The sequence below is a fragment of the Protopterus annectens genome, chromosome 15.part0 (assembly GCF_019279795.1).
Source record: "Protopterus annectens isolate FY-2018-M chromosome 15.part0, PAN1.0, whole genome shotgun sequence".
Classification (NCBI taxonomy): domain Eukaryota; kingdom Metazoa; phylum Chordata; order Ceratodontiformes; family Protopteridae; genus Protopterus; species Protopterus annectens.
In genome coordinates, this window is record NC_056749.1 from 387,252,843 (window position 1) to 387,397,021 (window position 144,179).

The 144,179-nt window shown below is 38.7% G+C and overlaps 1 protein-coding gene across 3 annotated transcripts; it reads left to right on the top strand.

Annotated features, from left to right (window-relative positions):
* Positions 1 to 10,711: 10,711 nt before the first annotated feature.
* LOC122789700 (proteolipid protein DM alpha-like) lies at positions 10,712 to 89,356 on the top strand. Of its 3 annotated transcripts, none has more exons than XM_044057129.1 (8): positions 10,712 to 10,849; positions 58,603 to 58,668; positions 66,985 to 67,171; positions 71,079 to 71,235; positions 77,221 to 77,386; positions 77,716 to 77,789; positions 79,428 to 79,493; positions 81,055 to 81,087. In XM_044057129.1, exons 1-8 carry the CDS (start codon positions 10,744 to 10,746, stop codon positions 81,070 to 81,072), a joined length of 840 nt encoding a protein of 279 aa, XP_043913064.1. In that variant the 5' UTR covers positions 10,712 to 10,743; the 3' UTR covers positions 81,073 to 81,087. The 3 variants fall into 3 exon arrangements, with proteins under 3 accessions (XP_043913064.1, XP_043913065.1, XP_043913063.1); XM_044057128.1 differs by lacking the exon at positions 81,055 to 81,087 and adding an exon at positions 86,192 to 89,356 and having other exon boundaries at positions 10,720 to 10,849; XM_044057130.1 differs by lacking the exons at positions 58,603 to 58,668; positions 81,055 to 81,087 and adding an exon at positions 86,192 to 89,356 and having other exon boundaries at positions 10,719 to 10,849.
* Positions 89,357 to 144,179: the final 54,823 nt, after the last annotated feature.

Genomic DNA, 144,179 nt, shown 5'->3' on the forward strand with positions numbered 1-144,179 from the left:
TGGAACGTATAAACAATGACATTGGTAATCTCCAGACTCTGAACCCTACCCAGTTCAATCTCCTAAACCTGATAGACTTCTTTGAAGTGGCCACCAAAGCCATGGATGAGGGTAAGGTGGTTCACACAGCCTATCTAGATCTTGCCAAGGCTTTCGACACCATCCCCACTCTGGAATTATAGATAAACTCACTAAACTAGGTATAAATCCCTATGTCACAAGATGGGTTGCCAACTGGCTGACTGACAGAACCCACACTGTGAAAGTAGCAGACTCTAAATCCAACTTCAGACCAGTGACAAGTGGAGTACCACAGGGTTCAGTCCTGGGTCCTCTCCTGTTTGGTATCTAGCCGCTGAAGTACAGGCTAACACAGAAGGTCTTTCGCTAACAAAGTTTGCAGATGACTGCAAACTAGGAGCCATAATCAAAACTCCTGACGATGTGCACATCCTACAAAAGAGCCTCACTGAGACAGATGCCTGGTATCAAAGCCTTGGCCTCAAGCTCAATGCCAAAAACTGCATTGTCATCCCTTTTGGTAAAAATTCATGAACTACCACATAGGTGTAGTCTACTTAACACCGAAAGTGTGATAAGAGACCTTGGGACACAGGTGGACAGCAGTCTCTCCTTTGATAATCACATCGCCACAGTAGTCAGGAAATCCTTCTACGTAACAATGTAAGAAACTTCTCTGTGTGGAAGATTTTCAGCCCATATATTTCTAGTTAATCTTTGTATATTAATCAGATCAGACAATAGTAGTAGAAGTAGCGAACGTAAACTCGTCTTAAGTCAAAACAAAAAGTAATAATAGAAAATATATAATTGTACAGCATTACTAAGTATTTAGAAGTAATCCAAGCAAGGCAGGCAGTCTGTTTCCAGTTGAAAATCCTTTATTAAGTACACAGACAAGCGATACAAGTAAAACAAAAATAGAGTAATAATTTCCTCACAAGCTTTCTAAATATATATATACTTTTTATCAGGCATGGGAATGGTTTATTGTGCTGTAAAACAAAGTGTTATTGGTACACATGTTAAATTCACATCCCTTCCCCCATCAATGTGACATTCGAGCTGGTCCTGCCCTACTTAGTAGCTGTCATAATAATATATAACCCTTATGTACTTTAAATAAAATTATATAATGATGTGGTACCTCTTATTTAACCAAATTATTAAGTAGATTATTAAGTCTGTGATTTTATCCAAGACAATATACTACATGGCTGGAAATATATCAACCTTAGTTCATTTGGCAATCAAAAAAAAATATATATAAATGTATACATATACATTTTGCATGTAAAAATCAATTTCTATTTTCATAACCTATTGTTAACAAAGGTCGCTTTCGTCCTTCTAGACTTCTTCAGGTCTGTGTACAAGAACCCTAAAAACCTATATAATTGTATAATTAGTTAGTATTGTTAATACACATCATTTTGAATAAAGTGGAAAAAAGAACCAGAAAAAATAAAAATAAGAAAAAATGTATGTATGATGATGGAAACAAAATATACACTTAAATGTCAACTGATTTAAAATGGTATTTAAAAACCAATTTGTAGAATAGAATAAAATAAAATACAATTAGTCATGTAAACAACGTGGCATTTTTCTAAGTTCCAGTGCACTTTTAATTGAACATTAGTAGTTTAGTCCAGGCTTCCTAAAAGAGTTCAGTTTTAATTGCCACATGGCACACCTCATCACAAAAGGTTTCTCATCCAGGAAAAAAGAGGTCACTGTTCCCCTCTACTCATCACTCATTAGACCCATTATAGAGTACAACGCCCCTTTTGGTATGTACCTCACAAGACAACTACAACAACTGGAAAGGCCACAGAAATACCTCACAAAGAGGATTACCAGCCTCAAACAGATGCCCTATGCAGACCATCTCAAAAAACTCCAGCTTTACTCTGTCGCATATCGCCTGCTCAGAGGCGATCTCTGCCTAACATACAAAGCTATGTCAAACCCAGAGCTGTTGGACATGCTCCACTTAAAGAAATCCCAATCCCTCCGAGCTACACACTCTAGGGACCTAAACCTTGTCACCACAATTTAATAGAACATGCTGGAGGGGTAGATTCCTGTCCCAGAGACTTCCCATACTCTGGAACAAACTGCCTATCTATATCAAACAAAGCTCCTCATTAGCAGTCTTCAAGAAAAATCTTGATGATTGGATGGGAAATAGGAAATTCACCCCGGGGATCATTTCTATGGCTCTGCTTGACAGGGGCACAAGAAAATAAATTTCTTGGGTGGCAAAAGCCAGGGTACCATTTGGCTAGGCTTATATAGGCCCTAGGGCCAATAGCCTAGTACCTACCTATGAACAAAGTAAATTTCCAACTAGGTAAATCTGTGTGGAGTGTGGAATAGCATTAAGTTGTTTTTTAGTTGTGTTTACCTTGAGATTTTTCTTTTAAACCTGTACAGTACCATGCATTATGGAAATCTTCCTACATAATGCTGGAAACAGCAGCAATACCGCATCCTTTCATTCGCATACTATGTAAATGAAGGCTTCTTTGCAGTCATGGCAATGTAGTCTTAGACATTTATAAATCATTCCTTTCCGTGTTTCCGTGTCTACAGAGTGAGAAGGGAGAACAATGTGCCACTGACCTGTCAGGTCCCTACAACATAAGAAAAATAAGAAATCAGTTTAATTTTGTGCAGGTCAAGATATGAAATCAGCAGAGAATACTTGGATAATAGAAAAAGGCATGAACCAGAGCTGCAGTTTTAATTTAGAATGTGGAATCCTTGGGTGACAGCATATATAACATAGGTTCATAGTTAGCTACTAGTCATGCAGACCAGGAGACCAGTAATATCTCTAGCCCAAATTCCAAATTTCCTCCAAAACACTATATGGTTAAGTAACTTGCCCAAGATCAGAAAGTAGGCAAGTGAAGGTTGAGGGAATCAAACCCAATACCACAGGAAGTAGTACATTAACAGTTCACAGTCTTAACCATCTCTGCCAGCTGCCAGACTAATCCTTACTTTCTGATGAAATCCATAGCACATCTTGGTTAAAGAGCCACAGACCAAACACATTGTGCACCCCCCCCCCCTCCCCCAGTTATGGGAGGGTGCACTGTCAGTTCTCTACTCATGCACTCTGTCTTTCCACCACTTTACATTGGAGTGTGCTATTATCCATGACAAATAATTAGCTTGCTAATTTGTGATCTGCAAACAATACTGAGTGCACACAAGTCACTTATGTGACTGTGCATTGTTTGTTAATATAATGGCCCAAATGGAATACCATTGAATAAACTAGATAAATCCATGCTGTTTGGTGATCTAAAATGATTTTAAGGACTAAAGATGTTACTTTTATTTAAAATGTCTTTAAATATATGCAAATACTTTATTCTGATGTAATTAACTAATGACATGGTGCTTGGTATAGAGTTAATGTCAATTTCACAACAATTAGTGTAATATAAAGCATGCTAGCTTAGAAAATTCATCCTCATTATAGATCTCATGGAAGATAAACCACAATCCTAATGTCTCTGTGTTGCTCCTTATACTTCCTGAAATTTCAAAACTTTTAAAACATGCATCACCTTTCACATGCACCTCAGTACAATAAAATAAAGTAGACATATGCATCACTTAGGCTCACTAGGCTAACAACCACAAGGGACTTTTTAAGCCTAGACATGCATCCCAAATCTCTGACAACTTCTGGTACCCTTGGTAAGTGTAAGCAGGGCCCTGGGAGATTAACCATTTACAGGTTACCTGTGCCCATTAGAGACATAGGTGCCAAACCAGGGATGAATTTCCTGTTCCCCATCCAATTATCCAAGTTACACTTGAATTGGGTTAGTGAGGAACTCTGCTTCACATGGATTGGTAGCCTGTGCCACAGATGGGGTAGTCTCTGGGATACATACCTATCTCTCCAGAAGGTCCTATTCATATTATAGACAAGGTTTAAGTCTTTAGAATGGGTAATTCTGGTGCTGTTTGTTTTGTGGATATTCTGGTGCTGTTTGTTTTGTGGATATACAGGAGGTCCGTCAGAGTAGGGTTTGACAATGCCCTGTATGCCAGGTATAGATCTCCTCTCAACAGCCTGCAGGAGACAGAATACAGGGATAGGGCCTTAGGGCAGTCTGCATAGGCCATGCTACTTACGTCCTGTATTTTTTTAGTGGGGAACCTATGTGGGCATTCCAGTTGTTGGATATGTCTGGTTAGGTACATACCAAAGAGGGCATTATACTAAATGATAGGTATGATGAATGCTGAATACAGTGGAATAATGACTTCCTTGGACCTAGATGCCATACCTTTGTTTATAAGGTGCACAACATAGAATGATTTTCTCACTACTGTACACACGTGATGGTCAAAAGCTAGATTACTGTCTAAGTCTCTCCCCAAGTTCCTGACTACTGAGTCAACTCTTAAGGGTGTGTTTTCAATAGGATAGTTACCAGGGGTGGATGACATCCCAAAGGATACTATTATGCATTTCTGGCATTTAGTTTTAGTCCATGGCTCTGACACCAGTTGTTTGTGTTAGCCCTTCCTGAAGAACATTTGTGCCAGTGGGGGTTTCCATGACAACTCCTAGTTTACAATCATCTGCAAATTTAGTCAGCCAGAGACCATTGACATTGGCCTTGATTTCAGAAAAGTAAATGCCAAAAAGAAGCTTTCCCAGGACCGATCCCTGAGGGATTACACTTGTGACTGGCCTCTTTCTGGAGGTGGACTCCCATTTCTAACTTCCTAGGTCCTGTCTGTGAGCCAGCTGGCTATCCACTAGGTGACATAATGGTTTGTACCTAACCGCATGAGTTTGTCAACAATGCCTGAGTGGGGCATTGTAACAAATACCTAGGCCTAGTCAAGGTAGGCAGAGCGAACCATTTTGCCCTCATCCATTACTTTGGTGACCTTCTCAAAGATGTCTACCAGGTTAATTAGGAATGACCTGCCCTTTAAAACCAAATTGGGTTGGATCCAGTGTCATTACTGATCATTTCCAGAATAATTCTTTCCATTGCTTTGCATATGAGACTATTGAAACTTATGAATCCGTAGTTTGCAGGGTCTGTAGATAGCCCACCTTTGTGCTGAGGGATGACTGTTGGTGTTATCCATTCCTGAGGCACGAAGCCTGCTTAGAGACTCATTAAACATGGTTATCACCAGAACTGAAAATAATGCAGGAAGAAAAAAGCAGCAAAACTCCCAACAAAAAAAAGTTTCACATCCCCCTTAAAAGCAGCATTCTGTTCAGCAGCATATCCAACATAGTGAACCAAAATCCATCCTCTTGACTTAAGACATCCGTTTCAATGACTGGCCATCTGTAAAAACCTAATCAGTTTCCCAGTCACCAAAAAGTTGTCACAAACTGTTTCACAGAGCACTGCTGAGGACTGAGGACACTCATTTCTAATTGGTCAATTCAAAACCATTTGTGTCACTCCTATAGGCTCCTGGATGCTGTAGAGTGTTGCTGACCCTTTCATTGAGCTCTCAAGAGCTGTGTGCCCCTCTCTCATCTACATCTCTACTACTCTCTGCATCCTCTGAACTGTTCAAAGCATAGTATTAATCATACAATAGTGTGTAATATCTGCATCACAGTGACGTAATCGGTAGCATTGCCACCTCACAGCAAGAGGTTTTCTTATTCACCTCTTGGTGGGGGTGCATTCTGAATGGAATCTGTGTATTCCCTGTGGTTGTTTGGGCTTCCTGCAGGTTCTCCAATTTCCTCCCACAGTGAAAAGACATGCAGTAGGTGTACTGGGGGCTACATATTTTCCATATGTGTAAATGCATGCATTTGTGATATAGAAGAAAGACCCTGCAACCTGCTTCAGTTTCCCCCTTTGAGTTGTCATCTCCTCTGATAGTGGTGGCTGTCTATGAGGTCACTCCAGGAATCAGCCACAACTAGAAGGAGAGAGAGGGAGAAACAGATTGTGTATCATATCAGCTACTGATAACAAGCCAGTGCTCCTGTAAATGCTTTAATACTCTATACTTAATGCCTACTCCAACATCTGTAAGCCATCATTCACTTTCCCTTTCTGAGATTGGCTGTAGTATATGAATGCTATCACCTTGACTATCATTAAACATATTGAAAATTACATTGGCAAATGGTATTACTAAATGATGAATCAGGGATTAATCCAAACTGAAGTGTTAAGTAGCAGGAAAAAAAGTCATAAGAGGTCTGCAGCTGAGGCGGAGTTTTTAGATATTAGGAAGTTTACCTTAAAATGTAATTAGCATATCAGGTTTGTTTCTTATGTGGATGGAAACTGAAAATTTCAGAAGGGACTTCCAGACAGAAATCTTGCATTCTTGCCATTCGTATGAACAAGATACTGCAATATTGTACTGAACTACACATCCTTATTTAGTGAGAAAAATGTGTTTTTCACCTGGAACGTATATTGTAAACATAAGATGTAGTGGATTAGTCTTCAAAAAGCATGGAAATATGAGCTAGCTGGAGCTTAATATCGTAAGATAAAGAAACGTGTCCTTTTATTGTTATAAGCTGCATAGATTTGAGAAAAGTAAGACATTAATATATCTTTCATATGCAGTTTTACATGACATAATTATTAAACTATAGCAGATGGAAGTTAACCAAAGATGTAAGCATTAATCAGGACTGGATAAATACAAAGTCAGCAAAGGTGACCTGGCTCCAACAATAATTCTAAAATTAAAGAAATAACTTACTGATCCAGTAGTCTGTGTTTAATAAGTGGGGCTTGTGTAAGATGAGAACTGATGGGGAAGCACACATTGGCATTTCCAGACTAAGGGAAGAGCTGCTGCCTATGAGACAGTGGTGGCTTCAAAGCAAGGGGGGGGGGGGGCTGCACGAAGCAGCTGAATGGGTGGAGCCAAATACAGTGGGACAGGGCTATATTACAGCAAGTTAGTAACTGTTACCTATGATCAAACAGATATTGTCATTCACTTTCATCCAGAGACTGCTTCAGAACAAACTCATTCATTATAGCCACTTTACTGACTATATAAGGTTTACATGTTTAGTGATAATTGACACTCCATGGGTCCCCCTGTTATGCACTAGTCTCCCCTGCACTCACCCAGTGCACACCTCTGTTTTCCCCTCATCTTGTCCCTACACCATCCAGACAGGTTACTTCTTCCTTGCTGTTTCATACATTGTCTTACTTTTTAACCCCCGCCACAATACTTTTAACACTCTATAACTGGCCAAGATTCAGTTGTAATTAAGGTGTGGAGAAAATGACTGAATTAATATTGGGGTCTGCTAGAACCTCAGAAGTCATAAAGTTGTAGATGTACTGAGGTGCATATTAAATTTTATTTAACTAACTTTTGACTTAATGAAGATGGTCTGAACAAAATAATCATGAGTAAGGAAATATGTTCAGTCTTTCTGGGACCTGCCATCCTACCTCTTCAAAAAGACATTTTGTTTTCTGTGTACCACTCTGGTGTTAGATTGGAATGGAAAGTATAAGAACAAATGGCCAGAGTATACATTACACTGCTGAGTGTCTCGGAGATGAAATCAAAGCACTTAGACAAAATTCACAGATTAAAAAGGACTTCACATGGAAGGAATGAACAGACAAAAACTCAACAGGAGAACCAAGTGCTGTTACATGGCAACACTAATCAGTGCAACACTCTGACAATGACCAGTTGATATCACATGCATCCTGCCCAAACCACCATAGACTGCTCCTTATTGAATGCAATGTCGGTGCTTGACTGTTACAGAAAGTGGAAAAAATATACACACTACTTCTGTAAAGCCAAAATACTAAATGCTTATTTTAAACAAATGACAATAGTGTCAGTCACTTTTATCCAAAGACAGACTCTTCATCCAAAAATTAAAGCCGGCTTTATTGATTGAATATATATCAGATATCAGAATGTAAAAAGCAACAATTGGACAAAGTAATTTATTTTAACTCCTATCACACACACAGAAGTGACCATCAATTATTTCCACAGTGATCCCTTCAGTAGTTTAACCAAGTAGGGACAAGTAGTAAATGATACCACTTCCCCCCAACAACCCCTTCAGTAGATTGCCCATGTATGCACAAGCATCAGAATGAAACATTTTCACCTCATTGTCCATGTATGCACAAGCACTTCACTGACATCAAATAGAAACAATTCCCCCAACAACCCCCTCAGTACTTTCTCCATGTACGCACGAGCACTTCACTGACACCAAAATGAAATATTTCTCCAAGACCCTTCAGTAGTTTGTCCACATATGCACACTCATATTCATATATTTACAATCTCATACACACAGTTGTACCTACCTTCTTTTCATATCCTGGCAATAGCACACACAGTGCCTGAAAAAGAAAACTTCAAAATAAATAAAAAAAAAAACAACTTTACCCACACTCATGCTTCCTTTTCCACATTAACTACTTCCTTTTTCTTGGTTTAGGCTGCCTCGGTCACATGAGGCAGCCTGAGCCAATAGGAAGTGCTTCTCTCTGCATTGTACTGCAGTACAGTTAGTCACAAATTGAGCAACACTTCTGTTACTGCCGAATGCTGCCAATCAAACCCAATCGATCATCGGGAAGTAATTGTAAAAAGCAGGGTTTTTTTGGATCTTCTGAGAACTCTGTGCATATGTGGAGTTCCGGGAACCCAGAACATAACAGAAAGTCAGCTATGATTTTTTTCATTTAAAAATCATAGTTGACTTTCTGAATTAATACATTTATTTTCTCTTTTTCTCTGTCTCTTTTTCTCTCTTTTTGTTTGGGGGGGGGGGGTCTGCAGCCCAGCAGCCAGTACCATGAGACACCCCCACTATAAGAGTCTATATTCCCCATAGGAAGGCATTGGTGATTTGTGATTGATCCAAAGTGTGAGTGTGAGATGGACACTGGTTGAGGATGAATTAAGAATAAAATCCAAGAAGCAAGGGTCTATGAATTATGCACAAAACAAAACATGTGTCTTTTCCCTATGGCCTGCAAATAGTTCTGTATGACAATATGAAGTTCTAAAGAAAAGATTTCTAAAGATATGCTTTATCTACTCATCAGTATAGCATATTAAGCAGATGTTTTCATATTTGTTGGGAAGATGCCCTTCTATTAATGTGGACTCATTAAGGAGATATTTTATACCTATTGGAAAGATGCTCATCTATCAATGTGGACTCTGCCCTCCAGAATCTTTCCTGGTATGTATTTTTTATGGATAGATACTCATCTATTAATGTGGACTCTGTTGCCCTGAAACTTTCCAGGTATGTAACTTTTATGCAAAGGTGCTCTTCTATCAAGGTGGACTATGTCTTGCTGAATCTTTCCTAGCATGTACTTTTCTTCATAAACCTGCAGAGTGACAGTTGCCAGCAGATCCTACACAATGAAATCCCATTATTTTTGTTTTTTTGTCTATTTACTGCTACACTGAAGTAGCCATGCTGTTGTTATTACTGTTGCCCTGGATGACTCGGATATTGCTGGGTCTCCAATGAACAAAACTGTTCATGTGACCCATAGTGTGTTACTGAATGCATTCTGAGTAGAGTGCACGTGAAGCGTTTATCAAACAAATACCGAACGCTCAGCACCTACGTAAGGTAGTGTGCTTGTGTGTGTGTCTGTGTGTTTGTGAACAACAGAAAGTAAAATCAGAATTCTCACTTTTAAGCAGCTGTGGACAGACAATTTTCTGTAATTTAGTATGCCCAAGCTGAAATACCAGACATAGTATTCTGAAAAGATAAAAAATGTGTAATAAACATATATAATGGGAAGATGGGAGTATGCAATTTTTTTTCACGTAAAATGTTTTATTTTGTCTTCACCATAGTCATACTCTAACTTTGCAAAGATATGTACACATTAGCTTGCAGGTATTTCTTCCAAGTTTAAACATTGTCTTGCCATTATGCGGACATTACAACCTTGCAGATACCTCTTTGATAAAAAATTATGACTTATGATGTGTAAAGCCCTCAATATTCTTTTCATCCTTTCATGCACAAGGCTAATACTGAAGTTTAGGGCTGTCATGATAATTTTATTTTATTTCTGTTTTAATACTTGAAATGACTTTATGGTTTTCACCACATTACATTGTTTTGCAGGGAAACTAACACACACACACACACACACACACACACACACACACACACACACACACACACACACAGGTTATCTTTATTTATTAGCTGTTTTGCAGGAATTTGTATAGGCATAACTCATAAATCTTAAATGTGAATCAGCATGCATTAAATAAGTAATGATATATAACAGCCTCATCAAGATTACAGTTTATGCACACATTTACCTCTTTGGCCATCTTGGAGCTGATTATATAGGAAGTAAATGAATGTAAAGGTAATAAAGTTAAATGAAGGAATAAGCAGCAAATGAAATTATTTACTGTGTGAATAGTGGCATGTCACAGGTGGTGTTACAATATAACAAACTATCTGCCGTCAGTGATTTGTAATTAAAACTTAACTGCATTTTTATGAGACAGCAGAAGGTTTCCTGAAATAGGGAAGGCTCAGTATACAGTATACTGCTGATCCCTTTAAGAAATCCACAGTACTGGCAGAGCAAGGCACTGGAGAAAGGAGAGAATAGGAGGTGGTCTCTTTAAAAGACTGGGCCATCAATCAGCAGAGCATCTCATTGTAAGTGGGTGTGCATGGAAGAGACAGAGAGTAAGAAAGGAGTTGAGAGCTTTGAACTACAGCAGCAAAAGGAGTCTGACCAGCCAGCAGCAAACTCTGCTCTCCGTGAACCAGCAATGGGTGAGTAAAGATTCCTCTGGGAATAAAGGCAACGTTGTCAGGTACATTATGAAGGTTTTAACTGTTTACAAGTTGCCTTCATTGGTGTTTATAGAACATAGTTTAGAAATAATGTGTTAGCTAGCAGGACCTTGAGTTCTTGATGTATTCGGATACATAAATAGCAGTAGCAGTCTCTGGTGTACCCTTTAAGGGAAAATAAGTAAACCTGCTTTCTTTGTTACAAAGAAGTCTTCTGTCTTTAAAGTAAGTATTACTAAAATGAAGATGTGGAGCTATAATCAATCTAAACAGAACCTGCGCTTTATAGTCTATGTGGTTGAGCATAGCAATTTAGGAGAGACATATCAACATTTACAATTAGTTGGATTACTCTGAATAATTCTGAGGTCTTGCACTAGTTGATTATGATTGGATTTAATTAAGCTGTTTCTGATATGTTTAGGAATATAATGCCCTTGCAAATTAAAGGTAAAGTCTCTGACACATCTTTGCTTGGAAGAAAAACTTAATGTGTTTTTTTTTTTTTTAAGATACAAGCGCTTTAAACTAATACCAGGTGCCTTGCATATTGTAAGGAAGAGCAGATGCTACTTTTGAGCTAAGGTTTATCTGCCCAACAGGTTTCTAAGACCTGGTCAGCTGTGATCTTGAGTCTAGAAACTTGTGCAGACGTATTTCTGCTTAGCTAAGTGAGTCTCTGAGTGTTCCTTCCCAGCTGCAGAATATATGCAAAAGAAAATTACAGCAGCAGTTAACTAGTACTACCCATTTTTAATAAGCAGATCTAGCTGCTCAGAAATGAAGTGCAGATGACTTCCCCATCATGCATTGTTCAGTGTACGTTTCCACTCGGTTAACGTAACTGAATGTAATTTGTTTTTGTAACATTTTGTCCATTTGCACAACTGTACTGAAGTGAAAGTTAATAATGGGGATACTAACAAGTATGCTACTATTCACCCAAGAAATAATTCCATTTGCTGATTATGTCTCCATTTAACTATATTTTAACTATATTATCCTTTAGATCCAGTTACTTCTGTATAAGCTCCAAGATGGCCCTGGAAGTAAACATTTGTGTAAACTGTAATCTTGATGAGGCTGTTTTGCCATTAAATATTTAATGCATGCTTAGTGCTGATTCACATTTGAACCTGCCACAGTTGTTGATTTTAAACGCAGATAAACATAAAATAATTTTTGAAAAACTGTGTACATGGGGGCATATTTTTCAGTTGTTTTTCTGTGTGTGTGTGTTTTTTTTTTTTTTAACTTGCCAATTCTTTGTTCCCTGTTAAATAAGAGACAAATTCTGAAATTTTCATATCTGCTATTATTAATGAGGTAAAAGACTCTGAAATCGTTGGGGGGGGGGGGGGGGGGGTCTGTTGCCCACTTCATTTCTAATGTGCTTGGAATGTAGCAATTGCAATTTTGTTAGCTTTTCCCAGTGATAGCTTAGAAAAATTCTACATTTGTATGCAGTAGTTGAAAGAATGATTTTAAACTGAGATTTAATCAGTAATAACATGGGAGAGTTATTTCAGTGGCAGGTGCTTTGTATTGTATTGTGTTTATACTGGAGTCCCTAAAATATATTTTGCTGTGAAGTATATTATGTATTCTAGATATAGTAAACTTATGGATATCCCATTGTGTTTTCAAATGAATATCTAATGTACAATTTACCTAGTCAGTGCTTGTCACGGATGAATCGCGCATGGAACTTAAGGTAAAGCCATGGCAACCATATCAGTGCTTGCAAATGATCAATCGCAATTTTTTATTCTAATGGAAACGTATAAAGAAAGTTATGGCAAAAGGTATAGTTTCAGCAGGAAATTATTTATTTGTATGTAGTTTAACTTGGAATCAAAAGTAGTAAAGATTCTGGTCTTCTCTTTTACTTTTTGTCCTCCTGAGGTCAGCCTTGACAATTAGACTTGCAGCTGTGTTCCATTCCACAGCAATCTTTCTACCCTAGAAATACCAATATCAGTACTGTAAAGTTTAATTCCTTTTAATACTGCTGATTGAAGTTTAAGGGTGTTTAGAATTCTTGCCTTCCTCCTTTTTCAAGCTGCTGAACTGCTGTAACATTCTACTGAAGCCTTGTGACTAAAGGAAGAGTGTCACTGTTTTACAGTTTGTAACCTTCAGCATAATAGTCTGTATCAGTTTTAACCTTGTATTTATGTGAACATGCACAGAAAGTAATCATTCTAATGCATGTGAGGACATGGGACTATCTATGCAGTACCCTTTGTCGGGAGGAATTAAAATATATGAAGTACCTGTTAATAACGGTTACTTTACATAGGTAATATAGGTAGCTAAGTGGATCAGCGAATGGGAGAGAACATTCTTGATATGCTGTAGGATGAAAAAGTATAACCTTTTTGACTATCGTTACATTTAGGCGGGATTCTGATTTAGAGGATTTCGGTCATAATCCCACAGATGGTAGCTTCGCACTATTGGCCCCTCAGCCAAGCACATACACTAAATGTCTGAACGTGTGGTTCCTCTCGTACTGAGCAGGATTACTATTTCAACTACTATCGTTACGTTTAGGTGGGATTTTGACTTGGAAGCATTCAGTTATAAGAAGAAATCTTAAGTTATAGCATGCATATCACCTCTCTCTCTCTCTTTTTTATAACGGTATGTGGCACAAGCTTAAAAGGATTCAATCTTTGTCACTCTTCTCTTTGCTACACACGAGAGTCAAAACTGTATGCATTTTAACATGGAACTGAATGTGAGCTGTGGAGTTGTCCAGCATAGTGCATCACGTGTCATCCCTTGGTACTACAGAGTAATTATTCCTCCCCAACCGAACTTGTTTTTAACCCGCATCTTCACTCAGATGTTGCTGTGTAAGAGCCTTGGTTAATTTACCTTTCTAGTGTAAGCAAGTAAATGACTGTGATGTGATACTTGTGCTGGGCATCACTCACCACCCCCCAATGTGCACACATGGCTTGGTTTTACTGGAATAGCATCTTCCTTCCAGTATGTTGGCTTTGTCTACCATTGTGCACTGGTGTGTGATTGCCTTCTAAACTTTATGCCCTGCATTTAACTTAATGTAATTGTCCCACTCTTCTCAATCATGGTGAGGTCCTGGAGTTTGCCCTCACTGTGTTTTCTTGGAGGTGCTCTGCAGTGGTATTTCTTCACTGTGAATGCAGAGGGTTTCATTTTCAGCTTTAATTTATATAAAAAAAAAACTGCAGAATTTTTTCCTCAAAAGAAGACACATATAATTTGGCATGTTTGTGCTGTTTATCTCCAAGTCAAGTTATAAGGGAAGCATGCTCTGTCATGTGAACTTTTACTAAGAATCTCACCCCCCCCACTATGGTATCTTATTACCCCCCCCCCATTACTACTTCTGATCTTCTGCAGTATCTTCTACTCCCCTGACTAATCGACTATGTGATAACCTTCAACTTCATGAACCTCCCCTTGCACATACCTAAATTGTTGTAACTCTCTGCATTATACCATGTCGTATGGCCTTCATCTCCTGTAGCTTATGTCCTACACTGTTCCACTTTGCTCATTTTTATTTCATGCAATTTATTACAGTAAGCAAAAAAAAAACACTGAGTGGTGTTGAGAGAAGGGGAGACACTACAAATACAGGCAAATCTGCTGCAACAAGTAAAATTAGATTCACAGGCAACATTTCTGATATGTTTTTCTTCCTGCTCTGTTATGTGGTCATACAGCTGAACTATGATGACAGTCTTGCCCCCTTTCAAAAAAAAAAAGGGGGGGGAGGCATATCAGACCCAAAAATTGAGAATGATCTGTAAATTTTATAGTGATGCTTAATTAACATGACATATTACTGTAAGATATGATACACAACAGTGCATTTTGGTAAGGAGTGATCTTGCCAACACCCTTCTGTGCAAGGGAACAACTGACGCATTAAGAATTAAACTTCTATCCATTTGTACTTCAGCTGGTATAAAATGATTTATGATGGAGATTACTAATTTACCTTGACCTGGTTTATTAGTGGTGGTGCTGATGCTTCTGAAGTGAGACCACTTTTCACTGCTACTATTTTCTGATTATACATAAACAGGGAGCCCGAATTATTGAAAACCAAATATAATTGGATTACATGATTGATTACTACAGTAAAAGATGCCAGAGTTCTCAGGTGCTCTACTACTGTATGTATTTTGTAATGTCAGTAAATGTAGTAGGAGACTGTCAGAAATACAAAATATAGTCAAACTATAAAAAGCCACTATCGTTAACAGATCTAGAGGCAATGGTAGATAACTGTTCTAAACACACTGACAATGTATAATACAGTTAGACATATTCCACTGCTTATGTGGCTACTAAACGTGTGCCTAGTGACTGTACTGCTTCATAATTCCATCGATCTGCTGCATTTTGTAATCTTTGAACAACCAACACAAAAAGTACCTTGAGCCCTTACTTTCAAAAACAAAAAAAAGGCACTTATTTAGACTCCTTCAAAACTTAAAACTGCAGATGACCTTGTTGAAATCTTTTTGAGGGATAAATCAAAAAAACATACTGGTGATAACTGAAGTGTGTTGTATTTGACACTGGGGACACGTATGCCATTTTTTCTTTTTAAGTAATGAATTGCCATAATCTCCCTGAGCAGGACTGTCCTGTGCAGAGGTACAACTGGTTAAAGGAGAAAAATGAATGAGAGCCTAACTAGTGTTTAGAACAAGGGACGCAGTATGCTTTTGCTGTTATTTCATTTCTCCAGAAGCAACAATGGAGTGGTATCATTCCAAGATACTTTCTTCTAGACCAGTTGTGGCCATTCCTTTACTGTCCAAAGTTCTTCATCAAAAGTTAGGATTTTCTGGCAACTCATTGAGGATTGAAGTCCCTAACTAATGACCAACATTTGAGCTTCAGACTTCATTTTGGTCAGGAAATGCATGCTGATGCAAAACCTGTGATTGTACCTACTATGCTATTGATCTGGGAGGATCTTGAGAAGCGACTTCATTTTGGTCAGGAAATGCATGCTGATGCAAAACCTGTGATTGTACCTACTATGCTATTGATCTGGGAGGATCTTGAGAAGCCTAACATTACAATCTCATGGTAGTCTTTTTAGCCTTTATATTTTGTATATGAACGACCCAAACACAGACTGAACTAGGATATGTTGGAACACTTGCATGTTTCCCTATCTATGAGGGATGGGTGCTAAACCAGGGGCACGTTTGCAGTTACCCATCCATTCATCCAAGTTACAGTTAAATACAGAATAAGTAGCACTTTGTTTGATGTGGAGTGGAAGATGGTTCCATGTAAGTGGTGATCTTTGTGATACATACTATCCCTAGAATATGTTCTAGTTTTTTAGCAAAAAGGATTGAGATCCCTTGGGTGGGTACTTGTACAGCCATTAGAGTTGGGTGAAAGGTATGAAGAGTAGGGTCTGTTGAACCTCTATGTGAGGCAGGAGGTTGCTTCTCAATAGCCAATAAGATACTGACAGGAGGGGACAAGGCGTTAAGATGTGTGGTTATATGATTTAGGCTCTTTATGATTTAAGAGAGCATTTCAGCTGAGGAAAGTGTTTGGACACATACATACTGAAAGAGACATTATACTCTGGTCTAATAAGTGCTGAATACAGTGAAGCAATTGCATCCCTTGACCTGGATGCAATACCTTTACATGTAAGGTATGCCGTAAAAAGGACCTCCTTGCAACAGTGGATACATGGTGGTCAAAAGACCTAACTACTAGATCTGTTTTCAGGGCTGTGCTGTTAGTGTGATAGTTAAAGAGGAGTCATGCTTGTATAATGGTATCCTAGGCTCTGGCACTTCTTGGTGTATAGTTGTACTCCGCTATCTTGGAGGATCTTGGTGTGCTCTGGGGAGTTTAGGATGGCACCAAGCTTGCACTCAGGAAGACTTTCCTTCCCAGAATGGGAGCTCCCACAGTTCAATGTGAAGAATAAAATACACATGTGCTGAGATCCTGGACTCCTCTTGTTACAGTAAAGATGGTGTAGTGTTGGAAGCTTCTAAGATGGCTGTACTGTTGTATTTACTCTTACACTTCCATTGCTTAGAAGGTTAAGGTTTATAAACCCCATAAACACCACCAAATGTTCTTTGAAAGTTGATACCAGATAAGAAGTGGTCAGGCCATGGCCGTATTTGTAGTCGCTACACTGCTTGTAATGCATAGGATTATGATCTGGACTAAACTTTGTAAGAAATTCACTTAAACCCTTGAGCTTTGGTCTCAAATTTTTTTTTTACAATCCATTTGAAGACTGCATTCACAGAGTTGAATTTCTTAAACTCAACTTATGATAACAGACCTTGTTTAAATTCTTTAATACTTATCTGTCCCAAAAGAAAATGTGAGGTATAGTTATTCACTTCATACAGCAAAATTGTTCCATTTTAATACCAGGTCTACTTTTTAACTTTCAAAGCTGCTTAATGCAGTTTACCGTCACCACTATTAACCTTGACTTATGAAACCCCTCCTACTTTTTCAGAAGTCAAAGACTGCATAAAACTGCTGGTGCCTCAATTTCCAAGCTAGCCCAGCCTCTTGGGGCAGTTTACCAAAAAGTTATTAATTCGAAATTCTTTTAAACAAAATTGTTTAAAGTGGAATCTTGGTCACGTATATGAACATAATTGTTTCATGGATGATGGAGAGCATCAACTGCACTTCTTGGATCACTTGGTAGCAAATTTGGAATGAACAGACTCCTTGAACTGTGAACACATCCCTTGGCTCCAATTACTTTTATAGTACTGAGAGCTTATTTCTTTCCTATACATCTCAGCTCTTCTCTACTTAACTCATGCTATTTAATCTGTATTCATTGTTCATAGTCTCCTAGCTCTAATTGCCTCACTCTTGTTACTAAGCTACATTTAAATTATAAATCTAAACTTTGTGAGCTTCCTTAGTATGTCTTCAGCTACTGGCTGCTCTCCAAGGCTTCTTCTATAGCTCCTTTCACTTTAATGTCCACAGTAGTAGATCTGGTAGTGGAGGTGGGAAGGAGTGGAGTTGAATAGCCAGTAGCATCACATATACTGTCCTGTCTTCCAGGGGATTTTTGTGTGCCCTACCTGGGTAGAAAGATTAAACTGATGTGTATCACCACTTGTAATGTTGGTTAGCTTCTGCCTACTCCACCCCTCGTGCTGAAATGCTAACGGCAATTCTCTCTCTGTCTGTCTCATAAATAAAACCTACTCCATCCCACACACCCCTCCAATCTCCCCCAGCACCTGATCAGATATTCAAACATGGGTTGTCTAGGATATATTTGGGGTTCCATTGATCATTAATCCATACTACTTGATCTTTTTGCTCATAATTAATCTGTATAGTAGAGTAGAAGTACTTTCTGTTTTTTTAAGTGTGTATATATGTAATAAATACACAAATGTGTGGTTTATTGCCTTGGACTTGTGGTGTATAATATGACTGAAAGGGGTCCTTTGACTGCTCAACAAACATGATTCCTCTGTGGCTGAAAAGGATCCTTGGATCAGTTCACCTTTCCAGACAACAAATATATTAATGCTTTTTTAAAGGAGGGTCTTGACCTATTATCCCTCTTACAGAATAAGCCAGAAATATTGTCAAAATGATTGCAACAGGGAGGTATTCTCCTTTCCATTTATGTGGCAGCGTTTAGTATGTTGCCACCAACATAAGCAAGTCCACGGTGATTTGTGTGTGTGGTATGCTAATAAAAATAAGGTTCATAAGCACTTCATTGCTTTCTTACAAACCTTTTGTTATAAGTTTTTTTCTTGGGAGTGCAATTTGCTCAGTATTTGGATTGTAGTAAAGCTTTTGCTTGCTCACAGCTGTTTTATACCTTCACAAATGCACAACTGTGTATCCTGCACTGTAGAGCAGCTTTATTTTGGCTCTAGACTTGGCTAGAGACCCTTGAATATACAGAACTTGGCATTCCTTGCTCTAAATTTATACAGATAGTGCACCTAACACGCCTGTTCTTGTGTAATAAGTCAAGGAGCTTAGTCACACTTGGCATCATTTTTCAGTTTATCCCCACCCCCAACTCTTTCCTCATATAGTGTGACTAATCCTGTTTTGGTAAGTGAACATGTGCCTGATTTTTTTAAGCATGTGCTGATATGAGAAGATATTAAGAGGCCAAACTTTCTATGACTTGGGCATCCCTGTCATAATTTCATTTGCTTACAATGTATTCTGAAACAATCTTAAGGATACATATATCTACAAAGGAAGAAAATGGTCTGACCCTACAGTAGTGTTGGGTTTGAATCTCATAGCCTCTACCTACTCTGCTACTCTTGGCAAGTTGATTAGTCAGACATTCTTTTCCCGATTGTTCCTGAAAAGAGGCTTCTATACTGTGTGTCTGTGTGTATGCATGCTAAAACGACTGCTGGGGGGGGGGGGGATTCTTAAGGATGGCCAAATGACAGTGCCACCCACAAATGTCCATTTCTCCTCTGGAAACAGTTATCTCTAATTTACACCCAGCATTAATGTCCATGACCTCCTCTCCTCCTACCACCCAACACTACAACCTGTGAGAGATGCACTTGTATAGCCAAACTGGAAGCAAAGCTCTCTTCACCCAAGACTGGACTAGACAGTCAAGAGGACAAGGTAAAACACTTGCACCATACCACACTCATCACATAGTCCCTCAAAACCTACACCACCAAAACGCACACAAAGCAACAGAAAACGCACACCTACATTTGTGGAGGCTCTCAATAAAAAATCTGCTCAAGCAAAAGAGACCTCCACAGCAGAAACGCCAGCAACCTCCACCCCCACAACACAACACAAATGGCACATAGCCCACAAACTCAGTGTGCCACTCAACCATAGCCCATAAGGCAAAACAACATGCCCAATACTCTAGTCATAGGTGACTCTATAGTCAGGCACACTGATGTTCCACTCACCAGACTAAACAAGGAGAAAGTTACTGTCTGCTGCCTGTCGGGAGCCAGGATCTGCCACATAACGCATGCACTCAGGTCACTCCACAACAAGTACAAATATGACTGTCATTGTCCATGTTGGTGTGAATGTCCTGAGATGTACCTCCCTGGACTACATGAATGGAGGAGCTCTCCGATCTTGTAGCCCAGGCAGGTATGACCCTAGCCCTGAGTAGCATCCTGCCATCACCCATAATGATACCACAGTACAAGGACAAAATGATTGACTTCAACAATTGGCTAAGCTAACGGGATCCAGTATCTGTCTACCTGGGATGACATGGTCAACAGACCACGATGCTTTGCCAGAGATGGCCTGCACCTGTCACCCTTGGGATTCTGGATACTGGCTTAAGGCTCTTACCACCCCTATAGTGCCTTTTTTAGGCAAGGTTCAAATGACAAATTCACCACCATAACAGGTACAAGCAAAATCTGAGGGTAATGCTACTCGATGCTAGAAGTCTAAACCTCAAAATGCCTTCACTCTAGGAACTCCTTAAAACATCGACATCTGTGCAGTGACAGAGACCTGGTTCAAGGCTCCAGCGAGCACCCCTGCATTACCAGGGCATAATTCATACCACACCTATCGGACATCTAACCTGGACCGAAACACTAAAGACGGAGGTGTGTTCATATTCATTAAGGATATCCACACCTCCAGGCTAGTTGCTCAGCATAATGCATCCGAGATTATCCAAGTGCAACTAACTCTGGGCAAGATCGCAATCCAAATTGTAACTTGCTACAGATCCCCACCATGCCCCAGGATTCCCAATCATTTCTTGATATACTGGAAAATATCAATGTGAAACCCAACACCCTAATAATGGGCGATTTCAACTACCCCACCATTAACTGAGAAATCTACTGATGTACCAACTCTTTTGCTCAACATTTTCTGGAATTCATAAATTCCAATGAATTGGATCAACTTATCCACACCCCCCACCATGGGCAGCAATATCCTAGACCTGGTCATTACCAACATAGGCGACTGGTGTTCCACACCAGAGGTCAGTTCCTCATTGTGCAGATCCGACCACAAGCTAATCACCGTAGACATCCACATCCCATGCCCACCCCCCATTAGGGACACCACCGTAAAAAAATTCTCCAAAGCCAACTTCACACTTCTTAAGACAGAAGTGGCAAACACGACACCCATGCAGACTTACACGAGTGCATGGATCATGCTATCCCTAACAGAACCAAGATGCTATACCCCAAAAAATGAAGCCAATCTGGTGGTCCCCTGCCATAAACAAACTCTACAACAGAAGAAAGAAACTGTTGCAAAAAGGAGTAAAATCCCATGATTGGAGGAACTCCTGGTCAGCCTCCATAAGAAGCTGAGATCCCTCATAAAATCCTCCAAAGCTAGTTACGAAAACAAAATCGCCACTGATTCTAAATACATTCCCAAAGCATTCTATAGCTATGTCAAGAATCTCAATGGCAACACTCAGATCTGCTCTGAGCTACAGCACAATGGTACTAAATATACAGAACCAACTGATTGCCAACATCCAGGCAGATAGGTTTAGTGCTAACTTCACTCCCCTCTTGCCCCCTAAAGGGCCCATCTCTATACCAGAAGAATGCAAATTTCCTGTAATCATGGCTGCACAGGTAAAAACCACACTCTCCAAAAGCCAGGAACACAGTATCCATGGGACCTGACAACATACCAGGCTGTTTTCTACACGAACTACAGAATGAACTGGCATCCCACCTAAGCACAATGTTCAATCATAGCCTCACCTCAGGCTTTGAGCCCACTGAATGGTGCACAGCAATGGTTATCCCACTCTACAAAAGGGGAGCCACCCCAGGAACTACTGACCCATTACCCTAATGAGCCTGGTCTGCAAGGCCATGGAACGTATCCTCATGGAACTTGTAAACAAAGACATTGGTAATCTCCAAACTCTGGACCCCACCCAGTTCAAGTTTGTAAAAGGCAGATCATGTCTCCTAAACCTGACAGACTTCTTTGAAGCAGTCACCAAAGCCGTAGATGAGGGTAAGGTGGTTCACACAGCCTATCTAGATCTCGCCAAGGCTTTTGACACCATCCCCCACTCTGGAATTATAGATAAACTCACTAAACTAGGTATAAATCCCTATGTCACAAGGTGGGTTGCCAACTGGCTCACTGATGGAACCCACACTGTGAAAGTAGCCGACTTCAGACCAGTGACAAGTGGAGTAACACAGGGTTCAGTCCTGGGTCCTCTTCTGTTTGGTATCCTACTTTTCTGAAGAACAGGCTAACACAGAAGGTCTTTGGCTAATGAAGTTTGCAGATGACTGCAAACTAGGAGCCATAATCAAAACTCCTAATGATGTGGACATCATACAAAAGGCCCTCACTGCGACAAATGCCTGGTGTCAAAGTCATTGCCTCAAGCTCAATGCCAAAAAGTGCATTGTCATCCCCCTTTGGTAAAAACTCTGTACCCATGAGCTACCACATAGGCGGTAGTCTACTTAACACTAAAAGTGTGATGCGACCTTGGGACAAAGGTGGACAGTAGTCTCTCCTTTGATAATCACATCACCACAGTAGTCAGGAAATCCTTCTACGTGGCACACCTCCTCACAAAAGGTTTCTCATCCAGGAAAAAAGAGGTCATTGTTCCCCTCTACTCATAACTCATTAGACCCATTATAGAGTACAATGCCCCTTTTGGTATGTTCCTCACAAGACATCTATAACAACTGGAAAGACTGCAGAAATACCTCCAAGAGGATTACTGGGCTCAAACAGATGCCCTACGCAGACAGTCTCAAAAAAAAAACTCCAGCTTTACTCCATCACATATCGCCTACTCGGAGGCGATCTCTGCCTAACATACAAAGCTATGTCAAACCCAGAGCTGTTGGACATGCTCCACTTAAAGAAATCCCAATCCCTCTGAGCTACATGCTCTAGGGACCTAAACAGAACATGCTGGAGGGATAACTTAAAGAAATCCCAATCCCTCTGAGCTACATGCTCTAGGGACCTAAACAGAACATGCTGGAGGGATAGATTCCTGTCCCGGAGACTTCCCATACTCTGGAACAAACTACCTATCTATATCAAACAAAGCTCCTCATTGGTACTCTTCAAGAAAAATCTTGATGATTGGATGGGAAATAGGAAATTCACCCCTGGGATCACCTCTGTGGCTCTGCTCGACAGGGACACAAGAAAGAACATTTTCTTGGGAGGCAAAAGCCAGGATACCTTTTTGGCTAGGCTTATATAGGCCCTAGTACCTACCTATGAACTAGACCAAGTGTTGCACTTGTAAAACATTATCCTTAAGTTCTGTATTCTGCCTTTGCCAGAGCCCGCTTACTATAACAGTGATTCCAGGAAATGTGGTAATTGGAAAATTATTGCCCCACCCCCAGCAAAAAGTGCTGCATGTTGAGGATGTTCCCAAGTGCTTGGTATAAGGCTTTTTGTGCCAAATGTACATATAAAGGGAGTGAATGATAATTGGGAGGGGAGGTGTAAAACACAGCAGAAGATCTGCTACTGACACCCCCCCCCCCCCTCCAGTGCCTCAGCCCAGCCTGAATTCCAACTTGGAGTAGTACAGCAAATGAAGTGTTCATTGCAGAACAGTAGGATCTGACCAGACATGTTCTAGGAATCTCCTGTATACCAGCTACTGGAGGAGGAGTAGACCCTAATTTTAATATTAGTGTGGTGTCAATTACCAGCTGTAGAACCCTACACACTGGGCAATGGAACTCAAATATGTAATGATAGATACCATTGAATAAACAGAAAAGAACCTAGTTTTGATTTAACTGGGAAATGCATTAGGCTACAATTTTTTTTTAAACCAAAACATGTATATGTTTAACATGCATTAGGCTACATTTTTAATAGAAAATTAGTGTATATGTCTTTAAATTTTAAGTACTTGTCAAGATTGTTTTAACTGTGTCCGTGTGCAGTCAGCCTTAAAGACATAGTCCTAAACTGCACAGTGACTTAATTAAATGACATGAAATCAATACCAATAGCTGCATTACAGAGAATTTCAGGGACTGTTGCATGTTATGACTGTTTTAGAAGAGGATATGAAGATGTACAACATATGCTACAACAACTCTTTCTCATCCATGATGTAATTATAAAAATAGTGATAATTTCAATAAGACGTGGCTATTGGAACACTAGTACTGAGCACCATACTTGGTGGCTAAAGACAGTAAACTCTGTACAGCAATGGTTATAACCTATTGGTGGCAAAGTATCTGTCCAAGTCCTTGCTCATGAAAACATCTGAAATGTGTCTTTTTGGCATTAGTAATTTGCATTGCATAAATCTTATGCAAATACTATTGTAGAGAAAGTCCATGCCTTGTGAGGAGACCAGGACACACAATGATAATGCTGGACTTCATTAAGTAGCTTACTTGAAGCAGCAGTAAAAACATTTTACTTCCCTCTGCCATTATGGCAGTCTCTGACCATTCAATATCCTTTCACCCCTGACTCTGTTCCTCCTCTTTCCAGCATCTAATCACACTAGGAGATGAGGCAAACTATGGATTGTGGCCACCACCCTGCAAGGGTTGAAGATTTATTGCTTATTCCCTAGTGCTCAATCCCCAATATGTATATACCACAATGAAGAAGATGCAATTCCAGATCAACAGTCCATACAGTTTTCCATGTACATGCTCCACTCCAACTTACAATGCTCAACAGGCCAGTGCAAATGTCTTGGTCCATGCCTGTCCTAACTTTGCTTATCTGGTCTAATTGAGTATGTCAGTAATACGGTGAATCATGCAAAGTCCTTAACTACACTTCCATTTTGTAGATCTATTGTGTTATCTAGACAATATGATTATGGGAGGGATTGAATACCTTTTACTATGATCCATTTGCAGTACTTGCGTGGACTCTGCCCAATGTAGCCAACATGCGATACCCTAATCAGGCAACAAAGGCTTTAGCCAGTATGCAAAAGTCTTGAACTGAGAGGTACAGACCATTTTTGGTGAAGCAAACTGGACTATCAGGAATTTTGCACCTTGGTAACACATACTGAATCTGCCTGCCTGGAATGGTGACTGCTATTTAACAAATTGTTGAAGCCAATGATTTTTTTGTACCTAGATATCCTTTGCAGTGAAGGAAATACTCCACTCGAGACTACTGGCTTACCTGTATTTGTTATATGCATGGAAAGTTCTGACATGCCTCACTGCATATCCCTTAGAGTCCAATGTCTATCTTCACTCACACATGCACCTCTATCATATGTCAACAGTTGAGTGCTTAAGGTCCTGGTACCTGGAAAAGAACTCACTGTAAACCTGTCCAGGTCCAGCCTTGTGAGTGACAAATCCGTGTGTCTTGGAATAGAGTTGCTTATCGGTAGTAATTTTCATATTGTTGCTGTGCTTCAAAGTAATGGATTTGGAAGTGTTTTGCTCGGTGACAAGATTATTGTAGATACATTTTATTATTATTTATTTATTCTTCATTATTTATTATTATTTTTTTTTTCTGGGATTAAATCTCCTTTCTAGGAAGATCTAGAAGTGATTTGTTTTACAGTCTCTGAATAAGATATTTTGGTGTGAATAGAATAGTATTGTGGTGGAGTATGAAGCTCACAGGGAAAGTTTATAGGGGAGAGAGAAATTTCCAGATTAGGTATTTACTCAAATCACAAATGGAATTTAGTGTTGATTTAAAGTTCATTCCATGTGGGCATAAGGCAGTTTTACTATTGGTTTCCTAAGACACTGTAAAGGCTGACAACCAAGGTGAAGCTAGCAGGCTGACCTTCCATCTTGTCCAGTGTTTAGATGGGTAAAGATCTCTAACTTTAGCAGTCACAGGGGAGGAACTTCCTAATTTGATTATCTAGTGCTGTTTTATATGAACCAATGTAAGACTGGGAGGAACAAACCAAGACAAACTTATATTCTGGACAAGCCTCTAAAGAGCCACCAATTCTAACAGAGCGAACAGAGTGATGTTATCTGGCTCTGTGGAATACAATAGAAGGGTAAGTAATAGCTTAAGGAGAGAGACATCCCAAATAAGTATGTGTTTATTGACCACTGTCAATAAATGAGGAGATAGAGGAATTGTCATCATAAAGGACATAAAAACAGTGGACTTTATTTTCTCCACCCTGTTCTAGTTGTGTTAAGATAATTGGCTCTGTAGCTATAGCAAACGCATGTTCTGAACTAGCCTGACTTATTTTTTCTCTAAACTCTTTCTGCACTTGCTTTTAGTCCTTTTTAATTTAATTGCATTTTTTATACTGTTTGGTCTAATATTGCTACATACTCAAGTGCCTGCACTGCATGTGAATTGTAAAAAAAAAAAAAAAGTTGTAAGCCTGTTTCCTATCTTTCCTCTAACAAGTGTTCCAGATACAGATTTGCTGTATCCAGGACTGTATGTAAGCTTCTGAGCCCCACAAGCCTTTCTGTGTTGGAGGGAAGCCTTCTAACTAATCAGTGGGAGTGGTAAGCATTAGGTAACCTGTCTACCACATAAGGAGTGGTTCTGGCCCAGAAATTGGCCGTTTGGGCAATCTCTTCCATCTCCCTCAACTTTCTGATTTGAAAGCCTGCATTTGTACTTGTTTCTGTCTAGTGCAGATACTGATTCTTAGTTTTAGCACTTAAATTTGCTTATTCATGCTCAACACTTGTTCAGAAATTGTAAGCACTAAATAAGCTACTAATTACTATAGCACTCAGTTTTTGTAATTACTTTTCCCACTTGCTTAGAGAAAAACAGCTCTTGTACTCATTTTCCTCACTTACCTAGAGGAAAACGTTTTTTTATTCAGTCATGTCCAAGGGTCAGCTCCCAGTGTGTTCTCCTGTCTATCTGATGAATCTGGGCTTCTTGAGGCAATGTAGAAATTGCCTCATGTACACAGACAACTCTCTACTCCTACCGCCCAACACTACAACCTGTGAGAGATGCACTTATCTAGCCAAACAGGAGGTAAACGTCTCTCCAACCAAGACTGAACTTGACAGTCATGAGGAGAAGGTAAACATTTGCATCACACCACACTCATCACATAGTCTCACTAAATCTACACCACCAAAATTCACACATAGTAACACAAAAAATTTGCAGAGGCTCTTAATAATAATCTGGCTAAGCAACAAGAGACATCCAAAGCAGAAATGCAAGCAACCTCTATCCCCCTCAAAACAATCCAAATGACACACAGCCCACAGACTCAGTGTGCCACTCAACCACTGCCAATAAGGCAAAATACGTACCCAACACACTAGTCGTCATAGGTGACTCTCTAGTCAGGCACACTGAAGTCCCACTCGGAGAAGGTTACTGTCAGCTGCCTGTCGGGTGCCAGGATCCTCCGAATAACCCACGCACTCAGGTCACTCCACAACAAGTACAAATATGACTGTCATTGTCCATGTTGGTGTGAATGACCTGAGATGTACCTCACTAGACTACATGAAGAGAGACATGGAAGAGCTCTCTGATCTTGTAGCCCAGGCAGGTATGGCCCTAGCCCTGAGTAGCATTCTGCCATCGCCCCGAATGATACCGCAGTACAAGGACAAAATGATTGACTTCAACAATTGGCTAAGCTTCTGGTGTCATTCTAAGGGGATCCAGTATCTGTCTGCTTGGGATGACATGGTTGACAGACCACGATGCTTTGAACAGATGGCCTGAACCTGTCACCCCTGGGATTCCGGATACTGGCTAAAGCTCTTGCTGCCCCATAGTGCCTTTTTTATAGGCAAGGTTCAAATAACAATTCACCACCGTGACGGGAACAGGCAAGCAAAAACTGAGTGTAATGCTACTCAATGCTAGCAGTCTAAATCTAAAAATGCACTCACTCAAGGCACTCCTTAAAATGGAGAACATCGATATCTGTGCAATGACTTGAGACCTGGTTCAAGGCTCCAGAGAGCACCCCTGCACTACCAGGCTACAACTCCTAGCACACTTTTTGGCCATGTAACCTGGAACAAAACACCAAAGGTGGAGGTGTGTCCATATTCATTAAGGATATCCACACCTCCAGGCTAGTTGCTCAGCATAATGCATCTGAGGTTATCAAAGTGCAACTAACTCTGGGCAAAACTGCAATCCAGATTGTAGCTGGCTACAGATCACCCCACCATGCCCCAGGATTCCCACTCCTCTTTTCTTGATGTACTGGAAAATATTAGAGTTCAACCAAACACCCTAATAGTGGGCGACTTCAACCAAACACCTTAATAGTGGGTGACTTCAACTACCTCACCATTAACTGGGAAAACTACTCGTGTACCAACTCCTTAACTCCACACTTTCTGGAATTCATAAACTCCAATGCCCTGGATCAACTTTTCCACACCTCCACCAGGAGCAACAATATCCTAGACCTAGTCATTACCAACATGAGTGACTGGTGTTCCACACCTGAAGTCAACTCCTTGTTGGTCGGATCTGACCATAAGCTAATCACCCTTGATATCCACATCCCGCACCCACCCCCCATTAAGGAAACCATGGTAAAAAATTTCTCCTAAGCCATCTTCATGCTTCTTAAGACAGAAGTGGTGAACTTCATGACACCCATGCAGATGGACAATACAGTTACAACTGCTGAATCCTACACATGCACTTACACGAGTGCATGGATCATGCTATCCCAAACAGAACCAAGACACTATTCCAAAAAAAGGAAGCCAATCTGCTGGTCTCCTGCCATAAGCAAACTGTAAAACAGAAGGAAGAAACTGTTGCAAAAGAGAGTAAAATCCCATGAGTGAAGGAGCTCCCTGGTCAGCCTCGGTAAGAATCTGAGATCCCTTATCCTCCAAAGCTAGCTATGAAAACAAAATCACCACTAATTCTAAGGACAACCACAAAGCATTTTATAGCTATGTCAACAATCTCTATGGCAACACCCAGATCTGCTCTGAGTTACAGCACAAAGGCACGAAAATTACAGAACCAACTGATATTGCCAACATCCTGGCAAATAGCTAACTTTACCCCCCCCCCCACCCCCTAAAGGGCCCATATCTATACGGGAAGAATGCAGAGTCCCTGTAATCACAACTATGCAGGTAAAAGCTGCACTCTCTAAAGCCAAAAACACAGCATCCATGCGACTGTACAACATCCCAGGCTGCGTTTTACATGAACTTCAGAATGAACTGGCTCCCCACTTAAGCACCATGTTCAATAATAGCCTCACATCAGGTTTTGGGCCCACTGAATGGCACACAGCAACAGTTATCCCACTCCACAAAGGGGGAGCCACCACTGATCCCGGGAACTGTCGACCTATTAGCCTGACGAGCCTGGTCTGCAAGGCCATGGAACGTATCCTCATGGAACTCATAAACAAAGACATTGGTAACCTCCAAACTCTGGATCCCACTCAGTTCGGGTTTGTGAAAGGAAGATCATGCCTCCTGAACCTGACTGACTTCTTTAGAGGTAGTCACCAAAGCTATAGATGAGGGTAAGGTGGTTCACACAGCCTATCTTGACCTCACCAAGGCTTCAACACCATCCCCCATTCTGGAATTATAGCTAAACTCACTAAACTAGGCATAAATCCCCATGTCACAAGATGGGTTGCCAACTTTCTCAGTGACAGAACCCACACCGTAAAAGTTGCAGACTCCAAATCTGACCTCGAAGCAGTTTGGTATCTACTTCTCTGAAGTACAGGCTAATGCAGAAGGCCTCTGGCTAATGAAGTTTGCAGATGACTGCAACTAGGAGCCATAGTCAAGTCCCCAAATGATGTGGACATCCTACAGAAGGGCCTCGCTGAGACAGATGCCTGGTGTCAGAGCCATGACCTCAAGCTCAATGCCAAAAAGTCCAGTGTCATCCCCTTTGGTAAAAACTCTGTACCCATGAACTACCACATAGGCAGCAATCTACTTAACACCGAATGTGTGATGAGAGACCTGGGGACCCAGGTGGACAGTAGTCTCTCCTTTGATAGTCACATCGCCACAGTAGTCGGGAAGCCCTTCTACGTGGCACACCTCATCATAAAAGGGTTCTCATCCAGGAAAAAAGAGGTCATTGTTCCCCTCTACTTGACACTCATTAGACCCATTATAAAGTACAACACCCCTTTTGGAATGTACCTCACAAGACCTCTGCAGCAGCTGGAAAGGCTACAGAAGTACCTCACAAAGAGGATTACTGGCCTCAAACCAATGCCGTACACTGACCGCCTCAAAAAACTCTAGCTTTACTCCATAGCATATCGCCTACTCCGAGGTGATCTCGCCCTCACTTCTGTGTCTCTGCTCGACAGTGGCACAGGAAAATAACTTTCTTGGGTGGTGTAAGCCAGGGAACCTTGTTGGCTAGGCTTACGTAGGCCCTTGGGCCGATAGCCTAGTAGGTGAAGGAAAAACTAGGGTTTTAAACCTACAATTGAACCACTTAAATGGTAAAAATGTAGTAGGACTGTTGCCTTGGAATTACTAATACAGACTTAAAAGACCTTGGCTAAAGCAAATGCAAACTGCTTAAATGAACTTATGGAAGTCTTCCCTTGTCTTTGACTGTATTTTAAGGTCCTGCTTCACCTGATGTGTGATTCTTGTCTAAAGGAGAAGATGGTAGCAAAGGCAAAAAGAGTTGTAAGCTGCCTAGTAGTGCAGTAGCAGGATTGATGCTATATTACCCAGCAGTGTGCTGGAATATTTGTCAAATGTTTGGCCCATAAACAAAGTAGTGCAGCAATCTGATGACCACTGCTCAGGGTTATGCCAAATGTTAGTGCTGGAAGTCTTTCATTCTGCAAGGTGCAATCTGATGACCACTGCTCAGGGTTATGCCAAATGTTAGTGCTGGAAGTCTTTCATTCTGCAAGGTGCTTTACCGCATGGTTGGACTTTGTTTTAGAAAAATTGCCTCTGCCTTACTTGTGAACCTTGTACAATTAACATAATCTGTACTCGTCAAATGCATAACTTTGCTTATCCCCTACTTGATTTCTTTTTGCCATAATTCTTTGGGACAAGTTTCGGAAAACCACTTATGTGTAAGCAGCAGAAGTTTAGGAAGTACTCCACTATAGATTCCTAGGTGCTTACTGGGCTAATGACATGAAGGTTTTTATAAGCCTAGCCATGTGTACCCTATACTACAGAAACCCAATATAAAGGATCTTGCCTAAACTCAAGATCTTGATTAGCAATGACTGTCCCTGTCTAGGAGAGTCCTAGGTGAACCCCCCGGCAGAAATTTTTGGTTTCCCATCCAGGGTAAGTTTAAACAGGGTCATGTATTTGCCAAAGGAGTGGCAACCTCGGGGAGACATATCTGTCTCTCAAGCAGGTCCTTATGTCACAGGCAAGATTAAGGTCCCTGGAATCGATTACCATTGTCCCATTTGGCTTGCAGATGTGCAGCATTTCCATTAGGTTTGGAGCTAAGATTGCTCTGTAAGACAGGCACAAGTCTCCTGTTAAGTAGTCTATACGGAGTACAATGACAGTGACTACAGTCTGTGACTGTATGATGTGCTGGAGACCCTGAATTTTCTTGGTTAGAAATCTCTGGGGTGTCTCAAGTTGCTGCAGGTGCATGGTAAGGTACATACCAAAGGGAGCATAGTACTCTATTATTGGCCTGATGAGGGTCAAGTACAGGGGTGTTATGACCTCTTTTGCTCTTGATGCAATATCTTTGATAATGAGGTATGTGAATTAGAATGCCTTCTTTACCACAGTAGACACATGGTGGTCCAAAGTTCAAGCTACATTAAGCTTGTGCTCCCAAGTCTCTCACTACTGAGTTGTTACTTGGGGTGTGATAGTCTGCAGGGGTGTAGAGGGAATGTTTGGAAGGGGACAGGGGGCTGAAATTTTTACCAAACCGGTCTGCTAATAGATTAGCTATTTTCACAAGATCGGTGTGTGTGATGCCATCCACAGGTAGTTCAGCACATGTCTGGGTCCTACCTTTTAGGTTACGGATATAGCTGAAGAATACCTTATGGTTATCCTTGGCTATGGTTGATAAATGTTTTCAAAGTTGCCCTTGGAAGGATTTACAAGCTGTCCTATCTGTTTGCTCAAACAGAGGAGGGTGTTCTTCACTGCTGGAACCTCTCATTTTTGTAATTGGACTGCAACTTCTTCCTCTTTTTGTATGTTATTAATGCTAGATGTCCACCAGGGAGGCTTGCTTTTTCTTGAGGATCTTGTTTTGATCCCATCAGGTACGGCTGTGCCAATGCACTTTTTTTGTATAAGTGTTTGTACAAGGCATTTGTGTATACCTTAGTATAGCTGTCAAGTCATCTGTGGGAACAAGAGCTTGGACATTTATGCCATCCCTTAGGAGGGTATAATTTAGCTCTTGTGAAATTGTTTAGCTTGATTTCACCTAAGAGGGTTTCACTAGTTACAGCTACTTCAAAAGTGACTGATCTGTAATCAGATTTAACCAGTGAGGGTGCTATACTTGTGGTGGTGCAATGGTCACCCTGGTGGTGCAATGGTCACCCATGTTGGGTAAGGATCAGGTTAAAAATATTTGACCCCCTTATGGGGTTGCATACTGTTTGTTTGTTCAGGGCATTAGTGTTTAAGTCCAGGAACCTCTGTCTGAGCATGTTGGTACTAATTTCCTGATCAATGGAGGGATAGTTTAAAATCGCCCATGACTAGAGTGTTTAGTTATAATTTGACTCAATAGGTCCAAATAAGCAGTGTGGGTGCCTTGGTTCATTGAAGGGGGGCCTATAGCTAATGATGACTTGAAGGGGGGGGGGTCCTGCCAACAGTTAACTGAACTTAGAGTAACTCCATAGAGTTTTCCTGCCTAACCAGTCTAGAGGTGTATTTATCTTTATGAAAATAGGTACTCTTCCTCTGTTGGTTCTCACACTTTAACGTTTCGGTCTGAAAGTGTGGAAAATTGTAGCCTTGCCTGGCCACCCCAGGGAGAGGAGTGCTTGCAGGGCCACCCCAGGGAGAGGAGTGCTTGCAGGGAGTGCAGCTTCTGATTTAAACTGCTAGAGTTGAGCAGTATAACCTTTCATTTATTTGTGAGTAATTTTTTCATGTCAAATTTTGTTCTTCAGCCTTTGACTAAAATCACTATGGGGGAGGCAAGTTCCTTAGCCAGTTACTAAAAGCCTTGAGGTGAGAGGTGAAGACCATCTCTAGCAAAGCAGAGTGGTCTATCAACCGTGTCACCCTAGGCTGGCAGGAACTGAATCCCCTTAGAATGACACCAGAAACTAAGCTAGTTGTTTGTCTGTCCATTTTGTTTATATTGTGGTATCATCCTAGATGAGAGTAGAATGAGCTTTATGAATGTGTGTCCCAGGCAGGTATGTCCCTAGCCTTGAGCAGTAATCACATCTCTCTTCATGCAGTCCAGTGAGGTATGTTTCAAGTCATTCACACCGACATGAACTATGATGGAGTCATAACAGTACTTTGTTGAGAGACTTGAGTGCATGTGGGATCTGACTGATCCTGACACCCAACAGAAAGCTGACTGTAACCTTTTCCTTGTCCAGCCTGGTGAGTGGGATCTCTGTCTCTCTCTATGGAGTTGTCTATGACTAAACATGTTGGTTTAGATGTGCTTTGCCTTGGAGGCTTGTGTGGTGAGCATGGATGGCCTTAGGCCTAGGCGACCACCTAGGGCACCATACAGACTAGCCTCATAAAGGGCGCAGTTTTTATATTTATTTTAATTGACAAAGTTTGCACTCTTCTCGGCGACCTGCTGAAGTGTAACTGGAAGTCAGAACCATGGGCGAGGGGGTGAGTGCTCTCACACTTACAGCTGCAGGTTGGCCAGGATGCTTTATTTGTTTATATATATATATATATATGGCCAGAGTATCTTTGGGTCTGCAAAATCTGATGTTTGTACCAAAAATGTCCCACTTTGGGCATTTGAAAAGGTGGCAACCTTAAATGTTGCAATGGCAGCATGTCTTTAGCCTAACCTAAAACCTTTCATGTGTACGTCCTCACGAGGAGCGTTCCTCATTTTGTGTCTTAAAAGTCCATGCTCCTTACAGTCTGCCACACATTGAGTTCAATTTTTTTAATTGATCCCCATGTTAAATTGGATCTCATTAATTCATCAAAATAATTTTTCATAAATATATCTTCCTATTTGTAGTTTTTAATAAAGGTTATTAGGTGCTCCACATTTTGCCCATAATTTGTTCCTCATTGTGAAAGGTAATGTTCCGTATTTTGGAAATGGAAGGTTGGTTGAGTGTCCTGCCTGAACTGAATTGCACACCGAGGCTACTGCATGTTCGCAAGTGGAACGATGCCTGATTCTACCAGATATTTATCTGAAATAAATTGAAAATCATAACGTTATCGATTACTGAGTTGACCACAAACCCAGGACATAGCAAATCTGCAGTACCGCTGTCTTGTGTTCTGGAAACAGTTGTAACCTGATGGAAATCAATAACATGAAGTGTGTGGTGGTGAAGGGTTGACCGTCAAGGCATGTCTTTGTATTGAAAACAGTAGCATTGTAAATGTTGGCTTAATTCTCTAAATGCTTATGCCCACTGTCACATTAGCCATGTAACTAAACAAGAAGCAATACTTGTTGAAAATTTCTGAAATGGGTAGTGTTTGGTTCATAAATTTTGTTTCATTGCTTATTAAAAGAATGTTTAAAACTACAAATTTAAAACATATATTCTAACAAGTGGTGCTGTGTTATACAAGGAATATAATTCAATGCAATCAAAGTGAATTAAAGAATAAATACATGTATGCATAGCCCTAAAAAGAAAAAAAAAAGTGTGCAAGGAGTCCATTTTGGAAATGGCCCAAAGGTAAACTTAATTCTCCAGCAACCAGATGCATTTCTATGAATGTGGGTTTTCATGCTGTTTCAAGTTTCAAGGACAGACAAGTTTATTGCTCGTGCTAAGTCTGTTTTCATTGTGAGACTGTATTGTTTGTTTAGCAAATGGCTATTTGTGCTATTTTATTTCAATATCTGTAATAATTGTAGAAGCAAATAATAGAACATATGCATGGTAACTGGTGAGAGAACCAAATAATGGAACAGTGGAATGGCTGAGGAGGGGCTGCTCTGGCGTGGTGGTCTATTACCCTTCCTAGAACCCTGTTTGACCATGATCTGGCTCTGGTATTTCAAGTAGAAAATGCATATGCAAAGGTAGCTGCAGTTTAACTACATTACAAGGTATCTTTTTCTTCCTATGAATTTAAGTAATTTAAGGAAATGACTGGAGTGGCTTTCTTGGGGAATGACCCAGTGGGTGTGGCTCAAATAAGGGTGTTTCATGAGTGTGGTATGGGAGGGGCTTAAGGGGTGCTGGACCACTACTTCGCCTAGGGTGCCATTTCGGCTAAGGCTGGCCCTGGTGGTGAGACACTGGCACTTATGTTTTTCTGTGTATTGTATGCTGTAGGTGTTGCATGTTTGTGTTTGGAAGGTCTCTGGTGTTAAGGTAGGTACCTCTGCATATGATGGCTCATGTGTTGAGCGCATAGTTTGTGTAGTATGTGATTAACAACCTGTTCAGTGTTACTGTTACTTGAGTGAGAGAGCAAGGGTTCCAGATTCTTAATGTAGATGCATCTCTCGCAACTTGCATCTCTCGCAACTTGTACTCGGGTGATCTAGGAGTAAAGGGTAGTTGGTGTACATGAGGCAGTTGCTACCCTGCCTCAGGATACCCATGTCATTCAGGCTGGTGGGAGAAATGGAAGGAAACAGACTATCCATAATGCTAGGTTAAATCCTGTTTTCGCAATGGGAAGAGGAAATGGGAGTGGGAAGAGGAAATGGGAGTGGGAGTGTGGTATAACTGGATAACCGGGTCTGTACTAATGGGGTTACTCCAATAAATGGTCTATACTAGCAGAGGTTCTCTAAATGGTCAGAGACTATTGCAGATTTGGTGGCTTTGGAACTTTTATAAGGGGCAAAACAGCAGCTAAATGCAATTTAAGGACTTCTCAGATGGATCATGGGCAGCTAATAAGGGACAATTTATATACTGAAGTTTTGGCATCTAGAAGTGCCAGTGATTGCCCCCCACTGCTTGGTAGTGTGCAATGTGCACTGTGTCAATGGATGGATACAGCAGAGCAGTGGCTGGTCACCTAACTCTGTGGAATTGTGTTAAAAACGGCACTGCAGTTTGGTATAGTGGACTAGAGAGACGGGTGCTCCCAGTGAGCTTAGAATGCGTTTAGGTAACTGCCTTGAGTTTCTCCAAGAATGGAGATCCCAAGTACCATTTTGCAGATATGATTGTAGATCAATGGAAATTTTTAGGTATCTAATTATGCTAACAGTGGCCTAATAACCAGTTCTGGTCATTAATGCAGCAGAATTGTAACATTCACAAATGACACATTCCACTAACTCTTGGATGTGTATCCCATTTGTCTTTAGTTGTGAAACATTGTATGGCTTCATCCAAAATTCTTGTATAGTAATGTCTAGTTTACTTGTCTTCGACCTAACTTCTGAAAAAAAAACATTTTGCTATACTACCCACATTTAGCTTAACATTTTAGCCTTTAATATTGTAAACTTTTTTTCCTCTTTGTTGTTGCAGGGACTTGTAGCTAGAATGAAAAAAAGGATAATTGATCTATAATTCTGTTCCAGCAATATCAAGTTTAGTTGTTTACAACTAAGCTTTTCAAAAATAAAGCTTATTTTATATGCTACCCACACTTTGGCATCTTTAGCATTTCACTGCTGATGCAAAGGCTTCTTGCCAAACCAAGAGAAGTGCAACCTTTTCATTTCCAGCCCAAAGAGTCTTTCGGGTATTTAGCAAAAAAACAATTTAAAATTAGCCCTTCATTTTTCAGGGTTTGGGAACTCCAGTGACGTTTAAAAGTGCTTAAGTTGGCAGAAGTAAAACATATCTGCATCCTGTTTGGCCAGCTGTATCTGTCCACTGCTCTGTTTGCTTTACTCATCTCAGATTTCTTAATAGATGGTAAAAGTTAACCATACAGGTCCCTTTCTTTCAGATGATATTTCATTTAGTGTGGGAGATTCATCTCGGAAGAAAAATGTTTTTTTTTTTTTTACTCTGAAAAATACTGGGCTCATCCTAGTTTGAGAAATCTGCCTTGCTGATTTTTTTTTTTTTTTTTTTTTTTTTTTTCTTTTCCTAATCTCCCACCCTCCCATTCTCTCTTTGAGGAAAACCATCTATTGTTCAGCCTGTCTCTGGATATATTAGATAGCTGCATGCAGTTGCACTTTGTTTGATCTTTTAGATTACCCCTAGGACCTCAGAGATGAGAGATGGCAAACGCCACCACCACTTGCCTGCATTGCCACCTCCCTCTTGAGCAATATTGGACCTTGCTCTTAAGCATTTATATTTTCAGTGACACTGAAAATATAGTCTTTAAACTGTACTGAAAATAACGGTTTCTTGAAGGTCTAACAATATCTTGGACTGCTGAATCAATGAAGGTAGCTCATAGCACAGGACCAAGGTGAGATGAGCAAAACTTGGCCAATAGTAATAATCAAATGAAGATCAAAACATCCAACAGTGCCCTGCCTGAAGAACTTTGTAGAACATAGTTACAGGAAGCTCTTTCAAATGTACAAAACCCAAGTTGTATAAGGCCTGGAAACGTAAAAATAAAAAATTTTATAAAGCACAGTCAAAGCAGCCAGTGCAGGTCAGTGGCAAGTTGGGGAGTTCTTTGTCAATAAATGAGCCAAAAACCTTTGAACTAGCAACTGTGTGACAGTTCCCCTTCTGAAACCCATGCTTAGCATGGTAAGCTTTAATTCTGTCGGGGCCACTCGGTCACCATTTGGAGTTCCACTTGTACTTGGAGTGATGGGTATAGCGGCGGAAAAGGGGTACAGACATTATATGGGCATACCTCTAAACTGTCCATAGTTTTGACTCCTGTTTTGGTCTGTTCCGCATAAAATTTGTGGCTTTCTGGCAAATCACTGGGTTGATCTGAGGAGGGACGTCACTAAATAATGGCACATTGGAGTTTGACTTTATATCCTTCAGAAAAATGTATGTTTAAATAAACCCTGTTACTCTAGCAACATTCAAAAGCAATATTTAAAATCTGTCCCTATTTTTGGGCCTTTGTCCCCCCAATCTGTTAGAGGTTTTGTCCACATTTCTTGCACTAAAAGGTTGAGAGGTATGTATAATGGATGGTGCAGTGGTGCAGCAGTAGCATTGTTGCCTCACAGCAAGAGGTTCTCTGGTTTGATTATCAGCTGGGGTGCCATCTGTGTGGAGTCTGCATGTCCTCCTTGGGTTCATGTGGGTTTCCTCCAGGTGCTCCAGTTTCCTCCCATGTTACAAAGACATGCATCTGGGGTGTTTTTCCCCAGGCCTCCACTGAAAATTGGATTCATTCCAAGTCGGAATTTCTCTGCAAACAAATGTAAAATAAATTTAAAATGTGATTCAGAATTTTATAGTGGTATGGAATTTACACTGAAAGTTGCAGTCCACTTTAAATTTTTTGTAGTGTTTACAACATAAAACATGGTCCGTATTAAACATATTTGTACTGGTTGTCATTTACTGTGGCTCTGAGCAAACATGATGCTAATGGCAGAGAGAGTTTGAATGAGGACTCCTGCATCTGATTGCTAGTACTATTCTTCAGTTGAACAATTGGTTACAAGTATGACAACGCATATCCGCGAGTAAGTGGACAAACTTATTTTTCTTTGAGACTCTCTAAATACAGTTTTATCATTTAATTCTGAGTACTGCCATTCTCAATGAATGGAAATAGCTTTCTACAGGAGGAAATGAGTTCTCTACCACAACGCACTTTATCCAGAAAAAACAGTCAGCATCTCTACATCCACGTTAGCTAACTTGGGTATCGAACAGAAAAATGTATTAAATGGCAGGAATGTGTGTGTTTTATGGAAAGTACTACTATGGCTAGAAACTTTTCTTCAACTTTACTCCCATTATTTGTATTATATATATATATATATATATATATATATATATATATATATATATATATATATACTTGGAATTAAATGATAAAACTGTATTTAGAGAGTCTCAAAGAAAAGAAAAAAAGTTTGTCCACTACGCGTATATGCGTTGTCATACTTGCAACCAATTGTTCAACAGAAGAATAGTACTAGCAATCAGATGCAGGAGTCCTCATTCAAACTCTCTCTGCCATTGGCATCATGTTTGCTCAGAGCCACAGTTTTGCGAACCTTGGACAATAAAGCTTGCAGCCAGTTATTTCACAGGTTGATGGTTTATGGCTGGGCACAACCCCATCAGTAGCACCATGTCATTGCTCACTGGCGGTGAGTAGCACCATGTCATTGCTCATTGGCGGTTAGCACACTTGTTTGGTCTGCACTTCAGTGAAAAGTGGCACCAAGTCAATGTTCTTCTCAAATGTGTTTATAATTGGTGATGTAAACTAGTAATTTTCTTCTGAAATTTCTTTTACAAAAAATTTATAGGGCTATTAAAATCTAGACTTTCAGTAATAAACTAAGAAAGAGGGAATGGTAGCAATTTAAAACTATTGCTGCACAAAAAGACTTTGAAACTCTGAACACCAGCACTACATAGCCTAAACTACTTTGTTTAGGTTGACATGAAATTTGATCAAGTCAATTCAACTAAGCTAATTTCATTGAAACTGACTGAAGCCAGTCTCACCAATGAAAAACAATAAAAAGCCAGTTTCACTAAAGAAAACCAAAAATGAAACTTCTCTTTGTATCTTTTTCTGGTTAAGTCATGTTAGAATGTGTGCTTAGATGAGCATGTTTCTCATCTGTTATCTGCATTCATAACAGAAAAGTATGAATGTAGTGTGGGGTTGTTTGTTTTTTTCAAGGTACTTGCCAGGCTAAACAAGGAGAAAGTTACTGTCAGCTGCCTGTCTGGTGCCAGGATCCGCCACATAATGCATGCACTCAGGTCACTCCACAACAAGTACAAATATGACTCTGTCATTGTCCATGTTGGTGTGAATGACCTGAGACGTACCTCCTTGTCCTACATGAAAAGGGACATGGAGGAGCTGTCCGATCTCATAGCCCAGGCAGGTATGACCCTAGCCCTGAGTAGCATCCTGCCATCACCCAGAATGATACCACAGTACAAGGACAAAATGATTGACTTCAACAATTGGCTAAGCTCCTGGTATCGTTCTAAGGGGATCCAGTATCTGCCTGGGATGACATGATCGACAAGCCACGATGCTTTGTCAAGCCACGATGGCTTTGCCAAAGATGGCCTGCACTTGTCGCCCCTGGGATTCTGGATACTGGCTAAGGCTCTAGCCACCCCTATAGTGCCTTTTTTAGGCAAGGATCAAATAACAAATTCACCACCCTAACGGGTACAGGCAAGAAGAATCTGAGGTTATTGCTACTCAATGCTAGAAGTCTAAACCTCAAAAAGCACTCTCTCGAGGCACTCCTTAAAATGGAGAACATCGACATCTGTGCAGTGACAGAGACCTGGTTCAGAGAGTACCCCTGCATTACCAGGCTATAATTCATACCACACCTTTAGGCCACCTAACCTGGACCGAAACACTAAAGGCGGAGGCGTGTTCATATTCATTAAGGATATCCACATCTCCAGGCTAGTTGCTCAGCATAATGCATCTGAGATTATCCAAGTGCAACTAACTCTGGGCAAGACCACAATCCAAATTGTAGCTTGCTACAGATCCCCCACCATGTCCCAGGATTCCCACTCCTCATTTCTTAATACACTGGAAAATATTAGGGTACAACCTAACACCCTAATAATGGGTGATTTCAACTACCCTACCATTAACTGGGAAAACTACTCGTGTACCAACTCTTGTGCTCAACGTTTTCTGGAATTCATAAATTCCAATGCCATGGATCAACTTATCCACACCTCCACCAGGGGCAGCAATATCCTAGACCTGGTTATTACCAACATGGGCAACCAGTGCTCCACACGAGTTCAATTCCTCGTTGGTCAGATCCGACCATAAGCTAATCACCCTAGACATCCACATCCCTCCCCCACCCCCAGTTAGGGAAAGCCAACTTCACGCTTCTTAAGACAGAAGTGGCAAACTTCATGACACCCATGCTGATGGACAATAGAGGTATGACTGCTGAATCTTACACACATGCCCTTACATGAGTGCATGGATCGTGCAATCCCTAACAGAACCAAGATGCTATCCTCCAAAAAAAGGAAGCCAATCTGGTGGTCCCCTGCCATAAACACTCTACAACAGAAGAAAGAAACTGATGCAAAAAAGAGTAAAATCCCATGATTGGAGAAACTCCCTGGTCAGCTTCAATAAGAAGCTGAGATCCCTCATAAAATCCTCCAAAGCTAGTTATGAAAACAAAATCGCCACTGACTTTAAAGACAACCACAAAGCATTTTATAGCTATGTCAAGAATCTCAATGGCAACACTCAGATCTGCTCTGAGTTGCAGCACAATGGCACTAAATATACAGAGCCAACGGATATTGCCAACATCCTGGCAGATAGGTTCAGTGCTAACTTTACCCCTCTGTCATCCCCTAAAGGGACCATCTCTATACCAGAAGAATGCAAAGTTCCTGTAATCATGGCTGCACAGGTAAAAACACACTATCCAAAGCCAGGAACACAGCATCCATGGGACCTGATGACATCCCAGGCTGTGTTCTACATGAACTACAAAATGAACTGGCATCCCACCCAAGTACCATGTTCAGTCATAGCCTCACCTCAGGCTATGTGCCCACTGAATGGCGCATAGCAACAGTTATCACACTTCCCAAAGGGGGAGCCACCACAGACCCTGGAAACTACCGCCCCATTAGCCTAACGAGCCTGGTCTGCAAGGCTATGGAGCGTATCATCCTAGAACTTATAAACAATGACATTGGTAATCTCCAAACTCAGAACCCCACCCAGTTCGGGTTTGTAAAAGGCAGATCATGTCTCCTAAACCTGATAGACTTCTTTGAAGCGGTCACCAAAGCCATAGATGAGGGTAAGGGGGTTCACGCAGCCTATCTAGACCTCGCCAAGGCTTTTGACACCATCCCCCACTCTGGAATTGTAGATAAACTCACTAAACTAGGTATAAATCCCTCACTAAACTAGGTATAAATCCCTATGTCACAAGATGGGTTGCCAACTGGCTCACTGACAGAACCCACACTGTGAAAGTAGCAGACTCCAAATCCAGCTTCAGACCAGTGAAGAGTGGAGTTACCACAGGGTTCAGTCCTGGGTCCTCTCCTGTTTGGTATCTACTTCTCTGAAGTACAGGCCAACCCAGAAGGTCTTTGGCTAACTAAGTTCACAGATGACTGCAAACTAGGAGCCATAATCAAAACTCCAAAAGATGTGGACATCCTACAAAAGGGCCTTGCTGAGACAGATGCCTGGTGTCAAAGCCATGGCCTCAAGCTCAATGCTAAAAAGTGCATTGTCATTCCTTTTGGTAAAAACTCAGTACCCATGAACTATCACATAGGTGGTATTCTACTTAACACCGAAAGTGTGATAAGAGACCTTGGGACACAGGTGGACAGTAGTCTCTCCTTTGATAATCACATTGCCACAGTAGTCAGGATTTGCCACAGTAGTCAGGAAATCCTATGTGGCACACCTCATCATAAAAGGTTTCTCATCCAGGAAAAAAGAGGTCATTGTTCCCCTCTACTCGTCACTCATTAGACCCATTATAGAGTACAATGCCCCTTTTGGTATGTACCTCACAAGACCTCTACAACAACTGGAAAGGCCACAGAAGTACCTCACAAAGAGGATTACCGGCCTCAGAGATGACCTATTCAGACAGTCTCAAAAAAACTGCATCTTTACTCCATTGCATATCGCCTACTCGTTGGCGATCTCTGCCTAAACAAGGCAATGTCAAACCCAGAGCTTTTAGACATGCTCCACATAAAGAAATCCCAATCCCTATGAGCTACACACTCTAGGGACCTAAACCTCGTCACCACAATAAACAGAACATGCTGGAGGGATAGATTCCTGTCCCAGAGACTTCCCATACTCTGGAATAAACTACCTATCTATATCAAACAAAGCTCCTCATTAGCACTCTTCAAGAAAAATCTTGATTGGATGGGAGATAGGAAATTCACTCCGGGGATCACTTCTGTGGCTCTGCTTGACAGTGGCACAGGAAAATTAATTTTCTTGGGTGGCGAAAGCCAGGGTACCTTTGGCTAGGCTTATAGGCCCTAGCCTAGTACCTACCTATGAACCCTTTCCCCACAATTGAGACTGCAAAGCTGGTAAAGTAAATGGGTGTAGGAAAAAAGCCACCCCACACAAGTGTTTAGGTGGCTTGCTCTGTATAGAAAGTGTATAGTGGTTGTAGGCTTTTTGCATACATATAATATTTTTTCCCAATGGAATGTCTTCTTATTCATCCCCTAATGTCTCATTTATATACTTAAGTATTGTAATTCTGGTTAAAACTGAGAACCCTGACTGGTCAAAACTATCTTGGAGAACAGTCATGTCCTCCAGATTAATATCCCTAGATGAGGTCTATGCTCCAATGCGAATGTCTAATAACATCTATTCTGGGCTCTTGACAACATCTCTATGAAGTCATGCCAAATAAGGATAATGCAGTGTCCCCAGTAAAACGGTCTTTGTGAACAGAAGGTAGTATACCAAGGGGCTGCTGATGTCATAAGCACCAAACTGTAAGTCTGAATGATTAAGTCGAAGGTTGTAGTATCTGTACTGATATTGCCATATGTAAAGAGCAGGCTCCTGCATCTATTCACCTCCTTACAAAAGAAAAATGTGGAATAAAGTGGTTGGAATTCCACTGTATGGAGTTTGCATATCTGGATAGGGATTCCAGGAATTACTTTTACTTGCAAGTAATAAAAGTTCAGACAGCTCCTTTTGTATAACTTGCACAATTAAAGTATTTTTGTTTTTTTGTTACATTTTACACACAGACAGAGATGATTTGTCTATATAACAAATGTTCAATAGTATTCAGCTTTGGGAGAAAAAGCATTTATTTTAGACCTTATCCTGCATTCCTATTTCCTCCTATCAATTTCTCCTTGTAGCTTTTTATTTGTTTTTTTTTTCATCAAGGTATTATAGGACTCTTAGTTGAATGAAAAAAAAAATCAAAAATGTGAGCAAAATCACAGTCCAGTCAAAATATCTCCGTGCAAGAAAGAATTAATCTACATGTGAAACCTGAATAGCAAAGAAAATTACCAAACTGGACTTCAGCATTTAGGAATACAATTTATTTGTTGAACCAAGCAGGATTTAAACCTGTTTATGCTGGAACCTCTCCCCTTTTGGGATCATCTGTACAGAATATAGTGCATCTAATAAACAGGAAAATGCTGCAGCATATTAATAATACAGTTGGGCAGAAGATTTAGTTGGCTAACGTTATGAGAAGTCTTCATATTGACAAAAGAGCAGTCAGTTGTCATTCTTGTCAGAGGAGCTGCTGTGAAAATGGGGTGCTCTGGTCTTGTTTTACTTGTGATGTAGTGATTTCTTGCACTGACTGCATAATGGGTTTGTAGGTAGGGGTCCTAGCTGCATAAAGGTATTGGAACTTACTTTTTCAAGCTACATTTTTTTTTTTTACTGACCTACATCGAGCTGCATGTAAAAAGGTACTTTTTGTGTCCTTATGCTAATGGAGCATCCTGGTTATGCAGAGGAGAAAGATGCAAAGATCTTGGCATCTGCCATTTCTCTGAGACTCTGTATCCTGAATCTAGGCATTAGGTAGAACGTAAGATGGCATTCCTCATAACTGAGGGTAAAATAGTGAGCATTTGCCATGACAGCTCTGTAAAGCATATTACAAGGATGGTACAGAAATGATGGCATATACTTTTGAAAATGCAACAATTACATGGCTCTGAAGTTCAGCTGTGCACAGAACTTTAAATTAGCTTGGTTTGGTTAGGGTGAAATAAATTCTTTTCCTAGAAAGGAGCCCACAACTGATATTGAATAATTAAGCTAATGAAGAACAAATATACAAGGGTCTGCTGATTCCATTTTGTGAGGAATTGCATTACAAATAAAGGAAAGGGGGACTGCTTTCCACTAGATGGCACATGCTGGTACAATTATTTCACTGCTTTGTTATAGGCACTGAAGCAGTATTTTGTCACTATGCTGATTGGAGTAGCCTTCCAGATGTGCAACACAATGATGCCTTTCTGTGAGGAGGAGATGCAGAGAGAAAGGCAGTGTAAGAGTTTAAGATGTGCTAATGCTTGTCCTGTTAGGTCAGCTTTTGTGTTTTCCCACTGCTGATAGAGAGAGAGAGACAGCACTTGCTATTGTGAGTTACACTAGGGCTTTGTTTACATCTGCCTTGGGGAGCAGCTGTGCTAAAGAAACTCTGTTGGAAAAAGTCATAGCAAGCAGTAAAATGGCCTTTTACAAAAGCAGCTACTTTATACTGGTTAGTTTAGAATTCTATCTAATCTGTATGAAAACTAAAAAGGTAGACCAGCATGTTTAGATGTATGCATCGGAATCCAATGGCTTAACTAGCATTTGGTGCTCTGATAGTATGACCAGTGAGATCCTGTGTGGATAGCCCCATTTAGGTAGTGGCTGAATTCAGTTTATAGCTGTTGGATCAAAAGAGCTGAGGTATAGCTGTTCAGAGATATTAGCTGTGGTCAGACTTCATGTTTATTTTAATTCAAAGCTTCAGAACTTCCTCTTTGATCTGGCAGTTTGTTTACCACAGCAGTCCAGAACAGATTTCTGTCTTTAAACAAAACGTTGCTCCCCGTTTCAGCCATCGTAAATGGTGCAATAAGATGGGTAGATAACATTCCTAGATGTGACTCGTATGGTAAAATATTCCCTTTATGGCTAATATTGGTCATAGCTGACTTGTGGGGTGTTGGTTAGTTGAGCAACAGGAACCTGAAACCTACAAGAATCCAACATCAATACAAAGCATACTTCTTCCATAGTTTAACACTGCTTGCACGTCTATCAAAATTCCCATCTACACAACTAATTGCTAATGTTTCTTTTGTTAATGGGTAGAGCAGATCCTCTGTCTTTCATGGACCATAAGGATGAGTGAATATAATGCACACAGATTTTTTTAAACATGAAACTAGAAAAAGTCCAATCATTGGGGAAATAGGCTAATTCCACACAGACAATGACCAGATTTAAGGCTTGAACTTCAGACCCTAGAGGTGAGAAGAGGTCTTGCCACTAAAGAGTTAATTCTTCCCTATAAATACTGTAACAATGACTTCTTTACAGATTATATACAGGGCTGCTTTCATTCAAACTGTTATTTTTCCATTGCCACACTATGCAAAGTGTCAGAGGTAAACTGCAGCAAGCAAAAGCATATTGTTTATGTAAATCTGATCCAAAGTCTAGGTGAGTTAGCTGCATTCAGTAAAAGGATTTTTGGTAGCAACGGACTGGCATGATGTCATGTCAGGAAATGCCAGCAATTGCTGGAACTTGGCTCAGATATTTTCTCATGCAAAGTCAATATTTATTTAATAAAATATTTTAAATTGTACCTGTCACACAAATGAGATTCTTCAGCTTCCTTAATGAAAGGAAACCAAAACAGTAAGTTGTGCATGCTACGGAGAGAGGGCATACAATAAGTGAAAGTGTAAAAACAGACATACACTAAGTGTAAAAAAAAAAAAAAAAAAAAAAATTCATTTAAAGTTTGGTACAAATGCAATTCATGTCTAACCTTGGAATATTGAATTACACATTTACCATCACTGAATAGGACCACCTATCCTTTATTTATTTATTTTTTTTTTCCTCAACTATTTCTGTATAAAAGGTATGTAGCTGTGATTCTTCTGAATTAGAAGAACATCAAATGCATTTTACAGCCTGAACACTGCTCAATTCTCTGCTTACCTAAAAGGTATTTCCTGCATAATATAAAAGATAGGAAATATTTCAGCATTTTTAAATTTATTCTTTTTTGTAAGAGAATTGAAGGTGAAACTTGGTGTTAAGATCCACAAAGTGAAAATGTTGGTAGACACTAGTACAGATGTGAAGATGTTATACTGGAGTATCCTGGGTACTGATGGGCCACTGAATAGTATAAATAAACACAAGCACCTCTCAAAACCAAGAATATTGAACCTCATGTCGGGTAATGGGTAAGCAACACACTGGAAAAAGTATTAAGAACTGTATAAGAGCAACATTGTCTGTGTGTGGGGGGTGGGTGTTATAACCCCCAACCCCTTTTATTATGGATATAACCCCCAACCCCTTTTATTATGGATATATCCATAATAAAAGGGGTTGGGAGGGTGGCCTAATGGTTAAGGTGTTTGCCTTGCAAGCACAAGGTGCAGAGTTTGAGTCTCACAAGGGATAATTGGCTAGGCTTAAAATGGCTCACAAGGGCAGTTAGCTTAGTACTAATCTATCAACCCATCAACCTAAATAACACTTACACGTACACATGTGGTGGGTCAGCCTATCCTGGTAATTTACGATCGAGGTGAGGCAGACCAGGTTCCCAGGTGCTACCAACAGCAGATGTATATTGTCAGTAGCCCATTTACTTTATACTGAGGTGGCCCCTGGGTTTGTATGGGATCAGCCTATACAAGCAAGTCAAAAGCAGTTGTACTTGTAAAGGACTGTTTCTTTACCAAATGTCCAGCGTATTGTGCAGCTCTATAGGCAGTTTCTCCATACTAACAGAGGCTTTCTCAGTGTACAAGCCTGAAGAAGCCTAACAGAATCATGGAGCATAGCTGTGTTACAGCACAATACTAAATTGTTTTAGTATGGCATTAACATGTGCTGCATACCTGGTCATTCTACAACTTGACTCTGCAATAACTGTATGATAATGCACACTCCACCTAAGATTTTATACACTATACCTTATCCAGTGTTACCAGCACTCTTAGTGTATCACCATCAGGCCTGCACAACTAACACTGTGGCAGCGGTTTCCCTAGGCCAGGTCACTGGGTAACCATACCAACGCAACAAGATTATGGTAACCTTACCTTCTACAGTTGTAACCATGCAAGTTTAGCACCACAGCACTTTCCAGTATGGAAGCAGCACATGGGCAAGCTAGTAAATGATGCTTCTAATATGATTAACATGCTTGGTGATAATTTGTTTCCAACACTAATGGTTCTCCCTTTAATATATTTTGTCACATCTGGGTTTGATATAGGAAAACTGTCCTATGGTCACTAATTATATTAATGTAAACCATTTTGAAATGGTTAGGTTTGTGTCCACTGGACTTGATGCCATGCTGTTGCCTGTTTTGAAGGGTGGGTCACATTGACCAAATACAGAATTCTGCAAGTTTAACATGTATTTTGACCAAATGTCTTCAGTGTTACCTGGTTGATATTATAAAAAGAAGTGATTTCTTTAACTTGCCATTTTATCAGCATGGATTTCAGGCTAGTTTCAACCTGATTGAAATCCAATTAGTACAGATCTGGACTCTTGTTTAATTTACCAGATACAGCCATACTTTATTTTTTTTACCTTGTTGAGGCTTTTTGCCCCAAAACAATATAATCTTCTATATACTTTCTGTTGGATGCAACTTGTCAGTGTGTGGAAACTAAGGGTTACAGTTCTTGATGGTTTATCTGCATGGGCTACCATCTTCAATCCCAGGTAAGCTAACAGGACCCTGTGATAAGCCTTATATTGTCTTTTCTACCTTTCACAAATTTAATGGAGGAAAGCTAAGAACCTAGAGAGCAGTTGGACAATAATATTTTCACAAAGCATGTATTTTTGAAGAAAGATGGAGGCAAGTCTCGTATTAAAGTTTTGTTGCATGTTGTGACTCCATACTGATAAGTATTCCAGTTAATATTGACTCTAAGAACTACAGTAGTATAGTGTTGGATAAAAGAACCATAGGGTGTCAGCTTCATACAGTCAAAAAGAAGCTAATATGCTAGAACTGGTGCAGAGTAAATTTGCACAGCATTCCCAGTGCTTAAAAATTGCTACACTGAAACTCAAACTGCAAACGTTCAAAACCTCTGGATCTCATGCAGACTGATCAGATGAAAGATGATTAGGTTACATATGTTTTATTGGGAATTCGAAGTAATACACATGAGAGAAAGTATTTAAAATGTGAATTTTGAATAACGCATGAATCAAGCTAGTAAGATGACATAATTTTGTTACTCTTACTCTGTATGCAAACACATACTGTCTAATAATCTTACTCTATGCAAACACATACTGTCTAATAATCTTACTCTGTATGCAAACACATACTGTCTAATAATCTTACTCTGTATGCAAACACATACTGTCTAATAATTGTGTCACTCTGAACAGTTTAGGTTTCAATGGCTAGTTGATGGATGGGCTGGGATGGGAAAAGACACTCCTTGATGGCTTTAAGGCTGAGAGTAAGAAATGGTAATCTAGTCTAATGTAAGGATTATAGGTATATCCTGTAAGTTTCTTAATTGGGTAGTTGACAATAAATGCAACTCTAGAAAATCTGGCTTGACTAGTTCACGATTTTTGTGTCCAGTAGTTCTGTGAATTTGACCCCTTTATTCATTCTTATTTTTCTAAGTACTTCTTGATAGTAAGAGTTTCTTTGACTACAGTAGCCTAAATTTCTCCATCTGCTTTTTTTTCCTAATACAAGTTTCTCACTGTGAAAGACATATTACTGCTGCTGATACTTATGTCTGTCCTCATTCCAAAATACTGAAATCTCTTGACAGGAAAAGCTACAGTACAGTCTTCAAAATATGATCAACCTAAGAGGCAACAGCTTTTTTCCACCATGAAGAATTCTACCATTTGACTTTCTCCAGAGCCTTTCATTCTGTGCAATCAATGGGCACATCAAAAATATAATGCTCTGACTGAAAGCTGTGTATTAGGTTCATAGGTTGGTACTAGGCTATTAGCCCTAAGGCCTATACAAGCCTAGCCATAACAATTCCCTGGCTATTTCTTCCCACATTATTTACTTTCCTGGACCCCTGTCTAGCAGGGCGACTGACGTGATCCCTGGGGTGAATTTCCTTTCTCCCATCCAATTGTCAAGGTTCCTCTTGAAGAGGTCCAAAGAGGCACTCTGCTTGACATGTATGGGCAATCTATTCCAGAGTCTGGGGAGTCTCTGGGTCAGGAACCTATCCCTCCAGCATGTTTTGTTTATTATGATGACAAGGTTTAGATCCCTGGAGCGTGTAGCTCTGAGGGATTGGGATTTCTTTAAGTGTAGCATGTCCAACAGCTCTGGGTTTGACATGGCCTTGTATGTTAAGCAGAGATCACCTCTGAGTAGATGATATGCGGGTATAGCTGGAGTTTTTTAAGGCGGTCAGCAAAGGGCATCTGCTTTAGGCCTGTGATTCTTTTAGTGAGTTATTTCTGAGGCCTTTCCAGTTGCTGCAGATGTCTTGAGAGGTACATACCAAATGGGGCGTTATATTCTATAATGGGTCTAATGAGGGATGAGTACAGTGGGACAATGACCTCCTTTTTTCTGGATGAAAAGCCCTTCGTGATGAGGTGTGCCACATAGAAGGATTTCCTGACTGTTGTGGCGATGTGGTTATCGAAGGTGAGACCACTGTCCACCTGTGTCCCTAAGTCTCTTATCACACTTTCTGTGTTTAGTGTACTGCCACCTATATGGTAATTCATGGATACATGTTTTTTCCCAAAGGGGATAACAATACATTTCTTGGCATTGAGCTTGAACCCATGGCTCTGGCACCAAGCATCTGTTTCTGTAAGGCCCTTTTGTAGAGTATCCACATCATTTGGGGATTCAATAATGGCTCCCAGTTTGCAGTCATCTGCAAACTTTGTTAGCCAGAGTCCCTTAGTGTTGACCTGTACTTCAGAGAAGTAGATGCCAAACAAAGAGTGGTCCCAGGACTGAACCCTGAGGTACTCCACTTGTCTGAAGCTGGATTTGGAGTCGGCTACTTTTACAGTGTGGGTTCTATCAGTAAGTCATTTAGCAACCCATTGGGTGACATGGGAATTAATGCCCAACTTAGTAAGTTTATCTATGATTCCAGAGTGGGGGATGGTGTCAAAGGCCTTGGCAAGGTCTAGATAGGCTGTGTGGGCCACCTTACCCTTATCCATGGCTCTGGAGACTGATTCAAAGAAGTCAATCTGGTTCAGGAGACAAGATCAGCCATTCACAAACCCAAACTGGGTGGGATCCAGTGTTTGAAGGTTGCCAATGTCTTTGTTTATAAGTTCCATGATAATACGCTCCATGGCCTTGCAGATAAGGCTTGTCAGACTGATGGGACAGTAGTTTCCGGGATCCAAGGTGGATCCCCCCTTGTGGATTGGGATAACTGTAGCTCTGCGCCACTCAGTGGGCATGAAACCTGAGGTGAGGCTATGATTAAACATGACACTTAGGTGAGGTGCCAGTTCATATTGTAGTTCATGTAGTACACAGCCCGGGATGTCATCCGGTCCCATGGATGCTGTATTCTTGGCTTTAGAGAGTGTGTTTTGTACCTGTGTGGCCGTTATTACTGGAATTTGGCAATTTTCTGGTATTGAGAGAGGCCATTTAGGGGGTGAGAGGGGGGTGAAGTTGGCACTGAATCTGCCAGTATATTGGCAATATCCTTCAGATCAGTATATTTAATGCCATTCTGTTTTAGCTCACAGCAGATCTGAGCATTGCCATTTAGATTCTTGATATAGTTATAGAATGCTTTGTGGTTGTCTTTGGAATCTTTGGCAATTTTATTTTCGTAACTAGCTTTGGAGGATTTTATGAGGCATCTCAGTTTCTTACTGAGGCTAGTAAGGGAGTTTTTTGCATCCTGGGATTTTCCTCTTTTCTGCAAAAGTTTCTTCCTTTTGTTGTAAAGTTTGTTTATGGCAGGGGACCACCAGATTGGCTTCCTTTTTTTGGATGGCACGATTCATGCATGAGTGGATGTGCTCGTACAGTGCCTTAGTGTAGGATTCAGCAGTTTGGGTGTCATGAAGTTTGTCACTTCTGACTTGAGTAGCATGAAGTTGGCTTTGGAGAAGTTTTTTATGGTGGTTTCTTTACTGGGGGGTGGGGGTGGGATGTGGATGTTAAGGGTGATTAGCTTATGGTCAGACCTGACTAACGAGGGGGTGACCATAGGTATGGAGCATTGATTTCCCATGTTGGTAATGACCAGGTCTAGGATATTTGATCCCCTGGTGGGACTATGGATTAGTTGATCCAGGGCATTGGAATTTATGAATTCCAAGAACCGTTGCGCAAAGGTGTTGGGACATGAGTAGTTTTCCCAGTTAATGGCAGGGTAGTTAAAATCACCCAGTATTAGGGTGTTTGGTTCTATCTTAATATTTTCCAGTATGTTTAGAAAGGTGTAGTGAGAATCTTGGGGTATGGTGGGGGATCTGTAGCAAGCTACAATTTGGATTGCAGTCTTACCTAGTGTTAGTTGCACTTGGAAAATTTCAGACACATTGTGTTGGCCAACTAGCCTGGTGGTGTGAATATCCTTGGTGAATATTGACACTCCTCCACCTTTAGTGTTTTGGTCCTGGTTTGGTGGCCGAAAAGTGTGGTAAGAGTTGTAGCCTGGTATTGCAGGGGTGCTCTCTGGAGCCTTGAACCAGGTCTCAGTTACTGCACCGATATCGATGTTCTCCATTTTTAGGAGTGCCTCGAGAGAGTGCATTTTGAGGTTTAGACTTCTAGCACTGAGTAGCATTACCTTCAGATTTTGCATGCTTGTACCTGTTACGGTGGTGGTTTTGTCCTTTGAAGTTTGCCTAAAAAAGGCACTATAGGTGTGGCAAGAGCCTTAGCCAGTAACCTGAATCCCAGGGGCAACGAGTGCAGACCATCTCTGGCAAAGCATCGTGGTCTGTCAATCATGTCATCCCAGGCAGACAGATACTGGATCCCCTTTGAATGACACCATAAGCTTAGCCAATTGTTGAAGTCAATCATTTTATCCTTATATTGTGGTATCATTCTGGGCAAAGGCAGGATGCTACTCAGGGCTAGGGTCATACCTGCCTGGGCCACATGATCAGAGAGCTCTTCCATCTCTTTTCATGTAGTCCAGGGAGGTACGTCTCAAGTCATTCACTCCAACATGGACAATGACAGAGTCATATTTGTACTTGTTGTGGAGTGACTTGAGTGCATGCGTTATGTGGCGGATCCTGGCACCCGACAGGCAGCTGACTGTAATTTTCTCCTTATTCAACCTGGTGAGAGGGACATCAGACTATAGTCACCTATGACTAAAGTGTTAGGTACATTGTCTTGCCTTGGGGGCTGTTGCTGGGTGGCACACTGGTGTTGTGAACTATGTGACACATTGGTTGTGATTGGTGTTTGTTTGCGTTTCAGCTTCAGAGGTCTTTGTTGCTTGGGCAGGTTACAGTTAAGGGCCTCTGCATATCTGGATTTAGTGTTGCTATATGTGGGTGTTGGTGGTGCGGGTTTAGAAGGGCTATGTGTTGCTTGAGGTGTAGTGTGGGTGTTAACATTCTCCTCTTGACTGTTTAGCACAATCTTGGGTGGAGAGCTTTGCTTCTAGCTTTGGAAGGTACCACTCTTAGTCTTGCTGAACTTCCACTAACCCTATGGCAGTTCTTTGAGACAAAGTGGTATTCCTGCTGAATAGCACACCACCCACCATGCTTAAGGGTGTTGTAGAGTCCCCACATAATGGAAAGGTGCTGTAAGCCTGGGGTAGCTGAGCAATACTCAAGAGAATTATGCTCTGCCCCTTTGACTTGGTGTTCTCTCTTAGGTCACCAGAGAGATCCAGTCAGGACTTCTCAGGAAAGGCCATTACCAACTTGTAACTCCAGGAGACAGGCTTGCAGAGAAGCCCCTTTTCTTACTGTGAATGTGCACATTTTAAGTGGTTTGTTTTGTTTACAGTGGATGAATACTAAACTTTTTTTCCCTCCAGGGCTGTGCTTAAGGCAATGATCCCAGTTTTATACTGTCTTACTGAAGACTGCAAGTAAGCATAACTCTATCCAACCTACAGCCAGTCCGATATAAGAGACATTGAGGTTTGTTGACATTAAACCTGCCAAATCCAGCTGTCTGGAATCCCTGACCATCTGTTCTTGAGACTTTTTTGCATGTGAGAAATTATTCTACTCTCATAACATAACATCTTCATACATGTTCATTCATCTAAACAGAGATGCAAACTTTGAACATGTTTGCAAGAAAATGTTTTAACCAGATTGACAATCTTCAACTAAGGTGCAGATAACATATTGTCCCAATCTAGGCCTTTGTATATTTCCTACACTGCAGCAATATAATGTTCTCCCTTTAGTAGTATGATCAAAAGTGCCCTGAGAGTTAGATTGAGCATGCTTTTGTCGGTCTGTACTGTCTTTTTCTCTGTTCTAAAATAAGAAGCACATGCTTCTACCTATGCCTCAATTCACGTTACCTAGCATGTATTATGTTACAACCATTCTTGAGCAAGTTGCACAACACCCTTCCACTGCAGAATATGTAGGATATTGCAAGGAATTTGGCAACACATCATTGTAGGACATTTTTTCCCCTCTGTGCAGTTTTACTAATGTAATATATAATGGGCCCTAAACCTACAATCCTTTTTTTTTTTTTTCCTTGACAAACCCAAACTGATGCCTACTTAACACTATCCATCTAGATGGGATAGTTCATATAAAAGTTACCTGAACAAAACATGAAGCAGGAATGCTATAGGTTACGTTTTTTCCCTGCCTTTATTTCCAACGTCTGGAATACTTTCCATTATCATCATGGCTCTAAACAATGGTTCATAAGTAGGTTGTTAACAGGCATGCAGTCCAGAAGACCATTGAGTAGCGTAGCTCAGATTCCCAACTGGCTCAAGGCAGATGAAGGCTGAGGGACTCTCTGTACCTTGTTAATTGCTCCTAACCTTAATCCTCTGTGCTGTCATACAATGGATGCTTGATTTTAAATTATAATATATAGCTTTTTAAACTAATAGGTGCTAAAAATATTAGCCTGCAACTTCTCTCTCAAATTTTCTATTCCGTAATAAAAATTAAAATTGTCTTTATTAATATGTGTGTGTGTGTAGTCGGTTAAGACCGAAATGGAAAGTACTTTCCATAATATGCATAATCAAAGATGACTACTCTGATATTTTCTTTAGGAGTTATAATTCTAACATCCTTCAAACCCTAGGACCTCTTTTACCCCTTCCCCTCACATAGGTGCATTCAGTTGCTACCTGTCCAGTATGTGTCCTTTTTTAAGAGACTAACAGTAATATGGTTCAGGCAGTCTACCCTAAATACAATACCCCTCTGTGATCCCCTGTGGCATAACCATACTATTCTCATTAAAAGGGTGGAGGTTCCACAATTGCCTACAGATCTTTTAAATGCACTAAATTAACATTACCTCCTTGAATTAGTATATACTAAGTGGTCATGTGTTAAAAGCATGAACAGAGTGCAATGCACCACAGTAATCCTCATGAGACTGCTTAAGCACATCCAAGCACCTCGATTAACTATCTGTGATCAAGACGTTAATACGAGCAAAAAATTACACTGGGGTGGGGGGATCCAGAGATTTGAATTGGTATCCAGGCTGCCTAGAGTTCTGCGTTTCAAGAAATATTTATGGGCAAAAAAAAACTACTGAAAACGAAAGCCAGTTAGCCAAAAGTGCATCAGTAACAAATGTTTTGTTACCCCCAAATTGATGCAATATAAATCTAACCTTTAATTTTGGTAGAACTAAGTCTACAAAGAAAAATATTTTAAAAAACCTAATACTCCCACTCGTATATATTGCCAGTTTAAGCAATCTCTCCTCCTTTCCCTATTCCCATAACCTTACTGTTTGTAGTTTTATGTACAATTCATTTCCGATTTCATTTTATTAAGGAGGTTAAATGTGCTAAACTACAGCAAGGCAGGATTTGATTGTTCTCTAAATTTCTTGGGATTTGTGATATTTTCTCGTCTTCTTTGGGTTCCTTCCCTACACTATGGAAATATATAAAATGGTAATGGACCCCTGCAATTGTTCATATCATATTATCCAGCTCTTTTTTTCTCTGTCTAAAACCTTGACTTGGGGCATTGCTTCCCAGCCTTTCACATACTCATTTTGTAAGTAGTGCCCTAGTTTCAGTAAGGGCCACAGTACCCTTATACCATATTCTCACTTACAATCAGAGTCTTCCATAATATGGACAATGGAATATTTTAAGTTATTTTTCTCACCCTAATGAAGGTATAGATTCTTCAGTTCTCTAATTGTCAGAAACAAGGGGCATACCACCATGTAAGAATAACTAGTTATAAGGGGCTAATTTTCCCCCTGAATAAATGCCAGTTGATATCCTGCAATAATTTTCCTTAAAGCTTCTCATATTTTCCATCTTCATAAATGTTTTCAGTGTCTCCAACATCCTACCGGTCTTTTCTTTTTAATGCTGATTGCACAGTTATCTGGGAAATTAATAAAATCTTCTCTTTATTCTCCATTGTCCCTGCTGTTCACTCACTGTTTCACTTTTAAGATCCAAGTAGGTAAAGCCAGTATTTTTAAAACAGTTTCCCCTAAATTAGACCTTATTCCCCAGTCATGTTTTGCTTGCCTCCTCATTCAAGGCTTAAAATATTGAGCAACAGCAGGTTGCAGACTTGGTGAAACATTTGTGCAACACGCTCTATCTAGTCAAATCAAACTTTTAACTTGGTGTTTTATTTTACTTCTGAAATCTCAGTTTCTGAAAAATTTTTTGACTGTAGCATTAAATTTAAATAGTACCTGTAATCATATGATATTGGATTAGTCAGCTGATGATGCTTCATTTAAACTGGTTTTCCTGAAATATGAATTGGTTATTGTAATAATACAAATTCATGTATAAAAATGTACCATTTGTACATAATGTATATTAAAAATGTTTGAATCCCAATATAGATGTCGTCTTAATATTTTAAATCAGTTAAGATTTTCTACAGATATAGAAGTGTGTATAATTTAAACCAGGTGGAGTTGTAGCATTTTAAAATGCAATTGTCACATTAAAATGCAATTGTCACATTAATTCTTTCTGCTATTTAAAATGTTCAAAATGTCTCCTGCATGTTTTACAAATCCTGGCACATGAATATTAAATAGTCATATTTAAGAATCTAAACTGCATACTCCAGACTGGATTTTTCAATGCAACAAATGTATTTTATTATGGCTAACAAAACTTAATCATGGCTGCAACTATTTAATAAACTTTGCGTGTGGTTGTCCTTACTGATGCCAAAGTTGATTTTTGAACTTGTGTAACCCTATGCCACTGGATTGCAAGTATTTCACAAAGTATTCACAGTAAGCCAAATGATTTCATCCTGGCAATATTAAATCTAGAGTCAACATTCTCCTGTTAGACCTTTTAAATGTTCTCACCTTGTAGGTGCTCTATGCTGAAATGAATTAAAGGTGACATCATAGATGTGATTTGTGTGGCATTTTTTTTCTTTTATGATCTAAAGGAGGATGTCACTATTCCAAATTGGTAAGCTCCTACTTTTTCATTGTCACTTTGAAGCATAGTGCTAGTATTCATCGTGTCAAATAAAAGTTCAGTATTCAAACATTAAGTAATAAAAGCATAAGCACTTGCACATATCCCCACTTCCGATATGCTAATAAATGTATGAGTTTGTCAAGCTCAGATTAATTGTTTATTCCTGAAAGCCACGTTCAGCAAACTGGAGGTATTGCACTTTCTCCACTATGTGTGTTTTCAGGTATATCTGTAGATATAACCATATCTATAAGTTAAGGGCAAGGGGTGAGCTTGCCCCGTTCAGAATAAAAGATTAACATGTTTCTGAAAGTGTTTTTTCAATAATTTTACTTTTTGTCCATTGAAGAATAGTCATGAATCCTAAGAAATTTGATCAACAAAATTTATACAGTGAATGAACTAAGCTGTAGTACTACCAAGAGTGACCAACGAAAAGTGAGATTGGATTATAATAGGCTAAAGGTTATTTCTATATTCATTGTAAATGAAGCACTGTTTCTGTACCAGAACTTTTGGATTAACATCTGCAAAAATAAGTTTCATCCAAAGAAGTTTGTAAGAGTGACAAGACAATGGTAGTAGTTAGGGACACTGAGTATTTATTCTCCTTGGATATAAAAGACTTCTGAAACTTACTTTAATGAGGATGGTAACTGTATAACTGAGATTTGTCCACTTGCTAAATATTTCCCGTCCAGCCACTTTGATTTGTGAATGAAGGTAATTTTTAAATAACTTTGTGTATTTAAATTTTATTTTTAATTATTTTTGATGTACAACAAACATGAAGCAGACTGACAATAGGTAAAATAATTTCAACTGTAGATAATATTCCAATTTTGTGATCTAGCATGGATGCAAAGCAGAAGTTGTCAGTCCTAATGTTTAACTTTTATTATAGTAAGATTCACCCACATTGTCATGAACCTCGTTTTTCTTTGTGGCATAGTAAGATTGATTTTTAAGAAAGATACAAATCCTATCCTTGCGTTCTGAATACTATGCAAGTACTTTTACACTAAATTAACTGATGCAAGATTTTTTTCTCTGTTTCACTCGCATCTATTTAAATAACTTTTATTCTGTTTTCTTTTTATAGGAAAGAGAAAAGTAGATTCTGCACAAGGGAGATTCCCACCTGGGGAAAGAAGTGGCCTTTTTTACGGTCTTGAAGTCCTTTTTTTCCTCTGTCATTGTTTACTTTAACTGTTCTACCTCTTTCTGTATTGCATTGCTGACCAGAAAAGACCATGTAATCTTGTCTCGTCACCTAACTTACATTGCATCCCTTTGGATCTAACAGTCTCTAGTTATAAAACTAAAATCATGTTTAGTGTCCATTTATCTGGTAGCTCTAACCTTAATGTTTTTGTGACCCTTGGAGAAACTTTTCCCTTTTAATTATAGAATGTAAAGCATTAACTCGTTTTTCATTCTGAGGGTATCCACCTTTGCTCCCCCCCCCCCTCCCCAAGTATTCGTACACTCCTTAAGTGAATCAGCAGTACAGAGTAAAAAGATGCATTTTAATTAATTTTAAATGAATGGTCTAAGAAAAATATGCAAGTAGTAACAGCTTAAATAACCCAACCAGCCCCTGATTTTAAGGACTACATAATTTCAGACCCCACCTCTGATGGGATCCTTTGTCTTTGTATGGGTCTTAACTTCTTTGTGTGGGGAGTTTTTCTTTTGACTCAGTCATTCATTTAAGTCATTCCATTTTTACCATAATGGTGCATGATAATAACGTTTGAGTATTTTGGCTTAAATTGTATAATATTTAACATAGTCATTTCAGCATGAAGGTATGTACCTGTACTAGATGTACAACAACATAATACTACAGTATATCTGGCATTGTCACTACGTTACTATTCTTATTTACTTTAATTTGTGTAACCCACTAAATGTTTACAGTAGAAAATGTACAATGTTTGTAATATTTATAAATTACAGTAAATATATCAAATGTGTAGTAGTCTGCCTTCAAGTAGCATCACATCCTCTTGTGGAAAGCAATTTTGTTGCACACCCTGTATTTATTTACTTTCTAAGGCTATGGAAGGCATTCTACTTTTAAATGAACAAAGAACTAAATTCTGCTGTTTACCTTTTGTAAGCAAGTTTTTAAAATGTGATTACCTGTTTTAGTTTTGTTAGTATACAAAAAAGATGCAGTTCTGTCTGTTTCAGTTTTAACAGCATTAAAAATCTAGCATGTTTGCATTTCTTAATTGCTTGCTTGTAAGGTGGAGTGTCGAGAGTATTTGCATCCCAGATTCGTTCTGAAGCATTTGCAACAAACTCAAACTTCCTGTTGCTCCTGCCCATCTAAACACGGGCTACACAAATGACAAGTCTGGATATAAAATCATTTCTAGGTTGTAAATGACAGTCCTATAGTACACTTGGATTCTGAACATTTCCAAGATATGGAGCTCTACATATGCTTTTTTAAACCACTAAAAATAGTACAAGATTGCACTACTGTGTTATTACAAATACAACTGCCAGTGATAAATATTTAACAAATGAAATACCATAGATGCAGCACTAGTTTTTTTAATAAACTGGCTCCGGTAGTGAAAAAGTTGAGCAAACTCACCAATATCTGTGAAAAAGATCCTATAATTTCCAAGCAAATCCATTAAATATGTTAATCCTCTTTCAAGCCCCCCACTATCTCTCTTGCTGAGTTTGATTACTGCTGCAATGCAAAAAAAAATCTGTACATGGTTTTCCTTCTCTGTGTAAAGTTTCCTTTGTGTACTTTTCTCTAGTTACAAATTTAAACGATGATAATGCCAACATCGTGGGGTTTTTTTTGGGATTGTCCCAGGCAGTTCTGTGTCATGCTCTGCTTGATTTGAAAAATGTACTTGACCGAGCTCTATTGTAAAAAGGCAGCATATCTGTACACAGCAAACTTTAGTAGTGGTAAACAGACTGTATAATCCAGACTGCCCTGCAATTGCCATTGTCACATCCACCTTTCCTCATCTTTACAACATAGGTGATATGCTAGTCAGTTCTTTCTCTTAGATGTCCTTCAACTTTTTTAAGTGTCCTCATTGAGGGCTGGGTCTTTTTCCAACTACCTTGAACACTCAATGTAATTTTTCAGCCCAATCTTTCTTTGTAGATAAAATTCATAATGTTGCTTATGCTCCTCTTGAATCCTCTTTGATAATTATTGGGCTTATGAGCTGCCTCAGTGTTGGTTTCACTCTAAACATTGTAACAACACTTTTTTTTTTTTTAAGTAGGTTGGAATCTGTGTTACCAGGCTACTTACACCATGGTATAACAGAGTTCTGTACTGGCTCCAGGTCCTTCTCATAATCTTTAAAATATCAGTGATAATTGTCCACGCGTGACTTTTTGTCCCTCTTATCTGAGAGAGTTTGTTGTGCCATACTGTCCACTATGGGCCTTGTATTCTGCCTTCCAGTGGCTACTATTTAGTTTGCTTACTGGGATAGTGAACTAATTGGTCCAGATCATTTGCAGGCATAGCCTTCAGCCACATTCTTGGTGCTACAAGTGCAGTTTGAAGCTTTTGAATGAGGTACCTGGCTCAAACCTCTGGAACTTCCTTTCATTGTAGTGCAAGTGAAAGCCCTAAAGACTTGACTGTTTTGAGTTGGATTGATTTTGAATGAGTAGGATTGATTTCCCACCACCGCCTTAATATCTGACTTTTTTATTTATTTTTTTTATCAACCTAAAATAATCCATGACTGCATGTTGCCAAATAACAATAATGTGAAACTGGCTCTTTGTACCGAGTAATCTGGGATAGGGAATGTGGATATTGAACATTATTTGTCCAGAGAATATTTCAACGGCAAACCCTACTCTAGGTTGGTCAAAAAGCTGCCTACACATAGATGAAGCCAGTGCATTTTGTTAAACCACGACTTTTATGTTTGCAGCAGAAATGTCAAAGTGATGGCCCATAAATAAAACTATGGGTTTTGGTAGAATCCTTCCTAGTCCCAAGTTATTCTGCTGTCCAATAAGGGTAGTGCTATAGCCCCTACATTGAACTAAAGTTCTTCTTTCTCTTTCTCTTGCTGAACAAATTCCTAAAGTTTTGTAGGACAGCTGCTGGCAATGAATTAGCTGAATGAGGTATGCATGCCTGCAGTAGATGTAGGATCATCATTTCTAATTAATCCATTCATCCCACTATACTGTAAATTTATCTAGCTATACTGTAAATATATCTAGCTATCCTTTACTGGTTCTCTGTGTCAACCAGCAGTTATTCACATAACATTAAATACCAGTATGCAGTAGGGTGCCGCTGTCCGATGATAAATAACTTGCCTAAAAAAATTAACTGTGTAATATTGTTCCTACGACTCTCTCTGTTATTCGCTAAAAATAAAGGCTGCCTTAAATTTTTAGTCAAAATATGTCTGACAAAATCCAAAAACAAAACATTTCCACATTCAGATGATGCATTACTCAGTAATGTGAAGCTTCCAAATCACTCGTGTGAAATCTAAAAGGTCCTAATTGCTGATGAGCATGAAGGATACACAATAGGCTTTGAGACTTGCAGAATAACTGTTTTACTTTTGTCAGCAAATATGTAATGTGCATTTAAAAAAATGGCGTGGGGTTCAATTAAAACTATCCTTACTAGAGACTGCAGGGAATTTGGGAGGATATTCCAGTCCCCCTCACCACACAGATGTGCACACACACAAATAATGCCTACTCAAGGTCTGCTTAACAACAAAAGTATGACACTTTTTGACAGAATACTGAAAAATTGGTTTCTCTCCATTAAATGTGCTTGTAACATCTGTGTTTTTAATGACAGGTGTATTCAAAAACTGTTGGCCAGTTTAAATAGTTTTTTCAAGACCAGTACGCATGCATTCTCCCTTTTCTACCTGTTTGTTTTCCTAAAGTCCAGAGATAATGTTAAAGTTTCATTTTTTTGATCTGACCACAGCCGAACACAAATTTGTCAGAGTAAACAGTATGGCAAATGCAATTTAAATAGGGATACTATCTGCTACATGTGGAATTTTAAAAGATAGACTTTCTTAACCCCAAACTAATGCAAAAATAAACAGGGTATTCCAAAGAATGCTTATGAAGACGGTCGTATATAGGTGCTTACAAAAATGCAAAAAAAAAAAAAAATAAATTATTGACAAGTATTAGCTTAATTCATGATTTAAGCTATTGCCCAAATTGTTTAACAGCCCCCAAATATGTTTCTGCTATAAACCCTTCTGTTCTCATTGGCTGCCATCTTTCTGAGGCCATGGTCAACCCAATAGCTTGACACTGATCCCTGACAATGGAAATGATGTTTGCACATTTCCTTCAGGACTGTACCTGAAATACCATTTTAAGTCTACTTGCAATGTATTTCTAACTAAATCTACCAAATGGTTATGCCTTTTGTCATAGTAAAGTTAACAAAATGTCACATGAAATGACAATGTTCATATGCAGAAGTACTTCTTGAGCTCAGCACATTAAAACATGAGACTTCTCTAGTCCATAAAAGATTTACTGTGCTGCACCAAGTTGTACAAGTGCAAGGGTGGTATTCTGTTGGGTGCCCAACTGAAGGACTACATCAGGCATGATATGACAGAAATTAAGAAATTGTCCTACATATTTAATTCTGAATAGCTGGACAGTTTTCTGATGCTTAGTACAGATAGGGTGCTACAATGCTATGACATATTTTGTATAGGATGCCATAGAGAAAGAGTGACGAAAGAGTGACATCTTTTACTACTTGGGATCTCTTGGATAGCTGGTTAGCAATCCAGTGGACAACCATATTAGTTTACCTTAAGTTTATTTAACTTTTCGTACAGTCCTCTTGCTAGTATTATTGAAAAGCTTTGGCCAGGTCAAGAGAAGTAGCATACAGAGAGTGATCACTAAACTTTAAAGAAGTTTACTAGGTTCAGGCAATGGTGATCTGCTGATAAACTGAGTGGGGACTAGAGCAGGTAAGTGGCCTGTGCCTACATAAATCAGTGTTGATGCAATCTATTCCATGACTTTACATTCAAGACTGAGGCTGAAAGGCCTATAAATAGTTGGGTCTGTAGATGGGCCATGCTTTTGTACAGGAGTAATGGTAGCTTTTCTTCAAGAATCTAGTACAAGCCCTTGTATAGCCTGAGCTGAACAGTTTAAGTACAGGTATGTTACCGGGACCAAAAGAAACTATTTTTGATCTTTGACATTTATTATAAGACTTGTTCCAAGGTGATTTCAAGGTGAACAAAGTCTCAGGGATAGTGTGTTCCTGAATGAGGCTGTGTGTCAATATACTGGTTATATGATTTGGAAATGGAATATATGATTTATAAACAAGCTCAGTGAATTGTTGAACATTTATTCTTTAATTTCCTGACATAACTGAGAAAGGGTTTGTAGCTTTCCTTGGTATTTTACTCCTCTTTCATATTGCCTAGTAGTGCTCTTGGGTTTCTTAACTTCCTTGTTCACTTTTTTATTGTAGGCTTGAGCTAGGGGAATGGGGATTTCTTACAACTTTATATTATCTTCTTTCTTTTAATAAGCTGTTTATTATTACTGGAGTTTCACCCGGGTGGTTGATTCCTGAATTTGCCACTACATTTAAAGTGGATCGGTATTGACTTTCTATGCAGCTGTTTATGTACTGGTAAAAGGTGGAGGTGAATGTGTTGGTCCTCTCATCTTGGCCCATTTGTGGGGAATTTTGTGTCTACTTTCTACAATCTGAAGTAGGTTGGCCCTGGCAAAGTTCCCAAAGATGGTCTCATTTGGTGATTGGGAGGTACCATTAAGCTTGACATGGAAGGTAACTAACTTGTGGTTAGATTTAAACAGGGACAAGATGTATAGTGGAATACAGGTGGGGTGCAAGCTGGTAATGACCAGGTCAAGATTATTAGAGCCTCTAGAGGTTTATTTATAATTTGCTACAGTTCGTTAATCTATGAAATAATGAGCACCTCTGTTAGTAAGTATACCAGCCAATGCTTGGGTAATTGAATTTTCATAAAAAAAAAAATTGGATTTCTAGTTAACCTTTCAATCTTTTTAGGTATTTCCATGATCTGTGGTGGGCACTGGGGAACTGTTGGCAGTAAAGTAACAGTTACATTTTAAGGGTGGTTTGCATAATGGAGTGTCATGTTAGGGTGATGGGTAGTTTGACTTAAGTTGATGGGGTTTCTGTCAAATACAGATGCTCCCCCTCAGTTACCCAAGGGTCTGAAAGCTTGCTGTTTCTATGTATATGGAAAGACATATGCATTTGGTTATCTGACAAATGTAGCAATCTGTGTTTTTAAATTACATTTACAATGCATCAGATTGCAAAGACTGTCTTGTGCTAACTAATTTTGTAGGTGTGATGTCTTGTATTCACTGTTTTACATCTTTTGATTACCTGATGTTACATTAAACGCTATATATGTTAAAGGAATGAAGAGGGAAAACTGGGAACACAGTTACTGTGAATATGTGAATTAAATGAATTTGAAGACTACCTACAGACTGCCCTGACAAAAGTGCATATTAATTTTAAGTGAGGAGGGGATCTGCTGCTGCTTATGAGTTGTCTGGGTTTAGAATTGTCAAGACATGTTACCTGTAACGACAAAAAGAAACACTTGATTTGCAAGTGAAATACAGTTAAGCCAGCTACAAATGAAGTACTAAATATTGTAGATGAAATAAAAACCTACAGCTGAGATCATAAAGATGGTGGAAGTAATTTTCATAGCAATAAATGGCTGCATTTGGGAGCAAAAAATGTCCAAGTAGACTACTAATGAGTAGGTTGGTTGGAGCAGAAGACTTTTGATTTCAATGTACAACAGTAAAGGAGTAGGACTCTTGGTGCAGAGATTTCCATTTTGAAAAAAAAAAAAAATATATATATCTATCTATATATATATATATATATATATATATATATATATATATATATATATATATATATATATAATTTTTTTTTTTATTTTATTTTACATCCCACTTTCCAGTGCATGATGAGATCTGGTTTAGCAAGTTCGCAGATGATGCTAAGGTGGGCAGCATTTCCAGTACGAGTGACGAGGGACTCCACAATGATATTTGGACTCCTTATTGCAATGGTTCTTGACCAAGGATAATGCAGTATAATACTAAGAAATGTGGGGTATTGTAGTTTGGTAGAAATTAATCTTGGGAATCCTTATGGCTTAGATTCTGTTTGATAACTGCAACAAGCTGGGTGAAGAACTTTACCACTGCTGTTAACACTGACCTGCGTTTTGATGAGCACCTAATGGGGGTCCTGAGGGAAATCTTTTTGTGTTGAAGTAATAATGCCAGGGTTTTGCTGCCATTATGCAAATCTACAGTGAGGTTGATTTTTTTACACTTTTATGGCTCCTTTTGCATCTATAACACAATTTTGGAACTCCAGTAGGTGCAGAAATCCTTTACTAGAATGATTGCTGCAATTGGGAATTACTCATATATAGGATGGTTGAAACAACTACTATCACTTTTAGGTTATAGGTGTAATCATAGTGATCTCATTTTAATTTATAAATGTTAGAATGAATTTCTCACTTTAGTCTTTTTTAAGACAATTGTAATTACACTAGAACAGGGGATCTTTGGTTAACTTGCCAGTCCAATTCACATCTACTGAATTCTTTTTCACTTTAGAACAAGCAGATTCTAGAACTGCTGACCTTTTACATGTAACAGGTGTTGAATTTGGAACTCGATTGCATTGCTCAGTAAGAGAGCTTTTGAACCAGGTTTATCATTTGGCCAAGACTTTAATTGTCTTATTCTGGGCTTTTGAAGTTGTAAGCACTGAACATTACAAAAAGACCATGGTATGATAGATAGAAACTATGTATTTAGTTATGGAAAGTGTTGTGACCTTGTTTATATCATTTAATGCAAGTTTTAGTAGCATAAAAACAACAGTTAGTATCTGGCATGGAGCCTGTCTGAATTTTCATACATTCTGTGTGCCTTACAAAACTGGAGATCTCTCTGACCTGTACAGGTGATGAGCCTACTGATTTCAGGAATCAACAGAAAGAGGAGGGCCAGTAAAAATAGCTATGTAGCACCCCTCGCTTACCCTGAGTGAGACCCCTAGAAATGGTTGACCTGTTCAGCAATATGCAATGAAAGCAATAACCTGAGAATGTGAAGGGCGGAAACCTATTTCAGTACTAATTGCCAACTTTAGTTTCCCAATTTGATTTGTGTTGTGATGTATCTTCTCTTTTTTTTGTCAATAGCTCCACAACCGCTTCATATGGTACAGTTTACAAAGTCTATTTTTATAAATTCCATTTCTATGCTGTTCTTGATGCCAGCTTATTCTGATAGTCTAGACCAGTTTAATGTTTCAAATTTTATTCAACTAAATTTGTGATATACTTCTACTGTACTTTAGTAATTGTCAACATTTTTCCCTTTTTAGGTTGTGTCGAGTGCTGTGCAAAATGTCTGGGAGGAATACCTTATGCTTCCATGGTAGCAACTATCCTATGTTTTTCTGGAGTGGCACTCTTCTGTGGATGCGGCCATGAGGCACTGAATGGTACAGAATACCTCATGGAAACTCACTTCATTCGAAACTATCAGCACTTTCAGGCTTTAAGTAATCTGTAAGTGTATATCTGATGGCTTGCATTATTGTAGATCTGTTTATTTTCCCTAATGTCTGATCCAACATCTGATCACAACAGTGTAACTCTGTGAATGGTCTAATACTGTTGTAACACTTGTGTAGTCCTCGTTTTGCTGGCAAGTACAACTTTCTACCATCCCAAAACCTGTTGCTACTTGCACTTGATAATCTGACAGGTTTACCCAAGCCTTTGGTTCTGTGTCTTGATGCCTTACTAAAAATTTTCAGTCTCTTATTATTTACTTTATGTACAGAGGTTAGTATTCCTTGCTTAAATTTGTCTTGGTAAAGTTGGCTTTTTTCTGCTGAGTGACATCTGCATCTCTCTTCTCCTGGTAGTTAATGGTTTACAGCATCTGTGCCTGACACGATTCAAAAAAATGTGGGCAAGTGGTCACATGATTTAAGGTTTGTGCTTTACAGCACTGAACTAACTGTAGATTAGTTTAGAGTCTATATCCTCTGCAGCTGTTGAAGATTCATTATCCTGTATGAGAGAAGGAACTCCTTCCCTTTTTATACTGACTGTCAGAGCTGTTGCAAGTAGAAAGTCCTGGCACACTATGCCCTTCATATGTAACCTTATCTAGTAGCTTCCTCATTTAAATATGAATAGCTGCATTGGAAGATAATACAGAGAATCAAAGCCAAGTCAATATACCATGTAGCTGCTGCAGTTCTCAGTAGTGGTATACAGTATATCTTGGCTTGGGATGCGATGGCTAGAAAGCCTTCTTACACTACCAAGAATGGTCTGCAGTTCTAAGCAAGACTTCTGCATTTTTGCTAAAATCTTTGCTGTCCCTATAGAGTCTGTCTACTGGACATTCTAAGCTAGTAAAGTCTAATTCTGAACACATTAATTTGGCTCTAGTCAATGCCTAAAAATAAAGCCTGAACTTAGTCTCCTGTGACTTTTTAACTGATTCAAATATAAATACCTTCCTAACCTTTTTAATCTGAGCCTGGTGGCTGGTTACTTTCCCCAAACCTGGGAATTACTCATTTTACTGGCATCACAAATGAGTGATCTAACCATAGACAAAGGTAAGTATAGACTCATCCGTTTCACTAGCCACATGTGTAATACTACGGGACATCTGATGCTGTTAATCTGGACATGGAAGAATCTGACTGTGGGTCCTCATAACCTGGTTTTGCCAAAAGCAGGACCTGTTTTTAAACTATTTAATTACTTTGAAAAGGTCTCCAAAGCAGTGGATACAGTACATGCAACATATGTGGTCCTGCCAAAGGCCTTTGACACTTCGATGTGCAGATCTTACAAACTTGTAAATCTAAATACACACCCCTATGTTGTACAGTGGATAGCTAAATCATGGACAGGAACCATGTAGTTGGCCATAAGTACCACTTCTCCTGAAAGCAAACATGTTACCAGTGATGTGCCCTGTCCTATTTTACATTTCTCTGACAATTTTGGCTAACATTCCTAGCCTGAGGTTCTTATTATCCAGATTACTGTAAATCAGATGTTAATTTTCCTGTCTTAAAATTTTTCCAACATGGGTTAGACCATGCTGACTATCTGTGCTAATACAATGATCACTGGTCTCAAATGTGAAAAAATGGAATATGGTAAAATAATCACATCATGCCATACAGGTGTCAATCCCTTATCAGACACTGTATTTTAAGGGATTTATAAACTCATTGTTTCTTGGTTTTTGACCATTTCTCGGCAGTAGTTAGTTTGTCAGGCTCATTTGCATCTGTTCCAGATCCATACAAGTCCTGCTTCCACTTTATTCATTTCTCATCTAACCTGTTGTACAATGATATGCCCCTGTTGGATTGTATTTCATCAAACATAGTATTTAACTTGAGAGATTCAAAGACTTCCGAGTTATAGGTCTGACACATGGCCACTCCACTTGCTACACACGTAGCACCATCTGGCACATGGGCACTCCACTAGCTACACATGTATCACCATCCAGCATTAACACTGCAAAGACTTTGGCTGGCAGGATTAGGCACTTAGAGAGCCACTGCACATGGAAATATAATAGTCATAGGTGACCCCCTTGCAAAATGCACCATTCATGAGGCTGTGCAAAATGTGATGGAGTGCTGCCACTGATTTTGACAGATTACTAGGGTACTCAAATCCCTTCAAGTATAAAATTAATTCCATCTCTATGGGCCCTGATAAACTGCTGGGCTGCTGCTGTGTCCATATGAAGCACTGTCTCACTGACTTTCCAGAATTTGTTCAGCCTCAATTTCTCAAATTGTTTAATGCCAGTGGTGTGAAGAACAGCTGTGGTTATCAACTTCTAAAAGGCTGGCCCCACCACTGATCCCTGGCAACTACATACCAATAAGTCTTAATGGCATCATCTGCAAGACAATGGTATACTTCATTATGGAACTCCATAAACTAACCAGTATGGATTGGGGAAAGAAAGATCCTACCTGCTTAACCTGTTCTTCAACTTTGAAAAAGGTGCAGAAGGAAAATCTGTATACCCAGCTTACCTAGACCTGGCCAAGGTTTTTAATAACTCTCCACATTCTGAATGCTCAAGAAATTAATCGAGCTTAAAATGTGAACTCCTGTGTAATCTGCTCCATAGTAAACAGGCCTACAGAACACATTAGGACTGAGGAGGAGAGGCTCCCCTTTTCTAAAAGGGGTATTTATCAGTGCCCCCCCCCCCCAGCTCTGTACTGGCACTGCTGGTATTCTGCATTTACTTTGATGTTGGGGGCATTTGGCTGAGCAACTTTACAGGTGATTGCCGACAGAGCTACTGTCAACTCTCCCATGGACTTCTGAATTACCAAAAGAGCCATAGAGTACACACCTATGGAGCCAGAACCATGACTTGAAGTTAAATGCTAGAAAGTATAGTATTGTGACCTTTGGGGGGGGGGGAATGCACATGCACATGCACATGCACCTCTTTTATAAGCGCAGTGACATATGTTTTATGTACTGAACAATGCTTAGAGATACTTTACTGTCAATAAACAGCTAACTAACATTCATTTAATAAGTTTTCAAACCCATTATTTTAAAACCACCTACTACTATATACTTGGACTTGAGTCTATATTTTATGTCTACAATAATATCTACCAAACAGTCCACCATATGTAGAAAACGTTTTCAATTGAAATACATATTTTATCGGAGTATTTATGATCAAGCATTTATGTGCATATTTGATGGACCAAGTATACGTTATTACATACAGATTCACAATTTTGCTGTACAATTTTACTTGTCTGAGTGTAAGTGGTATGTGGTTTTAAAATATTGGGTTCTTGGTTTATATGTGCAAATTCGCCTTTTTTTTTTCTTTGCACTTTATGAATAGTCAACTCTCCTGTTTTTTTTTTCCACCCTCTACCTCTTCCAGCAGCTTACCAAAGGTTTATCTTCTATGTCCAAGGGCACTATTCTCTACTCCTCCCTTTCAGGCTCATAATAGAATATGACACATCTTAAGCATGTATCTGTTCACTTACTCCAATTTAAAAAAAAAAAAAACAGCACTTCTTCACTAGAAAATCACAGGCCTGGAGTGTTTTTATATTAAGAACCATAATCATTTTGTGCAAACAAGCTTACTACTTGAAGTTTTGTAACATTATGCTCTGTAACTTTTAACTGTTTAGTTTAATAAATTTGTATTTAATGCTATATTTCTGTTACTGTAGCTTTTTAAATGTTGCTGTTGGTGCAAAATACTTCATGCTTTTTCCATTTTTTGACATGTTCACTAACACAAGAGAATATTCTAGCATTTTACTCCTGTATTTCTGTTGATATGTATATATTTATCAAAGTATCTCTTGTTTCCCAAAATCTTCAGGAAATATTGAAGTTACATTTTTTCCATTCCGTTTCACAGGATTGATGCCTTTCAGTATGTTATCTACGGCATGGCCTCTTTCTTTTTCCTGTATGGTGTCCTCCTACTGGCTGAAGGATTTTATACTAGCAGTGTCATCAAGAAAGTATTTGGTGAGAACAAGACCACACTCTGCGGACGGTGCATCAGTGCATCTGTGAGTACTTATCAACTGAGAGATTTTCCTGGTATTTCTATGGCTTCTGAATTAGGTCCCTCTTTGAGCTGCACACATGTAATTCAGGGTAAATTTTAAAGTGTAGTTGTAAAAGATCTGTATTTGTAGTCTTGAAACAAAAACCATTGCAAGGGTTTGCCTCTGCAGGACAGAGTTAAGACTAAGCAGATCAATCTATTTTAAGGTCTAATATAGCTCACAATAATGGAAGTGGATGATAAGAATATTTTAGCTCGCTATGCAAAATGAAGAGGTTTGGTATGAGTCTCAAAGCATGTGAAACATATACAACTGCAAAATGTATCTATGCCAAGTGACTTTTGTAACTAGATTGTATGGCATTTCTTATGTGACACTGGAAAAGAGGAGTGCATACTATACAACTATGTATAGTAAATGATGATAAATTATTGCGACCTTGGTGAGAGCTGTGTCAGCAAAGGTTAAAAAAACATAATACACTGCATTGTGTTTTATTACAGTAAAATGCATTTGAATGTTTCCTTGACATACCGGCCTGCACAATAAGGTTGACAAAAGGAATGGAAGCCATTATTGCTTTGTTATTAATAGGATAAAATGTAAATGAGAGTTAATTTCAAGGCTAGGCCTGTCCCACTTCGCTGCTTACATTGTTTACAAATGAGGAGTAGATTTTTAGGTACAAATGTATAGCAGTGTAACAAATACACTCTGAAACACTTGCAGAAATGAGCCAACTCCACCTTCCTATTGAGCTGTATCAGGTTGTTTTAGGAATACAACTGAATGGTTTGGAAGGTGAAACCCCTAATTTATGGGTGGTTCAGACAATGGTTTGTACAAATTTATGGGATCAAGTAGCATAACGTGAGTGAACAAATGGAGGGTAGTAAACGTCAGAGCAAGGGATCTATCCATATAGACTACATTGATGCCAGCAGATTAAATGAAAAATTGCCCATGCAAAACTTTGAAAAGCAAGCAATCAAAAAAAGGAAATGGTTTCCATGTAGTTTTCCAGATGCTAAAACACAAACCCTATCAATATCAGCAGACCATATTTGACTGAATAATGGTACTCCTAGGAAAGGGGATTCTGTAAATTGATGTGTAGGGTTAGTAAGCATAAGTAAGGTGGGGCAGGTGGATGAAGTACCCTTGTGTGCTAACTCTAACCCTACTCATAAACTTACAAAATCCCCATTCCTAATAGAGCTATTACATAAAACACTCCAACACTCCCACATGTACTTGCAATTGCCAAATGCTGCCATGAACAACATCACTAAATCTATCCCTTTACATAGTTCTTACTATAACCATAACTCAGAAGCCCACTCTGAAGATACACACACACATATATACAATGCTAAATCTATACCCTTAGGTTACACCCCTGCACTGGTCCAGTAATCAAGGAGCCTAAATCCTCACCACTAACACCAGTGAAGGGCATGCACATTGGGAGGATGACAAGTATATGCACAGTAAAGCACAATTTCCCTTAAGAGTACACGGAAATCAGTCAGTCTGGGGCTGGTTTCTCCTTCTCTCTCCAGATCCCCAATAAGACTGTCCACTGGCACAGTGGCAGGATTTAGATCTCAGCTGAGTAGTCAAGACAAAATCTCCAGCACCCTCTCTGTCCAACCAGTGCTTTGTGTCCCTGCCCAAGTAGCTGACACACACACTTTGAGATTTGGTTTATATACAAACAGACACTCCTGGGGAAGGCTGGCACAGGTTCACTAGCTATGCCCCCTTTGACCCAGACTATAAGGTAGAAATCACTGCCACCAACCACTCTTACTTGGCTACTAAAAGGCCCTTCCCAAAGGGTGACCAATTCTACTGTGTAATGTTACTATTATGCAAATCGTAAGTGTGCTTGAGACTTGAAGGCTATTGGAGTGGCTTTACGGTATCACCAAATACATGCAAGTATGCTAAGAGCTTAAATATATTTAAACAAAACCAGCCACAATTTAAAAGGTTTAAGTATATTTAATAATAAAAGCATAAGACCATACTCATTAACTCAACACTGTGACAATGGAGTTCAGAATCACAGGCAATACTTTAAAACAACATTGCAGGACAGTCTCAAATATAGAAAACATCTAGACTAATCTTACTATATTCCTGTCTGTCTCTGATAAATCACTGTATTTAACTTACTTACAGAGCAAGGCAGATATAGATGAGAAGTACTGAAGAGATGTTTACAGGTCCAGAACAAAATACAAGATGCACTGACTTCCTCTCTCAGATGGTTCTTAAAGTGATAATAAACATTACTGCTGGGTCAGGTAGATGACCTCACTATTTGACACTTGCAGCTAGTTCCCAGGCTATACAGATACCAGCAGAATTTAACATGTCTCTGACAAAATACTTATTTCCGATGTACAGCTGCTAGGAAGTCACAGAGCAATACAAAAACACTTTACATGTGAAACCAAGTAATTATCTCTGCCTTAAGATAATAGAAAGAAACTCTAGCTGTAGACATTGTCTCTTAGCTGAGATACACAAACTTTATACACATCGTAAAACACTTAACTTGCAAACTCTTTTAAGAAAATAAGTAAACTCTGTATATTCCAGCTTTTACCTTCAACACATACGTTTACATAGGCATGTAGTTTATACACATGTATAGGTTCATAGGTTCATACTAGGCTATCTGCCCTAGGGCATTTATAAGCCTAGCCAGAATGTGTTTGGCTTTTGCCACCCATTTTAAATTTATTTTGCTATGCCTCGAGGTTAGTATACTGTGCCTCTAACAGTGACACAGAAGTGATACCCAGGGTAAACCTACAATCTCCCATCCACTCATAAAGATTCCTCTTGAAGAGAGTCAATGAGGGACTCTGCCTAACCTGGACTGGGATTTTATTCCAGAGTGAAGGGAGCCTCTGGGTTGTGAATCTGTCCCTCGAGCAGGTCCTATTTATTTCAGTGCTGGGGTTCAAGTCTCTCGAGCCCGTAGCTCTTTTTCCAGCATGGTGCACTGTGGTTACAATCTTGAAGTTCAGTACTGAACATGTAGTTCAATCATAACATATAGTTCTCTTGCATCTGTAAGGCAAGCCTGTGGATTATATTAATATTTACAAATGAGAGTATTATTTACAAAATTCTGGCTGGTAGCCTTCACACATGACTTGGCCTTTCTTTGACACTAACACACACTCATATCCCCACCCCCAATCACAATCCACTTACTCTAAATGCAAATATTCAAAGCTCCTGCTGTCGACAAAAAAATGCAGGTGGAGTGCATTGCCTCTATTTGGAACAAATTGCTGTTTTGACAGTGCCCAACAGCCAATTAAGTATGGTATTAGTCCTTTTTCCCTTGCTGTTTTGGAGTATGGACATGAATCATGCTTTTGGGGGGAGGGGGTGATACTGTGAGACGGCACCAGATTTTTCAGGTCACTTAAACAATAATATACAAAACCATATCTAGAGCATTTGTTATCTATATCCAAAATACTTCCTTTTTGTCCATCTAATTCACCACTAAGATGATAAACCGGAGGTATTCTGGTATTAAAGATGTTGTAGGCAATCCCTTTTTAAGGGCTAGTGAATGGTCCTGTCCAGGCAAGTAAAGATAAACTGATCACAAAACATTTAAAGTGCTGGAGAGTGTGATTTGATAAAAGAAATATGCAGAGTAGCAGCAGAAAGTAAGATGGGAGCCGAGCAGTTCCAACTGAAACAGGAAATAGGGATGTAGTACAACTTTTTTAGCTGACAAATATTTGTTTTTATGAACAAAATAACCAGGGCCCACAACTACCTTTCCACCCAGAATTATTACTTCAGTGATAATGCCAATAATATGAAATATTCAAATGCATGGAAATAATGACAACATGGTTTAAAACGGGTCAATGGAACAAAAAGGAAGAACATATGAGATGCGAGATGGAATGCCAGGTGGATTATTTCAGCTGTGCTTGAATGTAAGCAGGAAGGATCAAAATGCAGTGTAGTTGTAGGGTGCTGGGAAACCATTTGCAGTAAGACTAGAGTACATGGGTGTCGAGAGAAAAGATCAGAGAGTGAGAAAATGGTAATGGAAATAAACGGAGCTGTACAGACAGATTCCCTGTCCTAATAGCACTGCATATGTAAGCTGCGTCATACTAAATACCTGGTGAAGGGCTCGTCTCAGTATGCCTGTTTTGGTAACTTATCCTAGCAGGTATAGCATTTTTGAAACTGAAGTTATGATGCACATTCTCACTCTGCCATATGGCAAAGCAGAAGCAGCTCGGTGCCATGTGAGGGGAGAATAGATACAGTTTGTAAAGACTCAAACTTGATTTTTCATTTATTTATCATGTGGATGTTTCAGTCAAAGGGCCCTTTTCAGCTATGACTCTAGCTAGAATTCTGGACTGGATTAGATTTAACAAGAAATACAACTGTCAACAAATGTAAAATAAACTGGTTGTATAAATTTGTAAATTTAAAAGCTTAGCAATGAAGCAAGTGGGTGTGCAGACATGTTTCAGTCTTCAAAGTGCTGTACAATTTCCTAAAATTCATTTTGGTGAAGAATGTGATATAATGGGTACTGTGATATAATGGGTACTGTTTTTAGAGAGATGAGAGTTAAAATGAAAGATTAAATCCATTCTTAACTGGGTATGTGAACTGGTCAATATGGATCCTTTTTAGCCGCTGCCTTGCCCTCAAGGCCAAGGATAATTGCAATAGATGCTTGTGTGTTTTTTCAGTAGTCTACCACCAGCATATATTTGGTGAGTTAGGAGAAGAGATTACTGGAGAAAAAAACATGCATGGGAAGGCTGAGTGGTACTAAAGCACAGCTCTTTACAATAGACTACCGTGCTGCATTTGATTCTAGTAATTTGAAGTAAGGATGGCTGCTTTTATAATACAAAGCCTCTTGGTTGACCTCTGGCCACTTCCACACTAGATAGAACTGCTCATGTCTAAAAGCAAAAATTGACTCTTACTCTAACGGGCTCTACTAATCATTTAGTATTACCTATTCCTTGCTCTGCCACATTGATAAATATCCATCTTTTTCACTCTTGTGCAGTGGCACAACCCTGCTGTTTTGTCTCTCTCTGCCCCCCCCCCCCAACTTGTCCTCTTAATAAACACATCTTTACTCTAATGGTTCACAACAGTAATTTATAGGTTTCTGGCATATCCTGTAAAACCTGCAATAACTTCTTGCCTCTTCAACAGCCAGAGCTAACATTCCTTTACAGAATATCTGGATTATCTCTGCTCTAAATGGTATCACACACGTCCCCAGCTTATAGACCATAATAAAAATCTCAACATGGTGCTTATCTTCTTACTGACATTCCTTAACTCTGTAGAAATGTCAATGTTAGGATTATCAGAAATGTTAAATTTGGTCTTATGCCAAGTACTGCAACTGGATAGCAATCTGTAAATTTATCTTGGCAGTCTTATCTATACTGTAATATCTCTGTACTGTTTCTTTCAATAATATTAGTCTGCTGGAGCCTTTCTACCCCTGGCCATGACTGAAAACTGGTTCTGCCATGCCAAATTTCCCAGTCAACAAATTGTATAAATGAAATGGTGGTGCTACTCAATGGTATACATTACTAAGCAAGTGCAAACATGATGCTGCTTCTGTTTTTTCATTTTTGAATTGTTCACATTTGTAGGATTTTTTTTTTTTTTTTTTTTTTTTTTTTTTTTTTTTTGTAGTCCATTTACATGAAGTCTTCATAGTCCTAGATCCACAGAAAAGTTCCCTACTTTTGACAGGTCTAATGCCAAGGATCTAGACTCTTGCTTTGTGCCGAGATTATAATGTATATAATGAATATGTTTACGATCTGTGCATTACTTTCTAAACGTGCAGTGAAATTAATTACTTTTGTATTACACTGTGTACTGCCTGAAACATCTGGCAAGGGAATCTTGACAATAACTCTCCTTTTATTTCAGTTCATTGGTGTGACCTACGCTTTGGTACTCATTTGGCTCGCCATATTTGTGTTCACTGCTCTTCCTCTCTATATTTTCCACAACATGTGGTCAACTTGCAAAGCCATAGAATTGCCTGAAAATTCTGGCCGGATTCATCAGCTCTGTGTAGATGCCAGGCAATATGGTAATTTTTAAATATTTAGACATTTGATCTGAGCTTGTGATATAGTTGTTGCAGTGCCTCTGAAACAGGATTCCTCTATTACATCAGGGTAATCCTGTCAGAGTGAATATTTTTTGTCGGAACTCTAACCATGCTTTGATGTGATTTGAAGTTGTACCATAATCTACCCATCAAATACACAAAACATTGCAGTCCTCTGCTATAATGCTTAATTAAGCTAAGTACTTACTAATAATCAATTTTATACCATGTACTTGCACTGAAATCCTTGAAAGTAAATGTCTCTTTCTCCAAAAAGAAGTCCTTACTTTTTCTGCTTTGGCTTGTAGGTATTTTACCTTGGAGTGCAACACCAGGGGAGGTATGTGGATACAACCTCCAGACAGTCTGCAGAACTAGAGAGGTATTTTTATTTTCTTTTTTTGTAAAATGGCAAATATCTAGGAGGATAAAATATGTTGTTACTTTGGTATGTGTTAAAATCCTGAAGTACCCTTTTTATTGAAAAACAATGTATCCCAAATTGTTCCAGGGAATAGAAAAGCAAATGTTTATCATTCATCCCAGAAAGTCCATCACAGGATTGAGAAATCTCACTGAATATCCATTTCCAGTAGAATACCAACATAAAGCAATATTCATGAACATTTTTGTAAGGATAACAAGATTTAAAAAATTGAGAAACGAGGAATAGCTTTTTGTAAAGTATTCATATATCCAAGGATAAAAAATACCAGCAAACTTGACATATGAGTGTAATATCAATGTTCTATAGCAAGTCTCCTTCTGAACAAACTGAAATGGAAACCTTTTCGGTCCATACCCTAAAATACAGAGGAGGTCATTCATGTCACAGATGCCAGTCTGTTCACTACATTATGGTCTGGAATAAAGGTGGCTATTTGTATATCTTGGAACTGCTTCACATTTCTACACAATTCTTCATCAACTGTACAGGCCGGGAAGCTTCTAGAAGCACCGCGTATTCATGAGACAAATTAAAAATAATAGTCCCATAATAATAATAATCTGCTGCTGGCATGTCACATTTTTGCCTCAGTTGTGCAATCCATTTCTAAAGAGCAAAACCATCTTTTTGAAAACGTACTGTAAAGATACAGGCCTTTGAGGGTTTGCTCCTACTCTTTCATACCACTGTACAGCTAAGCATTTGTATATAGTAACTCAGCTAAGCATTTGTTTATAGTAACTCATCCCTGTGGTTTCTGTTATTAGTTTTTATGTGAAAAGTGATCAGCTAATAGAAATCCAGTAACTTTAAACTTGAACAAGTGCAGGAAACTTGGTAACAGAACACAAAAGGAGAGGCATATCATGTTGCAAGATATGAAAAGCAGAAGCTTTGAATGAAAAGACACATCAGAAATTTTTTTTAGGCATCATGATATTCTGGAATAGAAAAATGTATTTCTGATAAGTGTCACCTGACCATCCGAAATCCCCCAGCCAGCCAAACCCATCTGTTCCCCTAGTCCAGAGTACTATCCAGTGAGGATGACAGTGGGCCATTGGAGGCTGTCATATGGCAGGGTTAGAGCAGTGTGTGCACCTTCCAGCATACCAGCAATGAAACTATATATGGTATGGCCCTGTCCTCTCCATTAGGGTGACGAATGACCCATATCAACAGAACAGCAACTCTGTCCTCCCTATGTGAGTGCCTCATCCTGTATAGATAAAGGTCACCCTGTTCACACCTTGGTGGTCACTATTCTGCCCTGGACTATCTTCTGCATCACTCTCCTATCTCAATGGGACTGTGGCATTACACAGACTCTAGTCTACCCTGTTCTCTAAGGATAGGCATGCCCATCTCCCCATGCTAGCTGCAGGAGATGCCCTAACTTCAAATCATATTGTCACCTGGGCTATAGTGGGTGCTTTTATCTCTGTGTTCAAGCAGAGATGGCTGTTTCTGCTCATGGGGTCTTGAAAGACCAAAGAAAAACTTAAACAAATTAATGTGAAGTATCCTTTGTAAAGTGTAGCATTTAATATGCTTATTTTTGTTCCCTTCTAGTTTGGCATGACTTATCACCTATTTATTGCTACCTTTGTTGGTGCGGGAGCCACAGCTGTTGCACTGGTAAGTCTGTAAAGCTACTATCCACAAGAACACACTAACGTTTTCTGTCATTAATATGTATCAGTTGAATATAACCAATCCCTCTTGGCATGAAGATATCTCACCATTTTCTTATGAGAACTGAATTAAAAAAATTGCAAAACTGTGACTAACGTATAATGTGCATTTTACATATAAAATATTTTTTTCTGTTATATGATATACATACAGAGTCGTAATATGGACTTTTTCGAGCTTGAAGCTAGTTTCCAATGAACCAAAGGGTGTTTGCATTTATCAAAGGTCAAGATACCAGGCCTATGAAAAACTGTACCTACATTTACCACTGTTTCTTGGCTACTGCATTTGGCTGGCTTATTTGGAGCTTGCAATGCTCATATTATGGCATATGTAACTCTGCAGTATGCATCATCAGTGTAGTAACATTTTTCTTTAAATCCGTTGAGTTGGGGGATTATATATTTTCTCCCGTTTCCAGCCTGGCTAAAATATCACTAAATTATTAGAGTAAACTGCAAAACTAAGTGTCTTAGGGAAACAAAAACAAAAGTTTTATGGTGTTTTGTATGCATTTTTGCATTTGATAACCAGATAAGTATACTGGGCTGAAGATCCTGGTCAGAAATGACCCAAGAGCAAATATGTAAAAGATCTGCTATATGTACCACAGTAGAAAGAAGCAAATGTTTTCCATTAATTTTACCTATGCAAATTATAAACTATACTGGATAAGTCCATGTGTGTATTTAGTTTAGTTTAGAGTGGCATGCTGTACGATTATGGATATTGTGTACATCTGCCACTTTTGTTTCACCTGCAAAAAAAAGTGTGTGCAGAGGCTTTTTTTTTTTTTTGTCTTGCTGCTAGTGATTCAAGCTCAGCAGTGAATAAGTGATCCACACAGGCTACAGTCTGTACAATTGAATGCAATTGTAATTGAAGATTACAATAAGCAGTCTCGCTGTCATTCCACTCTTGCATCTCATAATCAGGAGTAACCTTTATGAAAGCAGCATTACTTATTTTATCGATCATCTATTTAAGATTAGATGATTTGTTATGGTAGTGTTCCAGACCAGTGAATATTACTGCTGAAATGAACCACAATATATCAGAGACCCAGCACTTCTACATTTAATGGTTGTAACATCTTCCTTTTCTTTCTTTCTCTCATATGTTCTGGGGGGAGGGGGGTCATTGTCATGCTAAATATCTAGCACAATTGTAGAATGACAAACCTTTATAAAGTAATGTTCAAATTTTGTTGACCAAATTGCCAGTGAAATGCAAACCAAATGTAAGGTCTCTAGTGACTTAAAATACTTTCTCATATAAGCAAGTCGCCATTTCTTGAAGGCTTATAACAGTTTAGAATGTCTTTATCTCTAAACTTCAAGATAGACTGCCCCGCCCCTAATTGACCTGGGTAATAATCAAACCACCAAACTCTCAGAAAACCATTAAACAGAGTGTGCAAATTCTTGTAGCCCAGTGAATTACTTGGGGAAATGCTTATGTGCCAGCTATCTTACTATTACGGAGATGTATATTTATTTGCAAGCACACCTATAAAAGCTAGCACATGGTGACTTCTCCCGCCTACCCCCAGCTAGTAAACTATATCACAATGTACTCTGTTACCCACTAGGAAATTCATCTTTCTGACTTTTGCACGCTAACGTGCCTCCATTTTAGAATCTGTATCCCTGAATAAGTATTCTCTAAAGTTGGTCTGACCGCGTGGAATTTAAATAACAGCTGCCTCAGGTTCACTGCTACATCATAACACATACAAAAATAATGTCCCTGCTTTTAATGTTGTTAATCCATCTTGAATGGTTCTTCTCATTCACCTGTCTATTCACTTGTCTAATACTGTCTGTTGTGTAATCCCTTTACAATTAATTACCGAGTCATGATCATTGATATTCTCACAGTTTTATAATCCGCCACTAAACCACTGAACTCCATAATAAACTAGTTGTGCCAGTTATATAAATATGGTTCTGTATATGTACATCATGTAAGATTAACCCTTGTAGTGCAGATGTACTGCAGACATAGCCATTGCAAACAATAATGCTGATTTCATTGCACATAAGTCATGCGAACAGCTTTTGCTTGCGTCATTATATTTCTTTATATTAACATGTGACAGTGCACATAAATTTGTCACACTGATTCAGGTCATTGCTGAAAGAAGTCATGTTAGACTAGCCCACCTACCGCATTAATGAATGAAGTAGAGTGCAGTAAAAGTGCACAGATCCACACTCTTGATGCACTCCCTGGGAATGATGATCTTTCATATGGATACCCTACAAAGGGATCTTCATTAACATGGCCAGGTACAAATTGTGTGACGAGGCTGTTGGAAAAGATTGTGTGTGTCTAACTGTATAATGTAAAATGTTCAGAGAAAAGACTCCACTTTTATTTTAATATAGGGTATATTGTGTCCATTTTTCAAAATTGCTATAGAAAATGTGGAAGCAGTGTAGAGCAAGTCTGCCAAAAGGTGTTTTAAAAAAAAATAATACATGGCCTGCACCAGACATTATGAGGTGACTCCTACAAAATGAATTACTGTCAAAAAACTGAAAAAAAGTAGTTCTTAATGGCCTAAATATACTAAGGCAAAGCGAAGACAGTTGAGTAAAAGCCTGTCATGTAAACTAAAGGCAGTCAAACTCTGTAAACTGAGCTCTCCATTGAATAGGTGTCAGTTGACAACATACATAGGAATATATGGTGGATGTACCAGACCTTATGTTTCTAAAGGCTTAGCAGTAAAGAAGGCCAAGAGGCTGAGAATAGATGACTGTGTGTCCTAGTGGTTCTTTCTAGTTTTTCATGGGGGGGGGGGGGGGGGGGGGCATGTATCCAGTCCCTGTTTTGAATACCTGCATCACATTTATAACTTCTCTGCCTGACACATTATATGGACCTATAGTCCACAGTATGTTAATACTAAGCAACTTCATTATCTCACCATTTTAAAGTTCTCATTACTGCATTGTGTATGATCCACTTCTCACATGCTATGAAAGAATGTTTGAAAAGATATGTGGTTTACTTAGATCTTTCAGGATGCTGCTTAAAAAAATCTAGTTTCAAATAGGTACTAAACTGCATCCCTAACAATTCATTTAATATATCTGTGGCTTCTTGAGCAATGTACCCTTGTGCCTTATAACAGCTCCATTCTACTTTCCTCCATTTCTTCAGAAATCCTTTTGTATATCCATGTTTTCCCTTCTTAAAATCTTTATCTCAGGCATACATTATTAGCTGGTCTGTGCTTTAAACTGTGAAAAATCAATACATTTAACATACCCGTTGTATATATTTATTTCATTCTGTTATGTTGTACTCCATACTTGTGGTGATCATGTGTGTTTGCATGTGTACAACATCTTTATATTTAAAAAAAAAAAAAAAAAGCCTACATCTGAAATGCCTTGTAGCTTTCACCTCTGTCAAGTTTAGTCCCCTGACTTGCCATGTTGTATGACCTCCCCATTTTTAATTTCTTGCATGATTGAAACTAGCTACTTAGCTTTACAAATCTTTCTGCTTTCTCATACACACATTCACGTTGTACAGAATACTTGTGATTTAACCTCCCCTACTTCACTAATCCACAATTTCTTCCAGCCCTCCATGCTGATAATCCAGTAATCAGCTTTGGATATGAAACTAATCTGTGACTTGCATCGAATCTTCATGTTCAGTTCAATTCATTTAAATATTTACTGTGAGTTGCATGTAACATTGACCTACACAAGGTATCTGTATTCCATCCTCTGAATTGCTCTTCCATTATTGAGTTTCAGGCCAGATCTCATTATTTTCTCATTTGGCCATTTGTCTTCTGTACAAATCACAGTATTTCAACTAAATAAGATATTGGGCTTGACATGCCACATACAGTAGTAGTAGTATACAGGAAGAATACTGACCATGACCCAGATGGCCAAAGTTGAAGTAGTGGCTGAGGTGCTTGATGGTGCAGTCAGGAGTATGGGTGTGCCCATCCTAGGCCAGGGCATGCACCAAGGCATACTTTGGGTGATCCCTAGTGGATGTCAGGGATATGTGGAGAGTGCTGTCAAAAAGAGGAGCAGATCTTTGAGTCATGTAAATTAGCATGGATGATGTACATTCCAAGAGGGTGGCATGGGTTCATGTGGAGAGGAGGATTATGCCTTAAAGTCACTCCCCAGTATTACTATGATACTGTACAAAGTTGCCTCAGTCATTTTACTAGCCCAGAATATGATCAAGTCTCTCCCCATGGGAGGTCATTTCAGGGTTTTGCAAACCCTGTGGATGAGAAGAGGCACTGGAAGCAGCTGATGTGCAAATTTGGGAGAGCCAAAAAAATTATTAAAAAAAAAAATTTTATATATATATATATATATATATATATATATATATATATATATATATATATATATATATAATATGGGTTTCTAAATCCTGTAATTTCAGAATCCCAGAGTTGAACATACCGAGATGACATTCGTGAAACTTAAAATGCCAAACTGTGCAAGTTTTCCTAGGGCAAGTAAACACTTGCCCAGTGTGAGGAATTATGCCCTTTCTCCGCTGTAGTGCAATCCCAGAGTTGGTATATACATATGGGTGGGTGGGTTTGCCCCCCCCCCCCCTCAGCTGGGTTTTGGATAGTGCAGTGTGTTTTACTGTTGTGTTGGCCAAGTGTTTACTTACCCTGGGAAAACTTGCGTACCTTGATATTTTAAGTTTCGCAATTGTCTTAGTATTTTCATCTTTGGGATTCTGAAATTTCAGGATTTTAGAAGTAGATCCATAAATACATACTTCCTGAGGACAATTATGATCCTTGTTCTTTTACCCCTTTTTCATTCTGCTCTTTATCCTTAAAACTTCAAAAATCCTATGAACTGGATGGTTTGTACTCTATGGTGAAATCGACAAAAGCCCCTAATCCACATTTTAGCTATGTTACTGTGCTGCCCGTTTCACCATACCTTGTTCATTTCCTTTCATGTATACTAAGTTTTCTGTCTGATAGACCACTCGCCTGTGTAACTGTCCTGCTTTTGCACCACTTGTATTCTAAAAATCAGCCAATATATGCTAGCCTTTGCTCTAATCTTCTCCTTAGCTTTCCATATCACTTGCAGTATGCACCCATCCTTGGTTAAGACAGCATGAAGATGTTTTTTGATTCAGTGACTGATTTTCCATTTCCCTGGGTAAATACCAACAACAAACCAGACAAAGGCTTGAGTATGAGTTTTATAGTATTTATTTTAAAGCAGTCTTTCCCTATAACTTGCATTTTACTTTTTCCCTATAACTTGCATTTTACTTTTTAGTACTCTGTGTTAACATTTTTGGAAATGTTTGAAAAGATTAGAGTAATTTATCTTTATAATTTTTAATAACCTTTTAAATCTGCATCCCTGCTTGCATCTTTCTAAAGTTCTACAAGTTGATACTGTTCTCTTCTTCACCTGATTTAGTCACTTTTCTTCTTCCCCAGACTCCTTTCTATTTCACACTAACTCCCACACCTTTCTGTGCAGCCCTTTATTTTCACTTAAACGAAAGCAAACAGATCTGCCATCAGAACCTGCTTGGCTTTGTATTCCAAACATATATTTAGCCTCAAATATGACTACAGAATATTACAAATTGGTATAGAATCTGCAGCATAGCTCTTAGCACAGTAAATCTGTACAAAGCCAAAAATGATTTGAAGGGGGCAAAGATCCAAAAATAGGGACAAATTTTAAATATTGCCCTTAAAAACTTAGAACAACAGGTTTTTGTGTTGGCACATTTTCTGAAGGACTTTAAGTAAAATATCTGACCTTATTTACTGACTTAAAAAAAAAACACACACACATTTTATGAGGAACATACCAAAAATATGAGGCACAAATATGGACAGCTGAGAGGTATGATCTGATGGTTAAGCTTCATAATAGCTTTTTACCTTGTTTCACATTCTTGGAGAACTCATAACTTCATCCGAGTACAGCTATAGTAAAAATCTTAAGAATTTAGATTCATGGCAGAAATGCTATTGAGCTTATTTGGTGCAAGGTTGTCTGACCCTGTCAAATGACTTCTACAAAGATGACACTGCTACATCTGAAAGGAAATATGCTTTTCTTACATAAATTTGTAGGTGTAGATTTTATCTGAAAAATTAAAGATTTTCACTAAAATGTTATCCTGGCATATGAGAGGTCATGTGACCTTCTTTTGTCTTTCTTGTACCCATATTGCTTTGCTTTAGTAAGCAGCAGTATAAAGCTGTGTTTTTGGTAAGGGTAGTGTGGTACTTCAGTGACGAGATTACTGCCTCACAGTTACAAAAGTCCACATTTCATCTTGACAGATCACTGAATACTGAAATTTTTGCACGTTCTGTCCATGTTTTGTATGGACTTTCTACTTGTTAGCAAAAATTTACTGGTTGTGTTTGTCCATGCACATGTTGCAGCTCTTGCATTTGTTACCTGGAAAGTGGTTTGATTTATAGGTTTATCATTCCTTAGTTTTCAGTACGTATTGTACAATTTTTCATATTGATATTACCATGAATTCAAATGGGTAAATTACCTTGGCAAAAAAAACTTAAATGAAAGTGGCCTGCACTATATTGCTTATTTCTAAATGTTTTTCTTTTTATCTTTTAGCTCACCTATATGATGTCCACCACCTACAACTTTGCCATTGTCAAAATTCTGGGTCGCGAGGACTACTGCACAAAATTTTAGTTTTCTCTGCCCGGAAGTGCTATAACATTGCCAGAATCCTTACAGCTAAAAGGGATACCGCACATTACACTCGGTGAGGACTCCTGGTGCCTTCTGCAGACAGATTTTGTGTACAATTTCTTTATTGTTCTTCTCCTGTGAAACATAGCAGTGACTTCAAGAAAAAAAATAATTTTCTGGAATAAAAAAAAAACACAAAACTAAATGGAAACCTTCTGACCAGTAAAGAGATTTATTCAAATACTGAATATTCTATGATGCATGTAATTTTAAGAATTGTATTATGTTATGCTGACATGACCTAGGGTGATGAAGATCCTGAATGCAGTTCAACAGTTTCATAGTAGGGAGTTTATCTTGCTGTCAGCTCACTTTCAAGTTGAAGAAACCTTTGCAAACTGTGGTTGATTTGGATGTCAGTAGCAACACCTTGATCTTTTGTCATGATGAGCATATGGGAATCTCTTCCCTCAAAACAGTAGTGGGAATGCTCATATGGTCTGAACAAATGCAGACTTGCATGCTTCTTGGGCTGGAGTGTAATGTCAAGCGTCCCTTTCTAGTTGTAGGCTAACACTTTAACCCCCCCCCCAATACTTTTATTGTGAGCTGTCCTTGCTGCTCATTCTGCAGTATGCACATGATAAGCTTTAGTAATGTACTGTAATATAATATGATTTGTTAATACATTTTAATAGTCTCTCCACATGGGTAGATGTAAATGAAAAATGGTGCAATGAATTTAATGTTTTTGGTTGGTAAAAGATCATGAAAACTAGTTCAATATAATGTAAAGATCAAGATACATGTGTACAAGTAAGTGGATTAAATAAAGCAATACCAAGTAATTGTATGTGCTGTAAAGGTTTATAAAATGTTAGAGTTTTCCCATTTATGTTGACTACTTATTAGCACTGGAGCAGATGCAGCAATACTTCAGTAGAGATCTATTACCTTTCAGCAGCTGAAACACCACAAATATTTTCCTGCCTGATCAAAGTAATAAGCAATAGTTTAATGGGTTCACTGCCCATCTACTCTCTTGGCCTCCATTGATTACAGAAAATTAATAATCTTACCTGATTAAATTATTTAATTAATGAAAAGCAGGAAGACTTGTGGCTTTAAAACTTAATTTACGCATGAATCTAAGAGTTGCTTTATCCACAACTGAGTGATCTGCTATATACAGTGAGAACCAGCACACTTTACAAAGTTAAGCTATCGAAACACAACACAACTTGTCTCAAGAATTTTGTATACAAATGTAAACATTCTGTGCATTTTGCTACTGAAAGGCTTCAATAGCTACCAAAAAACATAAATGAGGATGTTTATCCCAGCTGTGGCATTCTGCATAATAAACACATAAAGTATCTTGTAAAAAGATGCTTATCACAGAAGTTATTTTTGTTTTGCAGTCAGAGCTCATCAAACCAACAAAAATGAAATCCTGACTATTAAAGTGGCTAAATTATACTGCAGGCATTCTAAGACACATTTAGATACCAAAACAAGATTGCAGGTTTGTCAGCAGGGTGGCAGTTTTAGCAGATACTAAATTCCAGAGCTACATGTTTTAAGAAGCATATTAAGCAGTATCCTGGGAATAGTGCAGCCTTGGAGAAGAACTTTGCTGGAAATGCTCCAACACTGATCTGGGTTATCTCTGCTATTCCATTAGGAATAATTTTCTACTTTAATTGTAAATCCCAGTAGTGGAAGGGTAATTATCTTCACTTATAGTGGATCCGCTGTGATATTTTACTGACAGAAATGCTGTTTTGTCTTGGAAACATGAGTGCCCAATGAGCTGAGAACTGGAGTGTAAAATTAAACACCATTGTTTTCACAGTAATCCTAGTAAAATGTTACATAAGGAAACCGTAGAAAATGATGGCCAATGCTATCCAACTACAGTACAGACTGATATTATAGGTCGACTTGAGTCTCAAGTCAAGCTTTGCTGTGTGTGCACAGTATCATCTGTGTACTATACCTGTGTTTTTTTTTTTTTTTTTTTTCCCTCCCATTTAACCACATCAAAAAACTTTTTAATTTTGATCTTCGCTAAAGCACCTACCCAGTTAGTATGCATTTTCCCCTCTGTCTACTCTCTCACATGGGTTCTGGACTCGCACTAAAATGTTGTATTCCCATTACATTTACTGTACATTCGCTCTCCCCAGTTCCATAATACAATTAGTTTTATCCTGTACTTTCACTACCCTTGCATCAAACCAAAAATAAAACTTTATAGTGAGATTATTTATGGAAAAAAATAGTATCCAGCTGTACAAGTTGTTAAATAGCAAAAAAATTCTACTGTTGATGCATGTCCTGCTCTATTCCTTGGGGCTGATTTGGTGAAAGGCACAAAAATGACGAGCTAGAAATTTTAAATTGTAAAATTGTTTGCTACAAACCTTTGTAATAAGGCAGCAAACTGAATCTGAAGCCATGACAAATTTTACTTGGTAAACCGCTGTGACCTAATGTATTGAGCGACTGATCATATAGCAGAACTGTACGGTATTCCTGTACTCGAAGAATTTGCATTATTTTCAAAAAGCAGACCAATTACAACTGATTTTGATCTTTGGGTTTCTCATTCAGTGTTAATGGTGTTGATGATGCAATGCCCATTTGGAGCTGACATTCTTTGCAGTCAGAATGTGGATAACGTGGCATATGAATGACCAATGAGCATTTTTAGGAAGGAGTACCTTTTTGGAGGTCAAAGACAGATGTATACCTGAAAGGGTCTCGTTATCAAATGTATGCTGTTTAACAGGATAGAGTTATAAAACCTGGCACTTCCTATTATCATGTGGGAGCATCATTTTTTTAAAAATAAACTTTAAATAAAATAAAAATTTTCACTAATCCCCACTCTGATTTCTGTCTTGGCAGAGTGATTTATAACTTGTGACATTTTGTTTTCTATAGCAAATGTACTGTATCACAATTTACTTTTATGCAATGTATGGGTTGAAATAAATGCTAAATTGTAAATGTAAAAAAAATCCCATGAATAAATTAAAGCACAATGATGTTTGACAGTATGGTTAAACAAAGCTTAAACTTTTTGTGCACGTGTCTGAGAAACTTGCAGATAGTTTGCATACTCAAAGGTCTTCCCTATTAGTGTTCTGCATCAAGTAGATAGTCTAATAATGAATATTAACATTTCACTTCTTTGCTTTCCGTACTGTGTTTTTTTTAACACTGAGAGTTTTCATTCATTCTTGTTTCTACAGGGGGAAATGCTTTATCAGAGCAACTCAGCATTTAACACATCAGTTGCGGTCATAAACCTAACAGAACTACTTGGCCATTTAACACATCTGCTATTTTTACTGAAATAAAACAACTTGGCAATATGAAAATCAAAGTTTGCTGCATAAAATATCAACTGGAGTAATACCCTGATCCATAAAGATCAATTTCAGCCATTGTTCAGGTCTTGAGCACAAATATTATTCATGTGAAAGAATGAACAAGATTCAAATAATTTGGGTTACATTACATATGATTGTATACAAACAATGCTGACTTTTTATATACAACAGAATTAAATCAGTAAATATGCTCTGTATGAACATTTTCAGTGTTGGCAAAAGAGGATGCTCTGTAGGGTTAAAATGTGACTTATTTCCTATAAAGTATACATGGGTGGAGGAAGGGAGGAGACATTTTGATGGGTAACTCCAAGATGACTGTAAACAGTGGCACTCTGAGATCTGAAACTGTCTGAGCTTAGTATTCCATGACAAAGAATTGTGCTCTGCTTGGAAGGCACATTGGAAAGATTGTGGCCATACAATGCAGTTTGCATGTCAACCAAGGGTAGAAACCCATCCGAGTGGGAGTGTAGACTGCACTCAACAGCACTTCAGGAAATGGATAAAGGACAGCAGTTTAGAGGTGTGTGTGTTATATCCAATATGTGTATGCATGTATGTAGAAGTATGTGTGTGCGTCTTTCGTTAAGTCCATTCAAAAAAAAAAAAAAAAACAATAAATCTTCTTTTATGCAGGGGGGTAAGCCCCCTGCACCCCCTATTTTTATGAGGTCTCACTACAGTGGGGAAAAGGGAATTCTCCCTTAACCACACCATAGTGCAACCGACACAACCAAAAGTGCTGCTTCGGTGAACAGCACTTTTGGTTGTGTATGTTCAGTGATTTCTGCATCGGCAGAAAGTGCTGTCTGGGATCTGTACGGATTATATATATATATATATATATATATATATATATATATATATATATATATATATATATAGGTTCAATATATATAATTTCTAAATACTAAAATCACGAATTTCAGTATTTCGAAATTACCTGGAATCCCGAAAAAAAAAAAAAACACTAAATGCAAACGCGCACCTACAGTACACAAACACATAACATCCCCCCACAACCACACACACTAACTTAAACTATGTATATACGGGGGGGGGCAAACCCCCCTGAACTCCGAGATCGCACAACAGCCACACAAGTGCAAGTCACACACACATTTTACACTCCCTCGCACACACACTAACATACTTACATCCCAAACAACACACACACATACACAAACAAACACCACTCACTCTCCAAAACAACAGAAGCGCTAATTCAAAGTCTCTGTACTTCGAGACTTTGAATTTCCCGCTTCTGCTGCTTCGGGATTCTGGGTTCTTGGTATTATAATTTCAAAATACTGAAATTTGTGATTTTAGTATTTCGAAATTATATAGTGAACCTATATGTGTGTATATGTGTATATATATATATATATATATATATATATATATGTGTGTGTAGTGTATGCATGTATGTATATATATATATGTATATATATATATATATATATATATATATAATGAATCCTAAAAGGATGTGGTGCTCATTGTAGAACAGAGAAGACGAAGTTTTCATCAGTTTTTCTCTACCTTGGAAAATAATGTGGGGACCCAATATATTTTATTGGTGTTTGCCTGAGCATGTGAAGCTTCTCTTACATGATGTATCTACAAGTTGTTCTTTCAGCTTTTCCCGGTTAAGGGTCACCACAGTGAACTCTGGTCTGCTAATGATTGGCAGATTTTTACAGTGCCGAGGTGCCAGCTCTACGCCCAACCTTCAACGAAGGCATGCCCATGTCTTTTGATCACCACTTGACCGCGGGAAGGACATGCAGACTCCACACAGAAGGCACTCCAGCCAAGAATAGAACGGGAGAACCTCTTGCTGTGAGGCGACAATGCTACCAATGCACCACCACGGCTTCACATGACATATCTATAAGTGAGAGGCCGTATTCATGCTGACAGAGTAGGAATCCTTTGTCATTTGCCTTCTACTAATAGGAAATGCAATTTTCCTTTGCTTAAAATCATTTTTAATTTTAACGTTTGTTTGTTTGACTTTGTACTTGAAGGAGAGCTTTTTGGCCGTACATTTGAAAAATGGGATAATTTCAGATGGTCATGAGAAAGGTACGGATTTGGTGTTTTTTCAGGTTGAGTACTGGTTTTGTCTTTAGGAGCAGAGTCATGACGAGTGATGAGTCAGATTCAAAATTATTTTTAATTGTGGAGGTAGATAAGCCAATGTTAGATGACTATGCCATCAGTGTATTGGATAGTTTGGAGTCTTTGAAGATCTATTAATACTGAGGTATAAAGTGGAATACAATAGATCATTGAAGGACTCCTTAGAAAGGACAGGTTTTGATAGGAAAATGAGGTCCCTTCTTACACAGACCAGCTTTTTTCCACAGCAAATTAGCAGAATGTTTTCACTGTGTTGCCAAACCCATTGTTAGAAAGTGGCCTGGGTGACCACTCTCTGCTCTTGAATGTAAAAGCATTGGTTAGGTCAATTAAAACTGCCCCAGTGAGGTTGCCTTTATCTGTGGCCAAGTTGGTCATATTTGTGATGGTCTTAGAGCAGATATGGTACTTGCACAATGTTGATGTCTCAAAAGGAAAACATACTATCTAAAGTATGAGATTATCTTAATGTGAATAAGTAATTTTCATTTTTCCATTGAGTAAAATGGAGATGGCCAATGTCTCCTCACATACGTCTGTCTGACTGTGTGGAGGTTTGGACATGTGAACATCTGGGAAGACATTGTAGGTTCCCGATGTGGCATAGGGGAAGAACAATGTTGTCCTTGCAATAAATTAGAGCAGGAGATATTAAGATATAGATAGGCAGAGGCATATTTAATCAATTATGCCTTCAATTTCTCAATGGTTAATAGAGAAGGTAGAACAGGTGAAGTGGAAGCCTGAGATGGGTGCTGTGTGCAGTTAGGGACCTGAGTAGTAGTAGTTTAGGAAATGGAGAGAGTCTGAATTTTCCAAGGAAGTCAAGGAATGAGACTGAGTCATTGACTGAGGAAGTTTATAATGAATTTCATGATCACAACATGCAACCCAGAGCAACATAGCTCTAAACCAACCCTGACCCCCCACCCCATCTTTCAAAGTTTTAGATTTTCTGTTAAATCAGGGAGAGGTTAGTCAGTCAATGAAATGAGTTTCATTATTATTTTATGTATGAATAACTCTGTGGTGAGCAGAACTCCATGAGTGCAAAGCTGAGGCTGAATTTATGGTTTTCCATTCCAGTCATCCAAATTTCATTTGAGTAGTGTAATAAGTGAAATGGAAAACTGTTCCATAGGAGCAGTATCCTCTGTGATATGTGCCCCCCTTCAAAATGTCCTTTTTATGTTGCAAAACAGGTTGAGATCTCTTCAGGTGCTTATACCAGTAAACTTGAATATGTAATTAGTCATACAGAACAGAGTGAGGTGCTACATATGACAGGTCACATTTTTAGTAGCATGTATGATATTGACAAAAGGGAGAAAGATGCAAGATGGTCTACATAGTTTTTATGATTTATGCCTTGAATCTCTTGTGAGAAAGCATTGTGGATACTCCAGGTGTACCAAGTGTTCAGACAGGTACATTCCAAAACAAGCCTTATATGTAATGGTCAGCCTAATGAGAGTGGAGTTCAAGACCTGAACACACCACACCTTTTAGATAAGATGTGCAATGAAAAAAGGGGCTTCTTTACACTAGGAAATGTGTGGACTGTAACTGGTTCCCATATCCCTGACAGCAGGGTCAACTTTCAGGGGTGTATTGTCAATGTGGTGGTTACAGCACTGCTCATGCCTGCCTAGGGATACTACTACACATTTCTTGGCATCTAGTTTTAGTCCATGATTTTGACACCAGTTATTTATTTGAGAAAGGTCCTCTTGGAAGATCCTGGTGTCCTCCAGTGAGTTTATGATGACACCAAGTTTACAGTCCTTTGCAAAGTTTGTCAGCCACAAAACCTTAACTTTAGATTTCACCACTTTGCCAAGCAGGATTGGCCTGTGGACTAAACCCTTGGGTACACTGCTAGTGATGGGTCTTTTGTAGGCGGTAGGGCCAACCACCCTAATCTCCTGGGTTTTATTTATGAAACTGTTTACATTCCAATGAGTTAGATAAAAGTTTACATTTAATTGGGATAATTTATCTAAGATGCCTGAATGTGAGATGGTGTAAAATACCTGTGAGGTTGAGATATGCAGTGTGTGTGCTGATTGGTGTGAAATAACTGAGGTTGAGATATGCAGTGTGTGTGCTGATTGGTGTGAAATAACTGTGAGGTTGAGATATGCAGTGTGTGTGCTGATTTGCTCTCATCCAGTGCATTAGTATCCTTCTCCAAGAAGTCAACCGCTTTAAGTGGGTAGGATCTTCTCTTCACAAATTTAGTGGGGTCAACAGGTTGTAGGTTGCCTATGACCTCATTCATTCCTTAATGATCCTTTCCATAGTCTTACAAATGACGATGGCCAGGTATAATTACCCAGATTAGCTGATTCTCTACCTTTGTGAAAAGGGATGGCAGTTTCCAAATAGCTTGATGTAGGGTAGAAACTGACACTGAATGGTCTCTCTGTGGCATCTGAGAAGTCATGTTCTGTCCAAAGTGGACAGTCCAGGATCTTATCCTTCCATACGCAAGCAGTGCGTTTTGTCTTTTGTAATGCCTTGAGTGCTTGATCTTGGGATATCTGAAGGAGAGGTGCAGATATGTCATCAGGAGTATAGGAGAGGTAATGGGGGTGAAGTTCAAGCTAAATTTGGCCACTAGTAGGTTGGTTATGTCCTCTGGATTGAGTATGTGATTTTATTTAGTCTTTGCTCTGTGCAGTGATGTGCATTGTTTCTGAGCCCACTAATATAGTGAAAAGTTTTTATAGGTATCGTTAACGTGGATGGCTATTTTTACCTTGTATTTGGGTGATTTGATCAGGGTCTGGAATTATCTATTAAAGTTTAACAGGATCATTTTAGCATCCTGAAAGTTAAATTTATTTTTGTGTGCAATTGTTTTTTTTTTTTTTTTTATTATAGAGCCGGTTTATAGTTTAGTTCCACCACAGAGATTTATTTCTTAAATTTAGCACTGTTTACTTTCAGTGGGTGACAGATGCATCTATGCAGCTGTTTACATGTGCATTGATTTTAGTGGTAAAGAATTCTGCATAAGCATTGGCATCATCCTGTTGGAAGGTGATTTTGAATTTTACTCAAGTTACCACTCAGTTTTGGCAGATTAGCCTTTGCATAATCGCTGAATGCCAAGATACTAGAGAATGCTTCTGGATTCAGTTTTATGGTGAATGTCACTGAGTGGGCTAATTTGAACCAGGATGAAGTGACAAATGGATAGCAAAGCTGCTCCATCAGTAGGGACAAAGTCCAAGATTTTATCTCCCCTTGTTGGGGTACAGGCTTAACTGGTCCAGAGAGTATTTCCGTTTGATAACTGGGTGGATGAATTGGCTCATTAACCCTTTCAATTATGGCCCTGGTACTACAAGTGATTCAAAACATGAAAACAGAGTACACCAGTAAATAAGAATATACAGTTAAACATATAGTACAATAGTGCACATTTGTTATTACAAGAAAGCACTGGTAAAGGTCTTTAAATCTTAACACACACATTAGCTTATGTAGATATGTAACCGCAAGGTAAGATGTCCACAAAGTAAACCATTTACAATTAAGGTAGCCATGGAAGTAATGGGTATTTATTTTACCAATATTGACCATTGTCTTGAAAGCATTTTTGAGTGGGTTCAGGTGTAGTTTATATCTGAGAGAAAAGTAGTTACTGCTCCTAATCTTAAAAAGGCTCTTTCACCTGTTTTTGTTTTAAAAGGTGTGACCACAATGGTTAACCAGTTATCCTTCAGTTTTTCAGTTCATATACTAACTCTTTAATTAAAAGTTTCCTCTTTAAAGTGTGTGTGGGGGGAGCAAAATGATTGTTTTAGAGCTTTGAAGAACTAAGAAGAAACATAGCCTTATTTGTCGCAAACTAGTTTGTGCTTTGAAGACATTTGCAGTGATGGAGTAGAGTACTAGCAGCATAAATCTACAGCTTTTATTCACTACCATTTGTATTTTGTGGGAATTGTAGGAGGAATATCAGACCAGAAAGGGAAACTCTTCTAACTTAGATGGTATGTTCTTAGCAACTGAAACTGTTAACATAGGAGTGAGAAGACGAATAGTCCTGCTACAGTTACAATTGATCAAAGACTTTTGGTGACTTATGTTTGAGGTTGTACAAATCTCACAGTTAGCAGGGTAGTTTCTCTCCTAGGAGAAGGGGGTTTGGCTTAATTCTTAGGAACGCCATACTAGCTAGTTATGAAGTATGAGCTGAGGGGGTCCTATAGTCCTCTGTCATGTGATCAGGGGTTTGTTAATTATAGTGTACTGTGGAGATGAAATGTTTTCTTAAGAAAGCAGACACTCTTCTGATGTTAGTGTCTTCATCTAGTGTGCCTGAATGTGTGGTAAGCTTTTAAACCCTGCATTGAAAGAGTGTTGTCATTGATCTTGAACCAGGTCTCTGTGATGATGAATATAATGATGTTTTCCAGGATAAGAAGTGCTTGGAGGGAGTGTTTTTTTAGGCTCCTGGCATGGGGCAGTGATATCCTTGTTACCTCAATTCTGTTTTGTTATACTGGAAGCTTAAGTAGACAGACGTCTAAAAAAGGCACTATGGCAAGAATAAGAATTTACCCAAAATACAAAAGCCTTGGGGAGGGTACTAGAAGGGCATCCCCGGCAAAGAAGTTACGACCAAATGGTTATACTATCACTTTATAAAAACACCAAAAAGTAAGCCAGTTGTTCAAGTCAATCTTTTTTTTTTTTTTTTTTTTTTTTAATACTACAGCATCATTATCATCATCATGGATGGCACAGTGGTGCAGCAGTAGCATTGTCGCCTCACAGCAAGAGGTTCTCCGTTTCAATTCTCTGCTGGGGTGCCTTCTCTGTGGAGTCCGCATGTCCTCTCTGCATTCGTGTGGGTTTCCTCTGGGTGCTCAAGTTTCCTCCCACAATACAAAGACATGCTTCTGTAGCATTTCTACCTGGGCCTCCACTGAAAATTGGCTCGTTCCAAGTCTGACGTTCCTGGTTAACAAATGTAAAATAAAATAAATTCTTGGTGATAGTAAAATGCTGCAAAAGGCTAGGATTAATGCCAGTCTTGGAAATATTCAAAGAGGTCCTTGCAGAGAAGGTCAAAGAAAATAGATTACAGTGGGGCAGTCACATGTGCAGGAAAGCAGAGGACAATATGGGGATAAAGACTTGTGAGAGATGAGGATTTCCAGTCAATAAATGGATAGATTGTGTAAGAGAAGACCTATGATAGCCAAGCATGACTGACTAAGAAAGTAGCATTGAATCAACAGTTGGTGAACGTTGATACAACACTGACACCATGTAGAAAAACAGAGGGTTGCTTAAATGAACACTTGACAAAATGCAAGTTGCTTACTGGATTAATCTAGTACCTAAATTGATTAGCTACTGAGTCACTGGCTAAATGATAAACTGAATGACTTTCTACCACAATAAATAAGCAACGTTTACTAATTAAACAATTTGCAAATTGGTTTGAGATGCCTGTTAACAGCAAATATAAACAGTCTTTACATAAATGCATTGTTTCATGTGATTTTGTGACTAATAGGTTTTATATCTTTGAAAAATCAGAAAGAACAACCCTTAACATTGTAAGTGGCAAAATATGGTCTTCTGTACAGAAACAATAGTGATTTTTATTTTAGTACAAAAATGTGTTAAGTGCTTTAATCAAGTATTGGGTAACTAGTGTTGCTTTCTTATTTACTGCGCAACTGCTTGGTAGAAGAAGCTTTATTTTTTCCTCCCATATTTTTACATTTTTGTTTGTTGGAAGAAATGGATGGACTGTAGGCAGGCACAATCTAGTCCTCTCAAGTGACCTAGCTTGCTATAAAAAGCCAGAACTGTGAGCATAAGCTACTGTATATGATGTAATGAATGTCCAGCTTAGTCTGACAAGCAGTGAAGGAAAGAATACTTCCCTTTGTAGAGTTGCACTATATTTAATATTCATTTGTATGCAACTTTCGGATAGCTTTATACAAGTAGAATTAATTTACAACTTTTTTTTTTAATTTCAGTGATTACGGAGTTAGATGAGTTTGCTTCCTTTACATTTACTTGGTTTTCCAGAGAGACTTGATTCTTTAAATAAGTATGTAAATGATATAAGTGTCTTGTCCAATGTATGTGTGTGTGTATAGAGAATGTGATAACATTGGAGACTTGTGTTCATGTCAAAAGTTGGATGATTGTTTAGTAGTAGTAAATCTAGACTAGCCAAGCCATAGCCTGGAAAACTGTTCATACATATATTATTGACTGGGATAATGAGATAAATAATACTGAGCAAAGTGTAAATGGAAAGCAAACACTTCTGCCCTATTGAACATGTTTTCGGATACAATCCTTTATCAATACTGATATATTGATAAAGGATTGTATCCAAAAGCTTTGCTGTTTTACATAAAGTATTTTACCTATACTGGTTTCCTGTTTAATTTGTTGGTCTACTTTGGCGCTTGTGTTTGATACTATTGAACATGTTACCAGAAATGACTAGGGAAGTCAAGCTCCAAGTATACATCAGACAGATTATTCAGCACATGTAGAAGATAAAAAAAAAAAAAAGAAGGGACAAATGTAACAATCAACTAAGAAGAAACATAAATCAACTGATCTATATATATATATATATATATATATATATATATACAATTCTAAGAGAAAAAATTAGTAAACAGAAACATGACACTTCAATATCTAATACCTAAATTACAGAGAATGACAACATTGTTCAGTTACAAAGCATTCAGTCTATAGAAAATTACATCATTATTCCAACAATGAAGGCAGAAAAAAGAGAGACCGACTAAGAGGAAAAAATCTAATTTGCATGTGGAAGGATTAAAAACAAAATACTTTAAGAAGAAGAGAAAGTCCACTTCCACAGCTTGAGCTATGTTGTCAACTTCAAAGACAGCTAGAGGAATTCTAGTCTTGAAAAATTTGCAGGTGCTGAAACCATAGAAATGAATAAGAATAAGAGTGATGACTATTCTTTTCCAAGTATTGAAAGAGCAGATATTGCTGAACTAGAGGTGGGAGACTCTTCATAAATGATCAGAAATTATATACTAGTAATTGGAGATTCAGTTATTAAAAAAACTGATTGCAGTTAAGATAATAAATACTAATAATGTTATGCATTCCTGCAGTTAAGATAATAAATACTAATAATGTTATGCGTTCCTGCAGCAAAAATACATGATATAAGTAGGGTCTTAGAACACCTTAATGTAAGGATGTATGGAGTTATTTTTCTTCATGCTGGATCAAATTAGGACTCGCTGATTATTTGTAGGGAACTTATGGCCCTCAACAGGTGTTAGGATGTATTTTTCACAAATCACATAGAGAAAGTACAGTCAGGTCAATATGAATGAAAAGATTTTTGGTGTAAATACATTTGAAAGAGTTGGGATGTATACAGATCAACTCCTAATTTGGGGCACACACTTATTTCGACACGATGCAGTCCAAGTGTCAAGAAAAGGGAAGCAAATTTGTGTAGCAGATATTTTATAAATTGTGATTAATGCATGACAGGATTTTTGCCATACCAGAAATTCAACAAATACTACACTTTGATACAGGGCTTCTGGCTATTAAGGCAAGAAGCATTAGTAACAAAGATTTTATTGGAAATTGTGTTTCATTCACACAAGACTGATAATAAAGAACAACAACTGGAAAACATTTCTGACCGGATATAAATATTTTTTTCTGTAACCCACCTTATAACAAAAGCTAGGGATTAAAGATTGGTATGGGACCTATAATTGAGACATCTTTAATGATAATTCTAATACTGTAGACTGTGTGTAACTGTAACAATAAAAACAACTCTAGGACAGACCACAGTTGTTGAAGCGTATTGACCAGCAAAGTTAAGTGCTGATGACCTAAAAGAATTTATATACTTCTTAGATGTAACACAGAAAGGAAAAAATCATAATAGCTGAAGACTTAAATTTACCAATGCTATTGACTCTACAACATACATTCAGGAAAAACAATTGCTGCAGATTGTGAACAGAACTCACCAGATAATGTTTGTGTTCTTAAGATGGCTGTTACTCCATATCAAGGTTTACCACATTTGACATGCAAGTACTAGTTCAATTGTTTTTTTTTTTTTAAACAACTTAAGACACTTATTATGGAGACAACTGTTTTGGTATACCGGCAAAGTAGAAGGGAATTACTGTCCACTGTGCATTAAAAATAGCTATAATGCAGAAGGCACCATATACTAAAAGTCTGTTACAAAATATTGAAGGGATATCCTCAGGTAAGACTAACTCATCACAAAAATTTGGACACATCAGATAATCGTTAATTCATTAAAATGTTAATGGAGTTTGATTAACTGAATAATTGAAAAATGAATCATTCCATTATTAGTTAAATGATTGAACAGCTAAGTTATTCATTTTTATAACTGAACAATTAAAAATCAACATGTATAGGAAAAATCAGCACAAACTTCACTTTGTCACTATAAATACAACCCAGTGTTATTCCAGAGTGGTAGTTACTTAACTGATTGAAAACATGAATAATTAAACTACTGCTAGCTTTAATAACTGGTTAATTCTTTAATTCAAACTATGCAAATGCTTCCAGGGCCTGCGAGGTCACACATAATATGGGCATACTTCATCTATTCAGTCTTTGCTTCATTTTAATTTCATCAGTGACAGTCAGTTTGATCTGTCATTGCATGGACCACTGAATGAATCAATGGAAAAAAACGGAAGTCAAGAATGCAGTCTAAACTTTTAAAATGTTATACTTCTGGGTCATAGTGCAATGATCAGGACAAATTTCAATTAGTCACTATCAATACCATCAAAGAATAGTCTTGATCATTAATTAGTTAAATGATTAACTGGTTGAGTACACAATTGCATAACTGATTAAATGAGAACCTAGATAATTGAACTGCTGCTAAATTTTTAACTGACGAAGTAGACATTGCAAAATTTGACAACCTTATCAATTAAGGATTACCCCCAAAAATGGATATCAAACATTACAAGTATGGGGAAAAACATACACCATTTATATAATTTTCAAGTCAACTTATTTGCCCCTTTCATCAAGCTTATGAATAAGCAAAGCTTTCTTTTCTGAAGGTATCACTCACACTAGCATCCACTACTACCTTTTTCACTGACCCTCCCAAATGAACAATAGCAACCTACTGATATACCATCCCACTTAGTACACTATAGTTTTTTTATATTATTGGAACTACTCATGCTGTTCTTCTGCTACTCTCCTGTATACTTTGCTTCTTCAACCATTCATCTTCCATAGCCTTCATCCAGGTTGGCAAGTCCTCTGATTCTGTGAACATCAGACCTCTGGTTAGACTTTTTTTTTCTGTTTGCAGATAACTTAATTTCTTACATTTATGTTTTTTTTATATCCACATTCAGACAGACAATATATCACCAACTAAACCTTTATTCAATTCCAGAAATACACCCCAAAAATAGCTTGCATGGTCAAGCTGCTTTTTCAAGTAATTTTAAAACCCTCACCATCACAAACAGTACTTAAAACATCTGTGACATACACACAATATATTTTTAAAGATTCTTTAGATGGCATCTGGTATGTTTGTTTGAATTGTGATATAGTTGTGTGGTCAGGACTACAATTTGTCTGCAGTGCTTCACTGTTTTTCTGTTTCAATGTTTTTTTTTTTTTTTTTTAACTTGAATTTGGAATTTTTGGAGACATCAGTGACACTTTCATATTGTATTTCCAAGCTGATACCCACTTAGATCATGAAATACCTGCAGAACAAAGATGTTTTATGTGTCAGACTTCTGAAGATGTAGGTAAGGCTATACTAGATACATTCATCCACATCAGTATACTGACACTCTATTTACATTCTCTTCTTCTCATTTTTATTAGTAGCTTCAGACCAAGTTATGGACATGTGTCTGGGGTTCTCAGTATTCTCCAATTACTTGGACAAATTTCACCCACATAATTTAAATACCACTCATTGTCTGTCAGAGGGGGGGGGGGACAATCCTCAGCAGGATATACCTGTTCAATAACAAAAAGTTTACATATCCCATTAAAATGGAGTAAGACTGAACTATGTCTACAATAAGCTGCCCAGTTTTACAAAGTTACAGATAAATGACAAGTACATTTCTCCTGGTTATGCTGATATACGGGTAATCAGTAGGCCTTAAAATATCCCCCCACCTCTGAAATACTACATATGCTCTTCTATTACTAATTGGTCAAGAAAGAACCATGTCCACACTACAAACATGCTAACAGTCTTCAAACACTTAGTACTTAAAACTTACATAAAAGTTAAATTAGTGGATTCGTTGTTAATGAACAAAATTTCCAAAAGACAGTAAAACATTTAACTCTTTCACAAGTATTTGGAATGAAAGTGCAATAAAAATATTTAAAATAGTTTTGACATTTACTAAACAAGAGTGGGCTTGTAGCTCTGCAGTCTCTTAAAGACCTGGAAAAGTTCCATTCTGCCAAATCTCATTTCCAGTGTAAAATAGAAAGTAGAACTGTAGAAGATGGAACATTCTGAAACACTGACAATGGATGAAGGTTAATTTCAAAGTTAATGACTACCTACTCATTTCAGTTAATGTTTTATTGAGCAGTTAGGTAATTAATTTAATATTTTATCATCTGCGAAAATTAGATTAATGGATTGCTAAAATAAGTGACTAAATGCCAGTTGCTTACGATTAGTTTGGTAGCTTAATAATTATTTGTCTGTTATGTTGCATGTTAATTGACTTACTTGGCAACTTTTATTAGGAAAGGAGAACATAAGCTATGCGTAACCAAATATTAATTTGAATGTTTTGACTACTGTGATAATAATTACTAAGGAAATTACTATTTTCAGAGAGTCTAGATAAAACATACAGTATAAATGGATAGCAAATGATAGTCATCGTCCAACTCCATCTACTCATCTGTAATTAAAACTTTTGTTCATGTGGATATCAACTTATCACTACCTATCAATGCCTTCCCAATTAATGAGCACTGGTAAGCTCTTGCATCATTCAAATGCTAAACAACTTATCTCCTTCAACTGTTGTAACCCATAAAAGTCTTGAGTCCCATGTCTTCCTCAGTCTTTCACATACAGTCTCTACCATTCAAGCTGGCAGATTGCTGATGCCAGTACATGTGGTGGCAAACTTTTAAACGTGTCCCTGTTTTATCCTTCCTGATCATTTCATAAATTCTCAGTTATTTTTCTGTTTCTAGACTGAGATTTTTTTCTTACACACAACATTTATATTGTTTTCAAGTTTCTTATTCCATAATCACTAATGAGATACAGACCACTGCTACATGATAATCCTTTGAATACCAGCGGACGTTCTGCTTGAATTTAATTTAATCACTAGGTAACCATTTGCTCTGTCAGTTTGGGACTTTTATTCCTATTAGGAGGGTAAAACTTAAATATTTGAAGGTGTACATAGTTTTATGTGGTTATTTATTTTTGTTTGAGGGTGTTCAATAAAGAATTTTAGAAGGCATGACATAAGCTCAAATGTACATAACAAGAAACAACTGTATAAAAGTTCAACCTGCCAAACAATGTATGCATGTAACACAAAAGCTGAAACTAAACATTTAACAAAAAATGTGTTACATATAAAAGGTGGGAATAACTTTTTAATACAATGATGCTTTCTTTAATATATTTAAATGTAAATGGCCTCACAGATGAATACAAACAAGAGAGTAATGACCTATATTAAAATGAAGAGTGCAAATAGTTATGTTACAGGAGTCCCACAGAAAGAACTGAACATGTGAATTTGATAAAGAAAGTTTCCAGGATGATTATTCATTGGAATACCTGGGACAAAGGAAAATAGGAGTACTTATATTAATTGCAAGAGGAGTTCCAATAGTAATAGAAGATTAAAAAAAAAAGATTATAATGGCAGATTTGTAGTGCTAAGGGGCTACTGGCAAGGGAGGAAGATTACACTGGCATGTATTTACATCCCACATAAAACTGCTATAATGGAGCTCAAGAAAATTCTGGGAGAAATAATTAGTTTTCAGCAAGGAAAATTACTTATACATGGAGACTGGAATTTGATTTGCAGCAGTGAAGATGTGTTTGGGGGGGGCACAGAAGGGAAATATAACAAAGGAGGGTAAATTTTTGAAGAACTTTATGAAAAATATTTGGCATGGAAGATGTGACTTCAGTAACAGGAGTTCAGAATGAATTTACATATTCCTCAACATATAAAAACTGGACTAGGCTAGAAATAATTTACATTTCACAAGTGCATGTAATTGAAGGCATTGATACCCACCTAATAACTATTTCAGATCATGTGCCAATACTAGCTAAAATAAAAACATAGAGTAATAAAATAAAAATGAGACATTGGAACTTTCCCACCTATCTTTTAAAAGAGAGGAATTTAAGGAATGGGTAGTACAGATTATTCAGGAGCTGTTAGAGAGGATAAAAATTTCTTCTGAAAATAAAGCTAGGGAGAGAGATAAAATTAAGGAGGAGTTTAAAAAAAGGATGGAGATAAAAGTCAGGGAGCTATGATTAAGAAGTAACAAGAATTATTTAGAGGGACTGACAAATGTTAAAGTATTGCAGAATGGGGAAATCTCACAGAAGAAGAGGATCAACTGCAGAATGCTAGACAGAAAATAAAGGGTTACCTTAATAATATGCACAAGCTTAGAAAGATTGCTGTTAAGCAACTGTTTTTTGATAACAGTAGAGCACAATGACTCAGGCAACGGAAAGTAGAAAGAGCTGTTGCCAAACTTAGGGAGCCTATAACAAAGAAGGTAACAAGCGAGCCTGTACAGGTATTATAAATATTTTGGAAATTATATGAGAATCTCAACGAAGCAGATAAATATGAAAATCAAGACAATATACAAGTGGAAATGCTTATGGAAGAATTAAATATGCCAAGGCTAGAGGTAGATGAGGCTCAATTACTAACAGTTAGGATTGGAGGTGATGAGATAATAATAAGGCTGAGCCCTTGGGTGCTATTTGGAGATAATATTGTGCAATTTTTGCTGAGGGTCATATATGCGTTATTTAGAATCATAACCTGGGAGTAGAACTATTTTTTTGAGAGCGGCAACCTTTTTGTTTTGGCAAATGGAGTTTTGTATATTATTTGATGACAAAGACATGACAGAATTTGTCCAAGAAGAAGAATAAACACATGAATCCATGCACATATATTCTATTATCAACTTATAAGCCTTGGGAATTACCTTATCAGTTTAGAGGGTCTTCCTTAAGTGATTTAAAAACAATATTAGATTCTGCATGAGATTCTTACATTTTAATAACATATTTGACTCAATATAGGCATATATAAGTTCTGGGAAGTTTAGATGAGTTTGTAAATTTGATTGGGAAAGTGGAGTATGGGAAATAAATTGAAAAGAAGCTTATCCTTAATCAAAGGGAAATTTAATAGTTTTAAAATTTGTCTAGTTTAACATTTGGAGTATATCTGACTGGCTACAGTAATTCAAAGGTAGAATATACATTTAAAGAATTAATTTTTGACATATAAGAATTTTATTATATATAAACCCATGGATGTTTGAGCTATTTTGCCCTCCTTTTTTTTAAAAAAGGGAAGGGCTAATAAACAATAACCATATTGTCATGTATGTTTTGACCATATTTATATAAACAATGGGTTCCAGGAATTATTGTTAGGAGGATAATTTATTATTTTAAGTAGTTTACTGACATTAATAACTGAACAATATAAGAAAAAAAAAACAGTTAGCCCTAGACCTCTTTAGTTTTAGGAGGAATTAATTTAGCACAGGCCATCTGTACAGATTTAGGTGACAAAATGAAATTGCTTAAAGGTAGTATAATGTTATTATAGAAGTGAAAAAAATATTCTATGTAGAATGTTTAATTTTTATTAGGGCAGTTTTAGAATGCAGAGAGACTTTTAAAATTTTCCATCTTGCAAAATCATTTACTATATTATCCCATATTTTATTTGTATTATCCCAAATGATTAACTGCATATTCTTGATTAAAATGTGTGCCAAGGTATTTTAAAGAGGAGCACACTTTAATCACATAATGGTTGGAAATGCTATGCACACAGAAGTTTTGATTTAGAGGAAATATCACAGATTTGTTAAGATTTAGATGGTAATTTGAAAATTTTGAATAGCTGTAAATTAATTTTATAACTTTGGGTAAATCAGACTTTATAGATTACAAATCTATATTTACACATGTAAAGGAGATAAAAGGTAAGAAAGAATTTAGCATTCTTGGAACGGAGTAGTAAGATTTATGTAAAAGCACCATAAACTGAGATTATATGTAGAGGTAAAAAAGATAAAGGGAGGGGGGTGCTTCCTGGTCTAGTTCCATTAGAGATATAGATAGAAGAACAAATATTTATACAAAACCATGTAAAGGCATTTTTGTAAAAAAAAACTTAGATGGCTTTAATAAAAGAGGAAGGAAAATAATAGGCATACACAACCTTAAATAAAAATGTCAGATTTATACAACCAAATGCCTTAGATGTATCTATAGAAATAGTGAATGTTTAAGTAAGCTGTGTTGTTTCTAGGGTGAGAATGTGACAATGAGTTTGCCTTGACTTTAAGAAGCCTGACTGATATCAGAAAATAAGTGATGGAAGCACTTGTTTCAGTCTATTGGCCAAGAGCAATGCATAAATCTTTACATCATTTATAAGTGATATTATTCTGTAACAGGATTAATCTTTGGATCTTAAATTAGGTTTTGGAATAAGAATGTTTTTGTTGCTATATAAATACAGCTCAGTGATACATTTTTCACTTATTCTGATAAATATTTTAGTAAAATGTTGGATATTATCATTTGAAACACTTTATAAAATTCTGAGCTTTCCTAGGTTTCAAGATGTTAATAACATTATTCATTTCTCTAATATTAAAGGGTCTAGAAAGAAATCTGGGTTTAACTTCCGGAACTGAAGCGGTTATTGATACTGCATAGAACCATTACTGTCATCATAAGGAGTATGATCACCGTATAATTTAGAATAAATGCTAGTAAAAACCTTTAAGATTTCTTCATTAGAGTTAAAAGTCTATCCCTTTTGTTCTATAGCAGGTATGTGGACAGGGGAAGTTATTTTTATTACTATAGCTAAGATCTTTGAGGGGGTTTGTACTCATTCAGAATATTTAGAAAGATGATTTGCTTCATAAAACATATTAGATTTAAATATAAAAGACTTAGATCTTTCCCTGTAGATATAATCTGATTTGTATGTTCCTCACTGAACTGTATTGGTTGCCTAGCTTCAAGAATGATGGAATTAGTTTCAGTTCTATCTCTCAACTCATATGTTTTTTTTTTTTTTTTTTTTTTTTTTTGTAATAAGTTGCCTTACTTATTAGTAGTCCTCTTATCTGTACTTTTACAGCTGCCCATTGAATATCATAGGAAATGTCAGTGTTCATAAGGGAGCTATCAGAATCTTTTAATAACGATTTTTTTTTGATATACTCTTTTTGGAGTAAGCTGGGGTTAAGGGACCATCTATTTATTTATTTATTTAACGTTTGTTTGCCAGGATAGCCCGACTGGACAAGTGTCTGTTTTCAGTGGAGTCCTGGGAAGAAAAACTCCATAAATTTACAGAGAGAAGAAAAAATTTACAAAAGACACATTACAGAGTAACAGCATACAGATTGTAGACTATACAGCAGTTAGTATACAATAAGAGGCTATTACCCCTTTGGTTGAAAATACAAGTGTACAAAATATACAATCAGAGTATATATGGCAGAGCTTTGTAAGATATTTCACAATTGAATAAGAGTATACAAATATAATATAATGGTACGACTGTTATGCTTTGAACACTGGCATTGTTAAGGACTACTCAAATCTTTGAGCGATCAAAAAAGAATCTGGGCACCACCACAAAAAGAGCATTTGTTTCAAAAAGTTTGCTAGATCTAGTCTAGACCACATGTTATGGCATTACAAATATTTGAATTTATTTCTGGGTGATTCATCTGCACAAGTTAAATATGGAACTAGGTCATAATTTGATATTAGGTCCAGGATGGCTAGAGAACTGTGACACACCCTCTCACCAGATCAGTCAATGATTTCTATTCACTCCTAATAATGTAGTAATGGTTATTAAATGTACAGATTATGTATTTTTATTATAAAATCTTGCTGATTATGACAAGAAGCATACAAATTTAACAACAGAATGGGTTAATCATAGTGGCTATTACTACAGACAAAATATCCAATCTATCATCTGTATTTGACCCTCAGTCAAATATTTTTTTCTTTAAAAGAAGTTTTAATCAGAATAGCATCTCCTCTAAAGTTACTTTTAGACCTTGTAGTAATAATCTGCCCTAACCACTTTTTATTTATTTTTATTACCTTCCATTGTTGGTTTGGCATGTGTTTCTTAAGCAAAATTTACAGATACTGAAGATTTAGATAGCAGGTGAAAAAATACCTTCTTCGTTTTGATATTTGAATCCCATTTAAAATCCATGACTCAATACTCCACATTAAAGTAAGATTGACACAGCAGCCATAAAACACTGCCAGATATTATGAAAACAATGAATATGGCATAAAAAGATGCATGGACACCATTATTATAGTTAACACACAAACATTACTGGTTCTGGACACAGTTTTGTGTAAGAAAGATCATGCAACACCAAATACTACTCAGTTTAATACATCTCAAAAAGAGAAGAGCTAAAACAGTGACACCTGATAGAATCACAAACTGGAAAAAATCACAATATGTTTATACACATATGAAACAAGTGATATGATCCAAAAAAGTTGTCACACAGAAGTTAACAAAACTCATAGACAAAATTGTAGAGTAAGAATCCTGCTCCCACATTTAAGAACAAACTCAGAATAACACAGCTCCAAAAAACCTACAAGAAACAGTATTCATTATATGTAGTTAATAATAAGATGTTTACAGGTTTAGATAACAATGACTAGAATTAGTTTCATATTAAGGTAAAACAAACTATTCAAGCTTTCTATTCAATTTAGTAACATAAGAACAGGTTTTTTTTTCAGGTTTTACATTCAGATAGTATACCAAACAAAATCAAAAGGAGAAAAGGAAAGACCTTTAAGTCACTGTAACATATCAGACCAAATTAAGGTATTTGTCAGATGCATACAAGTTATAAACAGTTCTCTGAAAATATAGGAATATAAATATAAGAATAAAGTATTAATTATTAAACTTATGTTACAGGGAATGGGAGCATGTCAAGGAATTGTAGGCACAGCTATATTGCTGAGGTGAAAATAGCATGCAGAAGGGTTGAGAGGGGGAGGGGGGCCAGGAATGCAGAAATTAGTATCAGAAAGGGGAGGGGTTGTGTAAAGGTAGATGGATAGGTAGAGGAAGGAATTAAAAAGCCAGAAGTAGCTAAGCAAGATTTCTCTTTAACAGCAAAGCAGGATACCCACCCTTCTTCAGAAAACGGAGGAAGAGATGAAGACAGCACAAGGTAAGTAGTAGTAAGGGCTGAATGATAAGAGTAGGTAGGTGATTGCTGACCCATAAGGGTGATCACACTAGGGGTCAGAAAAAAAATTTCCTGTTTTCTCCCATTGGGTTTTCAGGTTTTTGCCTTACCCAGCAAGTGGTAGGTAGGATAGGTAGATATTGCAGTCATGAAGGGTGGAAGGGTAGACTTGGAAAACTAAAATTTCAAATAAGTGTGCTTGGCTGAGGGGGGGGGGGTGCAAGCTCAGACAGCTTGGCCTTTTCCTGGGTGGACCACCCTATGGTGTGGTGGGCAGGTTGAGGGACATAGCCTGGGGTCCTGCAAGTGGCAGATCCCCTTCAGCCACTGGTATCTGGCTGAATAGTGGCATGGGACTTCAGTGTTTTGTTTTAAATCTCTTCAGCCATTGGTGTTGGTTGAGCATTTACAGGGACTATGGTGGTATGTTATGGCCTGTTAATTGGATTTGACTTTCTTCCAAGTTCTGCCCTTTGCGCATATCTGAATATTCTTGGTTGGCACTGACTTGTGATCTGACAATGATCAGATACCTAATTTGATTGGCATAACAAATACATGGCTGCAGTCATTTCTTCCAAACAAGTGTGTGGTGTTATTTTTTAAAATGATGTGCATGATTATTTTCATCCAAGGTGAGATATAATTTTGGTAGTGTTAAACAGACTATAATAATAACCATTACAACTTTTGCCTTGCTTACAAGCAGCTGTAAAGGTAAGTTCTCAAACCAAACATATAATTTGTTTTCAATTTGTTAATTACAATGAATTCTAATTTATGAAAAAAGAACTACTACTAAATTATCTCATTGAAATAATTTCTTATTAGCACGCTTACAATTCTCAACAGCATCCATGAAGTGGGCTGACTGAGTCTGATGCAGTACTTGCATTATCAAGATGACATGACAAGTTTTCACACAGTTTAACAAAATAAGCCAGAACCCATACAATGATAGGGGCAAATATGATAACCCATCAATACTTTCTTTCCCAAACAGAAAGCTAGAAAACAGGTAAAAAATCCCCATCTCTTCAAGGAGCAACCAGTGCCACTAGGTTAGTAATGGATTTCAGTCTGGTTTAAAACTGAAAAAGACAGAGGATTTGCTTAGCTTCCTCCTGTGATTGAAATGAAAATGTTCTTCCTTCAAAGCAGATTATAAGCAGTGCAGGATATTTCATTTGAAATTTATATTTTCATTAGGAGAAATGAACAGAATGGTGAAAGTTTCTGTCTCACTTGTTTAAATTGTAAAGGTAAATCCTGAGAAAAGAATACCTTGATATTAGACTATGTAAAGTCCTTCTTTTTTGATACATGTAATATTCTTGTAACATCTTGGTAATGTAATATTCCTATGTAAAGTTCTCTTCATTGCCCAGAATTTGGAGATCCATGTAGAGCTCTGTGCATACGTTCAATACAGATGCTAATAGCAGCTCTATCATATTCTAGCAAAGCAGCAAATATTGATTTTAAAGTCTGTACGAGTGTGGGCTGTTCATATCTCTCTGGGAAGTCTCTCACTATAATATTCTTTCTCCTACTCCTCGTCTCTAGATTGAATAACTTCTCATTTATAGAGGCGATATCCTCGGTAATTAGTTTGGAAGTGTGTCCCAGGTTGCTGTTTTTTTCTACTCAGGTTGTTACTTTTGAGACAGCCAGTCATTTAGAGATGTCTAATACAGTAGTATTTACACTTGCTAGTTGATCAGAGAGCTGTTGTACTGCATTCTGCACTGGTCGTAGCATGTTTTTTTAAATCCTTTTGCTGAACTTCTGTTTTTGTGGCAGTGCTGCATTTTTTCCTTGTTCACTTGTCTGCCTCTTTTACAAGCTGTGTCTTTCTCTGGGGTAATTAGTGAAGAAACTTTTAATTTCTATTTGTTCTGATTTGGAATTAAGTTTGTTCAAATACAACACTAGTTTTCATAATAGAAAATCTTTCAGTTCATTGAAAACTTGACAGATATTTCAAAATATTTCTAAGCACATGAAACTGTAGGTGGCCTCAATTTCCATGGCTGTTTCTCAGATCATGTGTCTCTGGTAAGTGTCCTAAAAGACTTCTTCATAGCACACAATGAATTTCAGTATTCCAAGGTAAGTATATGTAAAATTTGGGTTACTTGATGTATTTTGCTTTCAGATGATAGCTTGCAAGTTTTAAGATGCCACTGGGTTAATCAAATAGAGACGAGCAGTACAACTGAGCTATCTATTCATCTGTGGCCATCTCACCTCCCGCTAGAACTTTAAGTACGAGAAAATATTATTTCTTACATCAGAAATAATTACAACCCTATTTTTATTACATGAATACAAACAGAATAAATGTCTAGTCTGCAACTCCAGCATGATTGGTATGGGAAGGAAACATGTACATCATAGAAGCAGTTAATGCCCAAAAAAAAAAAAAAAATTACTCACACTTTGTCTCTGGAACGTAGCCACAATTTATGCAGTTGAATAGCAGTCTTGTTCTTTTCCAGAGTGTTAACCTTTTGTCAGATTCTGATGCATTAACTCTAGTGGAATACCCTCTTTGATTACATTAGACACGTCAGTCTTTTGCTTATTGCAACTGTTTGCACAGCTCAGTTTGTAATGATGTTCATCATATTGTTCGCTGCTGCAGTAGCCTTCGCTATATGGGTTACATCCTGCTAGGAATAGAACAGCTGGCCAGCATCCAAAACCACCTGGATTCTTTTCAAGATGTTGTGCACAACTGCATTTTCTATGTACACTCATAACATGGTTTTGCTTTCCTTTGCTTGCTTGTTGTCATGTATCTCATCAAAGTATACAAAGTCTAATACAGTACTATAACTCAACTTTATTCAATAAGAGATGCTTCTGGGCACCAACCCATCAAATCAAATAATCACTGCAACTCATAATTGGTAGGTAGCACAATAAATATGTTTCTCACTTTCTCAAAAGTTAAAATACGAAATATTTCCATTCTCCCAAAAAACATCTAGAAGAAGCAACACTGTAATGTGAGGTCTGACATTCTACTGAAGCTTTTTGTTAAACAGAAGACAAAAGCAACATGTTATCAGACACTGAGTAATAATCACCCTTTTAACCTTAAACAGGGACTATCCAGGACCCACACTGCTCAGCTTAGAACATTCTACATCACTCCACTATCTACATCACTCCACTAGTACCATCTGAAACTGACTTAACCCTAACTCCATCAGTGTTGTCACAGAGCTTTTTAATGGAATTCCAACACAGTACAAGGTCAAAAATCTCTCATTTCTCAAGCAAAAACCATTTGACTTTTTTAGTTTTCTGGGTGTGAGCTGTTCTATAGCACATGCAGTAAATAATGTTTATACACATCGGCTGCATGTGATGTGCATAACAGCCAATCATGCATTATCTATTTAGATAATTAATTTGTTAGTTACTGTTGTCATTCTCGATGTTTAATGTTTTCTCCCAGCTTTCTGGTACTTTCTTGGCATCATGATGGGGCCCATGGCAAGTCTAACCAATCATCTAACAGTAAGTGCCATGCACGGTTTCCTCATATTATGTCTCTCCAGGTATTTTCTGCCAAACTCTTCAAATAATTCTTATTATATCTACTTTTATACAGTACATTTCCCCTGCATACATATATATATATATATATATATATATATATCACTAATAAAAAGATACAAATACACTGAACAAATGAATTCAATGTTGGCAAAATCTCTATATATAGTAGTTATTATAGACTATGTATTGCATGGTAGAATATAGTTTCAATGTCAAATCTATGTGTCTCACATAGATTTGCAGATATGTTACTCTTGGGCAATTGTCAGTTACTTATAGACATTCCCTGGCATATTTACACTAACCTAAATATTTACCTTATTTTATAATCGCAAATGAAACATCTCCTGATTATTAACCAAGTGCAACCTATCACACCGATAACAATGTCATATTCTACACAGTTATATGCTACTTTTTAATAAATGAACAGCAAAAGGCACATCCTGTAGAAATGCACCTCAGATTTGTGTGCTGTTTACTTAACAGAGCAGCAGCCTTGCATTGTGCCACTGTATCACATTTACATTTGTCAGATATAATACACATGCTGACTCCTTAAAGCACTTATTAAACCATACAGTATTCTTAATGTCACTGCAATTACATTTGTTTTTTCAAAAGTGAGATAACGCAAAGAAATTATATTTTCAGTATTAAATAATCACATATACTTGATATTAACATTATTTTCTTTGCAATACCAGCATTACAATCTATCCTACTGGGTCCAGGCATTTGCTGATATTTAACTTAGAGTAGAAAGTAACTTACATGTGTACTGTTGGTGATACTAAGGTGTCATGTACAGCAAATCTATGTAGTTTTTATTTCTACATGTACGATACCATTACATGGCGGTTGCAACTCTGAGAAATGCATTTTGCAGCAGCATAAAACACAAAACACGGTCTTTCAGACTAAAAACATAACAGCATGCAATATAAGGGACGATCCCTATTACAAGATGATTCTCCTTTATTTAGTACAAAATCTGTCTAATGCAGTTTAAACAAGTTTTAGTCAATAGGAAAGATATACCAGTTCTCTACTATATATTCAAAGTAGGTAAAGACAAAAGGCACAATATACAAAAACTGTTTTGCAAAATATTGCAAAGATAAATTCAGGAAATGCCAATTCATTATAAGAACTGATACATGTGAAGCCATTTTACATACTTGTTACTGGATTAAAATGTGTAATTCTTCAAATGAATAATTTTGGTTGACTGAATATTTATTTTATTTATTTTACATTTGTTGACTGGGATAGTCCGACTGGATGCATGTCCATTTTCAGCGGAGGCCCGGAGAGAAAAGCTCCAAGGTAAACAGAAACAATAAAAACATGTTACAAATATATTGACAAAGATTACATCAGCAAACATGAATAAACAAGTTCCACAAGTTAGAGTTGCTCCCTGGTGAAAGTCAGGGGTTATTTTACATTAAATATTAACAATAATACATAATTAAAAATTTTAAAATGATTAAATATTATATATATTGAATATTAGTTTATTGAGGTGTTGATTATTTAATTGGTTAAGTAGCAAAATTGATAATTAACAGGATAACAACAGATAAATTGCATATTTGAACAATCAATAGCATAAGACATGAATTATCAGGACAAATTTCACCTACTCATAAATGCCACCTGCAAATATAACTAAGCATTACTTATGCAACTGTTTTCCTGAATAATTGATTTCATAACAAAATAATGAAATCACTGAAAAGCAGAGTGAACTACTGTTAAATTTAATAATGGAATTGACACAACATATATTTTTTATTAATACATTTAGTCCAAACTATGAACATGTTTTATTACAGGGTCTCAAAAATCTACAATAAGATGGGCAAAATTCATCTGCATAATCTGCTTCTCTTTATCTTTAGCTGCAGTTCTCTGGCCCTGTCATTGCATGGAACTCTGAATTCTTGATTTCTATTCTGCATTACTAACTTTAATTAGAACTCTTCAAATGTTATACTCCAGGGACCCAGAAGTCATTCAAGAATCAGTACCAACTTCTAGTCACAATAAATACTAGCAAAAATATTATTGACCATGAATTAACCAATTAATTGAATAAATAAAATAAAAAAAAATAACTAATTGAATGTTTAAGCTATTTCTAAATATAATAAACTAAATAATTGATAAATTTGATGATGTATTAATCAAAGGCCTCATGACTAACTGAAGAACAAACTATGTAGTATAAGGGAAGATTACAGCACCTGTGACCCTGTGACCCTATTAAGTCATATTCTTTGCTGTTTGTCTTATCTATAAATCAGTTTCTTGATGAGAATATCAACCACAGCTGCAGACACCAGTACCTTTTGTGTTGTCTCCAGCAACTGAGAATTGACAGCCTTATTGCATCCCAGACCTTCCTAGTTAGTACACTTATTCAACTATTTTTATTGAAAATAATCATATTGGATTCTGCACTTTCTTGGATGCCAAGAAGTTGTTTTTCAGTTTCCACCACTGCCATCCAGCAAGGTAGTTCCTCTTTCTCTTAAGATCACAGCATTGCTTATCAGATTGTTAATTTCTTCTTACTGATTATAGGTTCATAGGTTAGTACTAAGCTAACTGCCCTTGCGAGCCATTTTAAGCCTAGCCAGTTATCCCCTGTGAGATTCAAACCATGTACATTGTGTTTGTAAGGCAAACACCTTAACCATTAGGCCACCCTGTGCTGTTATGCCATAATGTTTTCTGTCTTTATAGCCTGAGAATTTTCCTCTGTATCCTATTGTACTGCATGCTTAGAGCAGTCATACTGGTGAAAGAGGAACAGTAAAACACACTGTATAGCACCATTATAACGCACTGTAGGCATAGGTGTAGAACAGCGCAGCTCATTATGATAAAAAGTGGTGGATGCCAGTCAGCACTATGACTCTGTAACCTGACTGAAAATTAGTTCGATAAGTGATTAGTCTAACATTTAATTCATTCACTGAATAAGCAATTAATTGTATAATTTAATTGTGAATTATTTAGTTTGATAATAACCGAAAGGTTAATTTAATAAGACATATTTATTAATGCATGCTAGCTATATATTTACTAATGGATGCCAACTAAATGAGCAGGCATTTGTGTCCCTGCAAAATAAAATTGTTTGCCCTTTTCAGCCTACAACATTCTGGACTTCACCTGTTGTAATTTACCATTACAATTTGTACTTTTCACCAGTGGTAAGCAATAAGAACCATGTAGTGCCTCAGACTGACCTATATAGTGTATTTATTATTGCTACAGTTATGGAGATATTGTTTAGCATGCTGCTTCTCTGTCATGCACCAGCACTACTTCAGACTTGCAGTTTCTCTTTAGATGACTATCACAACTATTTCATTTCATCTCTATGTTAAATACTTGAATTGCCACAATCATGCATTCTAGCTGAATAACATGAGTCAGTGATTCTCCCTTGTAGTCTGATTCCAGACTCATAACCACCTGTAACATCAAAGAATAGCTACAACACAAAACCTGTCAAATTTCTAAAGATGTAGCTAAGGAACTGCTGGCATTTAATTTTGCTTTCAGTCATTCATATGCTCTGTCATTGCACTGAAGCTCTATTTGTGGTCTCACCTTTGTAACCAAATTCAGTCCAGATTATGCAATGTTGAGTTCCAGTGCCTCAGAGTTCTCCAATGAAGTTGGCAAATGTCACCTTGTCAATGGAAGAACACAGTGGACTTTACTGTAGAACACAGCAGGAAACTCCAATTTAGTAACACGAAGTTAATGTAAAAATATTAATTAAAGTGGAAAAATAGACAGCTGTGTGTAAAGTAACTTATCTAGTTTTACAAACTTACATAAAAACAAGGCCTAAACTCCTGGCTATGTTATTAATCAGTATACCTTGACGTGCCCTTCTTTATTCTGAAATACTTCACACAATCTTCTTTTAGTTATTGATCGCTAAAATGTCATGTTGAAGATGACTGCCACTGCAGTTTTCACCTAGTCTTTAACTTAGAACTAATATGTCAGACAAGCAAATTGTTTCCTTACTGCTAAATAAAATATACCATACACAGTGACATCATTAGCTCTTACACAAGTATCTAACCAATTCTGCTGCAAAAAATAATAACAGCATATTTAATACACTGACAAGTACTCATTCGCGGAGAAGACTGGACTTGCAGTTCTGTAGTTTCTTTCCCAGAATAAAAGGAGATGGTGCATTAAACTAAACCTCAGTTCCAGTACATAACAGGAATAGGTACCATTTAGAATATAACATTCTGAAATGCTGACAAGATATGATGATCAGAACTCTTAAGGATTAACTGGGCAATTCACTAAGTGTTTTACTCAGTAATAAGATACTCAGGTGAATGTTTACCGGAGGAAATTAGATGAATGATTTGCTTGAATGATTAAATATCGGTCGCTTATTTGTGTAAGCTGCATATATAATAATTAATTACTTAATTAGCTACTGATTGAGTCAGTTGATTAAATGTATTACCTCCTAACACAACAATTTAGAAATACTGATTAATTAAAATACTAATAAACCTGGTAATTGGAAACGCACTCTGGCTAGGCTTATAAATGCCCTAGGGCAGAAAGCCTAGTATGAACCTATAAACCTATTACTGGACAGCTAACAGTTTACATAGTAGCTAAATAAATACCAATACTTACTATGAATAAATGAATGTGCTCCTACAGTTTCAACTTCATTGTAGTTGAAACTTTTCACCATACTGATATCAGCAAACACTTTCAACCATACCTTCCTCATAATTAGCACTGATAAACTAGTTCCATCTGAGATATCCTTCATCAGTAACTTTTTCACCTCCTTAAAGTACTGAAGCTGTTTATAAAAATTCAACTCCTACTCTCTAGCTCTTCCACTGGCTTTCATTTGCAATCTCAGATATTCAGACTACTAGAGCTTTCGATTCAGTATATATTGTGGCCCAGTGTTAACCTACTTCCTGTGTGGTAATGCCATGAATACTGAAAGTAATGTCTTCCTGCTGGGCAAGTATGAAAATGAATGCTTTTCACATGCCTACTGTTTTGAGCCTTTTAACTTTCCTCACCCCTCAATTACTGCTGATTTACACATCTCCACCTTAAGCCCTCGGATCTCCTCTTGAAAATCTGTTCGTATTTAATTATCTGGTTATTAACTTGATTATATGAAACTGCATTTTTTTCTTTCAATTGCATTCACTCTCAACATTTCAAATATTATGCCCCATACCTTTTCCAGTGATTAGGGCAAATTTCACTTAATTGTTATAAACAGCAGGCAGAATTTGCTTAAAAAGGTTGAATTGTAAGTGATATCTTACCATTCAAAAACAAGGAACTGATTACACACCTCAACAAAAAATGTGGGCAGGGACAGCTGTACATGCTTTAAGGTCCCTCACTGTAAATATATGCAGGTAAGAATCAGTCTTTAAACTCTACACATGCTTTTGGTCTGCAGCAAATCAGTGCTTTATCCTAAGACAAACTGCATGCCACTCTAGTAATTATAAATCACTAAAGTGCAATTTTCTCCAGGTAAGCCATACCATTCTGCCTTCAGCCTGTGCAAAGGATAAGAAATGCACTTTATTTCCTTTTTACAAACAAATTACATATTTTTTTTAAATTTTATTTTACATTTGTAACCGAGAAAGTCTGACTGGGCATAGGTTCATTTTCAGCAGAGGCCCGGGGAGAAAAGCTCCAAAAGATGCATTGCATAAATTAAACACAACAGAGTATAAATTCTGAAACACAGAAAGTAACAGTATAAATTCAGAACAATTGAATAAAATTTTAAAACATTTTTCAGAATAAAAAGATGCTTTGGTAATAGGTACATGCATATTTTTCAGGATAAAAACATGCTTTGGTAATAGGTCCTTGATGTATACAATATATATCTACAGTAGTAACATTCTTTAGGTACGATCTACATAACATTTTTATGAAGGAACTGGCATCCCATAAGAGTACCCTCACTTCAATGCATTTTTATGTCTTAACCTGGGGAGTAACAGGAGCATAGCCAGTTGTTAGAATAGTGGGCTTTCAGGAGCCTTTTGAATTGTATAGTAGAGATATTAGAAGTTATATGGCCAGGTAGAATATTCCAGATTCTTGCAATAGTGCAACAAAAGAGAGACTTATCAGCATCATTCTTATATTTGTTGACATTTACGAGTTTCTGGTTGTTAGATCTTAAGATTCTATCAGTAGTATACGGTAGAATTAGATCCTGGAGTGCAGGGGTTATGTCAGGAAGGTAGTATAACTTGTGTGCTACTGACAACTGACTAAATAGCAGTGGTTGAGGGAGCTCAAGCCAGTTAAGCTGCTTAAGGGCTAGACAGTGATGTGATCTGTATGAGGCTTAAGTAGCAAGATTCAATTTTGTTTAAATCCGCCTGGCAGATATTAGTTACGATTGGGGATGCATACAGGAGGATGGAAAAGAGATGAGTCTTTGCTATTGTGGCTTTGGTGTGTCTAGTGATAAACTGTTTGTTCTTGTAAAGGAGCCCAAGCTTTTTGTTTACTTTCTTGATGGTTTGAGTTATGTGGATGTTGAATCTCAGATTGTTGTCAATTTCTACACTTAGCAGCTTAATGTGTGTGTGGTTGGACCAAGTTGGATATTATCTTTGGAAGTTCTGCAAAAATTGCTGTCTGGGGGGGGGGGGGACTACCTGGGCTAAAAAGAATAAGTGTTGCTTTTTGGGGATTAATAATGAGTTTGGTGTTAGTGTACCATGCTTCGGCTAAGGTAAAGTTGTTTTGGGTTAGGGTATGCAGTTCTTTTATAGTGGGAGCGGCACATATAAGGGTGGTGTCATCAGCATATTGTACTACTGAGGTAGTGAGTGTGGAGGAAGAGAACTGGTTGGTAAAAAGAGACAGCAGCAGTGGGCCAAGGATGGAGCCTTGAGGGACACCTAAGGATACTGATAGAGGGGGCAACTGGTTTTGCCATAGGACTGCTTGTTGACAGCCTAAGTAGTAGTTGCTGAACCATGAGATTGAGGAGGAGCTAATGTTTAGGGTGGATAGGATTTTGAGAAGCATATTGTGGTCAACCATGTCAAAAGCTTTTGATAGGTCTAAGACTATGGAAGATATGAAAAGTCCCTTGTTTCTGTAGTGGTTTACTGTGCTAGTGAAAGGCAGTAATGCTGTGGTGGTGCTATGGGAGGGTCTAAAAACCATGCTGTGCATCAGATAGCAGGTTGTTATTTTGGAGGTACTGCATTAGTTGAGTATGAACAACTCTTTTGAACATTTTAGATAAGGGTGATAGAACAGCGATTGGTCGGTAGTTATTGTGTTCTAAGGAGTTACATCCTTTGCGTAGTGGTATAATATGTGATGTTTTCCATAAGATTCATACCATACACTCTGATAGAGACCTATTGATGAGAATAGCAACATGATAGGCTATAGCTTCACCAGCTCTCTGAAGGAAATCTGCTGGTAGGCTATCAGCAGCCAGAGTGGTTGGTTTAAGTTTGTGAAGGAGTTTAGCAATAACCTTGGTGGACACAGGGTGCAGGGAGAAGTTGCAGAATTGTTTTGTATGTTGGGGTGGGTTTGGATAGTTGTTGGTGTTGGGCTACTATCATTATTTTGACATTGGCCAGGGTTTGAACGGTTTTGCTAAAGTACTTATTGAATTGTGGTGGAATGTTATCAAGGTTGTTTACTATTACAGGGGTTGGTGTTGTGGATTTACCTCACTGAAGTATAGTATTTATAGTGGCCCAGAATCTTTGAGGGTTGTGAGCATATTTTTCTTGCATGTTTTTGTAGTAGTTAGTTTTGTCAAGTTTAATTTGTTTCTTTTTGGTTTTGTTACGAAGTTCTAAGTAGTTTTTTCTCATAGTAATGGTTCTGTTTTTGTGGAATTGTATCCAAGCCTCATCTCTCTTTCATTCTAGTTGTAGTTTCTTTAGTTAACCATGGGGCATACTTTGCTTTTATTCTAATGGTTCTGGAGGGTGCGTGATAGTTTAAGATTTGTAAGAAGGTTGAGTTAAAGTATTGCACAGCTTCATCAAGAGACAGTTCCTTCAGGGGAGTCCAATTACAACATTTTAGTGCAGTGATGAATTTATTAGGTATAAAGGTCTTTTTATTTCCTACAACTCTGAATATAGTCTGGCTGACGTGTTGGGACAGTGGAACTGCTTACCTGTCTCAAATGTAAAATAACAGTATAACTACTATTCAGGCAGTAATTATAATTAAGCTGCAAATGTATCCCACAGTAGGAAGATTGCATAATATTTATCTTTAATATGATATATTAGCTGCACATTTTCTATATACACACACCTACAGAATAATGTCAGCCAAGATTTACCCCATAGCATATATTGTATTTGGCAAAATAAGTTATTTCTTCAGAAGTGAAGTCAAAAATGTATGTTGTGGCTTAAGTACTACATTACTTCTTATACTCAATACCAGAAAACAGCAATTTCCTTGCAATACCTAGATGAGAATCCAGCCCACATGGGCAAACAATGACTTGACTTAGACCAGAAACACAGATTTAATATTTGAGATACAGAGGAGTTTCCCTAAATTGCCTCCTGTGATGTAATACAAGGTAGGTTGCAGCTCCAAGAAAAATCAGAGGGAGGCTAGCTCCAACAGAAAACAAAAATACTTTCTGCATCATAAGCAATATCATGTGATAGTGTATAATGTTAAGGGAGAATTCCTTATCTATGAGGATTCATCCTTATTTAGAACAAGAATATATGAGAACTTTAAGCAAGTGATAAACAGCTGGTGAAATATAGCTGCCAGTTCTGTACAGAGTTTTCAGAATACAAAAAAAAAAAAAAAAAACTCTGGAGATCAACTAAAATTTCCCAGCTCATTTAAAAAAATGTTAGTATTACGACAATATTTATACTGTTTACCTGCTTTATTTAAAATAGGTTATTATTTAACCAGTTAGTTTATATTTGAACTAATTAAAAAAAACCTCATCTTAATTGGTTAAACTGATTACTTAGATAGTTGAGGAATTTGATGATTGCATACACGAGTAACTGATTGAAAAACTGGACTACTTATAGGTTCACAGGTAGGTACTAGGCTATTAGCCCTAGGGCCTATATAAGCCTAGCCAAAAAGGTACCCTGGCTTTCGCCACCCAAGAAAATTATTTTCCTGTGCCCCTGTCGAGCAGAGCCACAGAAGTGATCCCTGGGGTGAATTTCCTATTTCCCATCCAATCATCAAGATTTTTCTTGAAGAGTGCTAATGAGGAGCTCTGTTTGACATAGATAGGTAGTCTGTTCCAGAGTATGGGAAGTCTCTGGACAGGAATCTATCCCTCCAGCATGTTCTGTTTATTGTGGTGACAAGGTTTAGGTCCCTAGAGCGTGTAGCTCGGAGGGATTGGGATTTCTTTAAGTGGAGCATGTCCAACAGCTCTGGGTTTGACATAGCTTTGCATGTTAGGCAGAGATCGCCTCTGAGTAGGTGATATGCGATGGAGTAAAGCTGGAGTTTTTTGAGACTGTCTGCGTAGGGCATCTGAGGCCAGTAATCCTCTTTGTGAGGTGTTTCTGTGGCCTTTCCAGTTGTAGATGTCTTGCGGGGTACAAACCAAAAGGGGCGTTGTACTATAATGGGTCTAATGAGTGATGAGTAGCGGGAAACAATGACCTCTTTTTTTTCTGGATGAGAAACATTTTGTGATGAGGTGAGCCACGTAGAAGGATTTCCTGACCACTGTGGCGATGTGATTATCAAAGGAGAGACTACTGTCCACCTGTGTCCCAAGGTTTCTTATCACACTTTCTGTGTTAAGTAGACTATCACTTATGTGGTAGTTCATGGGTACAGAGTTTTTACCAAAGAGGATGACAATACACTATTTGGCATTGAGCTTCAGGCCATGGCTTTGACACCAGGCATCTGTCTCAGTAAGGCCCTTTTGTAGTATGTCCACATCGTTAGGAGTTTCGATTATGGCTCCTACTTTGCAGTCATTTGCAGACTTTGTTAGCCAATGACATACTGTGTTAGCCTATACTTCAGAGAAGTAGATACCAAAAAGGAGAGGACCCAGGACTGAACCCTGTGGTATTCCACTTGTCACTGGTCTAAAATCAGATTTGGAATCTGCTACTTTCACAGTGTGGGTTCCATCCAAGAGCCAGTTGGCAACCCATCTTGTGACACAGGGATTTATACCTAGTTTAGTGAACTTATCTATAATTCCAGAGTGGGGGATGGTGTCAAAAGCCTTGGCGAGATCTAAATAAGCTGTGTGAACCACCTTAGCCTCATCTATGGCTTTGGTGACTGCTTCAAAGAAGTCAATCAGGTTTAGGACACATGATCTGCCTTTTACAATCCCGAACTGGGTAGGGTCTAGAGTTTGGAGATTACCAATGTCTTTGTTTACGAGTTCCATGATGATACGTTCCATGGCCTTGTAGACCGGGCTCGTCAGGCTAATGGGGCAGTAGTTCCCGGGGTCCGTCGTGGTTCCCCCTTTGTGGAGTGGGATAACCGTCGTGGTGCACCATTCAGTGGGCACAAAGCCTGAGGTGAGGCTATGATTGAACATGGTACTTAATAGGGTGCCAGTTCATTCTGTAGTGCATGTAGAACGCAGCCTGGGATATTGTCAGGTCCCATGGATACTGTGTTCTTGGCTTTGGAGAGTGTTTTTTTTTTACCTGTGCAGCCGTGATTACAGGAACTTTGCATTCTTTCAGTATAGAGATGGGCCCTCTAGGGGGTGAGAGGGGGGTAAAGTTAGCACTGAACCTATCTGCCTGGTTGTTGGCAATATGAGTTGGTTCTGTATATTTAGTGCCATTGTGCTGTAACTCAGAGCAGATCTGAGTGTTGCCATTGAGATTCTTGACATAGCTATAGAATGCTTTGTGGTAGTCTTTAGAGTCAGTGGCAATTTTGTAACTAACTTTGGAGGATTTTATGAGGGATCTCAGCTTCTTACTAAGGTTGACCAGGGAGTTCCTCCAGTCATGGGATTTTACTCTTTTTTGCAACAGTTTCTCTCTTCTGTTGTAGAGTTTGTTTATGGCAGAGGACCACCAGATAGGCTTCCTTTTTTTGGAGGATAGCATCTTGGTACTATTAGGGATAGCATGATCCATGCACTTGTGTAAGTGCTTATAAAGTGCATTTGTGTAGGATTCAGCAGTCGTACCTCTATTGTCCATCTGCATGGGTGTGATGAAATATGCCACTTCTGTCTTAAGAAGTGTGAAGTTGGCTTTGGAGAAGTTTTTTATGGTGGTTTCCCTAACTGGGGGTAGGGGCAGGATGTGGATGTCTAGGGTGATTAGCTTGTGATCGGATCTGACCAACGAAGAATTGACCTCTGGTGTGGAACACCAGTTGCCCATGCTGGTAAAGACCAGGTCTAGGATATTGCTGCCCCTGGTGGGGGGTGTGAATAAGTTGATCCAAGGTGCTGAAATTTATGAATTCCAGAAAACATTGAGCAAAAGTGTTGGTACATGAGTAGTTTTCCCAGTTAATGGTGGGGTAGTTGAAATCGCCCATTATTAGGGTGTTGGGTTGTACCCAAATACTTTCCAGTGTATCAAGAAATGAGGAGTGGGAATCCTGGGGCATGGTGGGGGGGCTGTAGCAAGCTACAATTTAGATTGCGGTCTTGCCTAGAGTTAGTTGCACTTGGATAATCTCGGATGCATTATGCTGTACATCTAGCCTGGAGGTGTGGATATCCTTAATGAATATGGACACGCCTCCATCTTAGTGCTTCGTTCCTGGTTAGGTGGCGAAAGGTGTGGTATGAATTCTAGCCTGGTAATGCAGGGGTGCTCTCTGGAGCTTTGAACCAAGTCTCTGTCACTGCACAGATGTCAATGTTCTCCATTTTAATGAGTGCCTCGAGTGAGTGCATTCTGAGGTTTAGACTTCTAGCATTGAGTAGCATTACCCTCAGATTTTGCTTGTTTGTACCAGTTACGGTGGTGAATTTGTCATTTGAACCTTGCCTAAAAGAGGCACTATAGGTGTGGCAAGAGCCTTAGCCAGTATCCAGAATCCCAAGGGTGACAGGTGCAGGCCATCTCTGGAAAAGCATCATGGTCTGTCGATCATGTCGTCCCAGGCAGACAAATACTGGATCCCCTTAGAATGACACCAGAAGCTTAGGCAATTGTTGAAGTCAATCATTTTGTCCTTGTACTGTGGTATCATTCTGGGTGATGGCAGGATGCTCCTCAGGGCTAGGGTCATACCTGCCTGGGCTACAAGATCGGAGCTCTCCTCCATGTCTCTTTTCATGTAGTCTCAGGTCATTCACACCAACATGGACAATGACAGTATCATATTTGTACTTGTTGTGGAGTGACCCAAGTGCGTGCGTTATGTGGTGGATCCTGGCACCTGACAGGCAGCTGACAGTAACTTTCACCTTGTTTAGCCTGGTGAGTGGAACATCAGTGTGCCTGACTATATATAGAGTCACCTATGACTAGAGTGTTGGGTACGTTGTTATGCCTTATGGGCTGTGGTTGAGCGGCACACTGAGTTTGTGGGCTACGTTTCATTTGGGTTGTGTTGGGGGTGAAGTTTGCTTGCATTTCTGCTTTGGAAGTCCCTGATGCTTGGGCAGGTTTTTATTGAGAGCCTCCGTGAATGTAGGTGATTGTTTTGTGTTTGTGTGTATTTTGCTGGTGTAGGTTTTGAGGGACTATGAGATGAGTGTGGTGTGGTGCAAGTATTTACCTTCTCCTCTTGACTGTCTAGTCCAGTCTTGGGTGAAGAGAGCTTTGCTTCCAGTTTGGCTATAATTGCATCTCACACAAGTTGTAGTGTTGGATGGTAGGAGGAGAGGGTTGTCTGTGTACATGAGGCAATTGCTGCATTGCCCCAAGATGCCCAGATTCATCAGGTAGACGAGAGAAATCACCGGGAGCTGACCCTTAGACATGCCTGGATAGGTGCTTATTTATTAAGTACTAAAAACTGCTTTCCTCTAGACAAGTAAGGAAAGTTGAGTGCTGTAGTAATTTGCAGCTTATTTAGTGCTTACGAGTTCTGAACAAGTGCTGAGTTCAAAGAAACAGATTTGAGTGCTGAAACTAGAAAACCGGCGAGTTCTAAGAAACAAAATTAAGCTAGAAGGCTTCCCTCCAATACAGAAAGGCTTGGGGGCTCAGAAGCCAACAAACAGTCTAGACCACTTACAGGAAAGGCAGGAAACAAGCTTAAAAAAATTTTTCTTTCTTTCCCAGATGCTCTCGTTGTACACATTAGGAGTGCCTGAAATCAGAATATGATCTCACTGCACTCAGTTCAGTGAGCAAATGAGATGGGCCCAGAAGGAGTATCCAAACACAAATTTACAAGATGGGCGGGCAGTTTCAAAGCCACCAAGATTAACACCAAAACAAAACCAGGGAGGGTGGGTGGGAAACTAACTGAAACAGAGTCAAAACTTCCAGTTCAGTTAATACCCAATGCAACACAAATAAATCAATTAAAATGCTGTATTTGAAAAAGTGCAGATAAAAGCTACTTAAATTCTCTTACATGTCCAGTTGAATACAGCTAGGTCTTAGCCGGCCAAAGCTCAGGTTTTAAGCTACTACATTCAAGTACACTACATTTAACATGACAATAATACACAAAATTCTATAGACACAAACAGAATAATAATAAATACTTGAATTATTGCACTGATTTAACAGATTGTCACTCATTACTAGGTTATTAGCTTATTTTCACTGGGGAAAAAATGCACTTAAGTGATGGCCTACATTTATATTGCACAGCAAGACAGTTCAGTTTGATTACTGCTGACTTTGCTGTCTGGGTGTGGGTAAGACGTAGTTGCATATTGCACTATAGAGACTTTTCAGTATTGCTGGATTACTGCCTTAATGTCCAGTGCGAAGGGTACTGTTCCTAGAGTTCAGTAACCTGATGGCTAGTGGAAAGAAACCATTTCTGAATCTCATGGTTTTGCAGCGTATGCATCGAAGTGCCTTCCACATGTTAAATGTGAGAACAGCATGACTGCTATCCCTGGTTATTTTCCTGCCCCGCTGAGGCATCTGAACATGTGCAGGTCTTGTAAGGATGGGAGGGAATTCATGATAATCTTCTCTGATGCTTTCACTAACCTCTGCCTGGACTGGTGCTCAGAAGCAGAGCAGCTTCCATACCATATGTAAAGCTTTTTGTCAGTATACTTTCGATGGTGCCCCTGTAGAAGGTTGTGAGAGATGTTGATGGTAGGTTTGCTCTGCTCAGCCTCCGCAAGAAGTGAAGCTGTTGGAGCGCCTTCTTAATGATGGCATGTGTTGGCTGACCACGTCAAGTCTTCTGCAATATGCACCCCCAGAAATGTGCTTTTTACTCTCTCAACTGTTTCTTCATTGATTACGAGTGGTGAATGCTGTCTGTTGCGCTTCCTGTACTCCACAATTATTTCTTTGGTCTCATTGACATTTAGCGCAAGATAACACCAACTTATGAAGTGACTCACTTCCTATCTGTAGATTGCCTCATCATTCCTGATGAGGCCCACAACTGTTGTATCATCTGCAAATTTGATGACATGGTTTGAGCTGTGCTTGGCAGTACAGTCATGGGTTAGTATGGTGAAAAGAGGGGGGCTTAGGACACATCCCTGTGGGACTCCAGTGTCCAGGGTGATGCTTTCCGATGTATTCTTGCCTACGTACCCTTTCTGGGGTCTATCTATAAGAAAGTCCAGAATCCAGTTGCATACTGGAGAGCTGATGCGCAGTTGAACAGGTTTCTGATCACATTTTGCGAGATGACTGTATTGAAAGCTGAACTGAAGTCGATGAAAAGTAGCCTCACATAGCTATTCTTGTTCTCCAGGCTGTCCAGCAATAAGTGGAGTGCCAAAGAAATAGCATCTCCTGTGGAGTGATTGGGTCTGCATGCAAACTGGAGTGGATCGAAGTCTGCAGGTAGTTTGGATGTTATTACATCTTTGACCAGTTTCTCAAAGCATTTCATCACAGTGGAGGTGAAACCTATGGGATAAGTCATTTAGGCTAGCAGGTGGTGACTTCTTTGGCAGTGGTATAATGTTTGAGCACTTGAAACATTTGGGCACAATGGCTTGACTCAGTGAGCTACTGAAGATGTCTGAGAGTACATTTGTTAGTTGGTCCGCACAGTCTCTGAGCACTCTTCCAAGAATGTTATCAGGTCCAGCTGCTTTCCTGGGGTTAACTCTTTGTAGGGTACTTCTTACATCAGCAGGGTTGAGGCTGAGCTCTTCATCCCTCTGGTTGTTGGTAATTTTCTCTGCTGCTGTCTTGTTGTCTTCCTCAAGCCTACTGCAGCAGATGTTAAACCTGTTTAGGAATTCTGTATCATCATCACACTGTGAAGACAGGAACCTGTAATCTGTTACAGACTGGACATGGGAAGAGACTAAACAAAAGATAATACAAAAACTAAAACTGGAAGTAGTTTACGAATATGGATAGCATGGTACAAGCAGTAAAAATGTTTTTAATCTCTTTAGATTTATAAACAAGTCAGGCATATTTTTATCAACCAGAGGAGACTTGTGGATAATAGAGTTGAAGGAATTTAACTGGGAGGGAAACAGGGCAAGGATCAAGTGGGATAAGCTGATCCTGCCAATAGAACAAGGATCCCTGCTTTGAAGGGATATTTTAGAGCTACACAGATAAGGCTCACATACATAGCACAAGAGGAAAGCTATAACTCAAAGTGGAAAGGGATGTGGATTTAGTGGGAAAATTCAAGAAATGAGAGTGGGATTTGGGATGCAGATCTTTAAGAAGAATAACAGCAGCCATACAAAATCTTATGTTCATATATTTCAGACAAAAAAGTAAAGCAACACAAGAATGGAAAAAGGAGATTATACCAACAGGGATGACTGCAATTAGGGGTACAAAAAACAGTCAAGAGGAGAATGGAATTTATTGTAGAAAACTGGCAAAAGAACAAAGGTATTGGGAGCAAATTACTTGAGAGGGAAAGGGAAAAGTAACAGAATGGGAAGAGATCAAGACAACATTTGGACTGCAGTCCCTATCATGGATTGATACTGGAGTACAAAGAGAAAGAAATAGGGCGATCGTAACTAAAAGACCTGGTAGAGTTTTTAGTTGAATCTAGAACAGAAGCTGCTGTTGAAAAATGGTAATAATTAGTAGGGCATATAAAACATTGCATGATAACTATAGAACTATAGAGGAGGTTAGAAAAGATTGGGAAGAGAGACTGGATAAGCAATTCACAAGAGAACAATGGAAGGACATATGTATGGCTCCCAAGAATGCAACAAAGTCTAGAACACTTGAGATTTTTGCTTGGAAATGTTTGCATAGTATCTTTATAACACGATCTAACTCCAAATAATCTTTCTACAGGTAGACAACACATGGAAGTGTGATGGGGAAGAAAGCAGTAACAAAACATATGTTTTGGGAGTGTAATGAGTTAGCAGACTTCAAAAATTCCTTACAGGGTACTCTGTCAGAAATATTGGGTGAGCAAACGGGTGTAAAGTACAGTTTTGTACCTACCATAAATGTAGATGTCCGAGAGGTATGCATCTGCAGTCCTAACATATGGGTTGTCCTGCCTCAGGCAGCCCTTCGGTCGGCCGGATTCCAAAGTCTGGGTCTGGCCTCGGCTGATGTCGCACTTCACCCGACGTCATAGCTGCTGTGAATTGGGTATAAAGGCATCAGCCTACGCCATCTTCCTCAGTGTTTCTTGCCCCAGATGCCAGGTGCCCTCTAGGAAGGCTAAATTTGGATAAATGCAAATGATTCCAAACAGTAAAGAGCAAACAAAAATAACATGTATATACATATATACAAACAAATACACCATAATAGATTCCCCCAGCTAGCTACAAGATGGGCAAATACCCTAGGAGTACCACAGAGGGGAAGGAGGGTGGGTAATCCTGACTGCAGATGCATACCTCTCGGACATCTACATTTATGGTAGGTACAAAACTGTACTATGTCCTTCAAGGATGCATCTGCAGTCCTAACATATGGGTAGAATACCATAGCCAAACTGGGGGAGGAGGCACTAAAATGATTATGGTGTAGTTAAGATCCCTTGCAAAACAGCAGTTGCAAAACCTGCTCGGGATCTGGAGTATAAAGGTAGATTATAATGCTTGGCAAATGTATGCACGGAGCTCCAAGTAGCAGCCTCTAGAATGTCTTTGGTAGCCACTCCTCGTAAGAAAGCTGTAGTAGTGGCTGTAGCTCTTGTGGAGTGAGGCCTGATGTTTTCTGGAGTTGTCTTTCCATGAAAAGAGTAACAAAATCTAATGCAATTTCCTATCCATTTTGAGATGGTCTGTTTTGAAATTGCTTTTCCTTCCATTCCTGTTGCATATGCTACCAGAAGCTGGTCAGTTTTTCTATTGTTCTTGGTTCTGTCCAGATAGTAGCACAATTGCCTGTGCACATCCAAGGTATGTAGTAGTCTTTCCCCCCTGTTCTGTGGGTTGGGGAAGAATGTTGGTAGGTGTATTGCTTGGTTCAATGATACCCTGGAGAAAACCTTTGGCATAAAAGTAGGGTTAGTTCTCAAGGATACTCTATCCTGATGGAAGATAAGGAAGGGCTGTACTGCCATTAATGCCTGTAATTCAGAAACCCTTCTTGCTGAAGTGATTGCAAGCAGGAAAGCAGTTTTCCAAGATAAGAATTGTAATTCTGCTGTTGCTGCTGGCTCGAAAGGGGGAAGTGTTAACTTTTCCAGCAAAAAGTTGAGGTCCCATGTAGGCAAAGGTGGCTTCCTTGGAGGCTTTACATTTTTAATTCCTCTCAGAAACTGCCTGAGTAGAGGATGAGAGAAGACTGGAGGATCCATGTTGTATTCTGCTGAAATTGCTGATGCATGAATCTTAATGGAGGAGTAAGACAGGCCATTGTGGAAAAGGTCTGCTAAGTATTCCAGGATGTTAGCTATGTTTGGTAATGATACACTTTCTCCTTTTGCTGCACTCCAAATGAGGTATCTTTTCCATTTGGCTGAGTAAGTCTTCCTTGTGGAGGGTCTGCGAGCCTCCAGTATAATGTCTTTAACCCTCTGGGATAAATCTGGGTTATTTTGTTTTATATAATATTCCAGGCAGCCAGCTGTAGTGTTTTCAAGTTTGGATGTAGGATCTTGAAGTTGTTCTGTGTTAGCAGTAAAGGAACTAAAGGTAGAGGCCATGCGTGTGTCCGAGACATACTCCTCAGTAGCGGGTACCAATGCTGCCTCGGACAGTCTGGAGCTATCAGGATGATCCTTGGGCGATCTTCTTTGATCTTCAGTAGCACTTTGTGCATCAGAGGAAGAGGTGGGAATGCATATGCTGTCAGGTTTTCCCAACTGAAGGAGAGGGAGTCCACCTTCCAAGCTAGTGGGTGGGATGTCCTTGTGCAGAATTTCCTCAATTGGTGGTTGTGTGGGGATGCGAACAGGTCTATTTCTGGTAGTCCCCATTTCTTTGTAATGGATTTGAAGATGTCTGGATGCAGCATCCATTCGTGGGCATCCGTGGTAGTTCTGCTTAAGGTGTCTGCTAGTATGTTTTCTTTTCCTGGCACAAATATGGCCTGGAGCTGAATGTTGAGGTTCAGGGCTACATTCCACAGGTCCATTGCCATCCGGCATAGAGGATATGAATGTGTGCCTCCTTGTTTGTTGATATACCACATGACTGTGGTGTTGTCCGTCCTTATCAGCAAATGACCCTGTTGAAGAAACGGTCTGAATGTCTGGATTGCCTGTTTCACTGCCAGCATCTCTTTTTGATTTATGTGTAGGTTCAGCTGGTCTTGTGTCCATAGGCCTTGTATACACTTGTCCACCATGTGTGCTCCCCAGCCTAGGTCCGAGGCGTCCGTGGTGACAGTCTGGCTTGGGTGAGGTTTGTGGAAGGGCAGTCCTCTGTTCAACAGACAGGCCTGAGCCCACCACAGGAATTCTTGCTTCAGGCATGGGATTATTGGAATCTGAGCTTCTAGGCTGTGCTTGTGCTGAGACCATATATTCCTTAGGTACCATTGCAACTTCCTCATATGCAGCCTGGCATGTGGAACCAATATTATGCAGGATGCCATGTAACCCAGGGCTTGCAGGACTTTCCTTGCTGTAAGCTGGTTCTGTGTTGTCAATGCCCTGAAATAGAGTGGTAGTTGCTTTTGCTTTTCTGCTGTGAGAAATGCCATCTGATTTGAAGTGTCCAGTTCTGCACCCAAGAATGTTATCCTCTGGGATGGTACCAGCCTTGACTTTTTCATGTTGACTGTGTATCCCAGGGCTTGCAGTAGTTGTATAACCTTTTCCAAATCTTGTGTTAATTTGGTCTTGTTGTCCGCTTGTATCAGGCAGTCGTCCAGGTATGGATAAATCTGAATTCCCTGAAGCCTGCAATGAGCAATTACTGATGCCAGGCATTTCGTGAATACTCTGGGCGCAGTAGATAAGCCAAAGGGCAATGCTGAGAATTGATAATGCTCTGATCCTGCAAGAAATCTGAGGTATCTTCTGCAATCTGGTCGTATAGGGACGTGCAGGTATGCCTCCTTGAGATCTAGAGTCACCAGCCAAGACTCCTTGCCCAGCATGGGAAGAAGTTGCTGTAGGGTTAGCATTTTGAATTTTGGAACAATGAGATATGTGTTCAGAGCGGACAGGTCGAGAATAGGCCTCCATTGGTTTTCTTTTCTTGGTACTAGGAAAAGTCTGGAGTAAAATCCTTGTCCTTGTTCCATAGGTGGTACCTTTTCTATAGCTCTCATCCTTAGTAAGTGGTTTATTTGTCCTAGAGCGTTTGTTTTTTGGTTTGGTGGAAGGTTTGGCAGTCCTCTCTTTTTTGGTAGAGTGTGGAAGTGAAACCTGTAGCCTTTGTCTATTGTCTGTAAAATCCATTTGTCTCCTGTAATGTAATGCCAGTTTACGGAAAATAAGGCTAGCTTTCCGCCTAAGGGTGCTTCCAACTGTTCCCTGGTAGGCGGTATCAGAGCCAAGTCATTGTGTCTGTCCTGTGGAAGTGGTAGTAGCTGGATCTGTGGCAGTACTTCTCTGGTTGTTAGGCTGCCACTGACGTCCCCTGTAGGCACCTCTGGATTGACCTCTGCCTCTTGGGCGCCTATTTCGGCCTCTCTGTGCTCTGGAGGTGTCTGGAAAGGACCAAGTCTTCGAAGGCCAATTTCTACTAAACCTCGGAGGTTGGACCTGTAAGAAATCCTTGACTGTTTGAACAGATTTTGCTTTTTCTTCCACCTTCTTTAGCACTTGCTGTGCAGGGGAGCCAAACAAACTTTGTTTCTCCATGGGAGCATCTAGGAGCCTTGACTTGACATGGTCTGGTAAGGTTTGCTCTTTTAACCATGCATGCCTTCTGATCACGGTTCCAGTCATAGCTGACCTAAAGGAAGCCTCCAGTGCATCATAGCCGCATTTTAAAGAATGATTACTGACCTGCTGAGTGTTATGTACCAACTCCTGAAGGGACTTACGGTCTATAGGTTCAGGAGAGGACAGTTTTTTATTTAGCTGGTCTAACAAAAATTCCTGATACTGGATCATGTGGAATTGGCAGTTTAAGGCCCTAGCCGAAAGAGTAGCAGAAGTATAAACTTTTTTACCCCATCTCTCTAATGCTCTAGATTCTCTTTCAGAGGGGAGGGGTTTTTTGGCAGAGGCAGCTGCTAGAGCTTTGGGGCCCTGAGAAATGGTTTCAGGATCTGCAATAGGAGCCTTATACAAGTGAAAGTGTGTGTCCGGGACCCTGTAATATCTGTCGGGTTTAGCAGGGGCCGGGGGAAGAGAGTCAGGAGCAGTACAGGCATCATTAAATGCATCATCCACAACTGTTAGTACTGGAGGAATGGCTAAAGGCCTATGCTGTGGTAAATGTAAAAAGGTCCTTAGCCTTTTCCTTGAATCTGAGAAATCCTGGCCCTGCCATTGAAAATGCTCTCTCATAGCATGTAAGGTTTCCCCAAAAGAAAATTACTCAGGAGGAGAGGCAGAAGGAATGGAGTCTTCTGCATCAGAATCCTCATATGGAGAATAAGGGCCTTCTGGAGGATTTGAATTTTCTGACTCATCCGAGGAGTAGTCAGTAGAAACTGGATCGGGGGGCTCTGCTCTAGGCCTTTTCTCTGGAGGGGGTTGAGAGGCCCTGTCTGGGTGAGGTCGGGATCCCCTGACCAAGGAAATGAGATCCTCAGCCAGGCTAAGCATTTGGGAACTAGAAGTAGGCCTGTGTGGGGTTTTTGCAGGCAAGGCCTTAGAAGATTTAGCTGCTTTAGCCCTAGAAAAAGCCTTGATGGACATAGATGCAGGGGGCCTAGCAGCTCCACGTGCAGGAGTAGATATGTCTAAAGGAATAGTATCTGATAAATCCTGGGTGCCTGCTACAGCAGGAGAAATTTCGGTAGCAGATTCAGCCATGCTGTGTGAGGCCTCGGCTGTCGGAGGTATGCTTTCGGCCGAAGGAAGAACAGAAGACTCTGTTTCAGCCGAAACCGAGACACTCGTGGTAGGCTTAACCGTGGTTTTGGCCAAAACCGCGGACCGCGAGTGTCGGTCCTTTTCCTTACGCTTTTTAGCTAATTGCGAAGTCGGAGTCTCCGACGGCATTTTGTAAGCAAAAGCGGGACCAAAAAACTCCTCCGCAAACTCCGACCGACGTCTAAGTGTCCGTCGGTTGAAGGAAGCACAGGCTAGACAAGCTGATACGTCGTGGTCTGGGCCTAAGCAAGGAAGGCAGTAAGAGTGGAAATCCTTATGAGGTATTTGTTTCCCACAAGTTAAACAATTATTTACTTTTTCTGACATCGGCTGAGGCAAGAAAGAGCCCCCAACGGGGTACTTAGCTTTTTAGAAGTCTTCGGTAGTAGAAATCTCTGGATCTGACCGACCGGCACTTGCGAACAGCTTCTGCTTCAGGCACCGCACGGCAAGAAAGACTGAGGAAAATGGCGTCGGCTGATGCCTTTATACCCAATTCACAGCAGCTATGACGTCGGGTGAAGTGCGACATCAGCCGAGGCCAGACCCAGACTTTGGAATCCGGCTGACCGAAGGGCTGTCTGAGGCAGGACAACCCATATGTTAGGACTGCAGATGCATCCTTGAAGGACATCTAAGGAAATTATTATAATTACTATTGTTATTATTAATGAGCTAGGATAAAAAATTTGAATTGCGTAGCCATAGTAAGGCCTTGCTAAGTTTAATTCTGGTGGCTGTAAAAACTCAATTACTACAAAATGGAAAAGTCTAAAAGAACTGTATTTGAAGTACTGAATATTGGAAAGGAGATAAAAGAATCTGAAGTGGGATCTTAAAGGACAGAAGCAAATTACATAGAAATAAGTGGAAATTCTGACAATACATGAAGAATGTTTTTGAGGAGGAGTGAGGCTTAAGGGGAGGCAGGAATTGAGCAATTTATACATTGCTGGATTGATAATAGGTATACAAAAAAGTAATGTAAAATGTTTTTAACATATTAAAATGCTTTTTATATAGAAATGTATGTTTGCCTAGGTCTTAAGTGACAAGTCAATAAAGGTGTTAAAAAGGGCATCTTAAAAAGTTTGTCAGTCAAAACTAACATTGATGCCCCTCCTTGTCTAGTCCTTAAGCTAAACAAAATCCTAAATTCTAAAACCACAAATGGAGGGTCTGGAAGACAGTACCAAGATAAGTATAAAGGCCATCCAATGAGGAGCTTGTTCTAAGAGCCTGAATCTATATCTGAAACCATGGAACTTACATGGGAAAAATATGTAGTGACATGCCATAATATGTCAGATCTTGGTGCAATACAAACAAGAAATAGACATATATCCTTCCTGACAGAAATGAACAACTGCAACCTCACTTGAGGGTGGAATACCCATAGCCAACTGTAAAGCAGGAGAAGCAAAATAACTCCCCATACTTTCCCCATAAGGATGGAATCGAGGGACAAACAAAAGGTGCATCATTTTATGCTACCATTACAAAATGTGGAAATGAACTCTGCCCAAGAGAAAAAAAACCCCGGGGAGAGAGGACCAAGCTTTCCTCCTGTCCCATTCCCTGCAGACCAGATCCAAAACTTGTGGTTAAGCAAAAAAATAAACCCCACATATACACCAGGAGTGGGAGGAACACAGCACCACCCCAGTCCCCTCTTCCTAAACCAAGCCAACGGAAGAAGGCACAGCTAGTCTGAAGCCAAGATGAATTACATCTGAGCAAGTCACAGGCCTGATTAATGAAACTGAACAGCTAGTATTCAAAAGTTCAGTGCTTCCTCAGGAAGAAGTGGGTGGAGATTCTTCTAGACAAAGTGGAATAAAGTCCTTGCCAAAGGGGGTATCTAGTCCATCAGCTCCTGGAATCAGCTCTTCCATAACACTGGGAAAATTATGTTTGCATTCTAAGTCTGAAGAAATTTGAAGTTGACAGGTTCCTGAGGGAAGGAAAGATAAAGCTGTATGTTATCAGCATAGTAATGGGAGTTTGGCCATTTTCTTTGAATAACATCTCCTACAAGCAGCACATACACTGAGCATTAGCAGAACTGATCCCCATGATACCTTGTAGGTCAAAGGAGAAAGGAGTGAAGGTATGAACTCCAGACAAACCTCTAGGTATGACCAGATAGGAGGCAAACCACTGACATACAAAATCTGAGATGGTGCAACAATGAGTCATAGTCTTGCAAGATACACACTGTCAAATGCTGGAAAGATATCTTAGAGGGTGAAGACAGAAAAGCATTAGTGATCTCTGGCAGCAAGGAGATCATTAAATACCCTATAAAAGGTATTACAGTACTATATACTGACCAATCTCCTGACGTGAAACAGACATGTATGTGACTGAGACTCATGTAGGAATCCAGCTTTGCATGCACTACCTTTTCAAGAACCTTACTCTCAAAGGGAAGGTTTGAGATTGGTTTGTAATTACCCAGTATATCAGTATCCAAGCCATCAGAATCTTACATCCCCTCTCTCTGGAAAAAATCCATAATAACCCCCCTGCACAAAGGAGGTAAATGCTTTGATATCTCAAATTATCACCGCATTGCTATACTCTCTCCTCTATCCACACTATTAGAAAAAAAGCATACATAAACAACTACTTAAATCACACCCTACAACACAATCTCCTCACCCCCACCCAACACGGTTTCAGACCCTCCCATAGTACAACCACTGCATTACTCTCCTTTACAGATGCAATCAACAAAGCCAGGGACGCCGGACTACTAACATCCATTATATTTCTCGATCTATCCAAGGCCTTTGATACAGTTTCCATTCCAAAACTGCAACAACTCTCTACTCTTGGTCTTTCCCCTTCTGCCCTTCTATGGGTCAAAATTACTTAACAGACATACAACAATGTGCAAAATGGCAGGGAACTCTCTCTAACTTTCTACCTAACAACACTGGAGTCTGTCAGGGGTCCATTCTCTGACCACTACTCTAACTTCTGTTAATCTACACTGTGCCTCACACCAAAGCTCCTTGACACAATGCACCAATGATTCTACCATAATCTCTACCTCCAATGACATAAAATACCTCCAACAACTAACACAAACCTCCTTCACTTCCATAGAGACCTGGCTAAAAGCTCCTCCTTTTCACACACAAAAATCTCTCAATCGAATTTAAGATCTTTTCTCTTAACAAAACCCAAATAGAAGTGGTCTGCCAAGTCAAACTATTAGGAGTAACCATAGACAATAAGCTTTTTTTTTATATACATATTCAAAATGCAATCAAGAAAACCCACTACAAACTCAGAATGCTACACCGCCACAAAAAGTTCATAAGCTCAGCCACAACCACCTTGGCTACTACCTACATGCTCCCCTCTCTCCTCTATGCTGCTCCAATTCTGACAAACATCCAGACCTACCCCTAAAAAAACTAATTGGAATCCTGCTACAAGATAGCCAAATTTGCTATAAATGCACTCCACAACACTCACCTCTGCACAGTTCTCAAAATCATTAACTGGGTCCAACTACCTCATCTCTTACACCACCAACTTCACAGTTCTCCAAATCATTAACTGGGTCCAACTACCACACCTCTTACACCACCACCAACTTAATATGGCACACAAAGTACTACATCAACCCCACATCTGCCTATCACTTAACTCCAAATCTACTTACCCATGAGGACCCTCCGATCTGAAGAACAAAACCAGTAACCCTACATAAGCCAAAGAAAAAAGCTGGACAATGTCTATATTCCTACAAAGTAGCTAAACTCTGGAATGATTTACCATCAGACATTAGGGCAACATCTAACCACATACATTTCAAACTCACACAAAAATAAAAAAAACACCTCCTACAAACAAACATCTGCACCTGCTTCAAATAAACCTAGAAATGCAGTTTCCAGTCCACCTCACCTCCACCCCTCCTTCCACTCCCTAAATCCTTATTTTCTTTCCTTCTTCCTCCTCTATACTCCCACTCCCCTCTTTAAACTACATCTTTCTTTTCCCTAACTCCAAATCCCACTAATTACTCATTACAATTTGACTTTTGCATTCTTTTATCTTTACAAAAGTCTACCTATAGATTACCTAAATAACACTGTGAACATCCACCTCAACTAGATTACTTCTCTTTAAAACCATGATACCACTAGCCTTCCAACGTTTCAAATTAGATATACTAACCAACTTTGCTTTCTATAGGCTGCCAATGATTTCAGACATTGAAACCTATCTGCTTTTATGCCATTCAAGCCACCTTGCAGCACTGAAAACTATGCTCCAGCATGTAAATGAAATGACCATGTTACTTACACTTGTCAAATGTTTACTTTGTAATTCTGTAATGTAAATGAAATGTTTTACTTTTTATTTTTTAAGTAAAAATATTTACTTTGTATTTCTCTAATGTAAAAGTAAATCAAATGACCATTGTACCTATGGTTTGTCAAATGTTTTACCTTATATTCTGTTAACTATACTAGCTTGCAAAGCTTCTCTCCCTAGGCCTCTGCAGAAAATGGGTTCCTGACCCAGTCGGACTTTCCCGGTCAACAAATGCCAAATAAATAAATCATTCTGCAGAACTGGAGAAACCCAGGCCTCCTTAATTAATGATGGAAAAAAATCTTTTCAAAAGAGAAAGCTTGCAATTGTAACATGGTATAGACACAGGCTCACTACTTGCAAGTATGTGGATAAAATCAATAGGCAGCTGAACACTTGAAAAAAAAATCACAATAATGAACTTATCATATTAAAAACAAGATGCTAGACAATCCACTGCAAGCCTCTATCTAAAGCAGCACAAGTGAACCCCACTGACCTGAAAAGATAGTGACAGCCAACATGGGAATAAGAAGCGCCTAGTCCAGAAACAACTCCTTAAGAATGAGCTAAACAGGGATTCTCTCCACAAAGGGACTGCAACACAATACAAGACGGGCCACAGGAGAAAGGCAGGAAGGTTCTTCCACTGAAAGCTCCCCCAGGAATCCGACTTGGCCCCCCCATGCTACAGATACTACCCAGGGGAGAAAAATGAGACTACCCACATCCAGTTGAGTACCCAGAGGATGAGAACTAATGACAGAACATCCAAAAGAAAGACCCACCTTTCATGGAAGGGGTAGACTGCATCACCTCTTGTATAGTCACATCTACCTTGCTCATGTTACCCCTCTAATACATTTTAAGAGCATAGCTTCTTGACTCTTCTTTTTACAATACACTAACATGTACTATTTGTATTCTACTGCATTATCACCATGCATCGCTTCGCTGCATACTGACTGTACTTTTATAAAGTACATTAGTAAATGATTTTGGTGTGCTTTACACCCAGGCTTAGAATGAAATAAACCCAGTTCGATCACTGCTATACCCCAATAAACAAATTTTTAATAAAAGAGGATCTAGCCCAAGGTAAATCCTCCTTGAAACACCAAAAAGGGGCTCCACCTCCAGAAGAATGGGAACTGGAAGGGGAACTCCTCTGTGAGACAGACTGCCTGGCTGTGGCAAAAGGGAAGAACATGTTCAACCCCCTGAGTGGATTAGTATGTAAAGAGGAAGAGGGCAACAGTGGCAGCAACTAAGGCTCTGACAAAAGCATGTAAGGACCATTCTCTGTATTCAGGAAGAGAGAGAAAATATCTCAGACTATCACAGAACCTTAAGAGGCCCACCTCCTAACCAAGAAGGCATCCCACAGAACTGAGATGCTCTGCAATAAAATAAAGCGCTGCTCCATCAATAGAGGCAAGTACAGGCATCGAGCTCTACCCAAACTTAGGACCTTCTCAACCTAGCCCACATGTGCAGACATATTGTAGTGCCTCCCACCATTTTTTCTGCTGCACCTAAAAGACAGGAGATTAATTGTGGCTCAAAAAAGGACAATGAGCAGGGAATTGAACAGACTATCACTGATAACTGAACCTCAAACACACTTAAGGTCTGTCAACATACCCCTCAACCTGTTAGTGCAAGAAATCTTGGCAAAGCCAAAATAATGGGGGTATAAATGACCAAAAATATGTCCAATTTTTAAATAATGTTCTTATAAACCTAGAAAGTTGATAAAATGAAAGACAAGACCAAAAACTGTCTCAAAGAGCTCCATGGTAGATGCACAACAGTATGTTGAGCGTTTTTTAAAATAAAATTAAGTAAATATGACAGATTTAAATGAAATCAGGAGAAAACTACTTGGGTATTTATGTCTCCCTACCCAGATCATACCCAAATTCATTCAACTCTAAAATCATCAGAAAAAAAAAAGTTTTACTCTGCTTTGTCTTGCCTCTTATGACAATGGATAGTCATCCTGAAGTATGTCCAGACGTTATTCATATGACTAGTCAGTGACAAGGGAGCATCCATCATTCTAATTATTGCATAAATCCAATGCATTGTGAGCTTTCTTTTTATACTGACTTTTGAAATAGCAAACCTGATGCATTTTCCATATGATCTTTACCTTTGCATATGTCCAAATTATAAAAAGTCAAACTCTTAACATCTATGTGCTCTGTGGAAGCTCAGATGACATCTCATCCAACACAGACTGCACTTGAAGATATTACCCAGATCCTTCACAGCCATTCTGCCACTGGTGATTAGTCTTCAGACTTACTGTCGACTTATTACTCCATCAATGAATATTAATCCAGGAAGGATGCAACTGTCAACTCTTTCTATTTCTTCTCCACCTAGAATACATGCATTGATGTTGCTGTCAGAATCTTTGTCTTCTTCACGTTAATGTACAAAGCCCATTTTCAGACTTTTACACCAAAGGAACTTAAGGAAATTGTTGTGCCAAAGCCCTGTTGGTTAACAGACACCAATCCAAGTTATAGCCATCTATAGACCCAAAGCCAATTATGAATCGAAACTAGCCTCCAAAACAAAGGGAAACCACAAAGCCTTCTTCAGTTATGTCAGGAACCTCCATGACAAAGCCCAGGTTTGTTCCAGATTAGTACTCAACAGCATCACTTACACCCATCCTGTTGACTTAGCCAACCTGCTAGCAGATAGGGGAGTGATGTTTACGCTAAACCTGTTTGCCCACAAAGGTCCTTTTGACACCCCGATAGTTGTCCCGCACCTCACATCTCTGAAGATCAAGTGCTAAAGGCACTATCCAAGGCAAATAATACAGCTTCCACGGGACCTGATAGTATCCCAGGCTGTATTCTGCACCATCTCCAGAAAGAACTAGCTTCGACACTGCGCACCCTATTCAACCACAGCCTAAGTACAGGCTACATTCCAGCAGAGTGGAGAATTGCCATTGTCATTCCCTTGCACAAAGGTAGTGCCATTACTGCTCCTGGAAAGTACTGCCCCATTAGCTTGATAAGTCTGATCTGTAAAGCCATGGAGCATATTATTATGGATCTCATAAACAAGGACAAAGACAATCTCCAAGCACTAGATCCCACCCAGTTCGGGATTCAAGGGCAGATCTTGCCTGTTGAACCTTGACTTGAGACTTTCACCAAAGCCCTGGATGAGGGAAAGTGAATACATACAGCTTACCTTGACTTCGCCAAGACCTTTGATACAATCCCCCACTCGAGCATCATCGAAAAGCTAACACAACTTGGCGTAAATCCCTATCTCATCAGGTGGGTGGTCAACTGGCGGACCCTCAAAGTCAAAACAGGCCCCTCCATCTCCGACAGCAGACCTGTCACTAGTAGAGTTACCCATGGATCTGTCCTGGGACCCCTACTGTTTGGCATCTACTTCTCAGAGGTCCAAGCAAAGATAAAAGGCCTGTGGCTGACCCAAGTTTGCAGATGACTGTAAGTTAGGTGCTGTCATTGACTCCTCAAATGAAGTTAACATACCGCAAGAGGGTCTTACAGCAACTAATGACTAATGCCCAAAGTCATGGCCACAAGCTAAATGCAAAAAAAAAAAAAAATTATCATACCATTCAGCAAAACACTGCCCCTTACTGATTACCACATCAATGGCAACCCCCTAAGCACACAACCTGTGTTGAGAGACCTGGGTACTCAGGTTGATAAACTCATATTTGACCATCATGTAGCAGCAGTGGTCAGAAAAGACTTTTACTTGGTTCATCTCATTAAGTAAAGGGATTTCATCCAGAAAAAAGGAGGTTACTACCTTTCTATACTCTTCCCTCATTAGACTAATAATTGAGTATAGCGCCCCGTTTTGGTATGTACCTCTCCAAACATTTCCGCCAAGTGGAAAGCCCACTGAAATACCTCACAAAGTGAATCCATGGCCTCCAACACCTGTCCTATGCGGACAGGCTCAAATTACTATCACTCTATTCGATACTGTACAGATTGCTCAGGGGTGCTCTGTGTCTCACCTACAAGGGAATCTCGGACCCTGCCCTACTAGAGATGCTCCATATCCGCAAGTCTAACTCCTCATGCATTACCCACTCAAAAGGCCTGAATCTAATATGTGACATCAACAAAACTGCTAGAAAGGCAGGTTTGTCTCCCAGAGGCTGCCCAGTCTCTGGAATAGACTTCCCAAACATGTCAGAGCACCTCACTGACCCTCTTCAAGTGCAATCTTTATGAGTGGATAGGAAACCACAAATTTGTCACAGGGGTTCCACCTGTGTCACTCATTGACAGGGATGATAAGTGCTCACTGAGGTTTCTTTTTGGGGATAAACTTTTGGCTAGGCTTATAAGGGCCCCAGGGCCATTAGCAGAGTAACCTCCTATGACCCTATATGTAAATGGGGCACTGGTGTATACAATACAAAGAATAGGTGGAAACAGCACCATCTTAAATGTTTCAATTTTTTTTAATGGTTGTTCTTCTATACACCATTAAAACAGAGACTAAAAGCACTTAAGACGGTGCTTCTCCCAATGATATTACTAACAAGTGCCCCTGAACTTCTCACGCAAAGGCTGACTAACAGGGTGTTGGCATTACAATTTTCTGAAGTTTCTTTGGTGGCCCCAGAGCCTTGACTTGTTCTGCTGCACAATATCAGACACACTGTCTGTAGATTCACATTTTCCTGACCTGTGCCTGTATGCCTATGCACAGCCATCCTTAAACCTTGGTCTAGAAGCAAATACATTCCCAGATTAGAAATGCATTAAATCAAAGAACACTAACAGTAAATCCGTAACAGTGACTACAGTTTATTACTAAATTACTCAGTCTTTATAAAGTCTACTGCCTCAAGTGAAATACAAAATATTTTTAAAATGTTGAAAGCTCAAGCTAGTCAAACCAGTACTAAAACACAATACCCTTAGGGTGCTGCAGGAGCATGTTAAGGAACAATGCTGTTTTCTTCATTCCAACAACAGGGAGTTTTATTACATACCCCAGAAGAACTGTGTTACTGTGAAAACCCCAAAGTGTGCCCCAGTTGCATAGGGCCTTGGCGTCTTCTTTACTGTGCTAACTGTACAAGAAAAGTAACCCATTTCTAATCAGGTTATGAGTAAGGTACAATTAGAATGGCAGGCTTGGTAACATATACACTACACTAAGGACTAAGCTATATACTGTCCCTGAACAGCTTAAGAAGCAAAATAGTATTCTATGGTAAATAT

What these genes read in the sequence shown, in the direction of transcription:
- LOC122789700 (XM_044057128.1), top strand. Translation starts at nt 10,744, where the DNA reads ATGGAAGAGACAGAGAGTAAGAAAGGAGTTGAGAGCTTTGAACTACAG. An exon ending in GACGGTGCATCAGTGCATCT is followed by an intron (nt 71,236 to 77,220) that starts GTGAGTACTTAT and finishes CTTTTATTTCAG; the next exon opens with TTCATTGGTGTGACCTACGC. An exon ending in TGTAGATGCCAGGCAATATG is followed by an intron (nt 77,387 to 77,715) that starts GTAATTTTTAAA and finishes TTTGGCTTGTAG; the next exon opens with GTATTTTACCTTGGAGTGCA.